This window comes from Bombina bombina, chromosome 3, assembly GCF_027579735.1.
Source record: "Bombina bombina isolate aBomBom1 chromosome 3, aBomBom1.pri, whole genome shotgun sequence".
Lineage (NCBI taxonomy): Eukaryota > Metazoa > Chordata > Amphibia > Anura > Bombinatoridae > Bombina > Bombina bombina.
In genome coordinates, this window is record NC_069501.1 from 427105640 (window position 1) to 427249818 (window position 144179).

General features: G+C 39.1%; 1 protein-coding gene across 1 annotated transcript; it reads right to left on the reverse strand.

The window, feature by feature from the left end:
• Positions 1-15425: 15425 nt before the first annotated feature.
• LOC128652374 (adenosine receptor A3-like) lies at positions 15426-86615 on the reverse strand. The gene is made up of 3 exons (XM_053705313.1): positions 86255-86615; positions 78163-78526; positions 15426-16047 (listed from the first exon to the last, which is right to left on the reverse strand). Exons 1-3 carry the CDS (start codon positions 86613-86615, stop codon positions 15426-15428), a joined length of 1347 nt encoding a protein of 448 aa, XP_053561288.1.
• Positions 86616-144179: the final 57564 nt, after the last annotated feature.

Below are 144179 nucleotides of genomic sequence, written 5' to 3' on the forward strand. Positions count from 1 at the left end.
CCTTAGCGATGGAGTAAGGACCAATGAATAAGGCGCTGAGTTTTTTTGAAGGAGTTCCAAGTTTTAAGTTCTTGGTTGATAACCAAACCCTGTCACCAACCTTAAAAGTTGGCGGATGGTGTCGATGTAGGTCAAAGTATCGTTTTTGTCTTAACTGTGCTATTTTAATATTGGAGCGTATAACTTCGAATCCGGATTTGATGGTATTTAGGGTTTCTGTGACAGTCGGATTATAGCTGGAGTCAGGTTTTAAGAAATGAAAAGTTGGATGATAGCCATAGTTGGCATAGAAAGGCGTAAGTTTAGTAGTGGAACTGAGAGTGTTATTGAAGGAGAACTCCGCCAAAGGCAAGAATGTAGACCAGTCATCTTGTAAATGAGAACAGTAACAACGCAAGAACTGCTCCAACCACTGATTAGTCCTTTCTGAAAGTCCATTTGATTGGGGATGGTAAGCACTAGTGAAGTTGTTCTGGATGGAGAGGAGTCTACATAGCTCTCTCCAAAATTTGGAGGTAAATTGTACGCCCCTGTCAGAAGTGATTGTGCTAGGTAAACCGTGCAGACGTACAATGTTTTCAATGAAAATGTGTGCAGTTTTTAGAGCAGTTGGAAGTTCGGTTAAAGGAACAAAGTGTACCATCTTAGTGAATTGATCAATAACCACCAGGATGGTGGTGTAATCTGCAGAAGGGGGTAAGTCAACCACAAAATCCATTGAAATGGAGCTCCAAGGTTTCTCTGGAATAGGTAAAGACATAAGAAGTCCATATGGAGGAACTCTCTGTCGTTTAGAGGTTGCACAGACTGTACATGTATTGATATAGTCATAAACTGTTTTGTACATATTTGGCCACCAGAAGTTCCTTTTTAGGAGTTCTAGGGTTTTGTAATGTCCAGGGTGTCCAGACAATGGGTTGTCATGTATTGTTTGGAGAATTTCAAGTCGTAGCTCAGTTGGGATATATAATTTATCTTCCTTATAGAGTAACTGATCAGATCCTTTTGTAAGAGTATGTGAAGACGGAAGGGAGTGGTCATTGAGCAAAGCTTGTTTTATCCTTGAGGGAAAATCAGCTATGAGAGCTATAATCTGTTCTGTGGGTATTATAGTAGTTGTGGTGGCACAATGAGGCCTGGGAAACATCCTGGAGAGCGAGTCAGCCTTACCATTGGCACTACCTGGACGGTAGGTAATTAGATAGTTAAACCTATCAAAAAAAAGACTCCACCTAACTTGTCTAGATGACAAAGTCTTGGTGGTTTTGAGGTATTCTAGGTTACGATGGTCAGTGTAAATTAAAATGGGCAAGTCAGTGCCTTCCAATAGGTGTCTCCAGTTCTCAAGGGCGACCTTAATAGCCAGCAACTCCTTTTCAGCGATAGGGTAGTTCATTTCGGCTGATGTGAGAGTTCTAGAGTGATAGGCGACGGGATGCACTGGAGTACTGATGGAAGTCCTTTGGGAAAGTATAGCACCAATTGCGTAATCAGAGGCATCTACCTCTAATATGTACTGTAGAGTAGGGTCAGGTAATTTAAGTATAGGCTCAGAGGTGAAGGCATTTTTAAGTTTGTCAAAGGCATGTTGGGCTTCAGAGTCCCATGTGAATCCTGTAGTGGTACCAGTGAGTCTTGTTAAAGGTTTAACAATGTGCGAGTAGTTCCTTATGAATTTTCTATAGAAATTTGAGAAACCGAGGAAACGTTGTAGTGATTTCTTATCGATAGGAGTAGGCCAGTTGAGTATGGATTTAATCTTATCATCCTCCATTCGGATCTCACTAGGTGTAAGCTTATAACCTAGGAAACTGATATTTTGAGAGTGGAATGTACATTTCTCTAGCTTTGCATACAGACGGTGTGTTTGAAGCCTGGCAAGGACCCATCGGACGTGTTTAATGTGTTCTTCTTCTGAAGATGAATAGATGAGGATATCATCTAAATAGATGACGACACAAATATCCAATAGGTCTCGAAAGATATCATTAACAAAAAACTGAAAAGTGGCGGGGGCATTGCAAAGCCCAAAAGGCATCACCAAGTACTCATAGAGGCCATATCTAGTGCGGAAGGCTGTTTTCCATTCATCACCACTCTTGATTCGCACTAAGTTGTAGGCACCCCGTAGATCAAGTTTTGTGAAAATTCTGGCCATTTGTAACCTCTCCACTAGGTCAGGAATGAGTGGAAGAGGGTACCTATTTTTTATAGTTATTGTATTCAGAAGCCTGTAATCTATAATAGGGCGAATGGTGGCATCTTTATTTCTCACAAAAAACATACCAGCCCCAGCTGGAGAGGTAGACGGTCTTATAAATCCCTTGCATAGATTATCATCTATGTAGGTCTTGAGTTGAGCGAGTTCTGGTTCGGACAAGGAGTAGACATGCCCGTAAGGAACACTAGAGCCAGGTAATAGGTCGATAGGGCAATCATAAGGACGATGGGGAGGCAGGCATTAAGCTTCCTTTTTACTGAACACATCATGGAAATCTTGGTACTGTTCAGGTAATACATTAGTAGAAGGCTGTAGTAGTAGGTGGTGCTGTAGACAGGTTTTACTGCAGTAGTCAGAGTTAAAATTCACATGTAGGCTATCCCAAGATATGGAAGGGCAATGTAGTCTTAACCAGGGTAAACCAAGAATTAAAGGGTAAAAAGGCGAAGAGATAACGTCAAAAGTTATATGTTCCGTATGTCCAGAGGTAGAGCACATTTGTAATGGTATTGTGTTATGTGTAATAGGACCATTAGGGACAAGGGAGCCATCAAAGATTCTGAGAGACACAGGAGTAGATTTCTTAACAGAAGGAATTTCATTAACTTGTAACACAGATGAATCTATGAAGTTAGCAGAGGCTCCAGAGTCAATAATTGCTTCTAGATGTAGCAGCTTTTTGTCCCACTGTACAGACACGGGAAGTGTACAATAAGCAGAATGTGGGGAGTGTGTAGAGAAACAAGATACTGAATGGAGGCAGGTACCAATAGTTTTTTTATTTAGGACTGGGCATGAGCGGACTTCATGGTCACTTGCAGCACAGTATAGGCATAGGTTTTGGAGCCTTCTCCTACGTCTTTCTTCAGATGTGAGAGGACCACGGATAACACTTTTTTCCATAGGTACAGGCGGATTGGCTTGAGGGGTTGAATCCTAGTGTGGTCTTCTCTTTCTCTTATAGGACTGTTCCAAATGGGAATGTTCTGCTCTTCTTTCCCTGAGTCTTCTATCGATGATGGTAGCTGTTTTAATAAGTTCTTCAAGAGTGGGGGGTAGCTCTGTCCTTGAGAGTTCATCCTTGAGGTTCTCAGAGAGGTTAAGTCTAAACTGATTTCTCAGACTAATGTCATTCCACTGTGAGTCACGGGCCCATTTTTTAAATTCTATAACATAATCTTCAACAGGTCTTTTCCCTTGTTTGACTGCCCTTAGAGCAGTTTCTGCTGTGAATTGACTATCCATATCCTGGTATAATGATGACATTGCTGAGAAAAATTGTTGCAAAGAATTTAGGATTGGCTCTTGGTTTTCAATAAAGGCATTAGACCAGGTTCTGGCATCCCCACGTAGGTATGATATGACTGTACAAACTTTAATGTGCTCAGAATGGTAAGTTTTTGGTTTCATCATAAACAATAGAGTACATGCAATTTTAAAATCTTTAAATTGAGATCTGTCCCCAGAGAATGTTTCTGGGGGGCTAATTGAGGGTTCAGGGGCCTCTGGGATGTTGTGAGTAGAGGTTAATGTAGTAAGAGTTGCTTTTAAATGTTGAAACTCACGTTGTAGGCCCTGCAGGCCCTGGGTAAGTATGTCAACTGTGTGAGTCAAATTCAGAATGTGTGTGTTCATTTCAGCAGGTTCCATGTTGCTTAAATATAAATTAAGAAAACACAATTCAAAAGTTTTTTTTTTTTTTTTTTTACACAATGTATATATATAGAAATATATATATATATATATATATATATATATATATATATATATATATATTTTTTTATTTTGGGCTTAGGTATTCTGTCATATCAGAGTTAAGGTTAGCTGGCTAGCAGCTGATACTAATGTTGTGGGTAGATGTGAAAATATTATCTGAACACAGGGGCTGCCTTGAGATTAATGGAATTAAACAAACAATCTCTGTTTTAGATTAGTAGTTCATCAATAACAGTTAGAGACAAAGTTTGTTAATTGCAGTCCATTTAAGCAACAGGTTATAACAAGTTGATGATTAGTGTGTGTGCTGTTAGCAAAAAGAACTAGCAAGATTTGTTGTATTACATATTATAGCAAGCACAGACTTTGTGAGAGTTAATAAGCAGCACACATAAGCATAGATTGTAAGGGAAACAACTTATCTTATGGAAGGAATGCAGTCCTGTATAGGAGATCATTAGAGCAGTGATTGCCAGCAGTAATTCAGTAGTTAAGGTTAAAGGCTTTTCCAGACAGCAGGAGAGGAACAATGCAGTGTGGAGTGTCCTGCTGTTATAGAGAAACTGAAAGTGAATCCAGAAGCAGTGAAAAAGGCTGCAGCTCCTGTAGGTTAGCAGCTGATACAGACTGAGAAGCAACAGCAGTCTGTAGTTGGTTGGCTTCAGTAAGTTGCACAGGAAGGGAACTCTCTGCAATTGAAGATACCTAAGCAGAGTGTTAGAGGAAGTGCTGGCTTAAATAGGCTGAAGGAGGAGGGCCATACTTAAAGGGGCAGTAAGTTAGAGCATTACACTCTGTACTCCTATCCTTGACTCATCTTACAACCTGCCCACTTGACCCTATTCCTTCACGACTTCTTCCCTCTCTCTCTGCTTCACTAACCCCTACCCTATCTCATCTCTTTAACCAATCCCTCACCGCTGGCACATTTCTGGATACATTCAAGCATGTGTCAATCATACCAATCCTAAAAAAGCCCTCGCTTGACCCCTCCACGCCTTCTAACTATCGACCGGTCTCCTTACTTCCCTTTGCTTCAAAATTATTGGAATGACTGGTCTATAATTGGCTAACTCAATTTCTCACAACTATCTCCTTACTTGATCCACTACAATCTGGTTTCCACCCTAAACACTCAACAGAAACTGCACTTGCTAAAGTAACAAATGACCTGTTTTCAGCTAAAGCAAAACAACCACTACTCCTTACTAATTCTTTTTGACCTATCCGCTGCTTTTGACTCAGTCGACCATCCTCTCCTCCTAAAAATACTACATTCATTTGGCATCCGAGACACAGCCCTCTCTTGGTTTGCCTCATATCTCTCAAACTGCTCAACAACATATCTTGCAATCCTATGCCTCTCTCAGTTGGCGTACCGCATGGCTCTGTCTTGGGCCCCTTGCTTTTCTCTCTCTATACATCCTCCCTTGGAAAACTTATAGTCTCCTTTGGATTCCAGTACCACTTATATGCTGATGATACCCAAATCTATCTTTCTTCTCCTGATATCTCTCCCTCTTTACTCAACCAGATTTCCAACTGCCTCTCAGCAATTTACTCTTGGATGTCTTCACACTACCTCCAACTCAATCTGTCCAAAACTGAGCTGCTTCTTATTCCCCCCTCTTCGAGACATCCAACGCGTGACATTTATCTGTTGGAAACACTATTCTCAACACTTCACCCCAGGTCCGCTGTCTTGGGGTCACACTAGACTCAGAGCTCACATTCAACCCACACATACAAGCATTTACCAAATCCTGCCGTTCACACCTACGCAACATTTCCAGAATTCGTCCCCTCCTTTCTCAAAAAACTACAAAAATACTTATTTATTCCCTCATTTTGTCATGCATTAATTATTGCAATCTACTCCTAAATGGCCTTCCAAAATACCACCTCTCCTCCCTCCAATCTATTATGAATGCTTCTGCTAGACTCATCCACCTAAGTCGCCGATCTACATCAGCTGCTCCGCTCTGCCAGTCTCTACACTGACTCCCCATACACTCCAGAATTCAATTTAAAGTAATAACCCTAACTTACAAAGCACTAAACAGTCTAGCTCCCAACTATATTTCCTCTCTTATCGTGAAATATTCCCCATCCCATTCTCTTTGATCAACCTCTGACCTACGTCTCTCCACTCCTGTTATCTCTACATTCCACTCCTGCCTCCAAGACTTCACACATGCTGCTCCTGTCCTCTGGAGCTCTCTACCCCGCTCCATAGGACTGTCTACAACCTTGTATAGCTTCAGACGCTCTTTGAAAACCCACCTATTCAGAGAGGCGTACCATCTCTCCTCCATCCCTCATCCGAACCAAACTAATACATGAACTGCCTGACTCACTGCTGCAACTACAACTGATGTAACAAGCTACACCAACCTTATGTCTCTGCACCCTAAACCTGTAGACTGTGAGCTCTCTGGAGCAGGGCCCTCTTCCTCCTGTACTAGATTTGTTTAGTTTTGTTATGTTTTGTATTTTATCAAAAATCTTTGTCATTGTACACCCCTATCATTGTACCCAGCGCTACGGAATTTGGCGGCGCTATACAAATAAATGATAATAATAATAATACTGGCTCAGGCAATACATTTTTAAACAAAATGTGACCTCATCTGCTGGGTGATGACCAATAACTGACAGCTACAGATATAAATGACATACAGTTAACTGTTTCCCTGCAAGAATGCAAACAGTATGACAGACATCGTTACCCACCCACCCTCACACTTACAAACTTGGAGATCTTTCTGTCGTCATCTCCCGTCTGTCCCGGGGAATCTAGCTGACCTGCTGCTGCCCCAGTGGCACCTCTATGCATCTTGCGATTCATTCTACTTGCCCAGGAAAGATCCATCACAAAGTACAGCAAACACACTCCCAGAACCTTTTTCCACAAGCTGTCATCCCCAGAAGTTTAAACTAAATCCAATTATTTTGTGGGGGAGGGGCTGGTGATCCACTTAGGTCCCTCCCTAAGCAGACAGCAATAAGCTCCCCTGACTCCGCTACTGTACGATCCCTAACTTACAGACAGCTGTCACACCTTCCACTGCCCCCGCCTGACCCAAAGTTCCTGCCACTACGTCTCCGCCCACTGAGTCGAAATTCCAACCAATGAGAGTACGTGTTAAAAGTTATAAAATTATTATAGCTACAGGATGGTTTCTTTGATCACGTGATTTGTTTGTAGCACGCAAAGGACATTTTTGTTACTTGAAGGAAAGATTGGCATTGATACCTCCCAACATTTAAAATGTTCAAAGAGGGACAATCTTTTCCTCCCATGGGTTCTCTATTGTATATCCTATTAGAGGACCCACACACAAATACATTTACACACACACATTTACACAAACACACATTTGCACGCACACATTTACATACACACACGCACACACACGCACACACACACAAACACATTTACATACAGACACACACATATTTATATACACACATTAACATACATACACACATTTACACACACACATACACAAACACACATTTACACACACACACATTTACATACAGACACACATACACATATTTACATACACACACAAACATCTACATACATACACACATTTACACATACACAAACACACATTTACACACACACATTTACATACAGACACACACACACACACATATTTACCTACACACACACATTTACATACACACACACATACACACATTTAAACATACACAAACAAATTTACACACACACATTTACATATACACACACATACACACACACACATTTACACACACACATATTTATAGAAAAACATTCAGGAAAGGGCACTAGGACCATTTTACTATAGAAGCCACAACTCACTTTCAAGAAGTAGTTATTTCTGTTAGCTGGGTACGGTGTAAATAATTTGAACCGTATCAGATGTTGACTGGAGATTTGTGCCTGACCTGCTTCAGTAAACAAAGTTGAACAACTAAGAGCAGCTTTAAATTTACTATGTGCATTGTCTCTGGACATGTCTTGTTTTCATTTAGATTAGGGAGCTCTTGACTACAGCGTGTGTACAGGACCAACCTCCTGAAATGTGTCCTGACCACTCCAGTGGCTCTCTTCAAAATCTTAAAGGCCAAACAAACTTTTTTGTTGGTATATTATAATTAACCCCCTACTGCCACCACTGCATTTACAATATATATCACCCAGACCTTCATTATACAATTAAATCCTAAGTGAATCCTCAGTTAAACCCTGCCCAGACTTTAGTGCTGGGGAAAACAGCTAAGGCTTGCCGGTAAGATGTCAGTGACCGGCTTCCAGTGAGCAAGTGACTCTTGCCTGTCAGCTGAGGTCGGTCCCCTCACCCGACACAATTCTTAGCTCTGGCTTCCTGATCTTTATAAAGAAGCATCATGGAGTCGGCAGACAGACGGTTACTGTCTATGCTAAGCAGCACACAGCACTAACTTGAGCTACATGCTGCAGCAGGTAACATTGTTGGACTACTTCTATATGTCACGTGACATGTAGGACCCAATAGAAAGTCTTGTTTATATCACCACTTACTAAGTAACTTGTTTTGTGCAGCGACAAGTGCCCCAGGGACCGGGGCAATGCAGGACTGAAAGGTGTCTCTCCGGTGCAGTCCCACTCCCACATGAGTCACATGTTTGTACTGTGTAGTATTATTGTACAGGCACTGCACCGCACACTGTATGCTTCAGCTTGACCCAATGACACCCCACATGATGTGTGGGTCAAGCTGAAGTACACAACAGTGCGGTTTAGTGCCGGTGTGGATGTACAATATTACTGTTACTGACTGTCAAATGTTTCTTTGACAAAGATGCACAGAGCTACTGGCTGGCCTACAGTTTTTCAGTGTGGGCGGGGCTAAGGGAAACAGCCGCACCGATCAGCGATCATGTCCCAATAAATAAAAAATTGGAGCAAATTAAGAGGCATGTTGAAGGGCTAATAGTGGGCGTACCTAAGTAACCGGCAGCCCACCGGTCATATGCCGGGTATGCCCTATGGTCATTCCGGGCCTGGTCGTAAGACCATGAATGTGTAAGGGGGCAACAATTCACAATCATTTCACAAGTTCTTTTTTGCTCGTTAAGCCACATTAAGCTCCCCAAAAAACAAGCTTAATGTCACTCATTTGCCTTGTGGGAAACCAAAATAGATTAAACTTCTAGGATAGGCTTGGACATTGAAAAACCGAGCTTGTGCCACGTTTCAAGGTAATTGAATGAAGTTTAGGCACATTTTGGTACATTAAGCTCTTTTACATTAAGCTGCTCACTTTAAATGTTTTAGGATTGTATCTATTCATTTAGCGAAGTCGAGCAGACATGATTCGCTACAGTTAATCGTGTCCACTCGACCCATGGTAAATCTATCCCTTAATATGAACAGCTTAATGTAAAAAGAGCTTAATGTACCATAATGTGCTTAAACATCAATTAATTGCTTTGAAACTTTGCACTACCTACATCTTTCAATTCCCAAACTTATCCTAGAAGTTCCATGGATTGTGGTTTCCCACAGTTCAAATAAGTGACATTAAGCTTGTTTTTTGGGGAGCTTAATGTGGCTTAACGTACAAAAATGAACTTAGATGTTAACCAATTTCCCCCAATTTCACACTATACAATAATCTATCTATTTAAACATATTCTGAAAATTTCAAGACAATTGGTAAAACATGCCAAAATATATTTACATTTAACTATTTTTTTACAATCCTAAAGCATTTCATGTTAATGGCTTAATGTAAAAAGAGCTTAATGTACCAACATTTGCCTAAACATCAATTAATTGCCTTGAAACTTAGCACAACATCAGTTTTTCACTATTCAAGTCTATCCTAAAAGTTTCATGGATTTTGGTTACCAACAAGGCAAATGAGTGACATTAAGCTTGTTTTTTGGGAGCTTAATGTGGCTTAACGTGCAAAAAAGAACTTAGATATTAACCAATTTCCCTCAAACTTTACACTATACAAGACGTTATCTATTCAAACATATCTGGAAACATACCAAAAGATATTTGCATTTAACAATTTTTTTACAATCCTAAAACATTTAATGTGAACAGCTTAATGTGGGGGGATGGCGTATTGGGGTTATTAGGCTAGGTGCTTATGGTAGAGTGTTAGGTTTTACAATTTTTACATCGTTGTCATTAGTAGGGTTTTTTTTTTCCACTATTGTTTCAATTAATTTCTATAGAGGAACAAATGCATGCACACGTGAAAACACCGCTAGCCATGTTTTCGCTTCTTGGGCTACCGCTAGCAAAAAAACATACGCCTAGATTTAGAGTTTGGCGTTAGCCGTCAAAAGCAGCGTTAAGGGCCGCCCGCTGGTATTTAGAGTCAGGCAGGAAAGGGTCTAACGCTCACTTTCCTACTGCAATTCCAGGCTACAGCAGATCCCCTTACGCAAATTGCGTATCCTATCTTTTCAATGGGATCTGCCTAACGCTGGTATTTGGAGTCTTGGGAGAAGTGAGCGGTAGAGCCTCTACCGACAAGACTCCTACCGCCAAAAAAGTCAGTAGTTAAGAGCTTTATGGGCTAACGCGTGAATATAAAGCTCTTAACTACTGTGCTACAAAGTACACTACAACCCATAAACTACCTATGTACCCCTAAACCGAGGCCCCCCCACATTGCCGCCACTATAATAAAAAAATGTAACCCCTAATCTGCCGACCAGACACCGCCGCCACCTACATTATACCTATAAATCCCTAATCTGCTGCCCCTAACATCGCCGACCCCTATATTATATTTATTAACCCCTAATCTGCCCCCCCAACGTCGCCGATACCTAACTACAATTATTAACCCCTAATCTGCCGACCGTACCTCGCTGCCACTATAATAAATGTATTAACCCCTAAACCACCGCACTCCCGCCTCGCAAACAATAGAATAAATAGTATTAACCCCTAATCTGCCCTCCCTAACATCGCCACCACCTACCTACAATTATTAACCCCTAATCTCCCGCCCGCAACGTCGCCGCTACTATAATAAATTTATTAACCTCTAAACCTAAGTCTAACCCTGACCCTAACACCCCCTAACATAAATATAATTTAAATGAAAAAAAATTATATTCCTAAAAATAACTAAATTATTCCTATTTAAAAATAAATACTTACCTATAAAATAAACCCTAATATAGCTACAATATAACTAATAATTACATTCTAGCTATTTTAGGATTTATATTTATTTTACAAGCAACTTTGTATTTATTTTAACTAGGTACAATAGCTATTAAATAGTTAATAACTATTTAATAGCTACCTAGTTAAAATAAGTACAAAATTACCTGTAAAATAAATCCTAACCTAAGTTACAAATACACCTAACACTACACTATCAATAAATTAATTAAATAAATTACCTACAATTACCTAAAATAAAATACAATAAAATAAACTATTCTATAATACAAGAAAAAACAAACACTAAATTACAAAAAATAAACAAGAATTACAAGAAGTTTAAACTAATTACACCTAATCTAAGCCCCCTAATAAAATAAAAAAGCCCCCAAAATAAAAAATTCCCTACCCTATTCTAAACTACCAAAGTAATCAGCTCTTTTACCAGCCCTTAAAATGGCTTTTTGCGGGGCATTGCCCCAAAGTAATCAGCTCTTTTACCTGAAAATAAAAATACAATACCCCCCCAACATTACAACCCACCACCCACATACCCCTACTCTAACCCACCCAAACCCCCCCTTAAAAAAACCTATTGCTAACCCCCTGAAGATCTCCCTACCTTGAGTCGTCTTCACCCAGCCGAGCCGAATTCTTCATCCAAGGTGCGCAGAGGAGGTCCTTGATCCGGTAGAAGTCTTCATCCAAGCGGCAAAGAAGAGGTCCTCCATCCGGTAGAAGTGTTCATCCAGGCGGCGTCTTCAATCTTCATCCATCCGGAGCGGAGCGGAGCCATCTTCAACGGAGCCGATGCGGAGCAGATGCGGAGCCATCCTCTTCAACCGACGACTTCCCGACGAATGAAGGTTCCTTTAAGGGACGTCATCCAAGATGGGGTCCCTTCAATTCCGATTGGCTGATAGAATTCTATCAGCCAATCGGAATTAAGGTAGAAAAAATCTGATTGGCTGATGCAATAATATAGTCAGGGGTTTGGCGGTGTTAGAAACAGCAGATTAGGGGTTCATAGGGATAATGAAGGTTGCGGCGGTGTCCGGAGCGGCAGATTAGGGGTTAATAATATAATGCAGGTGTCAGCGATAGCGGGGGCGGCAGATTAGGGGTTTATAAGTGTAATTTTAGGGGTGTTTAGACTCGGGTACATGTTAGGGTGTTAGGTGCAGACTTAGAAAGTGTTTCCCCATAGGAAACAATGGGGCTGCGTTAGGAGCTGAACGCTGCTTTTTTGCAGGTGTTAGGTTTTTTTTCAGCCCAAAATGCCACATTTTGTTTCCATGTTTCCTATGGGGATATCGTGCACGAGCTTGTTTTTCCAGCTTACCGCTACCGTAAGCAACGCTGGTATTGAGGGTTGAAGTGGAGCTACATTAGGCTCAACGCACCCTTTTTTGAGCCTAATGCAGCCCCTCAGACAACTCTAAATGGAAAGGTGCGTTGGGAAAAAAAGCAGCGTTAGCTACGCAGGTCTTTACCGACAAAACTCTAAATCTAGCCGATATTTATTTGCAACTTGTAATACAAGCAGATCCAGAGAAGTGGAAAAACCATTTTGCTAGCAGTGTTTTCGCTTGCAAAAAAATCAGATTTTCTGCACGGCTTGTAATTTCGCCCATAGGGGCCTATTTAACAAAGGTCTGTCGGAAATGATCCGGTAGTGTGGATCAGGTCTGACAGACCTCGCTGAATGCGGAGAGCAATACGCTCTCTGTATTCAGCATTGCACCAGCAGCTCTTGTGAACTGCTGGTGCAACGCCGCCCCCTGCAGATTTGCGGCCAATCAGCAGGGGGTGTCAATCAACCCGATCGTATCCATGTACACTTTTTGAGGAGAATAGGTCATGGTCTTTGCACAACAGATTAGGGTTTTCGTGTTTTGTTTTTTTCTATTTGTCTTCTACATTAACTTCTATGGGGAATACGTGAACATGCACACAATTTGGCCTTTGGACTAAGAGGCTTAATGCTGTGTTTTCGCAACTGATTTGCTTTGCGACTTAATCTTGCCCTAAAGGTTTTAGGATTGTAAAAAAATAGTTAAATGTGAATATCTTTTGGTATGTTTTACCAAATGTCCTGAAATTTTCAGAATATGTTGGATTAGATAGATTATTGTATTGTGTGAAGTTTGGGGAAAATTGGTTATGTTCTTTCTTGTACGTTAAGCGACATTAAGCTCCCCAAAAAACAAGCTTAAAGGGACACTGAACCCAATTTTTTTATTTTGTGATTCAGATAGAGCATGCAGTTTTAAGCAACTTTTTAATTTACTCCTATTATCAATTTTTCTTCGTTCTCTTGCTATCTTTATTTGAAAAAGAAGGCATCTAAGCTTTTTTTTTTTGGTTCAGAAATAGCAGACATATATGGCTTTGGTATTTCTTTCTGGCAATCAGAAGGCCGCTAAATGCCGCTGCGCACCGCACTTGTATTATGCCCAGCAGTGGAGGGGTTAATTAGGAAGCTTGTAGGGTTAATTTTAGCTTTAGTATAGAGATCAGCCTCTCACCTGACACATCCCACCCCCTGATCTCTCCCTGACCCCTCTCAAACAGCTCTCTTCCCTCCCCCACCCCACAATTGTCACCCCCATCTTAAGTACTGGCAGAAAGTCTGCCAGTACTAAAATAAAAACATTTTAAAATATTTTCTGCAGTGTAGGATCCCCTTTTACCCCCCAAACTCCCTGATCCCCCACAAACGGCTCTCTAACACTCCCCCTCTACCTATTTGACACCATCTTAGGTACTGGCAGCTGTCTGCCAGTACCCAGTTTGCTGCAAATTAGGCAGATTTTTGTAAAAATAAAAAATAGTAGCTGCCCCCCCTCATTAACCTACCCCCTCCCAGATCCCTTTCCTTCAATGGATCCCACATAGGATCCCCCTTATTGCCCTTCCTCCCTCCTTCCACCTCACTTCCGCTCTTCCACCGCAGTCCCGCCCCCTCCTGCCTCTTCCTGCTTCCTCCCGCCCCCTCCAGCAATGGCCCACCCACCCGCCTCCCTCCTTACGCTCCCACCCACCAACGATCTGCACCACCACCGTCCGATGCAGAGAGGGCCATAGAGTCGGTAACTCTGCAAATGTATTTCTGCAGTGCCCCACTCGTGGGGCATGCAGAAATAGTGCAATCTTGCTATTTTGAGCGAGATCGCGGCAGAGAGAAGCCCAGGACTGCAGGGTATGTCGCTGGTCTTTAAGGGCATAGCGACCAGCGTCGTACAGGGCATGACGCTGCCTGTTAAGGGGTTAAACTTCTTGGATAGGCTTGGATAGTGAAAAACTTAGGCTTAGCCAAGTTTCAAGGCAATTAATTGATGTTTAGGCACATTTTGGTACATTAAGCTCTTTTTACATTAAGCTCACATTAAATGTTTTAGGATTGTAAAAAGTAGTTAAATCTGAATATATTTTGGTATGTTTTACCAAATGTCCTGAAATTTTAAGAATATGTTTGAACAGATAGATTTTTGTATTGTGTGAAGTTTGGGGGAAATTGGTTAACATCAAAGTTCTTTTTAGTACGTTAAGCCACATTAAGCTCCCTAAAAAACAAGCTTAATGACACTCATTTGCCTTGTGGGAAACCAAAATCCATGAAACTTCTAGGATAGTTCTTGGATAGTGGAAATCTTGGGTTTTGAACAATTATGCAGCAATTGATTAACATTTGGGCACTTTTTCACACATTAAGCTACAGTAAGCCATTTTCACATTAAGGGGCATATTTATCAAGCTCCGTCCACCTGCTCTGAGGCGGCAGACAGACATCGCCAACAATCAACCCGATCGAATACGTTCAGGTTGATTGACACACCCTGTTAGTGGCCACAGATCTGCAGGGGGTAGCATTGCACCAGCAGTTCACAAGAACTGCTGGTGCATTGAGAAATGCCGAGAGCGTAAGCTGTCAGCATTTATCAATGTGCAGCGGACATGATCCGCAATATCGGATCATGTCCATTTGCGCAATCATAATTCGGCCCCTAAATGTTTTAGGATGTCCCCAACCCCCACCACCATATGAGTCAAGACTAGATAGTAATTGTCGTTATCCTAATGGTTTTTGAGCAACAAGATACATTTACTTAAATGTTTTATTTGTAGTTTCAAGCAATCAATTACTTATTATGGCATCAGTATTCATTTTTCTATAGTAAAAAAAAAAAAAAGAAAAACTACATGAACCTGCAAAGTTTAGAGAAGATGCTGGGACATAAACATTGCAGGCCTCGGTAACAGAATCTTTTACATTTGGCTCACATTTGTCCTTTATTGCGATGCAAAACCTTATCAGGGTTCATATTTTTCCAGGGTGTTTTCAGTAATAGGACTTTCAGATGCTTCAGCCTTGCAGAGTATCCAAGTTCTTATGATATTAAGAAAGGTGTACTTAAACTTCTTTATTTTGAATGCATAGAGAATTGGGTTCAGAGCTGAATTGAGATGAGACAATAAAATTGATACAAAAATAACTGGTTGGAATGCGATAGATAGCTCAACACTCGGATAAAAATAGTTCATACAGTTCACAATGGATATGGGCAACCAACATAAAGTGAACAATACCAAGACCAGAACTAATAATGTGGCTGTCTTGAACTCCTTTCTGTAGTAGATCCCTCTGCTTTGAAAATTGTTAGCGCTTTGTCTTATCTGTTTTCTCATAAGGTAGAATATCTTCACATACAAGACCACCATGAAAAATAGAGGAATAAGAATCCACCCAAAAAAGCAGAAGTAAACCAGATAGTCCAAGCTGATGACATTGGGGAAATTGCACCTTATGGTAGGTTCCTTATATTTTGACCTATTGTTCCAACCAAACATTGGCACCATTGCTCCCAGGCCAGACAAACTCCAGAAGAAGATTATACATAATGATACTCTCTTTTTGGTCATCACAGTTCTGTAGCTGCAAAAAAGATACAATTTTTTATTGTTACCGATTATACATTAGGCTGTTTTATTATTCAAAGGGACATTAAGATCAACATTTAATCACCCATAAAGGGCCAGATTACGAATGGAGCGATATTTAACGCTCCCGCTCGAGCATTAACTGCGCTAGAAGTAAGCTTTTATTCTTAAATACGCTAAAATGATATGAAAATATGAATATTCCCCATTGCAATGTTCTTCACATAGAAGAATATGTTCTATTTATTCATAATATGTATTCATGATTATATATAGGTATATATATATATATATATATATATATATATATGAATATCTATTTATAAATACATAGAACATATTCTGCTATGTGAATATCATTGGTATGTGAGATATTTAAAGGGACAGTCAAGTCCAAAAAAACTTTCATGATTCAAATAGGGCATGCAATTTTAAACAACTTTACAATTTATTTTTATCACTAATTTTGCTTTGTTCTCTTGGTATTCTTAGTTGAAAGCTAAACCTAGGAGGTTCATATGCTAATTTCTTAGACCTTGAAGGCGTTTCTAATCTAAATGCATTTTGACAGTTTTTCACCACTAGAGGGCGTTAGTTCATGTGTTTCATATAGATAACATTGAGCTCATGCACGTGAATTTACCGAGGAGTGAGCACTAATTGGCTAAAATGCAAGTCTGTCAAAAGTGTAAAAAATAAACGGCTAGATTTAGAGTTTTGTCGGTAAGGACCCGCGTAGCTAAAGCCGGCTTTTTTCTGGCCGCACCATAAAATAACTCTGGTATTGAGAGTCCACATAAAGGCTGCGTTAGGCTCCAAAAAAGGAGCGTAGAGCATTTTTAACGCAACTTCAACTCTCGATACCAGAGTTGCTTACGGACGCGGCCAGCCTCAAAAACGTGCTCGTGCACGATTCCCCCATAGGAAACAATGGGGCTGTTTGAGCTGAAAAAAAACCTAACACCTGCAAAAAAGCCGCGTTCAGCTCTTAACGCAGCCCCATTGTTTGCTATGCGTAAACACTTCCTACGTCTGCACCTAACACCCTAACATGTACCCCGAGTCTAAACACCCCTAACCTTACACTTATTAACCCCTAATATGCCGCCCCCGCTATCGCTGACACCTGCATATTATTTTTAACCCCTAATCTGCCGCTCCGTATACCGCCGCTACTTACATTATCCCTATGTACCCCTAATCTGCTGCCCCTAACACAGCCGACCCCTATATTATATTTATTAACCCCTAATCTGCTCCCCACAACGTCGCCTCCACCTGCCTACACTTATTAACCCCTAATCTGCCGAGCGGACCGCACCGCTACTATAATAAAAGTTATTAACCCTAATCCGCCTCACTAACCCTATAATAAATAGTATTAACCCCTAATCTGCCCTTCCTAACATCGCTGACACCTAACTTCAATTATTAACCCCTAATCTGCCGACCGGAGCTCACCGCTATTCTAATAAATGTATTAACCCCTAAAGCTAAGTCTAACCCTAACACTAACACCCCCCTAAATTAAATATAATTTTAATCTAACGAAATTAATTAACTCTTATTAAATAAATTATTCCTATTTAAAGCTAAATACTTACCTGTAAAATAAATCCTAATATAGCTACAATATAAATTATAATTACATTGTAGCTATTTTAGGATTAATATTTATTTTACAGGCAACTTTGTAATTATTTTAACCAGGTACAATAGCTATTAAATAGTTAAGAACTATTTAATAGTTACCTAGTTAAAATAATTACAAAGTTACCTGTAAAATAAATCCTTACCTAAGTTACAATTAAACCTAACACTAGACTATCATTAAATTAATTAAATAAAATATCTACAATTACCTACAATTAAACCTAACACTACACTATCAATACATTAATTAAATAAAATCCCTACAAATAACTACAATGAAATAAACTAACTAAAGTACAAAAAATAAAAAAAGAACTAAGTTACAAAAAATAAAAAAATATTTACAAACATAAGAAAAATTTTACAACAATTTTAAACTAATTACACCTACTCTAAGCCCCCTATCGGAACAGCCAATAGAATGCGAGCTCAATCTGATTGGCTGATTCGATCAGCCAATCGGATTGAACTTGATTCTGATTGGCTGATTCCATCAGCCAATCAGAATATTCCTACCTTAATTCCGATTGGCTGATAGAATCCTATCAGCCAATCGGAATTCGAGGGACGCCATCTTGGATGACGTAATTTAAAGGAACCGTCATTCGTCGTTAAGTCGTCGGCCAGGATGGATGTTCCGCGTCGGAGGTCTTCAGGATGCTGCCGTTTCGCTCCGGATGGATGACGATAGAAGATGCCGCCTGGATGAAGACTTCAATCGGATGGAAGACCTCTTCTGCCCCGCTTGGATGAAGACTTCGACCGGATCATGGACATCTTCAGCCCCCCCACTTGGGCTTGGATCAGGACATCGGAGGAGCTCTTCTGGACTGATCGGTGAACCTGGCAGGTTGAAGACAAGGTAGGAAGATCTTCAGGGGCTTAGTGTTAGGTTTATTTAAGGGGGGTTTGGATTAGATTAGGGGTATGTGGGTGGTGGGTTGTAATGTTGGGGGGGGGGTATTGTATGTTTTTTTTACAGGCAAAAGAGCTGAACTTCTTGGGGCATGCCCCGCAAAGGGCCCTGTTCAGGGCTGGTAAGGTAAAAGAGCTTTGAACTTTAGTAATTTAGAATAGGGTAGGGCATTTTTTTATTTTGGGGGCTTTGTTATTTTATTAGGGGTCTTAGAGTAGTTGTAATTAGTTTAAAATTGTTGTAAGATTTTTCTTATGTTTGTAAATATTTTTTTATTTTTTGTAACTTAGTTCTTTTTTATTTTTTGTACTTTAGTTAGTTTATTTCATTGTAGTTATTTGTAGGTACAGGTAGCCCTCAGTTTACGCCGGGGTTAGGTTCCAGAAGGAATGGTTGTAAATCGAAACCGTTGTAAATTGAAACCCAGTTTATAATGTAAGTTAATGGGAAGTGAGGGAGATAGGTTCCAGGCCCCTCTCAAAATTGTCATAAGTAACACCTAATACATTATTTTTAAAGCTTTGAAATGAAGACTTTAAATGCTAAACAGCATTATAAACCTAATAAAATAATCACACAACACAGAATATATAATTAAACTAAGTTAAATGAACAAAAACATTTGCTAAACAGCATTATAAACCTAATAAAATAATCACACAACACAGACTTCACTTGTATTTTTCTGCAAACAGTTCTTTCTATGCATTCCAATCTGGACCGATTTATAGACAGCAAGATCTTGTTCCTTTGAAATCTGCAAGATAGCTCAGGTCTGGTTAAACTGATTAATTTCAGCTTGCTTGGCTTTGCTGCAACACAAGCGGACAGCTCCACCTACTGGCTATTTTAATAAATGCACTGCTTCTCAATGCTTTTCAATAGCAGTCACATGACTGGAAAAAAAGGTTGTTATTCTGAAACGGTGTAAATTGAACCGTTGTAAAACGAGGGCCACCTGTATTTTATTTAATTAATGTATTGATAGTGTAGTGTTAGGTTTAATTGTAGGTAATTGTAGATATTTTATTTAATTAATTTAATGATAGTCTAGTGTTAGGTTTAATTGTAACTTAGGTTAGGATTTATTGTACAGGTAATTTTGTAATTATTTTAACTAGGTAACTATTAAATAGTTCTTAACTATTTAATAGCTATTGTACCTGGTTAAAATAATTACAAAGTTGCCTGTAAAATAAATATTAATCCTAAAATAGCTACAATGTAATTATAATTTATATTGTAGCTATATTAGGATTTATTTTACAGGTAAGTATTTAGCTTTAAATAGGAATAATTTATTTAATAAGAGTTAATTAATTTCGTTAGATTAAAATTATATTTAATTTAGGGGGTTGTTAGTGTTAGGGTTAGACTTAGCTTTAGGGGTTAATACATTTATTAGAATAGCGGTGAGCTCCGCTCGGCAGATTAGGGGTTAATAATTGAAGTTAGGTGTCGGCGATGTTAGGGAGGGCAGATTAGGGGTTAATACTATTTATTATAGGGTTAGTGAGGCGGATTAGGGGTTAATAACTTTATTATAGTAGCGGTGCGGTCCGCTCGGCAGATTAGGGGTTAATAAGTGTAGGTAGGTAGCGGCGACGTTGTGGGGGGCAGATTAGGGGTTAATAAATATAATATAGGGGACGGCGGTGTTAGGGGCAGCAGATTAGGGGTACATAAGGATAACTTAAGTAGCGGCGCTTTGCGGTCGGCAGATTAGGGGTTAATTATTGTAAGTAGTTTGCGGCGACGTTGTGGGGGGCAGATTAGGGGTTAATAAATATAATACAGGGGTCGGCGGTGTTAGGGGCAGCAGATTAGGGGTACATAAGTATAATGTAGGTGGCGGTCGGCAGGTTAGGGGTTAAAAAAATGTAATCGAGTGGCGGCGATGTGGGGGGACCTCGGTTTAGGGGTACATAGGTAGTTTATGGGTGTTAGTGTACTTTAGAGCACAGTAGTTAAGAGCTTTATAAACCGGCGTTAGCCCAAAAAGCTCTTAGCTACTGACTTTTTTCTGCGGCTGGAGTTTTGTCGTTAGATTTCTAACGCTCACTTCAGACACGACTCTAAATACCGGAGTTAGAAAGATCCCATTGAAAAGATAGGATACGCAATTGACGTAAGGGGATCTGCGGTATGGAAAAGTCGCGGTTGAAAAGTGAGCGTTAGACCCTTTTTTGAGTGACTCCAAATACCGGAGTTAGCCTAAAACCAGCGTTAGGAGCCTCTAACGCTGGTTTTCACGGCTAACGCCAAACTCCAAATCTAGGCCAAAGACTTTTAGGTATGAAATGATGGAAAGGAGACTCCAGTATAAAAGATTGTTTTATAATCAAAATATTAAAAACAATTGACAGATAAAATCAATATATCTTATATATATATAGTGTGTGTGTGTGTGTATGTATGTATGTGTATATATATATATATATATATATTTATATATATGTATATGTGTGTGTGTATGTATATATATATATATATATATATATATATATATATATATATATATATAGTGTGTGTCTGCCCTCACTTGTATTTTATTTTATTATGATCTAGTGTAAACTAGTTTTTTAACATGTATGTAATTTTACCTTTAAATATATATGTTTATTAATTTTATTTACAATGGTCTAGCAAATAAGTGTATAAGTGGACTTGTAAATAAGTGCATATTGTTTAAATAAGCAGTGTCATGCATGTATAGGTTTATTCTTGTAGCTTATTATATGTATGCTTTTCCCCTCCCCCCATATGTTTTAATTAAAGTAGAGATCCAAGAAAAATGTTGTTGTGGGAAAATTAATTTATTACTTTGAAACAGAAACAGCCTATGAACTTCCAGCCACTCTACCTTTTTCTGAGCAACCCCCATAGCCTAGTTTTGAGCTGCCCCTTTACACTGCTGCCACCCCACCTATCTCTCTTAGTGAATATAGCCTCTTATTGGAATGTTTGTTTTTTTGCTTGCATTTGCCTTTAAATGGACATTAAACCCAATTTTTCTCTTTCATGATTCAGATAGAGAATACAATTTTAAACAACTTTCTAATTTACTTCTATTATCTAATTTGCTTCATTCTCTTGATATTCTTTCCTGAAAAGCATATCTAGATAGGCTCAGTAGCTTCTGATTGGTGGCTGCACATAGATGCCTCCTGTGATTGGCTTGCCCATGTGCATGGCTATTTCTTTAACAAAGGATATCTAAAGAATGAAGCAAATTAGATAATAGAAGTAAATTGGAATGTTGTTTAAAATTGTATTATCTCTCTGAATTATGAAAGAAAACTTTTGGGTTTAATGTATTTAGTGTGTGTGTGTATGTATGTATATATACACACACATTAAAATGGGCGGAGCCATCTGAGGGGCGGGGCTAGTGCTCCCCCATCTTCAAAAGTCACCAGCCGTCACTGCTCGTGCCACCTCCTCTTGCTCCATGGCCAAAGTATAATGTAATGCTCGTGGGATACTACTCTATCAGACCAAACTCAGCCAGTAGTCTTGTTATACCGGTGTCGAGCTGGAATGATAGGGAATATCCCAGAGCAGTGAAAGTTAGTAAGATGAGGAAGGCGGCACTCACCACAGGCAGGACAGCCCACAGCGGCAACAGCAGAGCAGTCCAAGGACAAACCACTAGAATGGTCAGGCAGGCAGGGTTTGGCAACAGCAAAGCAATCCAAGGGCACATCACTAGAATGGTCAGGCAGGCAGGATTTGGCAACAGTAAAGCAGTCCAAGGGCACACCACTAGAATGGTCAGGCAGGCAGGATTTGGCAACAGTAAAGCAGTCCAACAATTTAGGGGTTAACAGGCAGAGTTCAGCAGCAGTAAATTAATCCAGCAATTTAGGGGTTAACAGGCAGAGTAGTCAGGTAAGCAGAGTTCAGCAACAAAAAGGCAATCAGAGAATAAATGATCTATCACACCCAGGAGCACACAAGGTAACACCTATACGTGGGCAGTGATAGATCGATAAGACGGCATTTAAATAAGTGCAGGATTTGCGCCCAGGCGAATGAGAGAGAGAGGAGCGTGCGGCAATGACGTCAGCGCTGCACGCCTCCGGACCCGACACAGCCCCTGGCAACGAGCAGGGAAGGAGACGCCGTGCCCCTAGCAATGACTAGAGCAGCGCGGCTTGACAACTATTAGCACTACACTATTATATGGCACTCTCCCTCTTAAGTATTAATAGACATTTGTTATAGGCACCTATTCTCTGACAGATCCAGAGTGATGATCGTTTTAGAGACACTAATTTAATTTAGAGACACTAATTTAATTTAGAGACACTAATTTAATTTAGAGAGAGACTAATGTAGTTGAATATGGATTTTGTTTATACAGGGAGTGCAGAATTATTAGGCAAGTTGTATTTTTGAGGATTCATTTTATTATTGAACAACAACCATGTTCTCAATGAACCCAAAAAACTCATTAATATCAAAGCTGAATATTTTTGGAAGTAGTTTAGTTTGTTTTTAGTTATAGCTATTTTAGGGGGGTATCTGTGTGTGCAGGTGACTATTACTGTGCATAATTATTAGGCAACTTAACAAAAAACAAATATATACCCATTTCAATTATTTATTTTTACCAGTGAAACCAATATAACATCTCAACATTCACAAATATACATTTCTGACATTCAAAAACAAAACAAAAACAAATCAGTGACCAATATAGCCACCTTTCTTTGCAAGGACACTCAAAAGCCTGCCATCCATGGATTCTGTCAGTGTTTTGATCTGTTCACCATCAACATTGCGTGCAGCAGCAACCACAGCCTCCCAGACACTGTTCAGAGAGGTGTACTGTTTTCCCTCCTTGTAAATCTCACATTTGATGATAGACCACAGGTTCTCAATGGGGTTCAGATCAGGTGAACAAGGAGGGCATGTCATTAGATTTTCTTCTTTTATACCCTTTCTTGCCAGCCACGCTGTGGAGTACTTGGGCACGTGTGATGGAGCATTGTCCTGCATGAAAATCATGTTTTTCTTGAAGGATGCAGACTTCTTCCTGTACCACTGCTTGAAGAAGGTGTCTTCCAGAAACTGGCAGTAGGACTGGGAGTTGAGCTTGACTCCATCCTCAACCCGAAAAGGCCCCACAAGCTCATCTTTGATGATACCAGCCCAAACCAGTACTCCACCTCCACCTTGCTGGCGTCTGAGTCGGACTGGAGCTCTCTGCCCTTTACCAATCCAGCCACGGGCCCATCCATCTGGCCCATCAAGACTCACTCTCATTTCATCAGTCCATAAAACCTTAGAAAAATCAGTCTTGAGATATTTCTTGGCCCAGTCTTGACGTTTCAGCTTGTGTGTCTTGTTCAGTGGTGGTCGTCTTTCAGCCTTTCTTACCTTGGCCATGTCTCTGAGTATTGCACACCTTGTGCTTTTGGGCACTCCAGTGATGTTGCAGCTCTGAAATATGGCCAAACTGGTGGCAAGTGGCATCTTGGCAGCTGCACGCTTGACTTTTCTCAGTTCATGGGCAGTTATTTTGCGCCTTGGTTTTTCCACACGCTTCTTGCGACCCTGTTGACTATTTTGAATGAAACGCTTGATTGTTCGATGATCACGCTTCAGAAGCTTTGCAATTTTAAGAGTGCTGCATCCCTCTGCAAGATATCTCACTATTTTTGACTTTTCTGAGCCTGTCAAGTCCTTCTTTTGACCCATTTTGCCAAAGGAAAGGAAGTTGCCTAATAATTATGCACACCTGATATAGGGTGTTGATGTCATTAGACCACACCCCTTCTCATTACAGAGATGCACATCACCTAATATGCTTAATTGGTAGTAGGCTTTCGAGCCTATACAGCTTGGAGTAAGACAACATGCATAAAGAGGATGATGTGGTCAAAATACTCATTTGCCTAATAATTCTGCACTCCCTGTATAGCCTGTATTTGTCATGTTCAATTAGAGTAATATGCAGTGTCCCCTTATAATACTTAGCTCCTTATCTTGGAGATGAGATTGTGGCTACTGCCTTTTTTTTGTTTATATTATGTCACTCATGTGTACAAACTTTTACTTTGGCTTATTTTAAAGAGTTTGCAGGGTTATCAGTAAAAGCTGATTTATTTATTTTTCCTTTAAGTATATTTCAGGCCAAATCTAAACCCTTTATTGAAATGCAAGATGCTAAAATGTTTCCAATTTTGATTCTACACTCTCCTTAACAAAATGGTTGTTAGATTCAGACTTAATATACAAATACTTTGCTTATTTTTTAATGTTTTCTCCTTGTATTGTCATACTTTTAAAGAGGCCCAAAAGTATTCTGCTCAAATATAATCTGGTAACTGAATGTTATATTCCTGTAACACCTGTTCTTTGTGGGATGAGTGAAAAGTAATATTTCCAGTGTTTACTCACTATCTACAATTATATATTTGTGAGAATTGACACACATATAAGTATTTCCCTAGGGTCTAATTGGTAGAGATGTGCATTTGTTTTTGAATGAATGTACATTCGTACTGAAAATCAGATTTTCATTTTCATAAACAAAAATGAAAATAAAAATCTGAATGAATGCACCAACGAAATTTAAAGAAAACAAATAATACTGTCAAAATATGTCAGTAATTATTATTTTCCTTTAAAAACATTATTAAGGCGTAATACTTATCTTAGCAAGCTCTTCTGGCCAGGTCCCTGGCTGCGCTAACATTTGGTGCAGGTCCTGGGAGCCAAACTAGTAAGCCTCCTGTTAGCACAGCCAGGGCTCTGGCAAAAAGATCTGGTTAGCGCTCTCTCCAGAGCACGTTAGAGTAAGGGGCCGATTCATCAAGCTCCGAATAGAGCTTGATGCAGCTGCTTCCGCGCGAGCCTTTAAACAGGAATTATAAAGCAGCGGTCTTAAGACCGCTGCTCCTTAACTCGTCGGCCGCCTCTGAGGCGGACAGCAATCTGCTCGATTGCATACGATCGGGTTGATTGACACCCCCTGCTAGCAGCAGAGTGGCCGCAAAGCTGCAGGGGGCGGCATTGGACAAGCAGTTCATCAGAACTGCTTGTGCAAATGATAAATGCCGACAGCGTATGCTGTGATAGATCGGCCCTTAAGTGTGTAGCTACAGGTGAACTTTTCACCTGTAGCTCCCAAACATTTACAGTAATTTTAATGAAAATTAATGTAAATGTTTAATGAAAATTAGATTTTCGTTTAGTTTTAAACAAAATGAAAACTGAATAGAGCAGGGAACAAATATTCAGGGAAAACAAGATTTCTTCCCTGCACATCTCTACTAATTGGTGACCTTCTCATTTAGCTTTCATTCTCTTTCTTTTGTGTCTGCTTATCATTTGCAGGAGGAGTTTACCATAAAAGTCCAATGTTTTTCGGTAAAATTGTACTCCCTTTTTTTTCCTGCTATTTTTCCTATTTGATGTATACTCTATCGCATGAATAGTTAACCTCTTCCACTATGTGAGTTTTGGCTTAAGTTCACGTCTGATGAGCATGCTTATTTTGGAGTACTAATAAAAATTATTAAAAAAAGAAACAGTTCATATTTAAGACATATAACAACACATATGGAGGGTTCAGCATGAAGGTAAGGATAGAAATTTAAAGGGACAGTCTACACCCCTATTAAGCGTCGCTTATATGTTATATCTACTGCAGATCGTTCAAACTCACCACACTTCAGTGACCATAGTGATCCACCTCCGGACTTATTCATATTCCAAACTCAGTGTTTCTAACTTGTAAATGGCCGCCATGCCCCTCCAAATATTAGATCATCCATCCTCTCTATTGAAAACATCCAATCAAAAATAGATCACGGATGGAAAAACTTGATCGCGCTTTCGTCGTTTAGCGCATGCGCACACGCTGTGGAACTAAAAAAATGGAACCTATCACAAGGACGCGTCTAGCGTCGGAACAAAAAAACTATAAGGGGAATAGAAAACGTGAAGCGCAGACGGACTTTTGCTTTCACGTCACTTCCGGATATTCGGGCATGTGTATTCACACGCATCTGATGTATGTGACTGACCGTGCACGAGCATGGATCACATAGAGAAGCTCCCAAAAATTTACAAGGAGAAGTGGATGGGCGGAGTTTGACGGCTGTAAATAAACTTTTAGTTTCAGAGATGTCGGTTGTACAATCAAGAGATAAAGATTAGAGCGGGTGAGTTAGCACTATCAACGATAAATAAACAGTATAAGCGACGCTTAATATGGGTGTAGACTGTCCCTTTAAAGAAGAAAGAGTTTTAGTTATGTGGAATAGAACAAAAGATAATTTTTTAGTAAGCCCATGAGCGAAAGTTTTATCAAGTGCACCTGTGTGTTTAAGAAAAAGGATTATGTTGAAGTCTGATTCCCTTTTAAACTTTACAAACTTAATGATGTTTCCCGCATGACTAAAAACAACATTGACTGCCTGAATGGCTGTCCCTAAACATAAATCATAAGTAATACTATGGCAGGATTGGATGGCGGGACATGGACACATGAATGGTCAGATCCCCTGTGCATCATTACAAACTAAGGAGCTGATTAGCCAGACTTATGTAGCTCCATTCCTGTTTCCCTGCCTCTACCTGCACCTTTTTGTTGGCAAATGGTATGAACATACAGACAAATCAGTTTGGGGTAGTAATCATTTACTCTTTGTCCTTTAATGTATTTGTCTACCCGTGTAGCAGAAGAATCACTGAATTAGCATACATTCGGACGAATATGTATTTTTTCAAAGTCTGAATGCACATCTCTAGTGACAACATAGGTATTTAGGAATCTGAGATATATATTTGGACAAAATTGTATGTTTTTCTTTTTTTATTAAAAACAGGTTTCTCTGAAAAGTATCTTAGGAAATCAGAGATGATTGAATTGCTTCTTTTGAGAAAACTAAACAAAATTTTTGATTCTGAAAAATGTATGGGATTTGGTTTTACAAACTGCAAAGGTAGAGAAGTAAATTATATGTTTTTAACAAAAAGGACGAGTCTGACACAAAATTTGTCTAAGGAAAAAATAGAGAGAAAAAGGAAAGTTCACCTGTAGGCAGAAGAGCATGATCTGGATTTTGCTGAGTATTTTGGCTCTTATATTAAGATCTTGAATTATTGGAGGCTCTGCCGGGAAAGTTTCATCTACCTTTCCCAGCCTTATAAGAGAAAGCATTAGGATCATTTTTTTTAAAAAAAGTTCTCACTTTATGTAAATTAGAAACCAGAGCCCCTAAAGGCATCAATCGTAGATATGATGTCAATCTATTTATAGACTAACTTTGGAGAGCTACATGACATAGACGCACATTTTAATTTAAAGGGCCAGTAAACCAACAGAATAATGTTATATAATTCTGCACATAGAGCAGAATTATATAACATCAGCTTAGCGCTAATTTTATACCTGAAAGGATTTCAGAGAAAAATTCCACGAAAATGACTTTTACAGTACGCCGCTCCTGGCTCTACTGAGCGGGTCTGTTTGTTTTCTATAAGCACATTGGGCACGCTGTCTATTCACAGCCGGCCCGATCACGCCATTAAACTTAATGTAGCTCATTCCTGCTACCAGACCAGAGCGGGAATCAGCTACATTGAGTTTGAAAGCACGAACGGAACGGCTGTGAATAGACAGCGTGTCCAATGCACTTAGGGAAAACAAACAGACCCGCTCAGTAGAGCCAGGAGCGGCGTACTGTAAAAGTAATTTTCGTAGGAATTTTTCTCTGAAATCCTTTCAGGTAGAAAGCTGGCGCTAAGCTGATGTTATATAATTCTGCACTATATGCAGAATTATATAACATTATTTTGTGGGTTTACTGGCCCTTTAACTAATCTAACATAATGTGATTGCCATGTACTGATACATATATTATACTCTTATGTAAATTCAGACTTTCATTAGAAATTACATGAATATTAGGGAGCTTAGACTTCTCTGCCTCTGTTTTAGAACTGTTTTGTAACTGTATATCCCAGAAGAGCATAAGTAAGGTAAAATTTAAGATAAATGTAAAAGAATAGTACACACAGAGACAACACAAATTGTTAATACAGTAGTGGTTTAGTAAGAATTCATAATCCCTTCTGCAAAAGAGAGACAAAAAACAAACAAAAATAAAACCTGTTATAGTTAACGTGTATGAAAATGTAAAGAAATTAATCTTGTTCCTGTAACAAAAAAAAAGTATTCTATCATAAGATATCCCCCTTGTCTGGATTTTTATTTTACCTTTGTGGTTTCCCCAAATATTTATTTAGTTATATTTTATTTCATTATTTCTCTCTTTTTTACGTATCTGTAGTTCATCTCCCCAATTTGTGCAAGTCTAACAATGTACTACAAATATTGCTTCAACAAGTACACACTTGCATATGCCTTAGATAGGTACCTGGGGCCCGATCCGATATAAATCGTCGCCCGCAAAAGCCGGCGACGCCAAAATTTGCGCTGGTTTGGTATCACATATACGGCGTAACATAGAAGTTACGCTCGTATATTTCTGCCTTCGGCCGTAGTTTTTTGGCCCATAGACAGGTATACCAAACCAGCACAGTTTGGTATCCAATATACAGCGTAAGGACTTACGTGGCGAAAATGGAGAAATCTTACTCCATTTTCACCTCGCCACAAATTGCAGGCATAGTAAGCCTTATGCTGTCTATTGGAGCCCCGTAACTCCCTAAACTACCTGCAAAATAAAACCTAACACCTAACGCATGCGCAATGTCTATCTACCTGTCAACCGAAAACTGCTAAATAAAACCTAACACCTAACGCATGCACAATGTCTATCTACCTGTCAACAGCGAACTGCTAAATAAAATCTAACACCTAACGCATGCGCAATGTCTATCTACCTGTCAACCGCGATCCCCGCCGCAATCCCTAATAAAGTATTTAACCCCTAAACCGCCGCTCCCGGACCCAGCCGCCACCTACATTAAATATATATCCCCCTAATGTGAGCCCCTACACTGCCGCCATCTACATTACCTACCCCCTAATGTGAGCCCCTACACCGTTGCCATGTACATTACCTACCCCCTAATGTGAGCCCCTACACTGCCGCCATGTACATTACCTACCCCCTAATGTGAGCTCCTACCCCGCCGCCAGCTATATTAAAATTATTAACCCCTAATCTAATCCCACTACCCCGCCGCCACCTATATTAAATTATTAACCCCTAATCTAATCCCCCTACCCTGCCGCCACCTATATTAAATTATTAACCCCTAATTTAATCCCCCTACAACGCCACCAGCTATATTAAATTATTAACCCCTAATTTAATCCCCCTATACCGCCGCCAGCTATATTAAATTAATTAACCCCTAAAATACTAAACTATCCCTACCACTAAACCTAAGTCTAACCCTCAAATAGCCCTAAAAAAGGGCTTTTTGCATGGCATTACCCCAAAGTAAACAGCTCTATTGCCAGCCCTTAAAAGGGCTTTTTGTGGGCCATTGCCCTAAAGTAACCAGCTCTTTTACCAGCCCTTAAAAGGGCTTTTTGCGGGGCATTGTCACAAAGTAAACAGCTCTTTTGCCTCTAATCTAAATCCCCCTACACCGCCGCCACCTATAATAAATGTATTAACCCCTAATCTAATCCCCCTACACCACCGCCACCTATATTAAATACATTAACCGCTAATCTAAACCCCCTACACCGCCGCCACCTATATTAACTATATTAACCCTAATTATATTAGGGTTAATATAGTTAATATAGTTATTATATTATATATATTAACTATATTAACCCTAATTATATTAGGGTTAATATAGTTAATATAGTTATTATATTATATACACTGTGTGCAGAATTATTAGGCAAATGAGTATTTTGACCACATCATCCTCTTTATGCATGTTGTCTTACTCCAAGCTGTATAGGCTCGAAAGCCTACTACCAATTAAGCATATTAGGTGATGTGCATCTCTGTAATGAGAAGGGGTGTGGTCTAATGACATCAACACCCTATATCAGGTGTGCATAATTATTAGGCAACTTCCTTTCCTTTGGCAAAATGGGTCAAAAGAAGGACTTGACAGGCTCAGAAAAGTCAAAAATAGTGAGATATCTTGCAGAGGGATGCAGCACTCTTAAAATTGCAAAGCTTCTGAAGCGTGATCATCGAACAATCAAGCGTTTCATTCAAAATAGTCAACAGGGTCGCAAGAAGCGTGTGGAAAAACCAAGGCGCAAAATAACTGCCCATGAACTGAGAAAAGTCAAGCGTGCAGCTGCCAAGATGCCACTTGCCACCAGTTTGGCCATATTTCAGAGCTGCAACATCACTGGAGTGCCCAAAAGCAATACTCAGAGACATGGCCAAGGTAAGAAAGGCTGAAAGACGACCACCACTGAACAAGACACACAAGCTGAAACGTCAAGACTGGGCCAAGAAATATCTCAAGACTGATTTTTCTAAATTTTTCTGGACTGATGAAATGAGAGTGAGTCTTGATGGGCCAGATGGATGGGCCTGTGGCTGGATTGGTAAAGGGCAGAGAACTCCAGTCCGACTCAGACGCCAGCAAGGTGGAGGTGGAGTACTGGTTTGGGCTGGTATCATCAAAGATGAGCTTGTGGGGCCTTTTCGGGTTGAGGATGGAGTCAAGCTCAACTCCCAGTCCTACTGCCAGTTTCTGGAAGACACCATTCTTCAAGCAGTGGTACAGGAAGAAGTCTGCATCCTTCAAGAAAAACATGATTTTCATGCAGGACAATGCTCCATCACACGCGTCCAAGTACTCCACAGCATGGCTGGCAAAAAGGGTATAAAAGAAGAAAATCTAATGACATGGCCTCCTTGTTCACCTGATCTGAACCCCATTGAGAACCTGTGGTCCATCATCAAATGTGAGATTTACAAGGAGGGAAAACAGTACACCTCTCTGAACAGTGTCTGGGAGGCTGTGGTTGCTGCTGCACGCAATGTTGATGGTGAACAGATCAAAACACTGACAGAATCCATGGATGGCAGGCTTTTGAGTGTCCTTGCAAAGAAAGGTGGCTATATTGGTCACTGATTTGTTTTTGTTTTGTTTTTGAATGTCAGAAATGTATATTTGTGAATGTTGAGATGTTATATTGGTTTCACTGGTAAAAAAAAATAATTGAAATGGGTATATATTTGTTTTTTGTTAAGTTGCCTAATAATTATGCACAGTAATAGTCACCTGCACACACAGATATCCCCCTAAAATAGCTATAACTAAAAACAAACTAAAAACTACTTCCAAAACTATTCAGTTTTGATATTAATGAGTTTTTTGGGTTCATTGAGAACATGGTTGTTGTTCAATAATAAAATTAATCCTCAAAAATACAACTTGCCTAATAATTCTGCACTCCCTGTATATATTAACTATATTAACCCTATCTAACTCTAACACCCCTAACTAAATTCTTATTAAAATAAATCTAATTAATATTAATATTATTAATTAAAATAGTCCTATTTAAATCTAAATACCTATAAAATAAACCCTAAGATAGCTACAATATAATTAATTGTTGCATTGTAGCTATTTTAGGGTTTATATTTATTTTACAGGTAACTTGGTATTTATTTTAACTAGGTACAATAGCTATTAAATAGTTAATAACTATTTAATAGCTACCTAGTTAAAATAATTACCAATTTACCTGTAAAATAAATCTTAACCTAAGTTACAAATACACCTACACTATGAATAAATTAAATAAACTACAAATATCTAAACTAAAATACAATTAAATACACTAAACTAAATTACAAAAAAAAACACTAAATTACAAACAAAAAAAAAGATTACAAGAATTTTAAGCTAATTACACCTATTCTAAGCCCCCTAATAAAATAATAAAGCCCCCGAAAATAAAAAAAATGCCCTACCCTATTCTAAATTAAAAATTAACCAGCTCTTTTACCAGCCCTTAAAAGGGCTTTTTGCGGGGCATGCCCCAAAGTAAACAGCTCTTTTGCCTGTAAAAAAAAAACACAATACTAACCCCCAACATTAAAACCCACCACCCACATACCCCTACTCTAAACCCACCCAAACCCCCCTTAAAAAAAAACCTAACACTAAGCCCCAGAAGATCTCCCTACCTTGAGTCATCTTCACCCAGCCAGGCCGAACTCTTCATCAAATCCGGGCGATGTCTTAATCCAAGCGGCAAAGAAGAAGTCTTCCATCTGGCGATGTCTTCATCCAAGCGGCAAAGAAGAAGTCTTCCATCCGGCGATGTCTTCATCCAAGCGGCAAAGAAGAAGTCTTCCATCCGGCGATGTCTTCATCCAAGTGGCAAAGAAGAGGTCCTCCATCGGGGCGAAGTCTTCCTCCAAGCAGACATCTTCAGTCTTCTTTCTTCCGACCTCCTACGCGGAACATCCAGCTGGCCCGACGACTGAACGACGAATGAAGTATCCTTTAAATGACGTCATCCAAGATGGCGTCCCTCGAATTCCAATTGGCTGATAGGATTCTGATCGGAACAGCCAATAGAATGCAAGATCAATCTGATTGGCTGATTGAATCAGCCAATCAGATTTTCTTACCTTAATTCCGATTGGCTGAATCCTATCAGCCAATCGGAATTCGAGGGACGCCATCTTGGATGACGTCATTTAAAGGATACTTCATTCGTCGTTCAGTCGTCGGGCCAGCTGGATGTTCTGCGTAGGAGGTCGGAAGAAAGAAGATTGAAGATGCCGCTTGGAGGAAGACTTCGCCCCGATGGAGGACCTCTTCTTTGCCGCTTGGATGAAGAAATCGCCGGATGGAAGACTTCTTCTTTGCCTCTTGGATGAAGACATAGCCGGATGGAAGACTTCTTCTTTGCCGCTTGGATGAAGACATTGCCCGGATTGGATGAAGAGTTCGGCCCGGCTGGGTGAAGACGACTCAAGGTAGGGAGATCTTCTGGGGCTTAGTGTTAGGTTTTTTTAAGGGGGGTTTGGGTGGGTTTAGAGTAGGGGTATGTGGGTGGTGGGTTTTAATGTTGGGGTGGTATTGTGATTTTTTTTTACAGGCAAAAGAGCTGTTTACTTTGGGGCATGCCCCGCAAAAAGCCCTTTTAAGTGCTGGTAAAAGAGCTGGTTAATTTTTAATTTAGAATAGGGTAGGGCATTTTTTTTTTGGGGGGGGCTTTATTATTTTATTAGGGGGCTTAGAATAGGTGTAATTAGCTTAAAATTCTTGTAATCTTTTTTTATTTTTTGTAATTTAGTGTTTGTTTTTTTTGTAATTTAGTTTAGTGTATTTAATTGTATTTTAGTTTAGATATTTGTAGTTTATTTAATTTATTCATAGTGTAGGTGTATTTGTAACTTAGGTTAGGATTTATTTTACAGGTAAATTGGTAATTATTTTAACTAGGTAGCTATTAAATAGTTATTAACTATTTAATAGCTATTGTACCTAGTTAAAATAAATACCAAGTTACCTGTAAAATAAATATAAACCCTAAAATAGCTAAAATGTAATTATTAATTATAGTGTAGCTATCTTAGGGTTTATTTTATAGGTAAGTATTGAGATTTAAATAGGAATATTTTAATTAATAATATTAATATTAATTAGATTTATTTTAATAAGAATTTAGTTAGGGGTGTTAGAGTTAGATAGGGTTAATATAGTTAATATATATATATATATATATATATATATATATATATATATATATATATATATATATATATATATATATATACAATATAATAACTATATTAACTATATTAACCCTAATATAATTAGGGTTAATATAGTTAATATAGGTGGCGGCGGTGTAGGGGGATTAGATTAGGGGTTAATATATTTAATATAGGTGGCGGCGGCGGTGTAGGGGGATTAGATTAGGGGTTAATACATTTATTATAGATGGCGGCTGTATAGGGGGATTTAGATTAGAGGCAAAAGAGCTGTTTACTTTGTGACAATGCCCTGCAAAAAGCCCTTTTAAGGGCTGGTAAAAGAGCTGATTACTTTAGGGCAATGGCCCGCAAAAAGCCCTTTTAAGGGCTGGCAATAGAGCTGTTTACTTTGGGGCAATGCCACGCAAAAAGCCCTTTTCAGGGCTATTTGTAGGGTTAGACTTAGGTTTAGTGGTAGGGATAGTTTAGTATTTTAGGGGTTAATTAATTTAATATAGGTGGCGGCGGTATAGGGGGATTAGATTAGGGGTTAATAATTTAATATAGGTTGCGGCGGTAATTTGTACTTACACAGATTTCGGGACATCGCTGGTTTATCCGACTTACAGCACTTTAGCAATTGCCGGCGGGGTATATTGGATAGCTCGAGTTGCGAGCTGAAACTACGGGCGGCGGGGGTTCCCTCGCTTGCGCCGCAAACTACGATCTATATCGGATTGCGCCCCATATGTCAGTTAACATAGAGCATGTATACATACCACATGCCAAAGCCTTGAGAGTAAATGTGTACACAAATTAAACATGCAAATAATTGTCTAATTAGTGATACTCTGAATCTATTGGCTTGCTCCTTAGATTTAAGGCTCTTGTGTATGAGAGGGAATTATCTCTGATGAAGTGCATGTACGCATGCGAGAAGCACGTCAGATAATAGGGAGCATCTTTTTGTACCCTATGGCACAGATCCAATAAACTATGGGACTCAGCATTCTATTTTTCCTCGCTTTACCAATATCTTATGAGCCTAATTCATTTGTGGCAAAATCTAAAACGTTAGGATCTATCGTCAGGTCTATCCTTCTCAGAATATTTCTCCTCCTTTCAATTAAAGTTGCTGTGCTGGCATTTCCCATAAAACATAAAGGGCTAGATTAAAAGTGGAGCGCAGATTTACAAATTCACCCATTTACGGACTTGTGATAAATAACCAGCCATTACATATCGACTAATACATTTCCCACTACGGGTCTAACTCTACAGTGCTTTCCGAGTTTCTTCTTTTTTCCTTCTCATTTGCTTTTTTTATATGTGGGGGACATATATTATACTAGGAGAGCTTATAAATGTGCTTTGGTGCTGATTTCTTTCTTAAGACACGGTGAGGCCACGGAATCATCTGTTGTGAATATCACTCCTGGCCAGCGGGAGGAGGCAAAGAGCACCACAGCAAAGCTGTTAAGCATCACTTCCCTTCCCACCATCCCCAGTCATTCTCTTTGATTTCGGTGCAAGGAGGAGGTGAAGTTTTGTTGTCTGAATTCTTCAATCAGGATTTTATTATTTTGAAAGCCAGGGCAGGCTTGCTCTGATCTTTCCTAGCTTGAAAGGATCTAGCTGTACTCCATGTTAGTCTCTTCAGTAGGGCAGTGGTAGCTTTCAGGCAGTTAGGAACTTGTGGGGTGGGCCTCACTGTGTTTTCCTAACAAGTTGCTGCCCTTGTTACAGAAAGCCAGAGTAGGCTTACTCTGTTGTTTCTTATTTTCACAGGTCTCTGTGAGGAGTGACTTCCTCTCACGCCGAGTGATCTGTCCTCCTGCCGGACAGCCATGGGTACAGGTAAGTGCCATTTTCATTAGGTAACAAGATAGAAGAGACATTGGCACTACAGTTATACTGAAATTTATATGGGACTTATGTCCTGAATTAGATCAGGACTCATAAGGCAGGGAGCAGGCACTGTGAGGCTGTGACAGGGAGAGTTTTAATTGAGAGCGAATAAGTATCTCAGGGGGCTCAGTTATTCTTTTTTTATTTTTCTAAGGATCCGTTTTTTTTAAACGGATGGGCCAGTTATGTTTTTTCAGGAGCAAGGTCCTGCTTCATTGCGGAATGAAGTTCCAATTCTTAGTGTTTTAATGGCCACTGGGACCACCTCTGACATAATAAGAGAGGCGGATCCTTCTTGAGGCGGTAGTTTCGTTCTAAAGCGCACGTAATTTCTTGCTGTAAAGGAAATAAGAGTGGCGCAGTTAGAGCAGATCGGGTTGCTTCTCCACAGAGATTACAGATCAGAGAATCGCAATCACTATCTCCGGAGTTCAGAGGGGGCAGGTAGGCACCTCAGCAGTAACGCTGAGGTGTAGAGGTTCCTGGTTGATTTCTTTTTTCCAATATTCCATTTAACATAATTGGGGGAAATTAAAGATTATAACTTCAAATTCTGTATTACAGTCTTCGATTTACATGAGAATTGATTCTTAAAGGAACAGTACTTAAATAAAAAACTAAAAAAAATTATTGTGTTTAATTTTTAATTGCAGTATGGACTCAGAGTGTGTGCCTTCTGTTACATGAAAGCTTTGCCTAGATAGTCAAGTTGAACCTCATTTGCCTTTTTGTTCTTCTTGTATTGAGAGGACTTTAATATATAAAGATAGACTTTTTGTTGCTGAGCCTCCACTCTCTCAGGTTGATGCTGTTCATTCAATGCCGCAGCTTTCTCCTCAAACGTCCCAAGCTTTAACAACCTCACATTCAGTGCCCTGCGGTTACTTGCAATCTCTAAGAGGAGTTTTTTGCCCATGTATCCTCTGCGGTATCTGAGGCGTTGGCTGCTATTCCCATGCTTCAGAGAAGACACAAGAGGAAAATGAAAGAAGTAGATGGTAAGGTTTCTGATCCAGTTCTGGTGTCAGGTTTCCTCTTAGAGAATGGTTAATACCATCATCAGACCATCCCTTTAAGGATTCCAATACATCAATCACTCCACCCTATATAAACACCACATTGGCCCTTCCCTCATTGCTTAGTATTGAAGTGAATATCTCATTCTTATCCTGAGCCTATCCTGTGAACGCTGTTCACACCTCTGTCTCCCTGCTGCTGCAGATTCACCTGTGAACGCTGTTCACACCTCTGTCTCCCTGCTGCTGCAGATTCACCTGTGAACGCTGTTCACACTGAAGTTACTTTGCTGTTCCTCTCTTAACTGTGAACGCTGTTCACACTTAATTCGCAACATACCCCAAACCAGCTTCAACTCTCATTCTGTGTCAGTGTCTTTCCGGAATTACCCTTCACCTACCTACAACTCGGATCTCCGGTTTCACTTACAGCTCCGCTCTATTTCCAAGTGCTACGCTAACGGCTCTCCTTGCGGTGACGTCACACGCCTGCTGCTCACTATCTCCGGATCAACCGCTTTCAGTCTGTGTACACTCTACCACTCCATAATTAGTAAGTGTGCATATTCTTCTAAGTTATATTCACATATCTATTTCTATATCTCGCACCTGCCTTAATGTTACTTTGTTGCCGGATAACTCTGATTAACTACCGCTCAGCTTAACCTCTTATGATGTTATCTGGCTTTACCTTATTGCCGAATTGACTCTTATTTTTTTTCATACCATTTTTATGTTTTTCAACCGGTTCTACCTATAATTCAAGGGGTAATATTCTCTGCTATTTTTTTCATGTTTGTGCACATACTTTTTTCTCTTTTTTATGATCTTGCATTTCTTGGGAAAACTAAAGTACATTTCTCCTTGCTGCAATTGTTAGTGCTAATTAGCACATGTGGCAGCAATAGGGTTAATGTGCTTGTAAATCCCTATAACAATTACAGCCTGGTGATACAAGGTAACCACTATTGCTCCTACACTTACAAGTGTGGTTCCCTGTATCTTTTTGCTACAAATTATTATTAGTATCTATTTGACTCAGCAGTTGTGGTTCAGTAGTTCATTCGCTATTGTCTGTATTTTTCTAGATACAAGACTGAGCATTGTGACAGAATACTAAGCCTTCCCAATTATGGACCCAGCTGAGATCAATGTCCAGATGCAAGCATTAATTCAAAGGGTTGACCTTTTAACTACTGGGTTAAATACCCTTAAAGCAGAAAATGATTCACTTAAAGCCTATATTAGGGACGTAGTGGATAAAAGAATCCCTCTTACAGAACCGCAGGTGAGCCCCCCAGAAAAGTTCTATGGTGACAGGACCCTCTATAGGGAGTTTAAAAATGCCTGTCTGTTAATGTTTGCGCTCAAGCCACAAACCTACCCTAATGACAGGGTTAGAGTACTCACTACTATATCATATCTTAGAGGAGAGCCACGTACCTGGGCTAATACCTATTTTGAAAGTAATGAAGAGATATTGAATTCTCTTGAGAATTTTTTCATAGCAATGGGTCAACTTTATGAAGATCCTTACAAGCAGCTTACCGCTGAAAACGCTATGAGGGCTCTTAAACAAAAAAAGAGAGTGGTAGAGGACTATATCACAGAATTCAAAAAATGGGCAAAGGATTCCCAGTGGAACAACCTTTCCCTCAGAAATCAATTCAGATTAGGCCTCTCAGATGGTATTAAGGATGAGCTATCAAGATCAGAGCTCCCTAACACTCTAGAAGAGTTAGTGACACTCAGCATAGCTATAGATAGGCGTCTTAGGGAAAGACACCAGGAAAGGTCCAGTCATGACCCTATCTCAAAAAAGCTTGGTACAAGTACACATGTTCAATCATCCAGCAAAAGTTCTACTGAACCTATGGAGATTGGATTCGTAAAAGGACCTTTATCACCCCAAGAAAAACTTAGAAGACGTACTAATAACTTATGTTTATACTGTGCATCTGAGGACCATACAGTCAAGGAATGTCCTTCCCTCTTGAGACAAAATAAGGGTAAGAACCTTTCTCAATCCTTTTGTTGTAACACCCAGCACAGTTCATCCTCTTATCTAAGATTACACCTTCTTTTGCAGTGGGATCAGTTGCGTCTACCCGCCTCCGCGATAATTGACTCTGGAGCCACAGCTTCCTACATTGATAAAGATTTCTGCACTACCAATAAAATACCACTAATGAAAAAAAACTCTCCTGTCTTTTTAAGAGGTATAGATGGGAATCCCATAACCACTGGGCCTGTAGATTACCATACTATCCCCCTACTGGTAACATGTTCTGATCACCATAAGGAATACTTCAACACTTACATTTAATTCTCCTTATTGTATAAAAACTTGTCTCCCAAACAGCATTCTTCAAACTTCTGTAGTGACTACTCATAGTGACATACCTGAGGTTTATAGAGATTTTACAGATGTCTTTAGTAAAAAGGAGGCTGAAAGTCTTCCTCCTCATAGGAAGTACGATTGTCCCATAGAGATCTATCCAGGATCAGAGATTCCCTTTGGACACATATTTCCACTATCAAATTCTGAATTATAACACCTCAAAACTTATCTGGAAGAGAACTTAAAAAATAGGCTTTATCCGACCTTCCACCTCTCCAGCTGGAGCAGGTATTTTTTTTGTTAAAAATAAAGATGGGACTCTAAGACCCATAGTTGACTATCGTCAATTAAACAAGATCACAGTGAAGAATCGTTACCCCCTACCTCTTATCCCTGAGCTCATTGAGAGACTCGAAGGGGCTAGATTCTTCACGAAGTTAGATCTAAGGGGAGCATACAATCTGGTCCGTATAAGATCTGGCGATGAATGGCTGACGGCGTTTCGTACTCGGTACGGCCTCTTTGAATACGTCGTCATGCCATTCGGGTTGTGTAATGCCCCTGCTACCTTCCAGCATCTGATAAACGACCTATTTAGAGACGTCCTAGACGTATTTATAGTTATATACTTGGATGATATCCTTATATATTCTAAGACCTATGAACAGCATGTACATCATGTTAGACAAGTTTTATCTAGGCTAAGGAGTAATTACTTGTATGTCAAGGCTGAGAAATGCATTTTCAATTCACAAACTATTTCGTTCCTTGGATATGAGATCTCCCCTTCTGGGATTCGTATGGAGGATAAGAAAATAACAGCAATATTAAATTGGCCTACACCAAAGTCTAAACGTCAGGTACAGTGTTTCATGGGGTTTGCTAACTTTTATCGTAAATTTATAAGAAATTTTTCTAAGTTAGCAATACCTCTAACCAGACTCACTAAAGCCAACATACCTTTTAAATGGACAGTTGAGTCACAGGAAGCTTTTGATTTCTTCAAACAGAAATTCACTAGTGCACCTATTCTACATTTTCCAGACCCTAAACTCCAGTATATTTTAGAGGTCGACGCCTCCAATTATGCGATAGGTGCAGTTTTATCACAAAGGCTCGCCATAACGAAACCTCTACACCCTGTAGCCTTCTACTCACGAACCCTAAGCACCGCTGAACAAAACTACCCCATAGGGGAGAAGGAACTCCTCGCTATAAAACTTTCTCTCGAACATTGGCGTCACCTATTAGAAGGCACTGAATTACCAACTCTGATCTATACAGACCACCGTAATCTCCAATACCTGAAAACTACAAGAACCTTATCCGCCAGACAAGTTAGGTGGAACCTCTTTTTCTCACGGTTTAACTTCCTCATTAACTACCGTCCATCCTCAAAAAACCAGAAGGCAGATGCTCTCTCACGAATGCCGGGAGAACCGAATACTTCTCATCCTCAACAGACTGTGATTCCTTCTCAGAACTTTCTTTGTTTCACTTTTGACAGTTTACCTCTTCTCATGAAGGAACAACAAACTGATCAGACTAAACCACTTCCCCTCTTACAACGTAATTCAGAGGGTTGCTACTGTTTCCACAACCGCCTTTATATTCCACCATCTCTTAGAACATCCCTACTCGAAGCAATACACGACTCCCCTCTTGCTGGACACCCTGGAATTGCTAAAACTCAAGAATTAGCCAAAAGGAACTATTGGTGGCCAAAGATGAGTAGTGATATTACACAACATGTCTTAACATGTCCTACTTGTACCACTTCTAAGAGGAAAAAACAACCTCCCTATGGTCTTTTACTCCCACTACCAACTCCCAAAAGACCCTGGACTGAAATTGCCTTAGATTTCATAGTCGATTTACCACTATCCGCAAGAAACAATACTATCCTTGTTGTCGTAGACCTATTCACCAAGATGTGCCATTTCATCCCATTCAGCAAGTTACCTACTTCTCTCGAGACTGTTCAGCTCCTCATCAGTCATGTTATTAAACTTCATGGTTTACCTCAAACTATACTATCCGACCGTGGAACTCAATTCTCCAGCAAATTATGGAAGGAATTCTGTAGATTATTCCACATTGATAGACGACTGACCAGTGCATACCACCCACAGTCAAATGGACAAACGGAACGTTGTAACCAATGGCTAGAACAATTCCTGAGGTCCTACTGCTCCACACAACAACATCTCTGGGCGGAATATCTTCCATATGCTGAGTTCTGCTATAATAATACATTACACTCAGCTACTAATCAAACACCATTTTACTCTAACTATGGCTTCCATCCTACATTTCAATTACATCCAACCCAAGATTCTACCTCTCCCACCATTTCTGAGATCTCAAACATCATCTCTTCGAACTTCAAGAGTATTGAGACCTCTATACAGAACGCTAAAACTATGTACAAAAAATATTATGATAGACATAGGACACCACCACCACAATATAAGGTTGGAGATTTGGTCTGGCTCTCGACCAAGAATCTCAGAATGAATTGTCCCTCCAAAAAACTGTCACCTCTCTATGTTGGACCTTATCCAATAGAACACATAATCAATGTCAATGCAGTTCGTCTCACTCTACCTAATACTTTGAAAATCCACCCAACCTTTCATGTGTCCCTGCTTAAGCCGTACCGTGCTCTGAGGGGATCTTCCAAACCTTCCTACATTCCCCCTGTTCAAATTGATCCGAACCTAGAATACGAAGTTCGAGATATACTGGATTCATGGCTCAGTCATGGCACTCTGCAGTACCTGGTTAGTTGGAAGGGCTACCCTCAGGATGATGATTCTTGGGAACCGGCGACTAACATTTCAGCTCCTAGGTTGATCTCTCGTTTCCATCAGAGGAACCCTGAACGTCCAGCACCTTGAGCTCCGGTGTCGCTCCTTGAAGGGGGGATCCTGTCAGGTTTCCTCTTAGAGAATGGTTAATACCATCATCAGACCATCCCTTTAAGGATTCCAATACATCAATCACTCCACCCTATATAAACACCACATTGGCCCTTCCCTCATTGCTTAGTATTGAAGTGAATATCTCATTCTTATCCTGAGCCTATCCTGTGAACGCTGTTCACACCTCTGTCTCCCTGCTGCTGCAGATTCACCTGTGAACGCTGTTCACACCTCTGTCTCCCTGCTGCTGCAGATTCACCTGTGAACGCTGTTCACACTGAAGTTACTTTGCTGTTCCTCTCTTAACTGTGAACGCTGTTCACACTTAATTCGCAACATACCCCAAACCAGCTTCAACTCTCATTCTGTGTCAGTGTCTTTCCGGAATTACCCTTCACCTACCTACAACTCGGATCTCCGGTTTCACTTACAGCTCCGCTCTATTTCCAAGTGCTACGCTAACGGCTCTCCTTGCGGTGACGTCACACGCCTGCTGCTCACTATCTCCGGATCAACCGCTTTCAGTCTGTGTACACTCTACCACTCCATAATTAGTAAGTGTGCATATTCTTCTAAGTTATATTCACATATCTATTTCTATATCTCGCACCTGCCTTAATGTTACTTTGTTGCCGGATAACTCTGATTAACTACCGCTCAGCTTAACCTCTTATGATGTTATCTGGCTTTACCTTATTGCCGAATTGACTCTTATTTTTTTTCATACCATTTTTATGTTTTTCAACCGGTTCTACCTATAATTCAAGGGGTCATATTCTCTGCTATTTTTTTCATGTTTGTGCACATACTTTTTTCTCTTTTTTATGATCTTGCATTTCTTGGGAAAACTAAAGTACATTTCTCCTTGCTGCAATTGTTAGTGCTAATTAGCACATGTGGCAGCAATAGGGTTAATGTGCTTGTAAATCCCTATAACAATTACAGCCTGGTGATACAAGGTAACCACTATTGCTCCTACACTTACAAGTGTGGTTCCCTGTATCTTTTTGCTACAAATTATTATTAGTATCTATTTGACTCAGCAGTTGTGGTTCAGTAGTTCATTCGCTATTGTCTGTATTTTTCTAGATACAAGACTGAGCATTGTGACATCTGGATACCAAAGTTGTTCTTTCTCATAAATCTGAAGAGGAAGATATGTTGGTAGCTTCTGAGGGTGAAATCTCAGATTCGGAAAGTGTAATGCCTTCTTCTGATACTGAAGTTGTATCCTTCAGGTTTAAGCTTGAACACCTCCGTGTACTGTTAAAGGAGGTTTTGGCTACTTTGGATTACTCCAAGACTGTCATTGTCAATCCCAAGAAATCTAGTAAATTAAATAGATACTTTGATGTTCCCTCCTCTGTGGACGTGTTTCCTGTGCCAGGCCGTGCTACGGAAATTATTACTCGGGAATGGGAGAAGCCGGGGATTCCATTTTCTCCTTCCCCCTTCATCCTTCAAGATGGAGACTATTCGTTCCATCCTTCCTTTAGTGAAAGAGGGTCAGTTCATGACGACAATAGACCTGAAGGATGTGTACCTCCATGTTCCCATTCACAGAGATCATCACAAATTTCTGAGATTTGCCTTTCTGGACAAACAGTTTCAGTTTGTGGCTTTTCCATTTGGCCTTGCCACAGCTCCCAGAATTTTTTCAAAGGTCCTGGGGGCTCTTTTGGCAGTGATTCGGTCTCGGGGAATTGCAGTGGCACCTTATCTGGATGACATTCTGGTTCAGGCGCCATCTTTTCAACTTGCAAAATCTCACACAGAGATCTTGTTGTCTTTTCTTCACGCTCATGGATGGAAGGTGAATCTAGGAAAGAGTTCCCTTGTTCCGGCTACAAAGGTGGCCTTCCTAGAAACAATTATAGATTCCCAATCTATGGAGATATTTCTGACAGAAGTCAGAAAAGCCAAGATTGTTTCCTAGCTCTACAGTCTGCTGTACAGTCATCAGTGGCCCAATGCATGGAGGTAATTGGTCTGGTGCTGGCTTCCATGGACATAGTTCCATTTGCCCAATTCCATTTGAGAGCTCTGCAGTTATGCATACTCAGCCAATGAAACTGAGATTATGCAGATCTGTCCCAGAAGATAGTTCTAGATCAGGCGACAAGAGACTCTCTTCCGTGGTGGCTGTCTCAGGAACATCTGTCTCAGGGGAAATGCTTTCCTGAGCAGACAGAATTTTCATCCCAGGGAGTGGATACTCCATCCAGAGGTGTTTTCCAGGTTAACCATCAAATGGGGGGTACCAGAATTAGATCTGATGGCGTCATGACAGAATGCCAAGCTTCCAAAGTACTGTTCAAGATCAAGGGATCCTCAGGCCTTCTTAGTAGATGCTCTGGCAGTCTCTTGAAACTTCTGGTTGGCTTACCTTTTTCCTCAGTTTGCTCTCCTGCCACAAGTCATTGCTCAGATCAAGCAAGACAGAGCATTGGTGATTCTAATAGCTCCTGCGTGACCTTGCAGGATCTGGTATGCGGACCTAGTGGAAATGTTGTCTCTGCCACCGTGGAGACTACTACTGAGGAAGGACCTTCTTCAGGTTCCTTTTATTTATCCAAATCTTGTTTCTTTGAAACTGACTGGAGATTGAACAATTAATTCTAAGCGTGGATTTTTTGAGTCATTAATGAGACCATGATTCAGGCTCGAAAGCCTGTTATTAGAAAGATTTACTTTAAGATATGGCGTAAATATCTTCATTGGTGTGAATCTAAAGGATTCTCTTGGAGTAGGGTCAGGATTCCTATAATTCTATCTTTCCTGCAGGAAGGTCTGGAGAAAGGTTTGTCTGTCAGTACTGTGAAGGGTCAGATTTCTGCTTTATCTATTTTGCTGCACAAGTGTCTGGTAGACGTGCCAGATGTGCAATCCTTTTGTCAGGCCTTGGTCAGAATCAGGCCTGTGTTTAAATCTGTTGCTCCACCTTGGAGTCTTTACCTTGTTCTTAAAGTTTTGCAACAGGCTCCGTTTGAGCCAATGCATTCCATAGATATTAAGTTGTTATCTTGGAAGTTTTTGTTCATTAATGCTATCTCTTCTGCTCGGAGAGTTTTAGAACTCTCAGCTTTACAGTGCGATTAGCCTTATCTCATATTTCATGCAGATAAGGCGGTTCTGCGTACCAAGTTTGGTTTTCTTCCTAAGGTTGTTTCGTATAGAAATATTAAGCAGGAAATTGTTGTTCCTTCTCTCTATCCTAATTCTTCCTCTCATAAGGAATGATTGTTACACAATTTAGATGTTGTGCATGCTCTTAAGTTCTATTTGCAGGCGACTAAGGACTTTCGCCAGTCTTCTGCATTTTTTGTTTGTTTCTCTGGGGCCCGTAGAGGTCAGCAAGCTACTGCTACTTCTGTTTCTTTCTGGTTGAGAAGTATAGTAAGTTTAGCATATGAGATTGCTGGACAGCAGCCTCCTGAGAGAATCACAGCTCACTCCACTCTGGCTGTATCTTCTTCTTGGGCTTTCAAAAATGAAGCTTCTGTGGAACAGATTTGCAAGGCTGCAACTTGGTTCTCTCTGCATATGTTTTCAAAATTTTATAAATTTGATACTTTTGCCTCGGCCGATGCTTCCTTTGGGAGGAAGGATCTTAAAGCCGTGGTGCTTTCTGTTTAGGTTACCTGTCTTGTCCCTCCCTAATCATCTGTGTCTTCTAGCTTGGGTATAGATTCCCAACAGTAATTGATGATTTTGTGCACTCACCGTGTCTTAAGAAAGAAAACAAAATGTATGCTTACCTGAAAAACTTATTTGTTTTTGGACAAGGTGAGTCCACAGCCCGCCCTTTACTTTAAGACAGTTATTTTTTTACTTTAACCTCAGGCACCTCTACACCTTGTGTTATTTCTCTTTCTCCATTTTCCTTCAGTCGAATGACTGGGGATTGTGGGAAGGGAAGTGATACTTAACAGCTTTGCTGTGGTGCTCTTTGCCTCCTCCTGCTGGCCAGGAGTGATATTCCCAACAGTAATTTATGATTCCGTGGACTCACCGTGTCCAGAAAGAAAGAAATTTATCAGGTAAGCATAAATTTAGTTTTTTTCAAACCATTTCTTCTCTATTTAAATAGACCGAACTGAGCATAACAAAATAGTGCCAGTCGCCTTTCTCGCAATCTCACGATGAGTACAGTACTGTTTCAAAATCTGTGAAGGTTGAACTTCAGCTGTATTAGTGAAGTGCTGTAAATTGAAGCACTGTAAAGCGAGGTATACCTGTACAACTGTTATGAGGGGGGAGAAATACAGAGCCGTGTATTGAATATTTCAGAAGGAGGAGGAAGGCAGGAGACAGGGTGAAAAAATACCTTAAGAAATAGGAAATAGAGGAAAGACAGAATGAATGAGAGTTGAGAATATTAATGAAAAAAAAATATACGTATATAACAACAGAAGGTAAATAAATTAAAATTATATATATATATATATATATATATATATATATATATATATATATATATATATAAATAGATAGATATAGATAAACTATATACAGGTAGAAAACCCTTTATCCAAACTTCTTGGGACCGGAAAAGGTTTGGATTTTGGAATAGTTTGGATTTTGGAATATTTGTATCTTTAAAATAGAATAGTGTGGAGAGGAGGTGGAACCATATTTACGCTAAATGATTGCGCCCGCAAACGTACAAATTTGCCCGTTTGTAGGTGCACAAAATTAAGCAGCCATTGGTTATTGCTACCGCAAGCTCGCTGTAGCAATTAGTGCTTATAAAATAAACCAGAGATATTTTTTATAAATGTCAACCAAATGCCCCCCAAAATACTGTCTATTGTATTTTATTAAAAAAATTAACAGCTAGATTACAAGTCTGTGCGTTCATCTTTTAATGCTGAAAATATGGTATTTTCAGCGTTAAAACAGTACCGCAGCCATACAGGTGTACCGCAAGCCTTTTAGCTTGTAACGCAACGTCAGTACCGCACTCGTAAAAATTACGTTTTTTAATGGGATTTCCATAGTGCTGGTATTACGAGTTTTGCGGTGAGGCTAAAAAGCGAGCATTACACTCTAAAACGACAAGATCCGTAACGCCATCAACGTCAGTAGAGGCCCTTCTGCATCGCCACTAATACAATTTATTAAACCCTATCCCGCCGCTCCCTGACATCGTCACCACTATACTAAAGTTATTAACCCCTAAACCGCCACCCTCCCACATGACAAACACTATTTAAATATTATTAACCCCTAATCTGCTGTATGCCCACATCGCCCCCACTATACTAAAATTATTAAGCCCTACACCGCCACCACTATAATAAACTTATTAACCCCTAAACCGAAAGCCCCCCACAACGAAATATAATACATTAAACTATTAACCCCTAAACTGAAAGCCTCCCACATCGCAATAAACAAATTTAAACTAGTAACCCCCCCAACTTTAGATTAAAATTACAATTTCCCTACCTTAAATTAAATTAAAACTTACCTGTCAAATTAAAAAAACTAACAATTAAAGTAATGTAATTATTAAACTAAAATTAAACTAACTACCAATTAAATAAACTAAACTACACATTAAAAAAATACTAATACTACTAAAAATTACAAACTATCTAATTACAAAAAAAAAGAATAAATTACAAAAAATAACAAACACTAAATTACGGAAAATAACAAATGAAATTATCAAAAAAAAAGAAAATACACCTAATCTAATAGCCCTATCAAAATAAAAAAGCCCACCCAAAATAAAAAAAACACTAGTCTACCATGAACTACCAATGGCCCTTAAAAGGGGCTTTTGTAGGGCATTGCCCTAAGTTAAACAGCTCTTTAAAAAGAAATACAAAGACCCCCCCAACAGTAAAGCCACCACCCAATCCCCCCAAAATAAAAAATCTAAATCTAAAATAACCTAAGCTACCCATTGCCCTGAAAAGGGTATTTGTATGGGCATTTAGCTCTTTTACATGCCCAAACCCTAATCTAAAAAAAAAACGTAAAAAAAACTAACACTAACCCCCGACAATCCACTTACGTTTTTTGAAGTCCCGGTTGAACGATCTTCAACCGAGCGGAGAAGTTCTCATCCAGGCGGCGAGAAGTCTTCATCCAGACGGCCTCTTCAATCTTCATCCCAGCGGTGAAGTCCTCATCCAAGCGGCAAGAAGTCTTCATCCAGACGGCCTCTTCAATCTTCATCCAGATGGCATCTTCTATCTTGATCCCAGCGGCGCGGAGCAGGTCCATCCTGAAGACATCCGGCGTGGAGCATCTTCTTCATACGGTCGCCGCCAATAGGATTTAAGTAGCTCTCATTCTATTGGCTGATTCATTATCCAATAGAATTAGATCTGCTTAAATCCAATTGGCTGATTTTAACAGACAATAGGATTTTAGCAGCTTTAATTCCTATTGGCTGATTCAAATTTTTCAGCCAATCGGAATGCAAGGGACATCACGTACCTTGCATTAAAGATTCAGTGTACGACGGCGACCGTATGAAGAGGATGCTCTGCACAGGATGTCTTCAGGATGGACCCGCTCCGCGCCGCCGGGATCAAGATAGAAGATGCCGCCTGGATGAAGATTGAAGAGGCCGCCTGGATGAAGACTTCTCGCCACTTGGATGAGGATTTAGCCGCCGGGATGAAGATTGAAGAGGTTGCCTGGATGAAGACTTCTTGCCGCCTGGATAAGGACTTCGCCGGGATGAAGATCGTTCAAGCAGGACTTCAAAAACTGTAAGTGGATCGTCGGGGGTTAGTGTTAGATTTTTTTTAATGGTTTTTTTTGGGTGTTTTTTTTTTTAGATTAGGGTTTGGGCATGTGAAAGGTCTAAATGCCCTTTTAAGGTCAATGCCCATACAAATGCCCTTTTCAGGGCAATGGGTAGCTTTGGTTTTTTAGATATTTTTTTTTATTATTTTGTGGGTTTGGGGGGTGGGGGTTTGTAATGTTAGTGGGTATTTGTATGTTTTTTCACAAAAAGAGCTGATATCTTTAGGGCAATGCCCTACAAAAGGCCCTTTTAAGGGCCATTGGTAGTTTATTCTAGATGAGTTTTTTTTATTTTTGGGGTGTTTTTTTTTAATGGGTATTAGAATAGGAATCATTTTTATTATTTTTGATAATTTTGTTTGTTATTTTGTGCAATGTATTTTTTTAGGGGGTGTTTGCTTTTTTTGTAGCAAAAGAGCTGTTTAATTTTGGGCAATGCCCTACAAAAGGGCATTTTAAGGGCCCTTGGTAGTTTATTCTAGGCTTTTTATTTTGTTTTTGTTTTTTTAAAGGGTATTAGAATAGGAATAATTTTTAATTTTTTGGATAATTTCGTTTTTGTTTTTTGTAATGGTAGGTTTTTTTATTTTTTGTAATGGTAGGTTTTTTATTTTTTGTAATTTTAGTGTTTTTATATTTTTTGTAATGTTAGTTTTTAGTGTAAGGGAGCTTAGGTTTTATTTCACAGGTAAGTTTATATTTATTTTAACTAGGTAGTTAGTAAATAGTTAATAACTATTTACTAACTAGTCTACTTAGTTAAAATAAATACAAACTTACCTGTGAAATAAGAATAAAACCTAAGCTAGCTACAATATAACTATTAGTTATATTGTAGCTAGCTTAGGTTTTATTTCACAGGTAAGTTTGTATTTAATACTCTTAATCAGTTGCTACACAATCTATGTGTCAACTCTAGGGGGCGCAATAGGGTAACAAATAAATGTACAATTTTAAAAAACTATATAAAAAACATATCTAAATACACACAAAAATGTATAATATATGTGACAATATGATGAGCTTAAATTGTGTCAAATCACAAAAAAAGATCAATGGACAATAGTCCTGATCAATCTTAACTGTTCAGGATGTCAGTCCTTAGATGAATCCATAGGTTACTCAGTCCTATAGTGGTGTTGATCCTGGTTTCAAAATCAAACTGATGGAATATCACGATTTGGTTCACACCTAGTGGGAGTCAGCTCCTTGCCAGAAAATTTCATCTGGATACAAATTCTTTCTGTGAAAAACAATCACAAGACAGGGGCACCTCCTAGTGTGATATAGTAGAGACAAGATAGTGTAAGAAAAAACAAATAAATACTCACAAATAGAGCAGCACCCAATTGTGCTAAGTGAAGTGTCCCAGGTCACTGGCCCAGCGTGAGTACCGGTACACCAGGTGTCCTCAATGGGTGAATAAAGCTCAGACTCTCAAAAAAAATTGTATTATCGCAATTTAATATACAACATAAAAACAGATGTCAAATATACAGTATGACTCTGATATTTATAAACACAGTAAGCAAAGCGTTTCTCAGATCTCTGTCTGTTTGATCAGGCTTTTGTTAACTGAATAAGAGTTCTGACTTAAATACAACAAATAACCAATCCCTGACCTTTAAAAAAAACACACATCTCCTCAGGTGTATGTGTACATAATTAATCCAATTAGTGATTATATCATTACAACCATCAAGCATACATATGCCTAAATGTATTTCATACTAAGGAACAAAATCCATGTTAGATACATGTCATAATAATATACAATAACACTTCCAAGTAACCTGATGTAAATATCATGTAGCCACAGTATTGTTCTCTTTTATAATCATGTTGTAAAACACCCTGATTTCAAAGAATTATTACTCCAGGCCAAATCTTAATTTCATGATGAATACTAGGGTGATTGAATGTTCATCCTGTTTATATAATGCCCATCTATCTATTAGTTTTATGTAACACTAATTGATCCATCTGCAAGTGAATATTCTTAGAAGTGAAAGGATCCGTATCTTATATACACAGAGTAAGGAAGCATGTGAATCAAGTGAATCTTTAAATCTTATATCGAGTATATTCACTTATAAGAAATGGCCCAAAGCATATATTACCTTGTGTTTTATACCACCAACTTGTGATCAAACACTCGATATGGAATTTAGACCGATGTCTGTTTCTTCAAAGCACAGAGATTACTTCCGTGTTAATCATAAGAGGCGTCATCTCACGCCTGGTCCTATTGAGACCCAGATCGTAATCACTATGGGTCGCTTCAACCAATTAAATCCACTAGGTGATTCCTAAAGATACGCCAAACCATTGGGGAGCCCAAGTACGACTCCTAACTTACCCATATAATACATAGGATAAGCCAAATAAATTTTACATTAGTTTGTAGTCCCAAAGCATTTTCCAGCTCATATATTAAAGGTGGATCACTGACCTAGTGTAACCGGTCCAAATATGTGTCCCAACCCTACCTATCAAAGTACATAATTAGGCAATGACGTCCTAATGGTGTATAAATAGATTCCTTAACTACATATAAGTTACTTTTTTGATCACATTGAATAGTTTTGTGTCTTGATATTTCAACCAACAATATTTTCCTCAATATATATATATATATATATATATATATATATATATATATCTGAATAGATGCTTCATTATGATTGATATAATGTATGTGTAATACCACTGTTTATAAAAGTGAACATCTGTAATCATAGATTAGTGTTAACTATGTGTAGGCTTACCATAATTTTTTAGAGGTGAAACTGGGACCACGTGGCGCGGTGCCAGTGGGGGTGTGGTCAGGGGCATGGTCAAGTGGGCGTGGTGATTACCGGTCCTTTTAAAGTAGTAGCTTTTATGTGCGTAATGTTTGTGGATACTCTATCCTTCCTCAGTCAAACAACAAGTGAATCACACAGTTTAAATAGACCGTAACACCACCCCTAGTGAAAAAGGCACCATTACGTTGTGATGGCAACCCATACACAACATGAGCAAATAAATCATTCATCTAAATCTCAGATTCTAAATAATGCAAACATCAAGCATAAGTACCAATTGTATAAAATAGTTTAAAAAGCATATAAATCACACAATTTAATATCTGCAGTGTAATATGTGTTTTATGTGTCTATTTAAAGGGACACTGAACCCAAATTTTTTTCTTTCGTGATTCAGATAGAGCATGCAATTTTAAGCAACTTTCTAATTTACTCCTATTATCAATTTTTCTTCGTTCACTTGCTATGTTTATTTGAAAAAGAAGGCATCTAAGCTTTTTTTTTCGGTTCAGACCTCTGGACAGCACTTTTTTATTGGTGGATAAATGTATCCACCAATCAGCAAGAACAACCCAGGTTGTTCACCAAAAATGGGCCGGCATATAAACTTACATTCTTGCATTTCAAATAAAGATACCAAGAGAATAAAGAAAAATTGATAATAGGAGTAAATTAGAAAGTTGCTTGAAAAAATGTCATGCTCAATCTGAATCACGAAAGAAAAAATTTGGGTTCAGTGTCCCTTTAAGGAAGAGAACTGGATACTGATAAGGCATAAATACAACATTAAATGAAATAAGTCAAAAAGAAACACATACCTGCTAAAGCTGTTTAAGAGGCTACGTTATACCATAATGCAGGAAGATTACAGCCAAAATGTTATCCTGCATTAAGGAAAGCAAGATCCACGCCAATCCTGCCTGTATGCACTTCCTGGTCATATCCACATGATTCCCCTAAACGTGTATTACTGATGATGTCACCAGGGGTCGGGGGTGTTAAATTACAAGAAAAATAAACAAAGTAGTATTACAAAATTAAAAAAAACCCTATGCTGCTCACTCTGCCTGTATTACTAAATGTGAACTTTGAAGGACACCAATGTTAAGCTAAGCAGGGCTGTATGTAACAAAGTATCAGCATCCAACTATACTGGAAAGCCACAGACTCATTTTGAATAATGTGTCCGGGTATCAGGTGGTCTGAAACCTGGACACATGATTCGAAAACCCGGAGGTGGCAACCCTACTGGGACAAAATGAACAACCGGGTGGGACACTGGGACAGCACCTCCAAACAGGGACAATCCCAGTCAAACTTGGACTTCTGGTAAGCCTAACTATGTGGATATATACTAATATAAATAATATAAATAGACTATCCGATATGATTATGAACACTTAATGTCTAATGTAACATTGTGTTTTATGAGTGTGATGAGTGAAAGTGATATGGCTAGATGTGTATATGACTATATATGTGATCAAGGATAAGGGAATAAATTATAAGCATAAGTATAATGTGCCTTGTGGGAATGTGAATATCAGCTATGTGTAATGTGCTAATAACTAATAAAGAATGTATTTAGTTTTAAATAGGAATTATTTAGTTAATAATTGTAAATTTAATTTAGATCTATTTTAATTATGTTAAAGTTAGGGGGTGTTAGGGTTAGAGTTACATTAGGGTTAGGTTTAGGGGTAGGTGTATGGGTAATAGTTTAATTTAGGTTGTTGCGATGTGGGGGCTGGCGGTTTAGGGGTTAATAGGTTTATTTGGTGGTAGTGATGTGGGAGGCCAGAGGTTTAGGGGTTAATAACTTTATTTAGTTGCGGCGGAATAGGGGTTAATAACTTTAATATAGTGGCGGCGATGTTGGTGTGCGGCGGAATAGGGTTAATAACTTTAGTATAGTGGCAGCGATATCGGGAGCGGCAGATTAGGGGTTAATAACTTTATTTAGGTGGTGGCGATATCGGGAGCGGCAGATTAGGGGTTAATAACATTATGTAGGTGTCGGTGGGTGGCAGATTAGGGGTGTTTAGATGTGGGGTTTATGTTAGGGTGTTAGGTTTAAACGTTAGTTTCTTTTTCCCCATAGACATCAATGGGGCTGCGTTACGGAGCTTTTCTTTCGCGATCGCAGGTGTTAGACTTTTTTCTGACCCGCTCTCCCCATTGATGTCTATGGGGAAAGAGTGCACCAGCACGTCAGAACAGCGCTGGTTTTTGGTGCGGTATCGAGCTTAAAAACCCCATATCGCCTACACAAGCCAGGTTTTTTAAAACTTGTAATGGCAGCGCTATAGGAGATTAAATGACGCCACTTTTGTTGCGTTCGTTAATTTCCCTATTGCACTCAAAACTAGTAATCTAGGTGAAAGATGGTAACATCTTTATTTTTAATGAAATAACTGCACTAGGCAGTATTTTAGGGTCTAAAGTTGACGGCTATAGTGTGTTAGAAAAAAAACGGCACTGAAAATTGCTTTACATTGCGGTCTATGGGAACTGTTTTTCCCTTTAAATATATAATATTTGTTGTTTTAAATAAATATAGACTGTTATTTGCACTTTAAACACACACACAAAAAAACAAAGGATCAGGCAGAGAAGATTGTGATTACAGTCTGTGAAAAATATCAAGTTATGTTAAAAAAAAATGTTTTAAATATTAAAGGGACAGTCAAGTCCAAAAAAAACTTTCATGATTTAAATAGGGAATGTCATTTTAAACTGCTTTCCAATGTACTTTTATCACCAATTTTGCTTTGTTCTCTTCGTATTTTTAGTTGAAAGCTAATTCTAGGAGGTTCATATGCTAATTTCTTAGACATTAAAGACTGTCTCTAATCTGAATGCATTTTGACTACTAGAGGGCATTAGTTCATGTGTTTCATATAGATAACATTGAGCTCATGCACGTGAAGTTACCCTGGAGCCAGCACTGATTGGCTAAAATGCAAGTCTGTCAAAAGACCTGAAATAAGGGGGCAGTTTGCAGAGGCTTAGATACTAGGGGCGCAATTAAATATACGGCGCAGGTTTCAGCGCAAGCATGGGAACCTGCGCCGCCCGTAATTTCACCTCACACATCGGGGTATTACATAAACCCCGGCAGTTCATAAAGTGCCGTAAGTCGGATAATGAGCGTAAATACAAAGTTCTGGAGTCGCCAGTGACTTACGGCACTTTAGAAACTGCCGGCGCCTAAGAAAAGTAAAGAAAAACATAATTTATGTAAGAACTTACCTGATAAATTAATTTCTTTCATATTAGCAAGAGTCCATGAGCTAGTGACGTATGGGATATACATTCCTACCAGGAGGGGCAAAGTTTCCCAAACCTTAAAATGCCTATAAATACACCGCTCACCACACCCACAATTCAGTTTAACGAATAGCCAAGAAGTGGGGTGATAAGAAAGGAGCGAAAGCATCAAAAATAAGGAATTGGAATAATTGTGCTTTATACAAAAAAATCATAACCACCACAAAAAGGGTGGGCCTCATGGACTCTTGATAATATGAAAGAAATGAATTTATCAGGTAAGTTCTTACATAAATTATGTTTTCTTTCATGTAATTAGCAAGAGTCCATGAGCTAGTGACATATGGGATAGCAGATACCCAAGATGTGGAACTTCCACGCAAGAGTCACTAGAAAGGGAGGGATAAAATAAAGACAGCCAATTCTGCTGAAAAATTAATCCACTACCCAAATCAAAAGTTTCAATTTTTATAATGAAAAAAACTGAAATTATAAGCAGAAGAATCAAACTGAAACAGCTGCGCGAAGTACTATTCTACCAAAAACTGCTTCTGAAGAAGAGAAAACATCAAAATGGTAGAATTTAGTAAAAGTATGCAAAGAAGACCAAGTTATTGCTTTGCAAATGTGATCAACAGAAGCTTCATTCTTAAAAGTCCAGGAAGTAGAAACTGACCTAGTAGAATGAGCCGTAATCCTCTGAGGCGGGGATTAACCCGACTCCAAATAAGCATGATGAATCAAAAGCTTTAACCAAGATGCCAAAGAAATGGCAGAAGCCTTCTGACCTTTCCTAAAACCAGAAAAGATAACAAATAGACTAGAAGTGTGTCTGAAATCTGAGTAGCTTCAACATAATATTTCAAAACTCTTACCACATCCAAAAAATGTAAGAATCTTACCAAAAAATTCTTAGGATTAGGACACAAGGAAGGGACAATAATTCCTCTACTAATGTTGTTAGAATTCACAACTTTAGGTAAAAATTGAAATGAGGACAGCAAAAACCACCTTATCCTGATGAAAAATCAGAAAAAGGAGATTCACAAGAAAGAACAGATAATTCAAAAACTGTTCTAGCTAAAGAGATGTCTAAAAAGAACAATACTTTCCATGAAAGTAATTAATGTCCAAAGAAAGCATATGCTCAAACAGAAGAGCCTGTAAAGCCTTCAGAACCAAATTAAGACTCCAAGGAGGAGAAATTGGCTTAATGACAGGCTTGATACGAACCAAAGCCTGAACAAAACAATGAATATCAGAAAGATTTAGCAATTCTTACTGTGAAACAGCACAGGAAAAGCAGAGATTTGTCCTTTCAAGGAACATGCAGACAAAACCTTATGAAGAAACTATAAAAACATAGGAATTCTAAAATAATGCCAAGAGAATTCATAAGAAGAGCATCATGAGATGTAAATCTTCCAAACTCGATAATAAATCCTACTAGACACAGATTTACGAGCCTGCAACATAGTATAAATCACTGAGTCAGAGAAACTTCTATGACTAAGTACTAAGCGTTAAATTTTCATACCATCAAATTAATAATTTGAATTCCTGATGAAAAAAATGAATGTTAAGATATAAGGTCTGGCCTTAATGGAAGTAGCCAAGATCGGCAACTGGACATCCGAACAAAAACCATATACCAAAACATGTGTGGCCATGCTGGAGCCACCAGCCACACCAAAGATTGCTCTCTGATGATTTTGAAAATCACTCTTAAAAGAAGAACCAGAGATGAAAAAATATAGGCAGATTGATAATTCCAAGGAAGTGTCAATGCATACACTACTTCCGCCTGAGGATCCCCGGACCTGAATAGGCCCCTGGGAAGTTCCTTGTTTAGATGAGATGCCATCAGATCTATTTCTGGAAGCCCTCACCACTGAAAAATTGAAAAACATATCTGGGTAAAGAGACTATTCTCCCAGATGTAAAGCTTGATTAACAGAGATAATCCACTTCCCAATTGTCTATACCTGGGAAAAAGACCACAGAAATTAGATAGGAGCTGGATTTAGCCCAAGCAAATATCCAAGATACTTCTGTCACAGCCTAAGGACTGATAGTCCCACCCTGATGATTGACATATACCACAGTTGTGACATTGTCTGTCTGAAAAAACAATAAACGTCTCTTCTTCAATAAGAAACCAACTGAAGAACTCTGAGAATGCACGGAGTTCCAAAATATCAAATGGTAATCTCGCCTCCTGAGATTTCCAAACCCCTTGTGCTGACAGAGATCCTCAGACAGCCTCCCAACCTAAAAGACTCGCATCTGTAGAGATCATGGTCCAGGTTGAAAGAACCGAAGAGACCTGTAGAACTAAATGATGGTGATCTTAACCACCGAATCAAAGATAGTTAAATATTAGGATTCAAAGATATAAAAAGTGATATCCTATAATCCCTGCACCATTATTCAGCATAAAAAACTGGAAAGGTTTCCTATGAAATGAGCAAAGGGAATCGAATCCTATGCTGCAGCCATGAAACCTAAAACTTCCATGCATATATAGCAACTTGAAGGAAATAATAGAGACTGAAGGTTCCGACAAACGGAACCCAATAAACTTGTCACTTGTCTGTTAGAGACAAAAACATTGACACAATCTATCTGGAAACCTAAAAAAGGTGACCCTTGTGTGAGGAATCAAGGAGCTTTTGATAAAAAGATCCTCTAACCATGTCTTGAAGAAACAACAAAGTTGAATCGTATGAGATTCCGCAGAACGAAAAGACTGAGCCAGTACCACAATACCGTCCAAATAAGGAACACTGAGAACCTTGAAAAGATTCTTAGAGCTGTCGCTAGACCAGAAGGAAAAGCAACAAATTGGTAATGCTTGTCAAAAAAAGAGAATCTCAGAAAATAAAAATAATCTGAATGAAAACAGAAAATGAAGATATGCATCTATTGTATCTATTGTAAACAAATAATGCCATCACTGACCAAAAAGGCAGAATAGACCATATAAACACCATTCTAAAAAGATGGTACACTTATATGACAATTCAAAAAGATTTTCTATCTTTGGAACAATGAATAGTCTTGAATAAAACCCCAAAACCCAGTTCCTAAAATGAAACTGGAATAAATACCCCAGAAAACTCCAGGTCTGAACAGCGCTTGAGCCCCAACGGGTGACCAGCCGCACTTCACCAGTACCCAAAACATATAGGTCTGAAACACACTTCAGGAAAGTGTTAGTCTTACTGGAATAGCTGGAATATGATAGAGAAAAAAAGACTTCTCACAGACGGTTTTACTCTGAATCCTATTCTGTACCCAAAGTCTAAGAAGTTTGGACCGAATAGAACCAAACAAATTTCAAAAAAGTCTTAACCTGCCCCTTACCAGCCAAGCTGGAATAAGAACTGCACCTACAAGCAAATTTGGCGAGCTGACTTTGAACTTTTAAAAGGCTTAATTGAATGAAGAAAAAACTTCCAATTATAAACATGTTACTTGGGGAAGAATTCAGGATTCCGTTCCTTAGTAAGAAAAGAAAACTAATATAAGCTTAAAGTTTTAGTCTTAGAACTCAATCTTGAAGCCAAGAGTAACAGTTAAAGAATTTAATCCAATTATGAACCAAATAAATGATTATCTTGGAAAAAAAGAAATATGGATTTTTAGAAATCAAATTAGCATTCCAAGATTGAAATCACAAAGTTCTTCTAGCTAAAATAGCTAAAGACATAGATTAAACCTCATTTGCGAAAATATTTAATAAAATGACAACACAAATGAAATTATTAGCATGTTAATCAAGTTAAAGGACCAGTCAACACACTGGACTTGCACAATCAACAAATGCAAGATAACAAGACAATGCAATAGCACTTAGTCTGAACCTCAAATGAGTAGTAGATTTTGTCCTTTTAACAATGCTAAAAAAATCATAATCCGATACTTGATCTTAAAGTATCCAACCAGAAAGATGAAGCAATTGCAACATCAGCCAAATAAATTACAGGTCTAAGAAAAGTACCTGAAAATAATTTTCCTTAAATAAGATACAACCATCTGAAGGAAAAAAATAAATACTATTTGCTATAAGAATAATAGTATATTTAGCAGGAGTAGAGATAGCCCCATTAACTTGGGGAATCTTTTCTCAAAACTGAAAACTAACTGCCGGCAAAGAATACAATTTAAAAACCTTAAAGAAGGACTAAAAGAAAATTCTCAGCCTATTCCATTCCCTAGTATCAGGAACTGGAAAAAAAACCTCTGAAAAAACCACAGAAGATAAATAAGCAGAATTTAAATGTTAGCTTAGTCTTTAAAATCAAAAGAACTAGTTACTTCAATATCCAAAATAATCAACACCTTTAGAACAAAGAACAAATGTACTCTATTAAAAAATAAAAAAGTAGATTTGTTAGTGTCAATATCTGATGAAGAAAAATTTTGAATGAGAAAAAACACCATCAGAGAAGGATAATTCAATATGTTGTTGGTCATTTGAAACTTCATCAACTAAAAAAGAAGTTTGAAAAAGACCTAAAAATTTTATTAGAAGGCCGGATGTCAGACAAAGCCTTTAAAATAGAATCAGAAAAATATTCTTATAAATTTCTAAGTATATCTTGTACATGAGATGTAAAAAGAATAGCAATATATAAAGCATAAATACTAATGGATTCTGCATGTAAAAATTTATCATGATAACTTATTACAAACCATAGCTAAAGATAAACATTCATAACATTAAAATAAATGAACTTAGCTTTGGTAGGACTGATATCACTCAACAGGAATCCCTCAGCATTTCTTGATACAGGAACAGTGTTTGAAATATCTTGCAATATGTAATAGAAAAAAACAACATATAAAGCAAAATTATCAAATTCCTTAACCCCTTAATGACCGGAACATTTTTCAATTTTCTTACCCTTAATGACAATGGCTATTTTTACATTTCTGTGGTGTTTGTGTTCAGCTGTAATTTTCCTCTTACTCATTTACTGTACCCACACATATTATATACCGTTTTTCTCGCCATTAAATGGACTTTCTAAATATACCATTATTTTCATTATATCTTATAATTTACTCTAAAAAAAATTATAAAATATGAGGAAAAAATGGAAAAAAACACACTTTTTCTAACTTTGACCCCCAAAATCTGTTACACATCTACAACCACCAAAAAACACCCATGCTAAATAGTTTCTAAATTTTGTCCTGAGTTTAGAAATACCCAATGTTTACATGTTCTTTTGCTTTTTTGCAAGTTATAGGGCAATAAATACAAGTAGCACTTTGCTATTTCTAAACCACTTTTTTTTCAAAATTAGCGCTAGTTACATTGGAACACTGATATCTGTCAGGAATACCTAAATATCCATTGACATGTATATATATTTTTTTTAGAAGACATTCCAAAGTATTGATCTAGGCCCATTTTGGTATATTTCATGCCACCGTTTCACCGCCAAATGCGATCAAATTAAAAAAATTTTTTACTTTTTCACACAATTTGTCACAAACTTTAGGTTTCCCACTGAAATTATTTACAAACAGCTTCTGCAATTATGGCAATTACACGTGTTTAATGCCCAGCAGTGAAGGGGTTAATTAGGGAGCATGTAGGGAGCTTGTAGGGTTAATTTTAGCTTTAGTTTAGTGTAGTAGACAACCCCAAGTATTGATCTAGGCCAATTTTGGTATATTTTATGCCACCATTTCACCGCCAAATGCGAGCAAATAAAAAAAAACTTTACATTTTTCACAATTTTAGGTTTCTCACTGAAATTATTTACAAACAGTTTGTGCAATTATGGCACAAATGGTTGTAAAAGCTTCTCTGGGATCCCCTTTCTTCAGAAATAGCAGACATATATGGCTTTGGCGTTGCTTTTTGTTAATTAGAAGGCCGCTAAATGCTGCTGCGCACAACACGTGAATTATGCCCAGCAGTGAAGGAGTTAATTAGGTAGCTTGTAGGGCGCTGGCAGGGTTAATTTTAGCATTAGTGTAGAGATCAGCCTCCCACCTGACACATCCCACCCCCTGATCCCTCCCAAACAGCTCTCTTCCCTCCCCCACCCCACAATTGTCCCCGCCATCTTAAGTACTGGCAGAAAGTCTGCCAGTACTAAATAAAAGGAGTTTTTTTTATTTTAGTTTTAAAAAAAATGTATTCAGCTGTAATGGAGCCCTGCCTTAGCCCCCAACCTCCCTGATCCCCCACCAAACAGCTCTATAACCCTCCCTGCTACTTAATTGCCGCCATCTTGGGTACTGGCAGCTGTCTGCCAGTACCCAATTTGCCCCCAAAAACAGTATTTTCAAACTTTTCTGTAGTGTAGCAGCCCCCCCTCAATACCCCCAACCCCCCCCCCCCAGATCCTTTTATATATATATTTTTTTTTTTTTTTTTAATGTTTTGAACTTTTTATTTTGAACTTTTTATTTTTTAACTTTTTTCCATTGGTGTCAGTGGCTAATGTGCGCGCGCGCCCCTCGTGCACGCTGCCGCCTCCTTGCTACACTCCCCCCGGAAAACAGCACCATTGTTACCGGTGCAGAGAGGGCCACAGAGTGGCTCTCTCTGCATCGGAGGCTTGTTAAAAGGTATTGCAGGATGCCTCCATATCGAGGCATCACTGCAATACCCTGAGAGCTGCTGGAAGCGATTGTGATCGCTTCCAGCACTCTGTAAGACAACTGACGTACCAGGTACGTCTATTGTCATTAACAGTTGGTTTTTGCTTGACGTACCTGGTACGTCAGTTGTCATTAAGGGGTTAAATGACAGTTTCAGGAATGGAAAAAAAATGCAAAACAAACAAGCCTCTAGTAATCAGAAGCAACAAAAAATGAGACTTAAATAATGTGAAAAAAAGTGGCGCTAAGTATAACGCCCACATTTTTTGGCGCCAAGTATGATGCCCACATTTTTTGGCGCCAAGAATGACGCCCACATTTTTTGGCGCAAAAAAAGTCTGTAACACACATGCGTCAAAAAATGACGCAACCATGAACAAACTTCCGGCGTCATCTATGGCGCCGGAAATTACAAAAATTTTGCACCAAAAAAGTTTGCGCCAAAAATGACGCAATAAATTAAAGCATTTTCTTCCCTCGCGAGCCTAACAGCCCGCAAGGAAAAAAGTCAATTTGAATATTTTTTAAGGTAAGAAAAAAATATTAATTCATAAGCATTTTCCCAAAAAAATGAAACTGACAGTCTGAAAGAAGGAATACTGAATATCCTGAATCATGGCAAATATAAGTTTAAAACATATATTTAGAACTTTACATATAAAGTGCCCAACCATAGCTTAGAGTGTCATAAATAAAATAAGACTTACTTACCCTAAGACACTCATCTACATATAGTAGATAGCCAAACCAGTACTGAAACGAGAATCAGTAGAGGTAATGGTATATAAGAGTATATCGTCGATCTGAAAAGGGAGGTAGGAGAAGAAATCTCTACGACCGATAACAGAGAACCTATGAAATAGATCCCCTAGCGGAAGACCATTGTATTCAAATAGGCAATACTCTCTTCACATCCCTCTGACATTCACTGCACTCTGAGAGGAAAACCAGGCTTCAGCCTGCTGCGAAGCGCATATCAACGTAGAATCTAGCACAAACTTACTTCACCACCTCCATGGGAGGCAAAGTTTGTAAAAACTGAATTGTGGGTGTGGTGAGGGGTGTATTTATAGGCATTTTAAGGTTTCGGAAAGTTTGCCCCTCCTGGTAGGAATGTATATCCCATACGTCACTAGCTCATGGACTCTTGCTAATTACATGAAAGAAATAACAAATCCCTGTAAAAGTCTAACAAGCCTCCCAAAAATAAGCCTGACACGTAAAACCCCTATATCCGCAATCCCCCACTCTCATTACTAATATTAAATGTATTAACCCCTAGACCGACAACCCCCCACAAGGCAATATGCCTATTTAAACTATTAACCCCTATATCCGCCATCAAACCCACACCGCAAGTAATAACTAAATTATTAACCCCTACACTGCCATAGCCCACAACGCAATTAACCTATTCAAGTATTAACCCCTAAACCGCCATAGCCCACATAGCCTATTAAATGTATTAACCCCTAATCTGCCGCCGCCAATGACGGATTAAGACTTCTGCCCGGCTGGGTGAAGACGGCTCAAGGTAGGGTGATCTTCAAGGGGTTAGTGTTAGGTTTTTTTAAGGGGGGATTGGGTGGGTTTTGGAGTAAGGTTGGGTGTGTGGGTGGTGGGTTTTAATGTTGGGGGGGTTGTATTTCTTTTTTTACAGGTAAAAGAGCTGATTACTTTGGGGAAATGCCCCGCAAAAAGCTCCTTTAAGGGCTATTTGTAATTTAGTATAGGGTAGGGAATTTTATTATTTTGGGGGGCTTTTTTATTTTATTAGGGAGGCTTAGATTAGGTGTAATTAGTTTAAACTTCTTGTAAAAAAAAAAATATTATTTTCTTTAATTTAGTGTTTATTTTTTTTGTACTTTAGTTTATTTTATTTAATTGTATTTAATTTTAGGTAATTGTAGTTAATTAATTTAATTTATTTAATGATAGCGTAGTGTTAGGTGTAATTGTAACTTAGGTTAGGATTTATTTTACAGGTAAATTTGTATTTATTTTAACTAGGTAGCTATTAAATAGTTAATAACTATTTAATAACTATTGTACCTAGTTAAAATAAATACAAAGTTGCCTGTAAAATAAAAATAAATCCTAAAATAGCTACAATGTAATTATTAATTATATTGTAGCTATCTTAGGGTTTATTTTATAGGTAAGTATTTAGTTTTAAATTGGAATAATTTAGTTAATAATAGTAAATTTATTTAGATTTATTTAAATAATATTTAAGTTAGGGGGGTGTTAGGGCTAGGGTTAGACTTAGGTTTAGGGGTTAATAACTTTATTATAGTGGCGGTGACGTTGGCAGCGGCAGATTAGGGGTTAATACATTTAATAAGCTATGTGGGCTATGGCGGTTTAGGGGTTAATACTTGAATAGGTTAATTGCATTGTGGGCCATGGCAGTTTAGGGGTTAATAATTTAGTTATTACTTGCAGTGTGGGTTTGATGGCGGATATAGGGGTTAATAGACTTTATTAGTTTTTGCGGTGGGGGATTGCGGTTGACAGGTAGATAGACATTGCGCATGCGTTAATTGTTAGTTTATTTTTGCAGGCATTTTCGGGAGTTATGGTGCTCCCATACTCAGCGCAAGGCCTGCTACGGCTGCCTTTTATGGCAAGGTAAAAATGGAGTAAGATTTCTCCATTTTCGCCACTTAAGTCCTTGCGCTGGATATTGGATATCGATTTGCGACGCGGTTCTATGTTAGCCTATGGGAGTAATAATTGCGAGCGATGGGTGAAATATACACACGTAACTTGTATGCTACGCCGTATATGTAATACCAAAATCGCGTAAATTCTGGCGGTGGAGGATTTTGCGGGCGATGCTGCATATGTAATGGAGGCCTAGGTACTCACAGAGGTAAAAAGTGTATTTTTATAACAGTGTTGGTTATGCAAAACTGGGGAATGGGTAATAAAGGAATTATCTTTCTTTTTAAACAACAAAAATTCTGGTCTTGACTGTCCCTTTAATTAAAAAAGTATAGATTTCAGGATAAGTTTGGATTTTGGAATTCCAGATTTGGGGATTTCTACCTGTACTAAAATTGAAAAATAAAAGGAATAATTTTTTTTTTACAAAGAATTAAAAAGTAATGAAAGACCTCTGGTTAAGTGTGAGGTCCCTTTTGTTTAAATAAAATTGTAGCATTTTTTTTTTTTTTATTATTATTTTTTTTACTGTATGAAGCAGTTTTTAGGTGTTAAAGTGAACGTGTGTACGGTGTTACTGAAAAGTGCCTTTACATTGTGGTTTTTGGGGACTTTACTGTTCACTGTAAATATATATGTATATGCTTATATTAATATATATGTAAACACATAAATATATATGTATATGCTTATATTAATATATATGTAAACACATAAATATATATGTATATGCTTATATTAATATATATGTAAACACATAAATATATATGTATATGCTTATATGAATATATATGTAAACACATAAATATATACGTATATGCTTATATGAATATATATGTAAACACATAAATATATATGTATATGCTTATATGAATATATATGTAAACACATAAATATATATTTATATGCTTATATGAATATATATGTAAACACATAAATATATATGTATATGCTTATATGAATATATATGTAAACACATAAATATATATTTATATGCTTATATGAATATATATGTAAACACATAAATATATATGTATATATTCATATACAAATATATTTAAATTTGACTGCACATTGCTGCACAACTTGCCCCTTCACTGCGCGAGGTTATCAGCTGTGTCTTACGGCATGAGACAGAGGCTTCCATTGGAGACCATGGAAGTGCGCTCTCGTGAGCACAAAGATTCCCTGCGCTCAACTTTTAATTGCTGAATGGAGCGCAAATATTGTGCTTGCGTAAGCTCTAATTTGCACTCCACTCATAGGGGCCGAATTATCAAGCTCTGAATGGAGCTTCATGCCCCTGTTTCTGCGCGAGCCTTCAGGCTCACCGGAAACAGCAGTTATGAAGCAGCGGTCTAAAGGCCGCTGCTCCATAACTTGTCCGCCTGCTCTGAGGCGGCGGACAGCAATCCGCCCGAACGCATACGATCAGGTTGATTGACAACCCCTGCAGGAGGCGGCATTGCACAAGCAGTTCACAGTGTATGCTGTCGGCATTTATCGATTTGCGGCGGACATGATACGCTACATCGTATCATGTTCTCTCGCACTTTCATAAATCGGCCCCATAATCTGGCCCTATATTATTTACAATAAATACAATTTTCATAGAAAAATAACCCAATCAAAAATATAGATAGATAGATAGATAGATAGATAGATAGATAGATAGATAGATAGATAGATGATAGACAATGTAGGTTCAAAGGTGTTCCCTTAGTGTGTTTCCACACAAATCTGCTGGGGATTTTTTTGTATTTAAAGGAATGGGAAACCCCAAATATTTCTTTTAGGATCCAGATAGAGCATGCAATTTTAAACAACTTTCCAATGTATTTCTATTATCAATGTTGCTTCATTCTCTTAGAAACCTTTATTGAAGGAGCAGCAATGCACTACTGAGAGCAAGCTAAACACATCCATAAGCCAATGATAAAAAGTATAAATGTGCAGCCATCAATCAGCAGCTAGCCCCCTCTCCTGAGCCTACCTAGGTATGCTTTTCAACAAAGGATACAAAATGAACAAAGCAAATTATATATTAGAATAAATTGGAAAATTGTTTAAAATGATGTGCTTTATCTAAATCATGAACAATTTTTGTGGGGTTCCATTTCCCTTTAAAATAGCTGTTTTTTGCTCACAGAAACCACCACCTAATATTTTAAGGAAGAGCAAACCTACTACAGGAAATTGTGGGCGACGTTTGGTTGTCTCTTGCCAACTACTGGTTTAGAAAGTGTTTTAGGAAAGAAAATATTGGTTTCCTACTAAAGCATGTTCTGTACAGTGATCTTCATTTTTTTCTTAAAATAGTATTTTAATAAAGTATAAAAATCTTGTTAGTTTTAAATAAATCAAAACAGTTTTAACTCCAAAATTATTGTGGATGATGTTAATAAGCAACATCCCCAAAGCGAAACAAACACAATCGACTCAATCAATTAAAGTTAAAAAATTCATAACAAGCACTTTTACACTAATAGAAATTGGCTAAACTAATTACCAAACATACATTTCCACTATATCAATAATGCCTTTTTCTAAAATCCCTTAGAGCGACATACACATATATCTCTATGTTTTTAGAGAATAACAGGTTAATTGCACACATTGCCTATTAGCATAATTAGAAACTATCAAAATGGACAAGTCAACATACAGGCCTTTAAACCTGTAATGTAATCACTAAACCCCAGAAATCACCGTTTGGTTGGTCCTTTAAAACCCTGTATGTTCAGTTTTTGGATTATGAGATTAACTACAAAGATAAATATTTTGTTTTGATTTCAGGTAGGTAGAAATTTAAGTTCAAGGGATATTCACAACAGATTCATGTTAGGAAAAACACGTGACAATACAAGCAAAGTTCAGAAATCGTTATCTGCCAAAAACTAGTGCAAGATCCACTTGTATTTATGATAGACTGTGCTGTATTCTATATAAAAATAGGTTTTTATTCCTTTTCATCATTAATAATATAAAATAAATTCATCTAGATTACGAGTTATGCGCGCTATAGGGAATTTAACAAACGCAACAAAAGTTGTGTTATTTAACCCTCTGTAGCAGGCATGTCCAAAGTCCGGCCCGCAGGCCAATTGCGGCACTCGTTCCGGACTGATAAGGCCCCACAGATAAGTTGCCCAAATATAGATCTTACGGCCCCCCCAGTGAGTCCCCGAGTGCCGCTTAGGACTCCTGGGATCTCTCGCCACGGGACTTGACGTCATCAGCCTGGACAGGGAGAAGGAAAGCACAAATCTTGCGAGATCTTGGACGTCGCGAGATTTGGGCTTTCCTTCTCCCTGCGCCTCCACACACAGCCACAAGGGCGACCATTAAGGGCTATTGAAGAAGAAAAAAAACTTCTGCCTACCAAACACCTTGACAAGGAGCAGTAACTGCACAGACAACAAACTGACAGGCAGGCAGGGATAACTGGATAAGAGCCGGTTTCAAGAGATTCGAACATTGGCTAAGAAAATGCTGAGCTTGTTTGGCTCAACATATTTGTGTGAGAAGACATTCTCTGTTATGAACTCTAACAAGAACTGCGTGAGGACAAGACTAAGTGACTCTCACCTGCGTGACATTTTGCGCATCAAAACCACGGCCTTTGAACCAGACCTAGTCTATGTGCTGCAGTCCAAATCTCAGTTTCACCCTTCACATTAGTGCAGGTAAGTTTTTTTTTTTCAATTGAGATGAATACATTGTAAAATCTCAGTTAATGTCAGTTGGTCTAAATCAGTTATAAATATATTTGAACACATGTATACTGGTGTTATGTTTCTGTTCACATTTTTTTAACTTAAAAGTTGACAGACAACCTTTATTACTTTGTGTAATGTACTTTACAATGTTCCTGATATATTTCAACTTCCTGTTTTTTTTATATTAAAGGCAGAGTGATTTAACACCTGTTTAGATTTGTCATCCAAGTCACAAAATGAAAAGTATGCCATTTTCAATAAACTTTGCATAAAATAGTTAATTTGCATTTAATTTAAATGGTTTAAAAAATGTCAGGCAAAATGGTCGGCCCTCGCACATGTTCACTTCATCAAATCTGGCACTCTTCGAAAAAAGTTTGGACACCCCTGCTCTATTGTGCTGCCATTACAAGTTTTAAAACAGCTGGCTTGTGCGTGTGATATGGTTGCGTTGAGCTCCATACCGCACACAATTCAAGCGCTGTTTTGACATGCTCATGCACGCTTTCCCCATAAACATCAATGGGAAGAAGGTGTCAGAAAAAAAACCTAACACCTGAAGCGTGGAATAAAAAGCTCCGTAACGCAGCCCCATTGATGTCTATGGGGTGAAAAAAAGATACATTTAAACCTAACACTCTGCTGCCCCCATCGCCGCCACCGAAATAAATCTATTAACCCCTAATCTACCGCTCACGATATCGCTGCCACTATCCTAAAGTTATTAACCCCTATTCCCCTGCACCCCAACATCGCCCACACTATAATAAATCTTTTAATCCCTATTCTGCCGCTCCCCGACCTCTGGCCTCCGACATCACTACCACTAAATAAACCTATTAACCCCTAAACCGCCAGCCCCCCACATCGCAACAACCTAAATTAAACTATTAACCCCAAACCTAACCCTAACGTAACCCTAATGTAACATTAACCCTAACAACCCTAATTTTAACATAATAAAAATAGAGCTAAATGAAAGTTACAATTATTAACTAAATAATACATATTTAAAACTAAATACAAACTTACTGTTACAGAAGCATTAGTTATTTTGTTGTGAAGAGCTTATTTCCCAGCAGCAATGCCTGAACCAGCAAGCCAGCGCCTAAGAAGGGCTCCAAGAAAACCGTAACAAGTATCATTTCATAAAGAGTTAACTCTTTTTTTTCAGCTTTTAGAAACTATTGTCTAATCACCTCTGGAGCCAGACTGCTAATTGATAAGATGAACTTGTAAACTTGTTATCTTAAGTACTGTAATCCTATTGTGGCCTGTCAAAGGACAGTGCTCTCTATCTAAATGTGTGATGGGGGATTTTGTGCTTCCCCCCCTCTCCCCCTGGGAGTGCCCTGTGTGCATGTAACCTTAATAAAAAGCAGGCTGGGCATCCCAGTCCTGAGTTCTTGTTTGACCCTCAATCGCAGCGTTGACTCGTTTTTGTGGGCAGAAGGGTATCCTAGCGGTACTGCAGCTAAGGGAGATTATTCTATATTTGCGAGACTCATATAGAATACTATGGAAAGCAGCTTCTCCCCTCTTTAGCAATAGGGATCCAGGCTACTAAGCGGTCCATCTCTCAGCGAGACTAAGGGTAACCGTAACATTTGGCGGCAGCGGCGGGATTTTCCTGGATTTCCTAGGAGAGGTACAGAACGGATGGAGAGCGCTTACGAAAAATTGAAGCGTACAACCCAAAAGGATTTACTTGAAAGCAGAGGGGGGTACGCCAGCAACCGGCCGAGGAGAGAGCTGATCGCAGAATTGACCGAACTGGATCAGAGCTTCACAATGGCGGAAACACCGACCACGATTAGTGACGAAAAAACCAGGATTGTTCGGGAAAGGCTCTCATTATACGGGCCGAACCCCTCCATGGAATTGGTACAGCAGTTGATGGCAGAGGCGGACGAGGATATACGAGAGACTCGAGCCCACGAACTCAACCTAGCGAATGCACACCGCAATGCTGAAGCCCCGCAGGTAATCATCCCTGTCGAAAATGCTGGGAGGCCCAAGATACCCTATGCGGCATTTCTACCCTTCCTAGAGAGCGAGACAGGGATTGATGAATATTTGGCGGACTTCGAAAGGCAATGTGCCCTGCACCAGATTCCCAACAGAGAGTGGCCCACGATATTGTCTGGGAAACTATCCGGGCGAGCCCTGGAAGCCTTTCGTACTCTGGGTGCTGAGGAAGTGACACAGTATGAGCTAGTTAAGGAGACACTGTTGCGACGGTACGCTGTAACTCCGGACACGTATCGCCGACAGTTTCGGGGCACGGAAAAGAAGCCTAACGATACCCATATGGAATGGGCGCACCGAATGCGGAGAGCGGCAAATCACTGGCTGAGCGGAAGTAAAGCGGTGACTGGGGAGGAAATTTTACAATTGTTTCTCTTAGAACATTTTTATAATGGCATGGAACAGCAAGGGAAGGAATGGCTGCGAGACAGGCGGCCTTCTACCTTAGAAGAAGCAGCCAAATTGGCCGATGAACATTATGACTCCCGTCTTCACGAACCCATGAACTACCGAGCTCCAGCACGGGTCGAACCCAGAGAGGTTTACCGTGCACCCCCTCGTACTGAATTCCGAGCCCCGGTGCCCACAAGGCCCGTCCGACACTCAGGACCACCCAATAACAGCTCTGAGCGTCCCAGACCGACTTGCCACCGATGCAAGCAACCAGGGCATTTCATGGCTAGCTGCCCCCTTAATACGCACCAGACACCCAGGAATTACAATTACCCCTCTGGGTCCTATCGTCCGGCCCGGGCCCTCTGTGTTAACCAAGAGGCCCCTATGGAGGGATATGTGGGGCCGCTTCACGAGGCAGACCCTGTATATGCTGCCTCAGATAACCGCCAGCACCATCGGCAGAGGGTATGGCTCGAGGGGCGATCTACCGAGGGATTGCGAGACACAGGGGCTACTATCACGCTGGTACAGAGTCATTTGGTGCCAGAGCACAAGCGATCCGGACAGACTGTGGCCGTTAGAGTGGCGGGGGGGGGGGATGTGTACAAAATTCCAACAGCTAAAGTGCATCTTGATTGGGGAGCGGGAAAGGGGGCTGTGAACGTGGGCCTAATGGATAATTTACCTGCCGAAGTACTACTGGGCAACGATTTGGGCCCCATGACTTCTGCCTATGCTCCAGTATGCAACAACGAGGCGGACCCAGTGACTACACGGGCCCAAGCCCGGACGGAGCGAGAGCTCTCACCAGTGCGGGAGACACAGGTAAGACCTACCCCGACCTTGCCTGACAGGTTAGGCCCCATACCCTGGGACACCCCAGATGCTTTCGAGGCAGAGTCTAAGACTGACCCGACCTTACAAAAGTACCGGGAACGAGCAGAGACCGGAGGGGGCGGGGCAGATAACGAAACATTCTTATGGGAAAAAGGGAAACTATACCGCTGGACAGAGAAAAGGGGACAGCGTAGGCGACAGCTGGTAGTGCCCCACAAATACCGTCAAGAAATCCTCAAAATAGGCCACGACATCCCCTTAGCAGGCCACCTAGCCGTTACCCGTACCCTACACCGCATTACTCACACGTTCTTTTGGCCAGGGGTGCACGCTGACGTTAGAACTTACTGTAACACCTGCGATGTGTGTCAACGAGTAGGAAGGCGAGGCGATCACCCTAAAGCCCAGCTAGTAAATATGCCCATTGTAGAGGAACCCTTCAGCCGGGTTGCTATTGACCTAGTGGGACCACTGGCTACCCCTAGTCCCTCCGGTAAGCGATACATTCTTACCGTAGTGGACTACGCTACCAGGTACCCAGAGGCTGTCGCCCTATCCAACATACAAGCGGATACGGTAGCGAATGCACTAGTACAGGTGTTCTCCCGGGTAGGATTTCCAAAAGAAATCCTATCCGACCGAGGCACCCAATTTACGGCTGAATTGACCCAACAACTCTGGCAGGTTTGCAAAATTAAGTCCCTCCTGAGCTCCCCATACCACCCCCAGACGAACGGGCTGTGTGAGAGGTTCAATGGGACCCTCAAGCAAATGCTCAAGACGTTCACTCAGGAATACCGAGACTGGGAACGCTTCCTGCCGCACCTCCTATTTGCTTATCGGGAGGTGCCCCAGGAAACGACAGGGTTCTCTCCCTTCGAGTTGCTCTACGGAAGAAAGGTACGGGGACCCCTAAACCTGATCCGGGAGCACTGGGAGGGAGAGATGGAGGCTGACGGTGTCCCCATTGTGCCATACGTGCTGGAACTCAGGGACCGAATGGAGCAATTAGCCAAATCCGTGCGGGCTAATCTCCAGTTGGCCCAGAGAAGACAGAAAGTATGGTACGATCGGGGGGCCCGAAAGAGAATCTTCACCATAGGACAAAAGGTGTTAGTACTTAAGCCGGTGAAGACAGACAAATTGCAGGCGTCCTGGCAGGGTCCCTACCAGATCGTAGAGAAAAGGGGAGACACCACTTATGTGATAGCTAGCTGCCACGACAACAATCTTAGAAAGACATTCCATGTAAACATGCTCAAGGAATATTTTGAGCGGCCAGAGAACGTGACGGCCGTATGTTGTTCCCCTCAGGAAGACCCCGACAGTTTACCCATTCCAGACCTATTAGAAAAGAGCATCCCCACAGGTATAGTGGCGCAGGTTCAGATAGGGGACCGACTTAGCCCCACTGAAAGGGAGCAGCTCAACCAACTCCTCCAGTCTAAACACCTCACCTTCTCCCCGAAGCCAGGGTACACTACTTTAACCACCCACCAGGTAGATACTCCGGGACAAGCTCCCTTGCGCCAGGCTCCGTACCGAATCCCCGAAGCAGTTAGGACAGGAATGAAGAAGGAGATCGATGAGATGCTCCAGCTCAGGGTAATTGAGCCCTCCGATAGTCCCTGGGCCTCCCCAGTTGTCTTGGTGCCCAAGAAAGATGGGACCACCCGGTTCTGCGTAGACTATCGGAGGCTCAATGAAAATACCGTGACAGACGCTTACCCTATGCCCAGGGTAGACGAGCTACTCGATCGTATAGCCAGGGGAAATTACCTGACCACTATTGACCTCTGCAAAGGTTACTGGCAGATTCCCCTGGCCCCGGAGGCTATCCCCAAGTCGGCATTCGTCACCCCATTCGGCTTATATCAGTTTAGGGTAATGCCGTTTGGGATGAAGAATGCCCCAGCTACATTCCAGCGCTTGGTGGATAGGCTCCTGGATGGCTTCCAGAGTTTTGCTTGCGCCTACCTGGACGACATAGCGATCCACAGTGAGTCCTGGGAGGACCACTTAGCTCATGTGGGAATGGTTCTGGATCAGATCCGGGCTGCTGGCCTGACTCTGAAGCCAGAAAAATGCCACTTTGGGATGGCCGAGGTACAGTACCTAGGTCACCGGGTGGGGTGTGGAAAGCAGCGACCATAGCCGGCCAAAATAGAAGCTGTCGCCAATTGGCCCACCCCCATCACTAAGACTCAGGTCCTAGCCTTCCTGGGCACGGCAGGGTACTATAGACGGTTCGTACCAGACTACAGCACACTTGCCAAACCCCTGACTGACTTGACCAAGAAGAACTTACCTCGACAGGTCCTGTGGTCTCCCCACTGTGAAACGGCTTTCCAGGCTCTCAAAAATGCTCTAATTAACGCTCCTGTCTTGGCGGCCCCAGCCCTTAACAAACGTTTTATCGTCCATACAGATGCTTCCATGTTCGGGCTGGGAGCCGTCCTCAGCCAAGTAGGCGAAGATGGAGGGGAGCATCCAGTTGCCTACATCAGCCGGAAGCTCCTGCCCCGCGAAGTCAGCTATGCAGCGGTCGAAAAGGAGTGTTTGGCTTTGGTGTGGGCATTAAAGAAATTGACTCCCTATTTATATGGTCAGGAGTTCACTCTGGTCACCGACCATAACCCGTTGGTGTGGCTGAACCGGGTCTCTGGAGATAACGGCAGGCTATTACGTTGGAGCTTATCGTTGCAACCCTTCAATTTCACCATTACTTACAGACCTGGGAAACAGAATGGCAACGCCGACGGGTTGTCCAGACAAACCGACCTCAGCCCCGCATAATCAGCGGTCTGGACAGCCTTAGTCTGCCCCGAAAAGGGGTCAGACCGTGTCTGCCAGAGTGTTCCACAGAAAGGGAGCACTGTTACAGAAGCATTAGTTATTTTGTTGTGAAGAGCTTATTTCCCAGCAGCAATGCCTGAACCAGCAAGCCAGCGCCTAAGAAGGGCTCCAAGAAAACCGTAACAAGTATCATTTCATAAAGAGTTAACTCTTTTTTTTCAGCTTTTAGAAACTATTGTCTAATCACCTCTGGAGCCAGACTGCTAATTGATAAGATGAACTTGTAAACTTGTTATCTTAAGTACTGTAATCCTATTGTGGCCTGTCAAAGGACAGTGCTCTCTATCTAAATGTGTGATGGGGGATTTTGTGCTTCCCCCCCTCTCCCCCTGGGAGTGCCCTGTGTGCATGTAACCTTAATAAAAAGCAGGCTGGGCATCCCAGTCCTGAGTTCTTGTTTGACCCTCAATCGCAGCGTTGACTCGTTTTTGTGGGCAGAAGGGTATCCTAGCGGTACTGCAGCTAAGGGAGATTATTCTATATTTGCGAGACTCATATAGAATACTATGGAAAGCAGCTTCTCCCCTCTTTAGCAATAGGGATCCAGGCTACTAAGCGGTCCATCTCTCAGCGAGACTAAGGGTAACCGTAACACTTACCTATGCACCTGTTCTCTTAACTTGTTTCTTGCACTCATGTGCTGACCTCTTTTTATACATATTTGTATGATTTTAATCTATTTGGAATAAAGCTCAATTTTTTTACATTTTTGGGATTGGAGCGCTGTTTTTTGTTCCTAAACTTGGATGACATTTGGATTTTGGGAACTACAGTTGCCGCCTGAGAACCTATACAGAGAATACTATTTTTTGGAATAAGGATATAATTCCCACACCCTCTCTCCAGCAGTGCCTATATTATAATACTACTAGTCCTAAAGCCCGTTCACACGGGCCGTGTTGTGTTATATTTAATTCTCTCTCTCTCTCATATTCATTCTCTCTCTCTCTCTCTCATTCTCTCTCTCTCTCTCTCTCTCTCTCTCTCTCATTCTCTCTCTCTCATTCTCTCTCTCTCATTCTCTCTCTCATTCTCTCTCTCTCTCTCATTCTCTCTCTCATTCTCTCTCTCTCTCTCTCTCTCTCTCTCTCATTCTCTCTCTCTCTCTCTCTCTCTCTCTCATTCTCTCTCTCTCATTCTCTCTCTCTCTCTCTCTCTCTCTCATTCTCTCTCTCTCATTCTCTCTCTCTCTCTCTCTCTCTCTCATTCTCTCTCTCTCTCTCTCATTCTCTCTCTCTCTCTCTCTCTCGTCCTCGCGCTGCTTTGTTTCACCCCTGCGCGTGAAATCAGCTGTGCTGCCGGGTCCTCGCGCTGCTGTCGGGTGGGTGCGCGTGCGATCAGTTGCAAGTGTTTGTCTGAACTGCGCATGATGGCTTCAGACAAACTCTTGTCTTTTATAATATAGGATACTGTTTTACCCCAGGGGCGCTCCGTTGAGCAAGTTTGTTTTCACCATAACTTAGGGCAATGCCCTACAAAAAGCCCTTTTAAGGGCTATTGGTAGTTTATTGTAGGCTAGGGTTTTTTTTTAATTTGGGGGGGCTTTTTTATTTTAAAGGGCTATTAGATTAGGTGTAATTCTTTTTTATTTTTGATCATTTCGTTTGTTATTTTTCGTAATTTAGTGTTTGCTATCTTTTTGTAATTTAGTCTTTTTTATTTTTTGTAATTAGATATTTTGTAATTTTTAAAGTAGTGTTAGGATTTTTTAATGTGTATTTTAGTTTTATTTAATTGGTAGTTAGTTTAATTTTAGTTTAATAGTTATATTAGTTTAATTGTTAGTTTAAACTTTTTTTTTATTATTTGACAGGTAAGATTTAATTTAATTTAAGATAGGAAAATTGTAATTTTAATATAAAGTTAGGGGGGCGTTAGGTTTAGGGGTTACTAGTTTAAATTAGTTTATTGTGATGTGGGGGGCTTTTGGTTTAGGGGTTAATAGGTTTATTTAGTATATTTTGTTGTGGGGGCTTTTGGTTTAGGGGTTAATAGGTTTATTATAGTGGCGGCGGAATTAGGGGTTAATAACTTTAGTATAGTGGGGGCGATGTGGGCGGACAGCAGATTAGGGGTTAATAATATTTCAATAGTGTTTGCGATGCTGGCGGGCGGCGGTTTAGGGGTTGATAATTTTAGTATAGTAGCAGCGATGTCGGGGAGGGGCGGAATAAGGGTTAATAATTTTTAATAGTGGCGGCAATGTCAGGAGCAGCAGATTAGGGGTTAATAACTTTAAAATAGTGTTTTGCAATGCGGGAGGTCCTCGGTTTAGAGGTTAATAGGTAGTTTATGGGTGTTTAGTGCACTTGTGACAGTTTAGTTATGAGTTTTATGTAATAGTTTTGTAGCGTAAAACTCATAACTACTGCTTTTAGATTGCGAAATGGATCTTGCCGGTATAGGCTGTAACGCATGTTTTTTAGCCTCACAGCAAAACTCATAATGGCTGCGCTATGGAAGTCCCATGAAAAAACGTTATTTTTACGAGTGCGGGACTGACGTTGTGTTACAGCATTAAAACATGAATGCAAAACTTGTAATCTAGGTGATTGTTTGCCAAATGTAAAAATGTTGCTAGTGAGCAAATTAATATTCACAAATAATAACATTTGATAAGCTTTTGATATTCTTTTCTATTAAACTTCTATTTATATATTTATATAACACAATAGCTGGTCTTAAGTATTCTTTACAGCAAGGAATATCAATATTCCAAACAAACTATTTTTATTTCATTCAAATTATATTACATTAATTATATTTTAAATTTAATCTCATAATTTGGTACCAGTTGTAAAGAGACTTAAAGGGACAGTCTACACTAAAATTGTTATTGTTTACAAAGATTGTTTAGCGCTGCAGAATCTGTTGGCGCTCTACAAATAACCGATAATAATAATAATAATAATAATAAAAGATAGATAACGCCTTTACTACCCATTCCCCAGCTTTGCACAACCAGCATTGTTATATTAATATACTTTATAACATTTAAACCTCTAAATTTCTGCCTGTTTCAAAGGGTCTATCAACAGCCTCTTAATCACATGCTTTTGTATTTGCTTATCACAACAGGAGACTACTAGTTCATGTGGGCCATATAGCTAATAATGTGCGGTCATCCAATCAGCAGTGCTAGTTGCAAAACTCATATGTGCATCTAGCGCTAATGATTGGATGAGAGGAGGGTTCCGATCGGGGACAACAGTGCCCAAGTAGGATTTCTACTGTGTGTTTAACCCTTTTGTGGGGGTTAAAGACTCTATAGAGGAGGGTCATAAGTAATAAAATTATATATTCTAACAAGTTAGAGCATGTAATATTTCAACTATAATGGCCCTTTAAGTATTACTTATTTACAGTCATAACACATAATTACGTTTTACTTTAGGAAATGTTAACATCTTTTTTCTTTCTTGCATTTAAAATGAGGTATTTTATTTATTTATTTATTTATTTATTTATTTATTTATTTATTTAATTTATAAATTCACCTGTACTGCACAAATCTCTATTTCCTGTAATTGTAAAATGTTTAAACATCTTTAAATTAACCTGTTTTTTCATAAGAAAACTATTTACTATGTTTAATTTCTACTCTTTCATATGTATGATAGATTAATGTCCTTTTTGACTATGCAAAGATAAGCGGACAACATCATTTATTCAATTAACTGGCTAAAAATATTAAAGTTGTGTAGAAAAAAACAGTAACCAGCCGCACAGTGTAACTTACTTGGTTGGTATTCGAATTCTCAAATACCGGTCAACCGCTATAGCCAGCAAGGACAGGATCGACACATTGGTTAAGATAATGATTAGACAACACATGAACAAGCAGATGTAGAAATCAAATTCCTTATCAAGACTCAAAATAATGGCAAGGGGCATAACTAGAATTCCAACCGCCAGGTCTGCCGATGCCAGTGATACAATAAAGTAAAAGGTTGTATCTTGAAGTGCTGGATTAACTTTCACAGCCCAGATAACAAGGGTGTTGCCCAAAATAGCAATAATTCCAATTACAGACTCCACTGCTATATAGATATTCTTTATGTTATTGGCATCTGCTGTATTATTACCCATGATACCTAAATATCCTGAATGGTCAAAAGAAAAGGTTCAGCCTTCAAAAGAATTTCCTTGAAATAATCCTATAGGGTACGCTCTTTGTGCTATATGTAACAGGCTTTCTATTATCCAGATCAAATTAATAATAAACACGAAAAAAAAAATTCTCTAATCCATAAACCAACTGTTCTACACAAAGTTTTAGTATCAGTTGTATCCAAAATATAATAAAGTTAGTCTCAGTTTCCTTATTTTAGGCTTGTGGTCATCTTATAAAAAATACTTCCGTTGGTTAAATAGTCATAAACGTATAGGTAAAAAAAATATATAGCAAAACTGTGGAAATGAGTTTAGATATGCACATTATTATTTAAACCATCACATATAATCCATCTATATTACAATTAAATGAACAAAGAATACTAAGTGGATGATATGTTCATAAAGAATAATTTAATTACATTTGGACATCTATTTACAGCCTCTTTCCTCCCAGCAAACATTCTCAAGTATGGGAAAATCTCTATTTTAAGGGACAGTAAAGTCCTAATTACACTTACATGATTCGTATGGCACAAGCAATATACATACATATATACACATATAAAAGCACATATATATATACATATATACTGTTATATATACTCTTTGGAGCCCTTTCCAGTTAAATACCTCAAAATTTGAAAAATAATTTGTAATTAATTTTAATATTTTATAATGTCTTATACTATGTATTTCATGTAAATATTTTACATTCCAATGCTTTTCACTTAGAAGAAAATGATATTAGTAATTTTAAATTTATATATATATATATATATATATATATATATATATATATATATATATACAGTATATACTATTTCAATCAAGGACTGCTCACGCTGGATTTAGATATAAAATTAATTATTTATTGTGGTTACGTGTCGGGGTTCACAGACCCCTTCCTCAGACCAGACAATTGTGTAAGTGAACAAAGTGCAATTTAAAGGTGCTAAGCCCCACCCATAAAACAATTACAGAACATTGCGCCCAAATTACAGAAAATTGCGCCAAAATTACAGAAAAGTGCGCTAAAATTGTGTTGCCTTGACAACACCTTGGTTGCCAGGTAACAAATATAACACACATTTTTTTATACAAAAATAAAAACATTCAGGATGTATCAAACAAGTGTATCCTCATCTCAACTTTAAATACATACAGCATATATGACAATAGTGTATTCCATAATATAAACAAACAAAAAGACCCAGTGAATAAATCGTGCCAGAGTATACATATCATTAAAATGTGTTTGATCAGATATGCCAGCACACTAAACTATATCTAGTTCTTACTGATCACTATTAGTACCCACAAGGAATAATAGAGGATAAAATTCCCAATAGAAATGCTATGGGGACCTAACCGAACCAGTATTGCGGTATGCCGTGTATAGTATCAGGGTTCCCACGCCCGGTACAAGACACTTGTCATTTAAATCAGCACATATACTATATTGAGTGTTACTGGGGATAAGCTGAGCAGCGTACTCGATCTACCAAAGTATATATGGTTATATAATCAAACTCCGTAGAGAAAAAGAAGGCCAGGATGGTTTTCACTACCACCTACAATAAAGGCAAGAAGACACTAGCTGATAACATCAGAAACAGATGGGAAATCCTTGGAACAGATAAAACACTCCCGTTTGGTATGATGGACCCGCCGATTATGGGCTACAAGCGTGGAAGAAGTTTGAGAGATAGACTGATGTTTACTGACCCACAGCATTGTTACATGAAACAACAATGGCTCAAGACCAAAAAGACAGGCTGTTATAGATGTACGGGTTGCACCACCTGCAATGGTATGATTCCCTGTAAGACCTTCCGGAACCCTCACACAACTCAGAAATACTCCATGAAACATATTATCACATGCACCACAAGTCACATGATCTATTTACTCAGCTGCTGCTGTGGAAAATATTAAATCGGAAAGACGAGTGGCAACGCACGATTGCGGATGGCAAACCACCGTTCTGCAATTCGGAGTGCATTAGATAAAGGAGTTTCTGATCAACCTGTAGCAAGATATTTTTTACATGCCAAACATAAAGTCACAGATTTAAGATTCATCCTAATTGACCATGTTCCCCCCCTGAAACGGGGAGGGGATCGTGACAGAACACTTCTTCAAATGGAAGCACGATGGATACACCCACTGGGCACCCTACATCCTAGAGGCCTGAACATGTTGAATGATTGGCACTGCTTCCTTTAAGTAATGGAGGATGGGTGAGTCACCATGATATACCTGATGCTCTATTATGTTCTGTGATCCTTGACAAGTGGGGGTGACTAGTGATGTCGCAAACCTAAAATTTTCGGTTCGCGAACCGCGGACTCGAACTTCCGGTATTGTTCGCGAACGCGAGAACCGCGCAAACTGCCATTGAATTCAATAGGCAGGCAAACTTTAAAACCTACAAGGACTCTTTCTGGCCACAATAGTGATGGATCACAATAGTGATGGAAAAGTTGTTTCAAGGGTCCTAACACCTGGACTGTTGCATGCTGGAGGGGGATCCCTGGCAAAACTCCCATGGAAAATTACATAGTTGATGCAGAGTCTGCTTTTAAGCCATAATGGGTCTAAATCAACTAACATTCCCAAAGTGGCTGTCTCAAAACATCCCGGACAGAAGATAGATTGATAGTGATAGATAGGATAGATAGATATACATAGATTGATAGTTAGATAGAATCGATAGAAGAGAAATAGATATATTTGTTAGATATATAATTACCCTAATAAATTCTAATAATCAAACATGCGTTCTTGGACCCAACTAGCTTGTGTCAATTAGTACTTTTCTTAGCACTTTAATCCCTGTTCCCCCCCCCCTATCGTGGGAGTTCTATATGGCCTGCCAGATTACCCTGAAAAATTATAATAATAAGACATGTGGTCTGCTACCTATTTTAACGAGGTTGTGTTTTAAGTACTACCATTCTTAGCACTTTAATCTCTGTAACTCCCCCTATTTGGTGAGGTCTATACGGCCTGGATGATTACCCATACAAAATATAATAATAAGACATCTGCTCTTGGTCTGCGACCCATGGTAACTATGTTGTGTTAATTAGTAATGTCCTTCGCATTTTAATAGCTGTTACTCATACTCACCCTATCGGTGGAGGTCTATATGGCCTGCATGATTACCCTTACAAAATATAACAACCAAACATATGTTCTGGGACCCATGGTAAGTAGGTTGTGTTATGTAGTACTGTTCTTTGCATTTTCATACCTGTTACAAAAGCCGAGTGTTCTTAGACTAACACCCATGGCTAACTCTGTTGTTTCAATTAGTACTATTCTTAGCACTTTCATCCCTGTTACGGGCGGTCTACATGGCCATCATGATTAGCCGAACAAAATACTACAATCCAACCTTTGCTCAGTCTTCATAGGCCCTTCATTGTCTGTATTTTGATAGTACAGTTCTTATTATTTTTATAGCTGATACAACACCGAATGTTGTCAGCTCTATATGGCCTGCATGATTAGCTGCACCCAATACAAAAATAAATCCAAGCGGTCTTGGATTAACACCCATGGCTAACTCTGTTGTTTCAAGTAGTACTATTCTTAGCACTTTCATCTCATCATCCCTGTTACTTCCAGGACTCTCGGTGGTGGTGGTCTACATGCCCATCATGATTAGCCTAACCAAATACTACAATCCAACCTTGGCCCAGTCTTCCTAAGGCCCTTCATTGGCTGTATTTTGGTAGCACTGTTCTTATTAGTTTAATAGCTGATACGACACCAAATGTTGTCAGCTCTATATGGTCTGCATGAATAGCCGCACCCAAAGCCAAAAAAAAGCCAAGCGGTTTTGCACTAACACCCATGGCTAACTCTGTTGTTTCAAGTTCTACTATTCTTAGCTCTTTCATCTCATCATCCCTGTTACTTCCAGGACTCTCGGTGGTGGTGGTCTACATGGCCATCATGATTAGCCTAACCAAATACTACAATCCAACCTTGGCTCAGTCTTCCTAAGGCCCTTCATTGGCTGTATTTTGGTAGTACTGTTCTTATTACTATGGTGGTCTACATGGCCATCATGATTAGCCTAACCAAATACTACAATCCAACCTTGGCTCAGTCTTCCTAAGGCCCTTCATTGGCTGTATTTTGGTAGTACTGTTCTTATTAGTTTAATAGCTGATACGACACCGAATGTTGTCAGCTCTATATGGCCTGCATGAATAGCCGCACCCAAAGCCAAAAAAAAGCCAAGCAGTTTTGCACTAACACCCATGGCTAACTCTGTTGTTTCAAGTTCTACTATTCTTAGCTCTTTCATCTCATCATCCCTGTTACTTCCAGGACTCTTGGTGGTGGTGGTCTACATGGCCATCATGATTAGCCTAACCAAATACTACAATCCAACCTTGGCCCAGTCTTCCTAAGGCCCTTCATTGGCTGTATTTTGGTAGTACTGTTCTTATTAGTTTAATAGCTGATACGACACCGAATGTTGTCAGCTCTATATGGCCTGCATGAATAGCCGCACCCAAAGCCAAAAAAAAGCCAAGCGGTTTTGCACTAACACCCATGGCTAACTCTGTTGTTTCAAGTTCTACTATTCTTAGCTCTTTCATCTCATCATCCCTGTTACTTCCAGGACTCTCTGTGGTGGTGGTCTACATGGCCATCATGATTAGCCTAACCAAATACTACAATCCAACCTTGGCCCAGTCTTCCTAAGGCCCTTCATTGGCTGTATTTTGGTAGTACTGTTCTTATTAGTTTAATAGCTGATACAACACCGAATGTTGTCAGCTCTATATGGCCTGCATGAATAGCCGCACCCAAAGCAAAAAAAAAGCCAAGCGGTTTTGCACTAACACCCATGGCTAACTCTGTTGTTTCAAGTTCTACTATTCTTAGCTCTTTCATCTCATCATCCCTGTTACTTCCAGGACTCTCGGTGGTGGTGGTCTACATGGCCATCATGATTAGCCTAACCAAATACTACAATCCAACCTTGGCCCAGTCTTCCTAAGGCCCTTCATTGGCTGTATTTTGGTAGTACTGTTCTTATTAGTTTAATAGCTGATACGACACCGAATGTTGTCAGCTCTATATGGCCTGCATGAATAGCCGCACCCAAAGCCAAAAAAAAGCCAAGCGGTTTTGCACTAACACCCATGGCTAACTCTGTTGTTTCAAGTTCTACTATTCTTAGCTCTTTCATCTCATCATCCCTGTTACTTCCAGGACTCTCGGTGGTGGTGGTCTACATGCCCATCATGATTAGCCTAACCAAATACTACAATCCAACCTTGGCCCAGTCTTCCTAAGGCCCTTCATTGACTGTATTTTGGTAGTACTGTTCTTATTAGTTTAATAGCTGATACGACACCGAATGTTGTCAGCTCTATATGGCCTGCATGAATAGCCGCACCCAAAGCCAAAAAAAAGCCAAGCGGTTTTGCACTAACACCCATGGCTAACTCTGTTGTTTCAAGTTCTACTATTCTTAGCTCTTTCATCTCATCATCCCTGTTACTTCCAGGACTCTCGGTGGTGGTGGTCTACATGGCCATCATGATTAGCCTAACCAAATACTACAATCCAACCTTGGCTCAGTCTTCCTAAGGCCCTTCATTGGCTGTATTTTGGTAGTACTGTCATCCTTTTGAATAAAAGATTACAGTAAAGGCATTGATTTTAGAAACCCACAGATCATTATTTGCAACCGTGAATTTAGAAAAAAAAATTGATTACACAGCCGTGACACTTATTTATGCTCAGGCCTTTTTAATACGAGGGTCCCGGAGCCTCAACCGAAACAACAGCATGAAAGAGGAGATATGTCATCCTTTTGAATAAAAGATTACAGGAAAGGCATTGATTTTAGAAAGCCACAGATCATTATTTGCAACCGTGAATTTAGAAAAAAAAAATTGATTACACATCCGTCACACTTATTTATGCTCAGGCCTTTTTAATACGAGGGTCCTGGAGCCTCAACCGAAACAACAGCATGAAAGAGGAGATATGTCATCCTTTTGAATAAAAGATTACAGGAAAGGCATTGATTTTAGAAACCCACAGATCATTATTTGCAACCGTGAATGTAGAAAAAAAAATTGATTACACAGCCGTGACACTTATTTATGCTCAGGCCTTTTTAATACGAGGGTCCCGGAGCCTCAACCGAAACAACAGCATGAAAGAGGAGATATGTCATCCTTTTGAATAAAAGATTAAAGGAAAGGCATTGATTTTAGAAAGCCACAGATTATTATTTGCAACCGTGAAATTTGAAAAAAAAAATTGATTACACAGCCGTGACACTTATTTATGCTCAGGCCATACGAGGGTCCCGGAGCCTCAACCGAAACAACAGCATGAAAGAGGAGATATGTCATCCTTTTGAATAAAAGATTACAGGAAAGGCATTGATTTTAGAAAGCCACAGATCATTATTTGCAACCGTGAATTTATAAAAAAAAATTGATTACACAGCCGTGACACTTATTTATGCTCAGGCCTTTTTAATACGAGGGTCCCGGAGCCTCAACCGAAACAACAGCATGAAAGAGGAGATATGTCATCCTTTTGAATAAAAGATTACAGGAAAGGCATTGATTTTTTAAATGGACAATAACAATACTATTACACCAATTGAGTGGTGGCACTGTGAAAGTGGGCACAGTATACGCTGTGAGACTGACAACAACAAAAAAGACAGATGTTTTAAAAATCACAAATTGTTAATTTTTTGAAATATTACTAGTACTGTGGCAACAAATATGATTGTTTGGCACTATTTGGCAAATGAGCCTGTCTGGCACACACGCTGGGAGAAAGGAAACTGCAATTCAATGGCACTAGGAGACTGAAGAATCACAGTCAAAACAGTTATGATTAACAAAAATTCCAATCCTGTTACAATAAATATGAGTGGTGGCACTAATTGGCTAGTTGGGACTGGCACACAGGCAGGCAGGCAGGAGGAAAATGCAATTCAAGGTCACTAGTAGACTGCAGATTGACAGTCAAAACAGTGTTGATTGACAAATTTTGCAATACTGTTAAAAGAAATATGGAGATCGAATGACTTCCGTTTGAGGGAGGAGCAAGCAAGGTGCTGCACGCCGCGCTGCTCCCGCTTCGAGCTTGGACTAGCTACTCTCGCCTTCAGGTGTCCCTTGGCCAGGAGACTCTTTACCGGCCTGGGAGTTGGATCCGCTGATCCTTGAAGGGGAAGTCTGACATAGGTTTCTACAAGCTTCACGGCTGAAGCAAGTTGCTACAAAGTAGCGTGAATGTACAGTGTCAGCCCTAATTTACAATGTAGCAGTGACTACCCAAACTGTTACAATATACAGCTGACTTTCTCTTTATGTATCCAGAAATATCATACCCTGTGAATGTTTCTCTTTGAACACACATACCGCCTGGAAAACGGTAAAAGGACATTTTGGCCCAATCACAGAGTAATGCCGGCTCAGGAATAGCCAGCAGGTGCGGGTTTACTTATCACATCCCTGACCCGCTAGTAATATACCTGGAGTGTGCAACTCAAAGGGCCTAAGGTGTGTAGTTTGAAGCGGATCCACTTATGAGCCACGCTGCCTCCTGTGAATGTACCTCTTGAGGGATAACCCGCACTAACAAAGTTGGATCGTGAGAGCTCAGAGTGGATTTTGACAGCCAAGGAGGGGACCTGCTAAAGCTCATCTTACCGTGGTCTGCCATCACTGGGTCCGGATGCCGGTTTCCCCGCTGGAGGTGAGGTGATCGATCGCTCCCTGGTGAGCGCTGGGCCCGAGTCGGCAGCAGTGGATCCGGCAGTTGGTTGGCGGAGGAATCTGGGCTGTACGTGGTGCTGCGTCCGCGGCACGTGCTGATGAATAGTTCTGCCCCGTGCAAGGCAAGGTCTGCTCGGAGCTCCGAGCTAGAGGAGGTCGCCCTCGAGCCTGACAGGGGAAGCTTAGTCGCTGGAAGGCTCCTGAGAGAGCCAGAAAATCCGAACACAGGAAGAGTCAAGGTCCAGCGACCATATACCCAAGCGCTCCTGTCTGTTTTCTCAAGGTACTTTTTCATATCTCTCTCGTGGGGGCTGTGGCAGAATCAGCTGAGACGTTGACCTGTATTATGACTGTCACACGCAGAATTGGGGAGACAGGAGCTGGGTAACGTTATAATTGCCTTATTACCCGAGTGGTCTATTGCCAGAGGGACACGTCTATACCCTGAACTATAGGGTACTCCTATTGAGCATTTTTCCCTCATTTTGATGAGGACAGGGGAGAGCCTGTCAGCTGATAAGTGGAACATTGATTTATCATAAATTCAACTTGTATAACACACAGAATCTCCGGGAACCACTCTCTGGGTTCTATGGACACTTGGTAACTTACTATTAGTGCTAAATAGAGTGACTGGTAAACAAATTATCCAAGCTCGTTTATGGCTATATGTAACATGATTGTGTATCTGGATTTAGCCAACTAGCTTATGTTAGCAAACTTATCTGATATTGTTTTATAAGAGGCTTATCACATAGGTACAGAATCTAACCCAGGCTGTTTCTGCTCGCCATATTACATAAAAATTGATTGCTTTGTTAGACAGGATATAGGATTCTGTTAATATATATATAGTATACCAGCTATCTGTGAACCATATGGACATTGTCTGAAACAACCCTAATCTTTAATTTACATCCTCTTGGTGTCTTTGCAACTTTCTATTCTTCGCAAGTTTTTCTTTGGGGGCCCTGAACTGTGAAAGACTATATAAGAGTGTAAGTTCACAGCTTTCAGGAATCTCTTATTCAGGCCACTCCCTCCCTTGTTTGCTTTTTTTTCTCATTTTCTTTTTCTGTTCTTTCTTCTTTCTCCTCTTATCACAGCTCACTTTTGAGCCCTCCCAGGCTCCATAAACATCCACACAGACACACATTGTCTATTGTCTTCTTTTTGCATACCTGCTTTCTTTCTTCCTCACTTCTCTCTCCCTCTTCTTTCTCCCTTCACGCCCGTGCTTTCGGGGATTAAGAAATAAGATTCACGTTTTTGCTTGCTTTTTCTCGTTTTTTTTTTTTTTTTTTTTTTTCTACACCTCACGTATATGTCAAAACACAACTTAATAGGGGTATAACTGGTGTGTCACATTGCTCATGAGTGGCCTAATAGTGGGCTTCTCTGAACCTTTGTATATATGGATACATTTATTCTCACAAACCAGCACTCTTCCCCTAATATGCCTGCCAAACCGAAAGAAAAGAAATTGATGACTAAACGTACTGATCAGACACTAGACATTTCACAAACCCAGGGTGAGGTTCATATCGATATGCAGGAGTTGGTAGCTCAAATTACTAAATCAATTACACCTCAGTTGGATAGTCTAAAATCAGAGATCAAGCATGATATATCCAGCCTTATGACTGAAGTAAGACAGTTTTCCACACGATTGTCAGAGGTAGAGACCAGAATCTCAGAGATTGAGGACAGGTTAAATTTAGCTGAGCCCATCAATGCTGAATATACTGCAAGGATTGATAGGCTACAAGAAAGACTCGAAGATCTGGAAGACCGGTCTAGGCGCAATAATCTAAGAATTATTGGTCTTCCAGAAGATAGCAATTATCAAGATCTGATGCATTTTGCAACGGTCACTCTCCCCAAGAGCTTAGGAATTAATTCTACCACTCTGGCACCCGTAGAAAGGATACATAGAACAGGGGCAATCCGCTCTGCTAGAAAAGATTATACTCCTGCTAGACCCATAGTAATGAAGTTTTTAAATTTTCAAGATAAAGTAATTTTTCTCAGGCAGTACAGGAAACTGTATCCATTGATGATAGACCAACATATAATTTTAATTTTTCAAGATTTCTCCAGTGAGACGGCAGCAAGCCGGAAAGTGATGTCCCCGTTTTGCTCTAAATTGTTAAAAGCAAACTATAATGTCAGGATGGTATACCCGGCTAAGCTGGTGCTATTAATGGACGGGGCTCAAAAAGTTTTGAATAATAGTAAAGAGGCTCAGGATTTCTGCAATGAACAGGGTATACGCTGAGTACACTGAGTAAAAATATATAGTATACAGATAGTCAGGGTTGATACTGGTATCTTTACGCTATGGAAGAGATTTTAAATACGGTTCTATATGGATGCGGTCAGTATGTGGATGTATGTAGGATGGAATTTATGTGGTTTTTTTTTTTGTTTTTTTTTTCTCTTTTACTATCTTCCTTTCCTGGCCCCTTTTTTTTTTTTTTTTTTTTTTTTTTTTTTTTCTTCCTTCTCTTCCCTCCTTGTTCTGTGTCCTCCCTGTCCCCTTTATCACATCCCATTTTCTTAATAATGGGATATGACCTTCCTGCCCAACCCAATAGCCAAGGAAATGAATGTGGATAGGAAATCCTTAAATCTCCTCTCATGGAACGTTGGCGGGATAACCTCGCCAATCAAGAGGAAAGCCATTATTAGACAACTAGGAATCTATAAACCAGATTTAGTAATGTTACAGGAGTTACACCTAAAGGACTCTGAGATCATGAAATTGAAAACAAAATGGGTGGGAGAAGTTATTCCATTAGGTGGGGAGGACAGAAAGAAAGGATTGGCAATTTTGATTAACAAGCAATTACACCATGAGATAATTGGTACGGAGCAAGACCCCGGCGGTAGATTCCAAATTCTTCAAATTAAAATTAATGCGACCCCTTTCATAATTTGTAATATATATGGGCCTAATGTAGTTGATGTCCATTTTTGGAATGGTCTCACTAATAAACTACTGGGATACATGGGACAGAATCTAATTATAGTTGGAGATTTAAACTTAACACCCATGCCCAATCTAGATAGAGCCGGGAAGAAGGATTTATATAGGAGAGATAAGAAAACACGAATATTTCAAAAGCTATGTGCTCAACTTGGGGTTAGAGACATCTGGAGGTTACAGCATCCAGATACTAAGTCATATACGTGTGCATCATCCAGCTATCAGTCTCTATCCAGAATTGATATATTCTTAGTAACGGATGGTCTGGCGGGGTCTGAATGCAAGGCGGATATTAAAGACATTGTCCTGTCGGACCATGCGATTATCTCATTGGAGTTTGGCCGTAACATATTCAAGCGGGGTAATAATAACAGTTTGTTCTTTCCCAAATATTTAGTAACTAACAGCAAATTCCTGAATTTTCTCAAAAATAAATGGGCAGAATATCATAGATTTAACGAGAGTTATATAGAGAAACCGGAAACCTATTGGGAAGCAGCAAAGGCTGTCCTTAGAGGACACATTAAGGCATATCTATGTAGACTTAACAAGGAAATAAAGCAGAGAGAATTACAATTCTCAAACGCAGTGAGAAATCGCTATAATACATATGTTGCCTCTAGATCCAATGATAATTGGAAGAAGTATAGCGAAGCCAAAGCCCAACGCGATATTTTTTTAAAACACAAAGTTATGCAAGAGGGCTTAAAACAGAAAGCCCTATATAGAGGGTATACTGGTAGAGCCGCAAAATACCTTGCCAGAATCGCTAAACCCAAGGGCAGTAATTGGATCACAGCCGTAAAGCTGAATGGGAAGCGATACACGCAGACAGATGACATTAAGAAAGTGTTTTTTAACTATTTCCAGGATATCTATAAAGCTGAATCCCCTAATAATCTTGATAGTCAAATATTCTGGTCCAAGTTGAAGCTTCCAAGAATTTCGGCAGAGGATGCACAAGAGCTAAATTCACCAATCACACTACAAGAAATAAATGTGGCTATTAAACAAGCTCGCCTTAATAAAGCCTCTGGTCCTGATTGTCTACCCATAGAGTTTTACAGAATGTTACAGGAGGAGGTGACCCCAATCTTATGTAATCTGTTCAATAGCTATTATGGTTCACAGTCAAGTTGTTCTAGGTATTTTACAGCATCTAATGTTACGCTCATTCTAAAGAAAAATAAGGACCCAGAGAGGGTCAAATCGTATAGGCCTATCTCATTGCTCAATGCTGACTATAAGCTACTAACATCAATCATAGCAACTCGATTACAACCCGTTCTTCGAGATATTATACACGAGAATCAAGTCAGCTTTATGCAAGGGAGAAATCCAGTGAAAAGTATCCGTAAGACTATGCTTGTTCTGGATTATTTCTGGAATAATTTCCCCGGTAAAAAGGGGGGAGGAGATGCTGCCATACTAACCCTAGATGCAGAAAAAGCTTTCGATTACATAAGTTGGGGCCATCTATTTTTAGCGCTGGATAAATTCGGGTTCAAGGGCCAGTTTAATAATTTCATTCAGTTAATTTACAGTAACCCGGTCTCAGCTATTATTATAAATAATGCATGCACAGACTTCTTCTCTCTTTTTAGAGGTACAAGGCAAGGCTGTCCCCTTTCCCCCCTCTTATTTAACATCTCCCTCGAGCCATTAGCTATTATGCTCCGTGATCAATTTGAGGGTATCACTATCCGGGGGCATAAGGTGACTGTATCATTATATGCAGACGATGTACTGGTTTTTTTAAATAATCTGGAAGTCAGTCTGCCGAAATTGTTGGGAATTCTGTCGTTGTTCGGTTCAGTAGCAGGTTATAAAGTCAACTCAAGTAAATCTGAGTTACTCTGGATAAAGAAACCATCAAAAGGTAGTGTGAAACACCCATTTAAAGAAACTAAGTCCATAAACTATCTTGGCATAGTTTTAAGTAATAACCCCTCAGAGTGGTACACTCTGAACTTCCCAAACTGCCTTAAGGAAATCCAGATTTCTTTAGATAATTGGATTAATCTCCCAATTTCTCTCATACAACGTATTATGTTAATTAAAACAATCCTATTTCCTAAGTTGTTATATTTATTACAGAATATTCCCTTGTTTCTTAAAAATAGAGATATATCGAAATTTAACCAAATGTGCTCTAAATACATTTGGAAGGGGGGTAAGCCCCGGATAGCATTAAACAGGCTGATGTATACTAACACCGCAGCAGGTTTAGCGTTTCCTAACATTAAATATTATAATTGGGTTACATTGCTAAAATATGCTATTGACTGGATTACCGAAAAGGAATATGTCACCTCATACCAGCTCGAATCCAGTGTTATTGCTCCTTTCGATCTAAATACTATTTTACACTGCCCAATCAGGAATTTACCCTGTAATGTTGATAACCTGATAACATTTAAAAATATCATCAAGGCTTGGCAAAAAATATTGTTTAGAAATACAGGTTTGCCCATTTGCGACAGAATTTCTAACAATACAAGGAAATCCAGAATTTCAACCTGGATATGAGACTTTAGTTTTCCAGGGTTGGCGGGAGAGAGGTTTGAGATTTGTCAGACAGTTCCTGATAGAGCCAGATTTAATTGCCACATTTGACTCAATCCGAGCTAAATATGGAATTCAGAGTAAGGACTTTTTCGCTTATCTCCAGATACGGCACTACTTATCTCGGATTCAAACAGAACATAGATCTAATTGGAATTTAGGCCCATTAGCGACTGGGATAAAAATATATCAAAGCGGAAGATTTTCAATCTCTACATTTTACAATATATTAAATACTCATAATAAGACTAGACAAATTAAATATATACAGCGGATTTGGGTAGGATATTTTCCAGAAATAGAGATTACGGATATACAGGATAGTTTTTTATTAATTAACGATACTTGGGTTCCCACAGCTTGGCGCGAAGCCCACTTAAAGTTACTATATAACGTATATATCACTCCGAGCAAAATGACTGTGTGGTACAAAAAACCCCATTTCTGCACAAAATGTAATATAGGGAGTGCAGATATTTTGCACTGTATGTGGTTCTGCCCTAAGATCCTGCAATTCTGGCATAAGGTAATTTACTGGATTAAGCGCTCAGTCAATCCTAGAATAATCATTGCTCCATATGACATGGTATTTCTGATTAAATATGCGAAGGGTGGTAAGGATTATAAACTCATCAACACATTGTTGATTTTAGCCCGTAACATTATTTTAAAAAATTGGAAAGCGATACATGCACCAAAATTTTCAGAATTCAAGAAAGCAGTCACTAGACAAATAATAATGGAACAATATAATATACAAAATCTAAATAATGAGCAGATCCAGCTCTTCCTACATAAATGGGAGGGTGTAATTAAAGTATTTCCAATTAATATTCAAAGGCAATTGATCAGCTATATCAGTAAATCCAGTTTTGTTTCCCAAAATATCCTAATAGGCCGGTTTCCTCAAGGATGGGCAGCTGTTTCTGACAATGACTTATGGAGCATGGCGGGGCTCGATGAGGAGTAAGGACAGGGGGTCACCACTTATTTCTTCTTCCCTCTCTTATTCTTTTTTTTTTTTTTTTTTTTCTCTTTTGTTGTGGTTTTGCCGTTATCATTGTGATGCGGTTCAAGTGTGTTTGAGTGACTGTGTGTGTGTGGCCAGTACGGGCCGGTCAAGGATCCCTGAAGATGATGCAAGATCGATATCACTGCTCACTAGATAACAGGAGAGCATAGGGGGAGGGTGCTGTGTTCTGTTTTGCTCCAGGTGTGATATTTAACTGTTTAATATAATTAGCATAACTAGGACGCTCTCAAGATGATTTTGGTTTTGAATTTTCAGTTTGACAGGAAATGAGATGTCTATGATCCCTCGAGAGAGGACATGATTGTATTACCTTCACTATCTCGAAAACCTTAAGGTTATTTGGCCCTAGAATGCCTAGGTTGTTTATGTTGTTTAGATGTATAAAACTAAAACAAAATCCCAGCAGGGTATTCAGCTTATTATGGAAGTTATTTCCTGGTAGAATTTTCTTTAATGTCGAAAATTGTTAAATTGTGCTTCCTTCTTTTCTTTTTTCTTTTTTTTGGCGATGTGATTATGTAGTTTACTGTATCCTCTGCTGGCTATAAATAAAGATTTAAAAAAAAAAAAAAAAAAAAGAAATATGATTGCTAGCACTAATTGGATAGTTGGGCCTGGCACACAGGCTGGTAGGCCGTAGAAAAGTGCAATTCAATGGCACAAGCAAAATGAGGATTAAGATCAACAATAAAGATTTTTTTTATTTAAATTAGTAACTATACTGTGACAACAATTAGGATTGGTGTAAATAGTTGGCAAGACGGCCTGGCACAAAAGGATGGCAGGCAGGAGGGAGATGCAATTCAAGGACACTAGGAGACTGATTAATGACAGTCAAAACAGTGATGATTGACAATTTTTGCAATACTGTTAAAAGAAATATGATTGCTGACAACAATTGGCTAGGTGGGCCTGGCTCACAGCAGGCTGCAAGGCAGGAGGAAAGTGCTATTCAATGGCACCAGCAAACTGAGGTTTCAAATCACAGCAACTATTACCCAAAATTTTAATTTTTAATTATTAGAATACTGTCACAACAAATATGATTGGTGTAAATATTTTTTAAGTAGGCCTGGCACACAGGCTTGGAAGGCTGTAGAAAAGTGCAATTCAAAGGCACGAGCAAACTGAGGGTTAAGATCGTCAACAATAAAGATTTTTTTAATTTTAATTAGTAACTATACTGTGACAAAAAATTAGGATTGGTGTAAATAGTTGGCAAGACGGCCTGGCACAAAAGGATGGCAGGCAGGAGGGAGATGCAATTCAAGGACACTAGGAGACTGATTACTGACAGTCTAAACAGTGATGATTGACAATTTTTGCAATACTGTTAACAGAAATATGATTGCTGACAACAATTGGCTAGGTGGGGGCCTGGCTCACAGCAGGCTGCAAGGCAGGAGGAAAGTGCGTTTCAATGGCACCAGCAAACTGACGATTCAAATCACAGCAATTATTAACAAAAATTTTAATTTTTAATTATTAGAATACTGTCACAACAAATATGATTGGTGTAAATATTTTTTAAGTAGGCCTGGCACACAGGCTTGGAAGGCTGTAGAAAACTGCAATTCAAAGGCACGAGCAAACTGAGGGTTAAGATCATCAACAATAAAGATTTTTTTAATTTTAATTAGTAACTATACTGTGACAAAAAATTAAGATTGGTGTAAATAGCTGGCAAGACGGCCTGGCACAAAAGGATGGCAGGCAGGAGGGAGATGCAATTCAAGGACACTAGGAGACTGATTACTGACAGTCTAAACAGTGATGATTGACAATTTTTGCAATACTGTTAACAGAAATATGATTGCTGACAACAATTGGCTAGGTGGGGGCCTGGCTCACAGCAGGCTGCAAGGCAGCAGGAAAGTGCGTTTCAATGGCACCAGCAAACTGACGATTCAAATCACAGCAACTATTACCAAAAATTTTAATTTTTAATTATTAGAATACTGTCACAACAAATATGATTGGTGTAAATATTTTTTAAGTAGGCCTGGCACACAGGCTTGGAAGGCTGTAGACAACTGAATTCAAAGGCACGAGCAAACTGAGGGTTAAGATCATCAACAATAAAGATTTTTTTAATTATAATTAGTAACTATACTGTGACAAAAAATTAGGATTGGTGTAAATAGTTGGCAAGACGGCCTGGCACAAAAGGATGGCAGGCAGGAGGGAGATGCAATTCAAGGACACTAGGAGACTGATTACTGACAGTCTAAACAGTGATGATTGACAATTTTTGCAATACTGTTAACAGAAATATGATTGCTGACAACAATTGGCTAGGTAGGGGCCTGGCTCACAGCAGGCTGCAAGGCAGGAGGAAAGTGCGTTTCAATGGCACCAGCAAACTGACGATTCAAATCACAGCAACTATTACCAAAAATTTTAATTTTTAATTATTAGAATACTGTCACAACAAATGTGATTGGTGTAAATATTTTTTAAGTAGGCCTGGCACACAGGCTTGGAAGGCTGTAGAAAACTGCAATTCAAAGGCACGAGCAAACTGAGGGTTAAGATCAACACTAAAAATTTTTTTTATTTAAATTAATAACTATACTGTCTGACTGTGACAACAATTATGATTGGTGTAAATAGTTGGCTAGACGGCCTGGCACAAAAGTCTGTCAGTGGCAGGCAGGAGGTAAATGAAATTCAATGGCCCTAGGAGACTGAATATTTGCAGTCCAAAAAAATTATGATTTTTTTTATTTTTATTACTGTTACAAGAATTGTGATTGGTGCCACTAATTGGCTACTTGGGCCTGGCAGACAGGCTGGCAGATATGAGTCGTGGATGGTAGGTAGGGCAGTAATTTAACACAGTATGCTGTGTAAGTGACAAAAACACAGGACTGATAGAAAATTAAGTTACATTACACTAGCAAAATATTTTAAAATTTTAGATTTTAATATTAAAATTATGTTAAGAAGTGCAATGCACATATGACTTTATGAGTGGTCGCACTGGCTGGCTGCTACGTAGGGCAGCAATTATAACAACAGTATGCTGTGTAAGTCAGATAGACAGTTAGACACAGGCCTGATAGAAAATACAATTAGATTACACTAGCATAATGATTTAAAGACTTTTTTTGGAAATTTTAAGAAAAAGGTTAAGCACATACATATGAGTCGTGGCTGATAGCCTTGGAAGGGCAGCTATTAAAAACAGTAGGCTATGTATGTCGGATACACACACGCCTGATAGAAAATACTATTAGATTACACTAGAAAAATGATTGAAATTATTTTTTGGGGGGGGGAATTAAAAAAAGGTTAAACACATATGAGTCGTGGCTCATAGACTAGGGAGGGCAGCAAGTAAACACAGTAGGCTCTCTATGTCAGCAAAACACACAGGCCGGATAGAAAATTAGATTTGATTACACTAGCAAACAAATTTAAACTTTTTTTTTTTTTATATTAAAATTAAGGTGAAAGAAAATTAGATATGAGTGCTGGGTGGCTGCCTGGCACAGACCAATTAAACAAAAGACTGAAAAAAAAGAGGTATATTAATGCTGAGTGAGCCTGACAGACACAGGCATGATAGTAAATGTAATTAGATTACACTAGAAAAATATTTTTTTGTGTTTTTTTTTTAAATTAAAAATAATGTTATAAACGGATATTAACACTGCTGGCTGCTGGCTGGCACAGAGCAATGAACCAGAGTATATGCTGTGTGACACTGGCCTGATAGAAAATGAAAAAAAATTACACTAGAAAAATAATTATATTTTTGGGTTAGTTAAATTTAAACTAATGTTGTTAGGGAGATATCAGTGGTGGCAGTAGTCACAGCATATGCTGTGAGCCTTAAACACACAGCTGAAAGCCAGGCAAATGCTAATAAAAAAAAAAAAAAAAAAAAAAAAAACGGCACGAAATATAGCCCTAGAAAGGGCTTTTTGGGGTGCTGTGCTTGCAGCAGAGATGAGTGGAGTCCTTCTGGACTGTAAATACACTAGCCTAGCTATGTTTTTACTATTAATGTCAGGAGCAAAAACACAACACGTCCTCTCATTAAAAAAGCAAGGTCGTTATGAGTCTAAAATGGCGGATTCCGAGTAGCTGGGAGTGTCTGTGAGGGAGTGTCTGATGTTGATTGGCTCTAATGTGTCAGGCGGCTGTGACATAAAGGGTCAAAGTTTCCACAATGATGACACATAGGGGCGGATCGAACATCGCCATGTGTTCGCCCACAAACGCGAACAAGCTATGTTCGCTGTGAACCGTTCGCGGGCGAACAGTTCAGGACATCACTAGGGGTGACATGCTATAGTGAGACTCCCACTAGGTTTGGGCCAGCTTAATACATAATGCACATGAGAGGTTATTCTGTGTATGCCCAATCTGACTCCACGCAAGTAGGGTCTTGCCACAACAGCTATGGCCATGGAGTAGAGTACCCCACTGAATAGTTAAACCACTACACTGATGTCTTTGATACAACATTTGACTATAATCAATGTGACGAGGAACTATCCATTAGGATTGTAAACATTAAAACCCTGTGATAGCTACTATGCACATTTTTTATCTTAGACCTTGATTGCCACTTGTAACAGTGGACCAATGATAATGAGCTACTTGAGGTCCTACTGTATGAGTTGTTCTATACTCTGACACAAGGTCTATATGCTGATGGTAATATACTGCTTATATACTGCTTAGGTTCTGATTAGTAAGATGTCTATAATGTATGACACAGGATATGGTAGGCACATTGTGAGTTGTTTGATATAAACCCTAGGGTGCAGGTTTATTCTTTATTCTGTTATTTTATGGTTTATAGTTTGCCTCTGGGTCTCCTGCTATCACCCTGTTCTAATATTATACTGATACAGAATTGACACTGAATTTGTGGTTGTATCAGTGTTTATAACCTATGTTCTATTAGAATATCCCACAAAATAGTCAGTACCCACATACCACACTGTTGAGCAGTAACAGTTAACTACTCGCCTGTGGTATAATATGTCTACAGACGCCGAGACCTTTATAGCCCATATGACACCTAGTCACCATATAGCCCCTGGGTTACACATCTAGCTATATAGATTGTGCACATAGTATCCCCATTTACATAGAGTTGATCACAGCGCCGTACTAATTTGGGTATTAGACCAACCTTAATAGCTATGAAACTTTATTGTGCAGTTTGCAAGATATAATAGCTATGTTGATTAATGGGGGTATCCACTGTATGACCGGCTCTAATAGAAATTCTGATACAGTAGCGTAACTTGATAGGAGTTGGCAACAGCCGCACACACCACACATCCAGCCGTCCACATCGGCAAGCTATGTAAATTAGCCATGTGGATTGGCCTGGAGTCACGCAGACGTTGGATCTGTTACATCCGCACCTGTTTTAACTAAGTAAAACAAAGGGTTGCCTAGAGATATATGAGTGCCCAGCACACTGGAGGGATTCAACTCAGGTATGGAGTTTGATTATATATCCATATATACTTTGGTAGATCGAGTACGCTGCTCAGTTTATCCCCAGTAATGCTCAATATAGTATATGTGCTGATTTAAATGACAAGTGTCTTGTACCGGGCGTGGGTTTCACATAACCCTGATACTATACACGGCATACCGCAATACTGGTTTGGTTAGGTCCCCATAGCATTTCTATTGGGAATATTATCCTCTATTATTCCTTGTGGGTACTATTAATGATCAGTAAGAACTAGATATAATTTAGTCTGCTGGCGTATCTGATCAAACACATTTTAGTGATATGTATACACTGGCATTATTTATTCACTGGGTCTTTTTGTTTGTTTATATTATGGAATACACTATTGTCATATATGCTTTATGTATTTAAAGTTGAGATGGGGATACACTTGTTTGATACATCCTGAATGTTTTTATTTTTGTATAAAAAAAATGTGTGTTATATTTGTTACCTGGCAACCAAGGTGTTGTCAAGGCAACACAATTTTGGCGCAATTTTCTGTAATTTGGGCGCAATGTTCTGTAATTGTTTTATGGGTGGGGCTTAGCACCTTTAAATTGCACTTTGTTCACTTACACAATTGTCTGGTCTGAGGGAAGGGGTCTGTGAACCCCGAAACGTTACCACAATAAATAATGAATTTTATATCTAAATCCAGCGAGTGCAGTCCTTACAGACTTTGCACCCTGGTTGATGACCCAACTGTATTGTGAGTGCAGATACATATGGAGGATATATATATATATATATATATATATATATATATATATATATATATATATATATATATATATATATACATATACACACACAGGCTTAACTCGGATATATTGTGGATTCGGTTCCATTTTGTCTTTAAAAAAAATAAAAAAATGTATAAACCTTAATTAAAAAATACTTTATTGCTAAAAAATGCTAACCATAATCTGAGCCTTCAGTGAATCATAATCTCTTAGCTGGTGGTGTGTGTGTGTGTATATATAGGTGTGTTTATGGGGCATATTTATCGAGACTGCTGCTCCATAACTTGTCTGCCTGCTCTGAGGACGCGTACAGAAATCAACCCAATCGAATACAATTGGGTTGATTGACACCCCCTGTTAGCGAATCTGCAGTCAGCATTTATCGATGTGCGGGGGCATGATATGCTACTTTGTATCATGTCCACTCGCACATTGATAAATATGCCCCTATATGTGTAATTATGAGTATACTGTATATGTTGGAAAAATGGCTCTGACAGGCTTGCTCGACACAGGGTTGCCATAAACCTTCAATTTGTAAAAAGAGCAATATCTGGGAAGCGCGATAAAGCGAAGCGCAATAAAACGAGGTATCCCTATGGGAAAAAGGGGAATCCAGACGTAGACTCCTCGCTCAGTGTGCTTATAGTAATATGGCTACACCTCACTAACGAGGCCCAATGAAGGCCGAAACGATTGTCTGGGGTTGCTGTGTTCCTTGTTCAGAGAGGAATTGCCTGGTATTTTGGCACTGGACTGACCGTAATAGGTGGGATCAGACTGATATACTACAGGAAAGTTCTACCTGTGAAAAGCATTACTGGGCTAAAAAGCTGCACCCAGGTGGTAAATTGCCATAGAACAGGTTAACAATGGTATTGAGCCAGCTGTTCGTTCCTGTGAGTGTGCTTCTATCTGTGTGTGTATATATATATATATACATATATATATATATTTATATATATATATATACATACATTCATTCATATAGATATATAGGTATAGATATATATTTTACACACAAAAAAATATCAGCTACATTTGGAAATGTATATTTAAAAATAAAAAGAACCTTTTCTTCTATATGAAGAACATTAGAATATAAAATATTTATAGCTGCCTTCGGATTTAGCTCTGTAGGTCTAACCCAGACGGTGTCGGGTTAGCTCGTGAGCAATAAGTGTTAGTTGTTTTTTTTCTTGAAAGAGCGCTCCATGGAAGTTTGAGGAGAAGTTAGTCCAGTCGTGAAAGCTGAAGCCAAAAGAAAATATGCAAAGAGACCCTTTTATACATACAATGTCTGTAAAATCTGAACAATGAAAACAACCTGAAAATGTTAAAGATAATACAGCACATATATAAAGTTACATAAACTATTAAGCTAGTCTCAAAGAAAGTAACTGCCGGTATCATCATGGAGGGCATAAGCATGTAAAGAACAACTTGATAACCCACTCTGACTTTCTGAACTACAAGGAGTCTGCGGTCTCTACAGAAAGGCTTATTTGGCTTGATGTCATTAAACTTCTAGAGTAATATAAGCTGTTTTACTATTAAGTGAACATTATATAAATAGGGAGCCACATTTGCCCATGCTTAGAAAAGGCAGAATGCACCCTAAATTGCCAGCATTCTTATCACACTGAGGTCAGGGGATACAGCGAGAATTTCTAAGTGCGCATTTTGCAAGAAAATAAGTAAATTGTTTTCTGGGGTTTTTTACACAATTTGTTTCTTTTTATGGTTACTTTTTAAATAACATATTTTTTTTTGCTAATGGAGCACTGTTTAATATCCCTTTAAATTATAACATCCTGGGGGCGGAGCTAGCCGGCAACAGGAGCGGATGTGTTTTTGCATGGCTCCTTAATCGCCAATTAAATTAGATTGAAAGCTAATCAAACACTCGATCCTACCTAAAACCTACCTAAAACCACCAGAAGAGATTCCCCAGAAGAGATTCAGGGTTTTTTTTTTCTGGCAGACGGAGTACCTTGCTGTGGGACATCTGGGAGCTGGAGCCTGGGGCCTAGACAACATTGGAGCAGAGGATCGGCTGACCCGTAGCTAATCATGTTCTACTTATCTCCTTTCCACTTCGAGATCAGTGGACCCTGAACCCTGGTACTCCCGCTTAGCTCTGATGTCCGCCAGAAGTTACATCGGAGCCGAGTTTTGCAGGGGAGGACAGCAGTGGCGGTTAGGCGTGCAACACCATTTCTGAGGTACGCACAATAATTGGGATTATCCTAAGTTATGAAGGTATAATCTAGATTTTATTAAAGACACAGAGACGATTATTTTGCATTCTCTTTCTTTACTATTAAAATGCAGTTATTCAAAGATAGATAAAATACAACAAACTGTCAAATTTAAAAAGTAGACAGTAAACAAATAAAGAAATCAGTGACCAATAAGGATAGAGAACTGATTAAACTAAAATCACATAACCAATCAGATTGAATATGAGTCCTATAAACTGTCCAAAATACAGCAATACATCCTCTTTCTTTGAAACTGAAGAAGGAAACAGAAGATCCAAGATGAAGAAATAACTCCAAACGAACAGGAAGCAGAAAACCATGAAGAGAAGGAGCTTGACGAGAAAAATCATCCATGAAGAAAACTCCAACTTGTCCGGAAGGATGGAAAAACAACTGGAAAACTGTTGAAGATCTGGAAAACTTGATAGAAGATCTGACTTTTTCCGAAGATGTGAAGGAACAAAGTCTCTTAGGAGAAGATCCTTATTATTGGTTGATAACTGAAATAAATATACAAATCATGTTAAAATATATAATAAAACACAATAAGGGTGGGAATAATATATATCACAATATACAACAGAGGAGGGAAAATAATCGTCTCTGTGTCTTTAATAAAATCTAGATTATACCTTCATAACTTAGGATAATCCCAATTTTATTACAAGACCAGAGACTCATATTTTGCTAGTTTAAAGCAACTAACAAAATAAATTTAACGAGGCATGTTCAATGGGTTTAAAATAAAATTGTTTAAAAATAGAATCAGAAGACCAGTCAGCTGCATCCAAAATTTGTTGAAGGGTAGCAGCTTTCAAAAATGCTTTAGAAGCGGCTGATCCTCTAACAGAGTGAGCGGAAAAAGAAACATCAATACCTGCTTCACTCATAACCCATTTAACCCACCTGGCAATAGAAGTAGAGGAGACAGGATGATGAGGAGGAATAAAAGATAGCAAAAGTTGATTAGAGGAAGAAGAACGAAAAGAAGAAGTTCTGCGTTCATACTCTTTGAGACATACAACCACACAAAGAAGAGGTTCTGAAGGTAAATATGGATAGAAAATCGAAGTAGAAAAAGATTTAGTTCTTTTAGAGATAAAGAAAGTAACGCCTTCAGGAGTAAAACGTTTAGAATCAAAATCTAAAGCTCTAACATCAGAAACTCTACGAAAGGAAATCAAACACAAAAGGGTAGCCAATTTAGCAGTAAGTTGTTTTAAAGATAAAAATTCATTAGAAGGCCAGGATTTAAAAAGGGAAAAAATAAGATCCACATCCCAAAAGGAAGAATATTTAGGAGTTGGAGGTCTTTTAAGTTTAATTGCTTTCATTAATTTACAAATTAAAGGATGTTGACCCACAGGGAAATTATTAATAAAAGAATGTTTAGCTGAAATTGCGGATCTAGAAACATTAATGGTTCTATAAGCTAATCCTAATTCGAAAAGAGAAGAGAGAAAATTAGCTATAAAAGTTATATCCACTGAAAGGGGATCCAAACTTCTTTCCACGCACCAGCCAGACCATCTGGTCCATGCGGAAAAATAACATTTTTTGGTCCCGGGGGCCAAAGAGTCCCCGAGGAGATCTTGAGCTTGTTGTGATAAACCTTTGAAAGATGAAGATTGCCCGAAATTGACCAAGCTATAAGACGAAGCGATCCTTGGATGATAAGATCGTGAGGATGGCCTTCTGGATCTGATAACAGAAGAGGAAAAACAGGAAGAAGAAGAGGATGGTTGACAGACAATTCTAGAAGAGATGGGTACCAAGGTTGAGACGGCCAAAGAGGAGTGATGAGAAGAATTGAAAGAAGATCTCGACGGACTATTGAAATGACTCTCTGAATCATTGAAAACGGAGGAAATGCATAAGCTGTCTGAAGAGGCCAAGGATGAAGAAATGCATCTATCGCCAAAGCCTCCGGATCTGGACGCCAACTGAAATAAGGACGAATCTGATGATTCAGTCTCGAAGCGAACAGATCCATCGAAAAGGGACCTCTGAGAGATTGCAGCGCATGAAAAACTTGAATATGAAGTTTCCAATCGCTGGAATCTGTCAGATATCGAGAACCCCAATCCGCCGCGACATTGGATAAACCTGGAATATATTCTGCTTTTACCGAAATATTTCTGTCCAAGCAAAGATGAATGAATTCTTTCGTAATAATGGACAAATCTCTCGATTTTGTACCACCTAAACGATTCAAATAACGTACTGCAGAAATATTGTCCATTCTGAGTAAAATGGACACAGGAAAAGAATCTTTTACAAAACTTTTGACTGCAAAAGAGCCTGCCAAAAGTTCTAAGCAATTGATGTGAAAATGTTTTTCTTCTGAAGACCATTTTCCTCCTGTGATCGAAGGACCACAACGAGCTCCCCAACCCGTAAGACTGGCATCGGATTCTATAATTAAATCCGGAGATTTCCCAAAAATGGCTCTCCCATTCCAGGCTTCTATATGAGAAAGCCACCATGAAAGTTCTTCTTTGGCTTCCGATGAAAGAGGAATGAGATGAGAATAAGATAAACCTTTCTGAAGGTGAAAAATTTTTAGACGTTGAAGTTCCCTGTAGTGAAGAGGGGCAGGAAAAATAGCCTGAATAGAGGATGAAAGTAACCCAACTATTCTGGCTATAGTCCTGATGGGAACTACAGACAAAGAAAGAGTTTTTGAAATCTCTTTCTTGATATTCACAATTTTTTCTCTGGGAAGGCTTAAAGTAGATTTCATTGTATCTATTAGAAAACCCAAAAAGGTTAGAGATTTGGTTGGAGAAAGGACAGATTTCTCTTTGTTGACTAGAAAACCTAAATTTTCTAAAATATAGATAGTAAGGTTGAGGTGAGAATTCAAAATAACTGAATTTTGATTCATAATCAGAATATCGTCTAAATAGATGATAAGCCGAACACCCCGAAGACGAAGCCAAGTAATTATAGGTTTCATTAATTTGGTGAAAATCCAAGGGGCTGAAGATAAACCGAAAGGCATGCAAGTAAATCTCCAGATTTTTCCCTCCCAATTGAAGGAGAGAAATTTCCTGTGACTTAGAGCTACCGGAACCGTGAGATAAGCATCTGTTAAATCTAATCTGACTAAGAAATCGTTGTCTAAAAGACAATCTCTGAGAAGATGAATACCTTCCATTTTGAAATGTCGATAAACCACGAAGGCATTTAGAGATCTTAAATTTATAACAGGGCGAAATTGACCATTTTTCTTTTTCACTAGAAAAAGATTGCTGAAAAAACAATTTTGAAGATCTGAAACTGGTTCTATTGCTTGTTTTTCAATTAAATTTAGAATTTCTTTTTGAACCAAAATGTTGTCTGAAACAGAAAATTTTATTGGAACTGGAAGAGATTTTTGAACTGGGGGAGAAATAAAATCTATAAAAAGACCTGAAACCGTCTGAAGGACCCATTGATCTGAAGTTATTAACTTCCAATTTTGATCAAAAAGAGATAATCTGCCTCCTACTAAGTTTTGGAAAGAATTCTGAGAAGGAGGAAAATAAAAATTTACCTTGAGATGGGCGAGATCTTTGCCTCGAACGTTGGAGTCTAGGATTCCAAAATCTTCCTCTGGATGGGAAGAAATTTGAGGAAATTGGATTTTGAAATGGTCTTTGTAAATTAAATTGCTGGTTGGTAAATTGAGACCTGTTTGGATATGAGGCACGGCCGGGAAAGCGGCCTCTACCTTTCCCAGCCTGTTCAGAAAAACGTTCTTGGTGAAAAATCTTTTTCATAGATGTACGAACTTTATTCAGATTAGAGAAGGTATTTACATAACTATTAAGTTCCTTAATAAATGTGTCTCCAAATAAAAGGCCATTAGTATCTGTATGGATTTCATTTATTGCAAAATCACACACCTTGGGGTCGATACGTCTAAGAATGTTTCGTCTACGTTCAGAATACATGGCAGAGTTGGCGTTGCCCAGAAAACTGAGCATCCTCTGAAGCCATTCTCTGACAATAACCGGATCAAGCAATGAGTTATCATATACAGCTTGTTCCGATAAATCAAATAGCTTAGCTAAAGGACCAATAGTATCAAGCATTTTGTCTTGACAAATTTTCCAAGCACGGTCCATGCCTTTCTTTAACTTAAAACCTGGGGACCCTATGAATTTTAAAATTTTTGGATCTACTTCAGGTGTAATACCAGCGTTGTTAGGCAGAATAGGTCTGGGGCATTCTGCCCTCATCTTATTTCTAGAGTCCCTTTTTAAAGGTTGACGTAACTGGTAATCAATGAATTCTGCAATATCAGACGAAGGGCACCACTCCGCAGATCTAGGGTGGTGCAGATCGTCTGCATTAAACCTAGGATTTCCTAAGCAATCAAAAAAATTTACTTTAGAAGAATCTAAATGTTTAGATTTTTTAAGAGCTTTTTTAAATTTTTTAATCTTCGGAGATGCCGAAGAATTATCTGAAGAGTTAGACAAATAATTTTCTGATTTATTAGAATTCATAGAGGAATCAGAGTTAACTTCGGTATCAGAAATCTCAGATTCTTCATCATTGGCCAAAGCCTCTCCCATAAGTAACCTCTTGGGAGTAGAGGGAATTGCAGGTGTTTTCCTTCCTTTCCTGCCAGGAACAACCGAACCAGAGACAATCTGGCGAGATTTCTGTAGTAATTTTTTACTAGTTTTAATGCCACTTGAAACAGGCCTTTTCCTTTTTAAAGTCTTTTTATTTGATTTATTAATTAATAAAGAAATCTTTTCAAGCATTGAATTCATTGATGTATCAATCATCTTTTGAACACCCTCTGAACTAAGAGGGTTCAAATCTGAAGATTGAGACATAATTAAAATATATAAAATTATCTAACTTAAAGTAAATTTAAAATAAACAGGCATAAATAATTTAAGAATAAAATTAAATTTTTTTATATAAATATAATGACCCCAAGAATGTGAATATACAATATAAGTGAAGGAAATAATTTTACAGAAAAATATAATATAAATAATTATAATGATAAATAATAATAATGGCCAGAAGATGGAGACACAGTCCAACAATAAGAATAAAGTGATACAAGAACCGGCTAGAAGAAACTCTGAGTAGCGTAATTAATATGCAACAATGTAACCGCCATCCGACATAGAACAGCTGATTGTCGGAATGAGGGCGGAAGCAAGGAAAAAACAACTGCGCAATACCGAGAGCAAAGCTGCGCATGCGCACTGAGACCGACACAGTCAAGATGGACGTCGGAACAGTGCTGCACAACGCAGCGGGGAAAAAACTGAATATAATCAATAGAAGGGTGTTAGAAAAATCACCGAAACCAAAGCACAACAAAACCGGAAAGGGACATAAACAAAGTAAGCTAAATTTAAAAGAAAAAACCAACGAAAATAAATAAACAAAAAAATCAAATGAAAACAAAACCAAATATGAAAACACAATGACAAAGGCAACAATAAACAATTTTAATAAGATTAAATAACGAAAAAACGTTAATAACATTTATAATACGAAAAATATTATAAGCAATACTTATCCTTTCAGTTGCAGTAAAAGAAAGAGGATGTATTGCTGTACTTTGGACAGTTTATAGGACTCATATTCAATCTGATTGGTTATGTGATTTTAGTTTAATCAGTTCTCTATCCTTATTGGTCACTGATTTCTTTATTTGTTTACTGTCTACTTTTTAAATTTGACAGTTTGTTGTATTTTATCTATCTTTGAATAACTGCATTTTAATAGTAAAGAAAGAGAATGCAAAATAATCGTCTCTGGTCTTGTAATAAAATTTGCAGAGCGGATCTGACAGCAGGCGCTTCAACAACCTGGTCAAACATTAATCACGTAAGGACATTGAGAAGCTAGCTGCCGAGTCACAACACACAATATTACCAGCATTCTATATATAAGCCAGCAGATCCTTAAGGAATCCTGTCACTGGGGTCTTACTAACTCTGTATGCAACAAAGGGCCACATAGGTGCTTACTTTTCCATGCAAACAAATGTCCTTTTAGACACAAGGGTAGTAACTGCCAACCTGAAATATTGTATCCTTATTCAATAATGTGTACTTGGTTAAACAACCACTTAATCCGAAAATACAAACAGCAGCTGTCTGACTAAAAGCAGATATCCTTAGTTAAACAATCACGTGATAAGTTTGTTTAAATATCTTCAAATATATAGATATAATTCAATTGAATAAACAAAATGTTCACTTACACTTTAATCCACTGTAATTCAGTTCAATTTGAAAAACATATGTTTCCTAGTAGAGCCCTGTAGAACATTGTAGCACTATGTAGAATATCAAAACTGTATAAGTATGGTAAGCATAGAAGAGCGTCAGCAGCGTTATCCCATAACATGCATGCTAGCTCCGACCACTCCACTCCCCCTCACAGCCAAGCTTTTTACCGTATCCTTGTGTACTCCGGGCTCGATGCTCTTAAAGGGACAGTCTAGTCCAAAACAAACTTTCATTATTCAGATAGAGAATGTAATTTTAAACAATTTTCACTTCTTATTCACCTATTCACTTCTTTCACCAATTTTGCTTTGTTCTCTTGGTATTCTTAGTTGAAAGCTAAATCTAGGAGGTTCATATGCTAATTTCTAAGCCCTTGAAGGCCGCCTCTTAGCTCAGGGCATTTTGACAGTTTTTGACCACTAGAGGGTGTTAGTTCATGTGTTTCATATAGATAACACTGTGCTCATGCCTAGGAGCCTGCACTGATTGGTTAAAATGAAAGTCTGTCAAAAGAACTAAAATAAGGGGCAGTTTGCAGAGGTCTAGATACAAGGTAATCACAGAGGTAAAACATATATTATTATAAATGTGTTGGTTATGCAAAACTAGGTAATGGGTAATAAAGGGATTATCTATATTTTAAAACAATAAATATTCTGGTGTAGACTGTCCCTTTAACACTTAGTGAATACCGCTCCCGGACAACAGTCCGTCCACCAAACGTGGATGAGCGTCTTCACATTTCTCCGTTAAACCGGTGACGTCACTGAGTCAGCGTCTCAAGATCCCGGTTTGTTGTTTCTCCTTGCGGCTGTCAGATGAAGGGAGACGGAAATTTTCCTTTACGGCTCAATTCCTGTATTTGCGCTTCCTTGGTATGTTTTGGGCTATGTAAAAGTTCCACAAATGCTTATCCAAAAACACTTGTTCCAGAAATGCTTTGAAAAATTATTATAAAATGGTAATACAAGGGTTACTATACTGGTGTTGTTTGTATTATTCTTCAGGCTGCAGGGCAGTAACATATACTGGCTTACTGGCAAAAAATATAAGCACAAAAATTGATAAGAATTGCCAGTAAATAAAGTGTAAAAAATTAAGCTTTATTTATTCCATTTAAAATTGAGAGGAACAATACCCCTTAATGCAAAAAGATGACTAACATGTTTCGGCCGGAGCTGTAATCATAGTCCTTAAAATCAATCACACATCACTAACTTAAAAGGCCCTCCCTGGGCCATCATTGGTTGAAAAATTTTCATTGAAATTTGCATTTAAAGGTACAAAAACAGAAGTATAATAGAGTTTCATTAGTAACTAGCATGTATTGTGGTAAACACTTTAAAAACCTAGATCTTGTTTATCCTTTTATATCTGCACACTTTAAACAAATCTACGTAATCAAAGATATTGATAAGATTAAAAAAAATAACACATATAGCTATTTTATATAAAACAATAATAATAATAGAACAGAACAAAAATTGGCAAATCACTAGACTTGGTAAACCGTATATACAATATATGGCAAATGTCAGTATTCATGCTCAACAAACAACAGAACAGAATACCAGTTCCACTAATGCCAATTGATGGTTTAAGATGAAAATCACAATAATTCAATTATAAGGACAAGTTTAATAAAATAACTCTAAGTATCTAAATATCTGTAGAGGGAGGCAAAACAAACTATGGCTAGTATAACAATCCCCAACATAAATGGTAAATTAAGATAAAGAGACTGACTATGGGACAGGCTATCAGAAAAGGGTGGAAAAGATCCATAGATATAAATGCATATCTGAATCATCAAATATATGCATACTTAATTAGCACTGGACCAGGTTACACATGTACATATCATAGAGATGTTATTTTTCACTCAAAGATGTCACATATAGATATGAAAATATAAGAGTATATACTCATAAATATATATATATACATACACATATAAAACTATCTCAATGCCAATAATTTATGAAATCATATTCAGAATTCATGCCCAGCGGAATCTTGGTCTGGAGTCTGAATATCCAGTACATCTCCTGTCTGGATAATATGTGAAACTTATCCCCTCCTCTCTTCTTTGCCTGTACCTTTTCTATAATTAACCATTTCAATGAATCACAGTTTTTATTATGTTTTTTTATGAAATGGTCAACTAGAGGGGTACTAATCTTACCTACACTTATCGTTGACAGATGTTCACGAATGCGTGATCTTACCTTTCTAGTGGGTAACCCCACATACTGTAGATTACAAATGGAGCACCACAACAGGTAGATACAGTAGGTCGCACGACAGTTCAAACATGACATAATGTTAAAGGTTTCACCAGTGACGAATGAGTCACAGGCCTTACATTTGGAATACCCACATTTAAATGTCCCTTTATGTCTTAACCATGAAGATGATACTGCTGCTGTCACTGTTCTTTTAAGCTGTGAAGGTGATACCATACTTCCTATGGACTTGTTCCGTCTATAGGAAAACCTGCAACCCTTAGTGACTGTATCAGCAAGAGCATCATCAGCCACTAGTAGTTGAAAATGTTTTCGCACTATACGACAAATCTCCTGGTACTGTGTAGAGTACTAAGTTGCAAATGTTAATTTGTTATCTTGTACTCCTAAAGATTTTCTCTTGTCACTTAATAGGGCAACCCTATCCATACGTGTTACTTCTCCTCTTGCCTTTTTAATCACATTTAAGCCATAACCCCTATCCAGTAGCCTTCTTTGTAAAGCATCTGCATGATTCTCGAAACTGCCTGATAGAGTACAGTTCCTTTTTAAAATGGACAAACTGTCCTTTGGCCACTGAGTATGGGACATGGCGGGGATGGCAACTCTTAGCATGCAAGAGACTATTGCCAGAGATCGGTTATCTATAAACCTCTGAAGTAATATTTCCTGATGGCCATCCTTTCAATTCAAGATCCAGATAAAAAACCCTGGAGCTATCAAATTCATAGGTAAAACTTATTAAGTTTAAGTCATTCTGGCTCAATGTCTTCACAAATTCTCTAGCAGTATCATTACTTCCCTTCCATATAATCAGCAGGTCGTCAATAAAACGACAGTACAACCTGATTAATGGTCTGAACAAATTGCTATCCGCATAGATGTGGGACTGCTCCCACCAACCCATGTATAGGTTGGCGTAAGTTGGAGCAAATTTAGCGCCCATCGCAGTCCCACATCTCTGCAAATAGAAAACATCCTCAAACTGGAAAAAATTGTGCATTAGTAAAAATCTGGTCACTTCCAATATAAAAAGTCAGAAAGGCTCACTGTGTGTTGTTTCCTTAAGCAAAAAATATTATATTGCTTTGAGACCCATGTCATGGGGTATTGATGAGTAAAGGGCCACAACATCCACAGTGAGCCATCCCGAATCCTGAGTCCATACTGTCTGTTCAACCACATTCAAAACATGTTTTGAATCCCTGATGTAACTAGGGAGTGCTTTCACCAAAGGCTGTAAAATGTCATCAAGCCACTCCGACAAATGCTCAAGCATAGAGACGATGCCACTTATTATATGCCTTCCCTGGACATTTTTAGTCGACTTATGCACCTTAGGTAAATGATGGAATATTGGGGTTACAGGGTATTCCACATATAAATATTGTAGTGTGTTATTATCAATAAACCCCTGTTCCAATGTCCCATCCAAAAGGTGCATAAGTCGACGCTGAAATACTCTGGTAGGGTTCTGACTCAGTTTCTCATAGTTCTCAGGGTTTCCCAATTGCCTCAATGCTTCTTCAACATAGTAGGACCTATTCATAAGTACAACCAAACCCCCCTTGTCAGCCTGCTTGATGACTATGTTCTCATTCTCACTTAGGTTTTTTAAAGCTAATTGTTCAGGTTTAGTCAAATTCCATTTAGATCGTTGTAGGCTATAGGAAAGGGTCCTTAAATCCTTCTCGACTCTTACATAAAAAGTCTCCACTATATTACCTCTACTCTATATGGGATAGAAAGTGGAAGTATTCCTATATTTCTTAGTTATCATACTTCCATCATTTTCTGGCATACTCTCTCTTTCTAAATCCTTTAAGGCAATAAGATTGCATGTTTCTAAAAAAGGGAAACCCTGATATTCATTGGTATTTCCTGTCTCTAGTATTGGTACAACATTTGTATCTGTTTGCACTGAAGAGAAATGTTTACGTAAGGTAACATTTCGTACAAATTTGTTAAGATCCAACATTGTTCAAAACAAATTAAAATCAGAAGATGGTATAAAACCCAAACCCAAACTTAGAACCTTATTCTCATCCCTAGTCAGCCTGTGATCTGAGAGATTAATGACGGTTTGTATTTGGAAGGTGCACGAGTCTGCCTCATTGGATATCTCCCTTGTTGGGTTATCTGTGAATTCATCCCACCTCCTCCTCCTTCCCTGGTATGATCTACCTGAAAAACCTGCTCAAGCTGCCCATGTTCTTTGTCCACTGTGGCTCCAACATTTGGAGGATCATGGGGATACATATAGTTTTGTGTGGGTTGATATCTCCTGTGTTGCTGTATGTTTGGGGGATCATGCGAGTACACTTGATTTTGTGTGGGTTGATACCTCCTATATTGTTGTGCATGGGCTACAAAAGGTTTTGAATGCTGCAATACATGCGCTCTATTCAAGCCCTGTCATGTATCCACTCGCATATTCATAGCACTACTTCTCCCCATGTATCTGTTTTATTCTGTGTTCCTATTGACTAATTCCTGTGGAAAACATTCCTCACTACCAGCATGTGTACTTTCTTCTCCTGTATCTGCTTCACTATCTGAAAATGTAACTGATTTGTTATCTCTACCTCTCTGGCGTCTACCTCTGCCTCTCCTATGTCCTCTATTCTGATAGTTCTGACTTCTTCTATAGTGAAATCTTTGACCTTTATTCCAGATGTATACCTTCCCAATATCATAATCAGATTTATCTCTCAAGAACTTTGTATGCTTGGTGTTAATTAGTTCATTTTTAGCCTCTGATATTAGTTTCTGTAGAATAATATCAAATTTAGGATAATCGGCTGTATTGCAGAAACCATTTAACAGTAACTGTACTTCATCTATCTCTGTTCTAATCTTAATTAACATATGTGTTTTATGACTAATCAACAGATTCATCAATCTCAAAGAGCAGTCACTCAGAATGGTATTCCACATATTAATAAATTCTTGATCTTTGGTTTCAAAAGTAGGAAATTTGCTAATACGCATTGGTATAATTTTTAATGCAGTATATTTTTCAAGTGTCCAAATATCCCATTTTAACCTTTTCTCTTTAATCATAAGATGTTCCATATCTTCAAATAACCTCGGTAAATCATAATTATTACGATCTAGGGAAGAGATTTGTTTAATCTTCATGCTATATTTATCCCTCTCATTTACTTTTTTTAATGAGTAAAAGGAAATAATAGCGGTTTCCTCTTGTGTGTCAACTTGCTGCATAGTTAAGACTAATAAGGTTGAGTGCTTTGCCAGGTTACACTCCAAATACAAATAAAAAACAAACAAATGTCCTTTTAGACACAAGGGTAGTAACTGCCAACCTGAAATATTGTATCCTTATTCAATAATGTGTCCTTGGTTAAACAACCACTTAATCCGAAAATACAAACAGCAGCTGTCTGACTGAAAGCAGATATCCTTAGTTAAACAACAATCACGTGATAAGTTTGTTTAAATATCTTCAAATATATAGATATAATTCCATTGAATAAACAAAATGTTTACTTACACTTTAATCCGCTGTAATTCAGTTCAATTCGAAAAACATATGTTTCCTAGTAGAGCCCTGTAGAACATTGTAGCACTATGTAGCAAATCAAAAAGTGTATAAGTATGGTAAGCATAGAAGAGCGTCAGCAGCGTTATCCCATAACATGCATGCTAGCCCCGACTACTCCACTCCCCCTCACAGCCAAGCTTTTTACCGTATCCTTGTGTACTCCAGGCTCGATGCTCTTAACACACAGATACATGGGGAGAAGTAGTGCTATGAATATGTGAGTGGATACACGACAGGGCTTGAATAGAGCGCATGTATTGCAGCATTCAAAACCTTTTGTAGCCCACGCACAACAATATAGCAGGTATCAACCCACACAAAATCAAGTATACTCGCATGATCCCCCAAACATACAGCAACACAGGAGATATCAACCCACACAAAACTATATGTATCCCCATGATCCTCCAAATGTTGGAGCCACAGCAGCAGTGGACGAAGAACATGCGCAGCTTGAGCAGGTTTTTCGGGTAGATCATACCAGGGAAGGAGGAGGAGGTGGTATGAATTCACAGATAACCCAACAAGGGAGATATCCAATGAGGCAGACTTGTGCACCTTCCAAATACAAACCGTGATAAATCTCTCAGATCACAGGCTGACTAGGGATGAGAATAAGGTTCTTAGTTTGGGTTTGGGTTTTGTACCATCTTCTGATTTTAATTTGTTTCGAACAATGTTGGATCTTAACAAATTTGTATGCAATGTTACCTTACGTAAACATTTCTCTTCAGTGCAAACAGATACAAATGTTGTACCAATACTAGAGACAGGAAATACCAATGAATATCAGGGTTTCCCTTTTTTAGAAACATGCAATCTTATTGCCTTAAAGGATTTAGAAAGAGAGAGTATGTGATTTAAAAGGCAAGAGGAGAAGTAACGCGTATGGATAGGGTTGCCCTATTAAGTGACAAGAGAAAATTTGGAGGAGTACAAGATAACATATTAACATTTGTAACTGAGTACTCTACACAGTACCAGGAGATTTGGGGTATAGTGCGAAAACATTTTCAACTACTAGTGACTGATGATGCTCTTGCTGATACAGTCACTAAGGGTTGCAGGTTTTCCTATAGACGGAACAAGTCCATAGGAAGTATGGTATCACCTTAATAGCTTAAAAAACCAGTGACAGCAGCAGTATCATCTTCATGGTTAAGACATAAAGGGACATTTAAATGTGGGTATTCCCAATGTAAGGCCTGTGAACATGTAAAGGTAGATACAACCTTTAGCTGATTCGTCACTGGTGAAACTTTTAACATTATGTCATGTTTGAACTGTCATGTGACCTACTGTATCTACCTGTTGTGGTGCTCCATTTGTAATCTACAGTATGTGGGGCTAACCACTAGAGAGGTAAGATCACGCATTCGTGAACATCTGTCAACGATCAGTGTAGGTAAGATTAGTACCCCTCTAGTTGACCATTTCATCAAAAAACATAATAAAAACTGTGATTCATTGAAATGGTTAATTATAGAAAAGGTACAGGCAAAGAAGAGAGGAGGGGATAAGTTTCACATATTATCCAGACAGGAGATGTACTGGATATTCAGACTCCAGACCAAGATTCCGCTGGGCATGAATTCTGAATATGATTTCATAAATTATTGGCATTGAGATAGTTTTATATGTGCATGTATATATATGTGTATATACATATATATTTATGTGTATATACTCTTATATTTTCATATCTATATGTGACATCTTTGAGTGAAAAATAACATCTCTGTGATATGCACATGTGTAACCTGATCCAGTGATAATTAAGTATGCATATATTTGATGATTCAGATATGCATTTATATCTATGGATCTTTCCCACCCTTTTCTGATAGCCTGTCCCATAGTCAGTCTCTTTATCTTAATTTACCATTTATGTTGGGGATTGTTATACTAGCCATAGTTTGTTTTGCCCCCTCTACAGATATTTAGATACTTAGAGTTATTTTATTAAACTTGTCCTTATAATTGAATTATTGTGATTTTCATCTTAAACCATCAATTGGCATTGGTGGAACTGGTATTCTGTTCTGTTGTTTGTTGAGCATGAATTCTGACATTTGCCATATATTGTATATACGGTTTACCAAGTCTAGTGGTTTGCCAACTTTTGTTCTGTTCTATTATTATTATTGTTTTATATAAAACAGTGATATGTGTTATTTTTTTTAATCATATCAATAGCTTTGATCACGTAGATTTGTTTAAAGTGTGCAGATATAAAAGGATAAACAAGATCTAGGTTTTTAAAGTGTTTACCACAATACATGCTAGTTACTAATGAAACTCTATTATACTTCTGTTTTTGTACCTTTAAATGCAAATTTCAATGAAAATTTTTCAACCAATGATGGCCCAGGGAGGGCATTTTAAGTTAGTGATGTGTGATTGATTTTAAGGACTATGATTACAGCTCCGGCCGAAACATGTTAGTCATCTTTTTGCATTAAGGGGTATTGTTCCTCTCAATTTTAAATGGAATAAATAAAGCTTAATTTTTTACACTTTATTTACTGGCGATTCTTATCAATTTTTGTACTTTTCCATGCAGCCTACCATATTTCATTAATATCAAGCACCCAGGCTCATAGGGGGATATTAAGTCTTTATCTGCAGCAGAGGCTACTCGCATAAAGGGCTTAGCTACAAATAATAAGATATACAGGATATTTGGATCATATTGAGAGCTTAGGAACTACAGTCAAAATGAAGCTCCCTATAGTGGAATAATTAATAAACTGTATACAGCATCTTGAATAATATTTGACATCTATTCCCTCGTGTCCAGCTCAAGCTATTATGTGTTTAATCTATTGAATTTCTTCTATTGAAGATAACCTCTAGCTACCAAAAATGATAGCCTGAACTCTGGAGACTGTATATACATGAGGAAGCCTTTATTGTAATAGATTGAGTGGCAGACAGTACTATGTGAAGATAGTCTCCAGTTACTTTTCCCTACATCAATGCGGGGCATCCAGTGAATTAAAACAGAGCTGCATATACATCAAACCTGGTGAAACTTAAAGAGATACACATCTAAGCAGAAGAGACTGCTGAGCTGGGAGGAGATTCCTTCACTTCTGAGGCTACATCTATTCAGTCACATAATTGGGCGATAGTTTCACTCAGCAATGTCGTCTAGGAGTCCAGCAAAAGGGGACAAAACTCCCAAAATAAATAATCTGAATACCTTCTTTAGATCTTCTCAAACTTCGAAAAAGGTTCAGAAGAACAGGAAGAGAATGACACTGATCCTACACAAATGGAGGAAGAACTAACGCCAGTAACAAGAGCTGACCTGAGAAGTCTGGTTTCTAAAAAAAGATATATCTGTCAACTTTGAGAAGCTGTGGAATAAAATAGATAATATGCACACTTCTGTAACCAACAGTCTCTCTGAAATCAAATCTGAAATTGCTGACCTAGGAGGAAGAATAGATTCCCTGGAAGAACATAAAGATTCTATAGTGGACGATCTCAACAAAGTGTCTCAGTCAGTTGTCTTTCAACACCAATTAATTAATGAGATGCAGGAAAAGTTGGAGGATCTAGAGAATAGGAGCAGAAGAAATAACATCAGACTGAAAGGAGTACCTAATTCTATCTCCAATAAAGATCTCCTCTCCTATGTGGCCCAGCTTTTTCATCAGGTGACAGGAGAAACTGAAAGCTACAGCTTGGGGATTGAAAGAGAACATAGAGCCCTCAGGCCCAAGCCCAAAGAGGGGCTGCCCCCTAGAGATGTCATCATATTTAAATTGGTTCTGTTCCAAGATAAAGACAAGATTTTGCAAGCTGCCAGGAAGAACCCTACGTTTAATTGTTAGGTAAATGTAGTGCAGTTCCCTCGCCTTGCTGTTGGGAAAAACATCAAACTCCATATAAATGGGGTTTCCCGTTTGCTCTGTATATTACTAAGAACTCTAAAACAATTACCACCAGGGAGCCGGAATACATTAGAGATGTTCAAAATCTTGGGTCTGGAGGCCCTAACACTACCATCACCAACTCACGCAACATCCCCACCACTACCCTTAAAGATGACGTCACAATCCTCAACATCTGGATGGTCCAAAATGAATCTCAAGAAACAAAAGACCTGAGAGCCAAAACAGCTGAGAGCCTTTTTCTTTTGTTTCTTTTGTGTACAAGGCATTTTCTTGCCGGAAGACTTTTACCCAGTGTCTGAGTCCTAATTGCTCTGGGACACATATTATGAGTATCCTTTTCTGGCACTGAATTACTTTTTCAGGCAGCTGTTTGACAGCTTGTTATCAATGTATTTAGACGAGAAGGATAATCTGTATGGTTATATTAGGTCTAATGTATCTGTTTATAATTCTACGGACAGGAGATACTACGTCAGGGCATTAAGTATACTGTTTGTCACTCAAAATGTATATATTCAAGTGCTGTGTTAGTAGCACACTCAATTAGGTTCAATATTTTAACAAAATGTTTACAAAAGTACCCAACAGTTGGGTTCTTAGTTTTTTTTGTGTTCTGTTTACAATTTATATTATTATGTTTATTGTATGATTTGTTTAAGGACGCAGAGACTCTGGGAGACCCACCCTTGGAATTCAGGTATTTTGACACCTATAGGGCCACACACTACATAGAGACCTATCTTTATCACAATCAGTAACATTTGCTAAGTCCATTTTGACAAATAAATGACACATACCCTACACATTATTTCTCATAATGTTCGGGGATTGAATTCGGATATTAAACGGGGAAATGCCATGAATCAATACAATTCTCTTGGAGCAAATATATTGTTTTTACAGGAAACCCATTTTATTAAGGCACAAATTCCCTGTTATTGGGCTAGACGCTATACTAACCATTATTATGCTACAACAAAAATAGATGTCCACACCACTGTGTTTCTTCTTAGTCTTTATTCTTTATTAAAGTACAGACTTGAAATAATAGCGACGTTTCGAGTAAATTAACTCTTAATCATGCTAGTTACAAAGTGTTCTGTTACTCTCTTTTAAAACGATTCAGTTTCGCGCCAACCACCAATGTGGCTCTGCTGCCATCTACTGGTAGAAAATGCTCATTACACTAAATTAAAACCATATTGACAATAGCAGTAAACATAACAAAAAATAGAACGCTTACATTTTATACATCTCTGTAAAATTCCATCAGTATACATTCTTATCATATTTAATTGTAATCTTATTATTTATTAATTTATATACAGCTAGATTACAAGTTATGGCGTAATGGCTGCTCGCAAATAGCGCATACGTTATATTCATTGCGCACTTTTCATAACGTCAGTATTACAAGTCTGAAAAGAACCTCGTTATGCATCGCAGTAATACGAGTACCGTGTTTATTTTCAAAGCGTAATCACGGACACGTAATGGATTCTCCCCTAGAGATCTATGCAAACTGAAGAATAGACGGATTTTTCTTCTAACACTCGATATCGCAAGAACTACACACTGCTCTGTCGTATCACGCATACAACATAATGAACACGAAAAAGAAAAAAACAATCGCTCACACAACATAGCACATACGCATTCAACATTCACAATCCTTTACAACAAATACTACTGAACATTTACACTAAACGAGGATTATCAAAATATGTTGCGATCTGCATCACGGAACAAAACAACATGAAAAAAGAATTGCACACTGATACACAAACAAAACATTTGCATTGCCGAATAGAAAACATTATTAAAAAAAATAAACATTTACAACACTTAACAAATACGATACGAACAGAAATCAGCATTTAGATTTTGAGATACTAAATTAGGAGAATGTTATGCAAAATTATCACTATGATATCATCGCATTATACACATTCCAGAAATACATATGTGCATTTACAAACTCGATATGAGCATGCACAAATTAAAACAACTAATCCACATTGCACACATACAAATCATCACTAAAGCACACCTGGACCTTGTTTACTTTGCAAACCGGTACATCATTAACCATTTACATAGGATATATAAGCACGCTCTAACCATGGCTTCTTTGACTGTATTGCTTTTCGAGATAGGTGCAGGTCTAGGCGTTGGAGGTTTCTTAGAGTTAGCGAGTTAGTTAGTGAGAGAGAGAGTTAGTGAGAGAGAGTGAGAGTTAGTAAGAGAGAGTGAGAGTTAGTTACTGAGAGAGAGTGAGAGTTAGTTAGTGACAGACAGTGAGAGTTAGTGAGGGAGAGTTAGTGAGTTAGAGTTATTTAGTGAGTGAGAGTTAGTTAGTGAGAGAGTGAGAGTTAGTGAGAGAGAGTGAGAGTTAGTGAGAGAGAGTGAGAGTTTGTCTGGGTGAGTTAGATTTATGCTTAGGGTTACATCAGGGTTAGGGTTAGGTTTAGGGGTTAATATATTTATGTAGTGTTAGTGATGTGGGAGGCCAGAGGTTTAGGGGTTAATAACTTTAGTATAGTGGCAGCGACATTGGGGACAGCAGATTAGGGGTTAATAAGTGTAGGTAGCGGCAATGTTAGGGGCGGCAGATTAAGGGTTAATAACTAATGTAGGTGGCGGCGATGTTATGGGCGGCAGATTAGGGGTTAATAACTGTAATGTAGCTGGCGGCGATGTTAGGGGCAGCAGATTAGGGGTGTTTAGACGCGGTTTTTATGTTAGGGTGTTAGAAACAAACAAACATAAACATCACTTTTTCTTTCCCAATAGACATCAATGTGGCTGCGTTACGGAGCTTTTGTTTCCGCGATCGCAGGTGTTAGGCTTTTTTTTTGCCGGCTCTCCCCATTGATGTCTATGGGGAAATTGTGCACGAGCACGTCAAAGCAGCGCGTGTATTTCGGTGCGGTATGGAGCTCAACGCCACCATATTGCCCGCATAAGCACGCTTTTTACAAAATTGTAATAGCAGCGCTATAGGGAGGTCAATTAATGCTGCTTTTGTGGCGGTCGTTAATTTCCCTATAGCGCTCAAAACTCGTAATCTAGCTGTATGTTACTACCACACTGTTGGATGTATGTATCATTTGCAGATATCACTAACATCATATACCCTATACAATACTGGGCTCCAACAATATCTTGTGCTACTTTTTTTATATGTCTGATTAAATGCATATATAAACACTGGTTAAATAACATTATGTTCCCATGTACAGATAAATACTTGTGCACGTTTAATGTATGTTGATTACAGTCATAATACCTGCATAACATTTCCAGCAAACTATGCTGTATGGTCTCATATATATAATATGAGTAACTTTCACACCAGTGTTATTTGTTCAAAACTGCTATAAGGTGTTTGCCATAGCCTGGGTCGGCTACAGAACAAATTAAATGGGGGGGGGACATTTTTTTTCACGAGGGGGGACGCATTTACAAAGAATGTATGAGAGTCAAAATAAGAGCAGACCTACATATTCTGCAGGAAAGTGTAGCTTCTGGCTGGCTTATCCCCCACTAATAACATTTGGAGTATATGTGCTAAATCACTAGATAAAAGAATGAAGTCTAAATCCTATGCAGTGCACTAAAACAGAGCCATTAAACTTGAGACTCCCAGTGCAATATGTCCTTAAAAACCAATTCACCCCTTAATCACCATGATCCAAAATCCTTAAACTCATTCTCAAATCTCAATCATGTCCCCTAAACAGCCATGCACCCCAAACCCCCCAATGCAATTAACCCCTTTGTTTGCTATAGCAGTGAGGATACTAGGTTTTCATGCACTGGTAATTTTGTAGATTAGATTTAGCTATGCAGCATTACATAACAATTCATTATTTTATTTATTATTTTTAAAGCGTATGATCACATCAATATTTTTTGAGGGGACACAACATTCCATTTGAGTGGGAATTGCCCCCCAATGCCCCCCCCTTGGAGCCAACCCTGGCCATAGCCACACATGTGTGACTGCTACTAACATCAATGACATGTAATGGGATTATGTGGTTTATTATGTGATAACGAAATATGGGATTTATTTCACAATAAGCTCTGATAATGTTTACTGTGTAATCTAACACACCCATGTCCTGTGATTCGTGCATTATAAACACCCCCTCACTGATGTCATCACTGATGTCATCCTCTGTAATCTCGTGACATGTTCACAGGACTGGATGGACCAATTGGTTCATCACTTTATCGGATAGGCTAAGATAGGGGTGTGTACACAATGCCCAATTCTGATTGGCCACTATATGCTATATAAGGGTATAAACAAGAGTTAGTTCTGTGGTAAGCCCGTGATTAGTAACCCTACATCCTGTTCACCTTTGAAAAAGCTATGGCGAAATGTACATCAGGCAACTGCTGCCTTCAATACACAATCCCTATGTGTGAAATATGTTCCACATAGATCCGTTAACTTAGCCTAACTATAATACTAATTACTTGGTACTACTTGTTTTGGGCTTTTCCTTTCAATATTGTTTAGTGTTATATTAGTATTGTCCGTGTGTGTGAAATTTGTGCCACACTCGGATTAGGCTAACTATACAGGGAGTGCAGAATTATTAGGCAAATGAGTATTTTGACCACATCATCCTCTTTATGCATGTTGTCTTACTCCAAGCTGTATAGGCTCGAAAGCCTACTACCAATTAAGCATATTAGGTGATGTGCATCTCTGTAATGAGAAGGGGTGTGGTCTAATGACATCAACACCCTATATCAGGTGTGCATAATTATTAGGCAACTTCCTTTCCTTTGGCAAAATGGGTCAAAAGAAGGACTTGACAGGCTCAGAAAAGTCAAAAATAGTGAGATATCTTGCAGAGGGATGCAGCACTCTTAAAATTGCAAAGCTTCTGAAGCGTGATCATCGAACAATCAAGCGTTTCATTCAAAATAGTCAACAGGGTCGCAAGAAGCGTGTGGAAAAACCAAGGCGCAAAATAACTGCCCATGAACTGAGAAAAGTCAAGCGTGCAGCTGCCAAGATGCCACTTGCCACCAGTTTGGCCATATTTCAGAGCTGCAACATCACTGGAGTGCCCAAAAGCACAAGGTGTGCAATACTCAGAGACATGGCCAAGGTAAGAAAGGCTGAAAGACGACCACCATTGAACAAGACACACAAGCTGAAACGTCAAGACTGGGCCAAGAAATATCTCAAGACTGATTTTTCTAAGGTTTTATGGACTGATGAAATGAGAGTGAGTCTTGATGGGCCAGATGGATGGGCCCGTGGCTGGATTGGTAAAGGGCAGAGAGCTCCAGTCCGACTCAGACGCCAGCAAGGTGGAGGTGGAGTACTGGTTTGGGCTGGTATCATTAAAGATGAGCTTGTGGGGCCTTTTCGGGTTGAGGATGGAGTCAAGCTCAATTCCCAGTCCTACTGCCAGTTTCTGGAAGACACCTTCTTCAAGCAGTGGTACAGGAAGAAGTCTGCATCCTTCAAGAAAAACATGATTTTCATGCAGGACAATGCTCCATCACACGCGTCCAAGTACTCCACAGCGTGGCTGGCAAGAAAGGGTATAAAAGAAGAAAATCTAATGACATGGCCTCCTTGTTCACCTGATCTGAACCCCATTGAGAACCTGTGGTCCATCATCAAATGTGAGATTTACAAGGAGGGAAAACAGTACACCTCTCTGAACAGTGTCTGGGAGGCTGTGGTTGCTGCTGCACGCAATGTTGATGGTGAACAGATCAAAACACTGACAGAATCCATGGATGGCAGGCTTTTGAGTGTCCTTGCAAAGAAAGGTGGCTATATTGGTCACTGATTTGTTTTTGTTTTGTTTTTGAATGTCAGAAATGTATATTTGTGAATGTTGAGATGTTATATTGGTTTCACTGGTAGAAATAAATAATTGAAATGGGTATATATTTGTTTTTTGTTAAGTTGCCTAATAATTATGCACAGTAATAGTCACCTGCACACACAGATATCCCCCTAAAATAGCTATAACTAAAAACAAACTAAAAACTACTTCCAAAACTATTCAGCTTTGATATTAATGAGTTTTTTGGGTTCATTGAGAACATGGTTGTTGTTCAATAATAAAATTAATCCTCAAAAATACAACTTGCCTAATAATTCTGCACTCCCTGTACTGGGTTTTTTTCATTGTATATCTCTCTGGCCTGTAATAAGGACTGTGTCCCCTCTATTTTAGTGGTTGAATTGTTCATACAGTTTTACATATCCGTTTGTGTGAAAATTGTTCCACATTCAGGATTAGGCCAGTAACTCAAGGTCTATATATAGGCACCCCCTATTGGGGTATTTACCCCTTTCACATGTTTGGACAGTGTCCTTTTAATAGACTAATATATGCGCATATATAATATTAGGGGGCCGTATATTCATCCCAGTATTTAACTACCAGTGATATCATTACTCTTTGAGTTGTTGTGTGTAGGTATCCATCTGTGCCGTTTTTTAAACACTATATGTTGTTTGTGTTATCCGTCTCCTACGGATTTTTATACTTTTTTGATCGTTATTAAAAGTTATATTTTAATGATAGGGGAGCTCTCTATAAGCGAGTGCTGCTATAGGTGCTTCTTTTCCATTTATATTCACTCATTACTTTTGGCACTCAGCACCCTCCATAAACTTCCTTTGTGGACTAATATAAGATACTTGTGTTACACACACTCTCCTTTTTCCCAAGGGTTTTTAATTACAGTCCTCGTGTGTCAGCTCACCAGCTCAGGCTGCTTCCACTAGGCCTCGGTCGGCTATAGATGGTAATTGTATTGGCCCCACGTGGGTACAAAGTCATTGACAGTTGCCTCCTCACCTACGCCTGACTGCATATGCTCTTGTCTCACCGCCACTTACTAATCTGCCCGCAGCTGTCCTGGAGCAGAGCCCCGACCCTCCGGAACAGTAAGCAGTTGAGAGCGGGTAAGGTGAGTGCTGGAGGAGGCTGGTGGGAAGTTTGGCGCCGAATCGCCTCTGGGTATGAAAGTAGCTCCTCAGATCAGCGGGTTGTTGGTAGGGCCCAGTCGGATCAAAGAATGGCTCCGGATCAGCTTCCTCAGTAAATAATAAAAAGAAAAAAAAAGGCTTTTGTAGGGAGAAAAGACCTTATTTTGATATATATAAGCAGTCAGAGTGAGGAGCTCTGTTAACTCTGCCCCTCAAATATTTTCTTTTTATGCATATACTTTGTGTCCTTCTTCTTTTAAATATGACTTAAAGATGGTCATTTTTGGGACCTGTAAGAAGGTTTCGGGTATGCTGTTCTTTGTAACTATCCATGATATGTTATTGTTAACATTCTCTAATAGACTCTGTATATTTTTGCAATTTTGTCTCTTTATAAAGAATGACTTGTTGTACTGTATTTTCATTATTATGTTCCAATAAAGATGATTTAAACATAAATTATAACATCCTGTCTGTTTGTAAATTACTGAAGGGACATCAGCAACAGCCTAGAAAGTTTGTCAGAGTGACTCTGAATCATCACTTTATAAAAAGATTGACCAAGGTGAAAATGACAGGGGTGGTAATTAAAAGGAAATGAGATTAGCAGCAACTTCTTGTTAAAAGAGTAAGCAAGGGGGTGATGTGTAGTATTAACAGGAACACGTTAGGACAAGATTGATCTCAGATATATATTTAATATATGGAAACTGACTGAATCACAAAAAAGATGGCAGAGTTGTCAAATCACCCTATAAAACAGTGTGACACACTATTTAGGGATCTGTTCTCCATATTACACTATGCTCCCATTTATCAATGTGCATGCAATGTTCCCATACAGCGATCCTGTTTGCACACCTTTGGGGCCTCTAAAACATCACTATTTACTATTGCACAAACAAATTGCACTGTGTACAAGTGATGGAATAACATAAGTTGAAGCACAATTTATACAAGAATTAATTTCAAAATACACATGGGTGACACAGGAAATACAAATTCTGCCTGTAGATATAAAACCACAAGCTTTGCATCTTGGTGACCACATCTATATATGCCCTGAAAAATCAGCCAGGAACTACTTTTTTTGTCTTCACTGTTATATTTCCATGGAGCATTTTTTCTATAAGAAAATCTGCATCTTTGTGATACAATATTTTTTAAATCATCATCAGCTGATAACATACCAAAGTGCTTTTTAATCATGCGACAAATGTCTTTTTGTCTATATTGATTGCTTTAACTAGTAACAAAAGTAACACCTTGAAAATGTTTGTCACAGGGTTTATTTGTATTAGATAATAATTGTTGTCTTGTCAGTTTATCTACCTCTTTTTTCACTTTCCTCATCACTTTCCTGAATATCACCTTGCTTAGAGCCTTGTTGATAATTCTTTTGATTGCTCCTCAAAAAAGCCTAATTAGAACTATTTTGTTTAACCCCTTAATGACCACAGCACTTTTCCATTTTCTGTCCATTTGGGACCAAGGCTATTTTTACATTTTTGCAGTGTTTGTGTTTAGCTGTAATTTTCCTCTTACTCTTTTTACTGTTCCCACACATATTATATACCGTTTTTCTCGCCATTAAATGGACTTTCTAAAGATACCATTATTTTCATCATATCTTATCATTTACTATAAAAATAAATATAAAATATGAGAAAAAAATGGAAAAAAACACACTTTTTCTAACTTTGTCCCCCAAAATCTGTTACACATCTACAACCACCAAAAAACACCCATGCTAAATAATTTCTAAATTTTGTCCAGAGTTTAGAAATACCCAATGTTTACACGTTCTTTGCTTTTTTTTGCAAGTTATAGGGCAATAAATATAAGTAGCACTTTGCTATTTCCAAACCACTTTTTTTCAAAATGAGCGCTAGTTACATTGGAACCCTGATATCTGTCAGGAATACCTGAATATCCCTTGACATGTATATATTTTTTTTTAGAAGACATCACAAAGTATTGATCTAGGCCCATTTTGGTATATTTCATCCCACCATTTCACCACCAAATGCGATCAAATAAAAAAAATTGTTCACTTTTTCACAAATTTTTTCACAAACTTTAGGATTCTCACTGAAATTATTTACAAACAGATTGTGCAATTATGGCATAAATGGTTGTAAATTTTTCTCTGGAATCCCCTTTGTTCAGAAATAGCAGACATATATGGCTTTGACGTTGCTTTTTGGTAATTAGAAGGCTGCTAAATGCCACTGCGCACCATGCGTGTATTATGCACAGCAGGGAAGGGGTTAATAAGGGAGCATGTAGGGAGCTTTTTGGGGTAATTTTAGCTTTAGTGTAGTGTAGTAGACAACCCAAAGTATTGATCTACGCCCATTTTGGTATATTTCATGCCACCATTTCACCGCCAAATGCGATCAAATAAAGAAAAACGTTAAATTTTTCAAAATTTTAGATTTCTCACTGAAATCATTTACAAACATTTTGTGCAATTATGGCACAAATGGTTGTAAATGCTTCTCTGGGGTCTCCTTTGTTCAAAAATAGCAGACATATATGGATTTGGTGTTGCTTTTTGGTAATTAGAAGGCCGCTAAATGCCACTGCGCACAACACGTGAATTATGCCCAGCAATGAAGGGGTTAATTAGGTAGCTTGTATGGAGTTTGCAGGGTTAATTTTAGCTTTAATGTAGAGATCAGCTTCCCACCTGACACATCAGACCCCCTGATCCCTCCCAAAGAGCTCTCTTTCCTCCCCCACCCCAAAAATTGTCCCTGCCATCTTAAGTACTGGCAGAAAGTCTGCCAGTACTAAAATAAAAGGTATCCTTTTTTATATATAGCATATTTACATATGCTGCTGTGTAAGATTCCCCCCTTAGCTCCCAACCTCCCTGATCCCCCCCAATACAGCTCTCTAACCCTCCCCCTCTGCCTTATTGGGGGCCATCTTGGGTACTGGCAGCTGTCTGCCAGTACCCAGTTTGCATGTAAAAATGTATTTATTTTTTTTTTATTTTTGTTTTTTCTGCAGTGTAGCTTCCCCCCCACCCAAGACTAATCCCCCACCCCCTCCCAGATCCCTTAGATTACTTTAATCAGGGATTTTATCCCTCCTTTCTCCCCATAATAAAAAAAAACCTTTCTGTAGTGTAAGTGGTTCCCACCCGCTCCCTCCCCGTGCACGCGCCCGCCCACCACCCCCGTGCACGCGCGCGCGCCCGTGCGCGCCCCCGGCGATACCGCCCCCGATCCCGCCCCCCTCTCTGACCAAGAAGCCATCGATGGCCGCCCACCCACCTCCCACTTCAGCTCCCACCCACCAACGAATGCGGCCATCGATGTCCGGTGCAGAGAGGGCCACAGAGTGGCTCTCTCTGCACCGGAGGGGTAAAAAATGTTATTGCAGGATGCCTCAATATCGAGGCATCCTGCAATAACCGGAAAACAGCTGGAAGTGATCAGGATCGCTTCCAGCTGCTTTCCACACTGAGGACGTGCAGGGTACGTTCTCAGGCGTTAACTGCCTTTTTTCTGAGGACGTACCCTGCACGTCCTCAGTCGTTAAGGGGTTAAAGTGATGGTAAATCCAAGTGTTTAAAAACCGCTAGCCTATACCATCACTACAAAAAAACTCGATTTTCAGTGATGAGTTTGCAAAAAAGGGTGCTGCTAAATTCACCCTTTCTGTCCTGCTGCTCCGGCCGCCCACAACACAACTCTCTTTTTTATTGAGGTGAAGTTTCCACCTCTAAACCAATAGCCATGCTAGACATCTGACAGTGTTCTGTTTGCTAACACGGCCATTGGTTTAGAGGTGGAAAAGTCACCTCATTGAGAAAAGAGTGCTGTGCCGTGGGCGGCCAGAGGCACTGAATTTAGCGAGGAGACGCAGCACTGAAAGTGTGAGTTTAGCACCCTTTTTTTTTTTTACAAAATCATTACTGAAAGTCCAGTTTATTTTTAGTGATTGTAAATACTAGTCGTGGATTAACCATCACTTTAACAGAAAAAGTCTGTCCTTTGGTAACTGCAAAGAGCACATGTGATGGATCCCATGAAGATGCATGAAGTTATGTATTACCCATAATTGGTTTCTGGTAAATCTTTGTTTCCACTGAACCGGAAACAACATTTACTTGTAAAGTTATATCTAAGAAATTAATAGTACACTAGATGTGTGATTCAAAGGTAAATTTTAAATTAATCTGATTAATGTTTAAATAATCTACAAATAACATTGCATCATCTCTGGTATCAAAACAAAAAATAGGAAATCATCAATAAATATTTTATGATGTGTAATAAACTTTTTATAGGGGATCCTATCTGAATAGCCAAAAAGACAATGGCATAGGATGTGGCACATTTGACAACTATTGCTCTCCCACACCTCTGTAGATAGAAAACTCCCTAAAACTAAAAAAAATATGTTTTAGCAAAAACCGTGTCACTCTCAAGATGTATTCCTGAAAAAAATGTAATAATTACTTCTATATCTAGGAAAATTTCCAACAGCTTCTACTCTTGATTCATCTGGAATAGAAGAATATAAAGTGGTGATATAAACCGTTGTGTCCAAAACACTTTTAAAATCAAAAGTTTAGTGTCTTTAAAATAACTTTATATAGTTAGCACAAATGGTTGTAACATATCAATTCATTCAGACAAATGTTCAAGTAAAGATTCTTTGACTAATACTATGGGGCGACCTTGAACATTTGTGAGCGACTTGTGTACTTTTGGTAAGTGATGAAACACTGAAGTTCTTGGATGCTCCACCATTAAGTAATCAAAGTTATAATTATCTATGCAATCAGTCAGAAGTCAATCATCTAATAAGGCTCTGAAAGTCATCTGAATTGCAGTTGGAGGATTACTCCTGGGATTCAACTGGGAAGCCATTCCTTTGGCTTAATTCAATGACAATCCCACTAAACACAACTCAGCCTGAGCAAACTAAACATACAACAGCCATGAAGTGTATAAGTGAGCTTGTATTTTACTCAAATCCAAATGGAAATGATAGCTTAACCCCTGCAAAATACTAAGGATTCTCAAATCACATAAAAACATTAGTACAAGCAGTAAAGTTTACTCGCAGTAACAGGGCATTGCTGACCATACACACTGTGTCAACTGGCACAATTCACCTATCGTTTTCTTTTTTCCTAATATATGTGGGTATTATATGCTTGGCAAAACTACTTGCCCTCTGTTAAGTAGTGTAAAATGTTGTACTGTTATGTACTGTTGATTCAAATTTCATTGATTATCCATGTCGATATGTCACTTTCGATATGCAGACAATCAGCGGTTTGACAAGATTAAAATTTTGCTTTGATTGCTCATGTCAACTTTGAGGAAAGCGATAGGCAAAACATGCTAACTGGCGCCGAGTGTGAGGTCATCAACGCACTGTTACTGTGAGAGAATTTTTTTAAAAAAATACTTTATTTAACTTGTACAGAGAAATGCATTTATACATTAGTATGGTCAAGATGTAGATTCTCTCAGAACGATTAATGACATAGTTTCATGCAATCTCTGGTACATTTTTCACAAAATTTTTGCTAAACAACAACAAGAACATAAACTTAAACTAAAAATAATAATAAAATAAAATGGTGCGGCTATGAAGTTGTTACCTCATATTTTGCGGTCCTCTCCATCCCCCTGGGTTGTGATTTCTAGAGAATGCATGCACCACTTGCCCTGCAAGTTTGCCACTAGAAGGAATGTGCTGTATGGATCTAAGATCCTGGTCCATATATCCCTAGGTAGGCTTAGAAGGTATGGTTCCCATTTTGTAACAAATGTCCTTACTCTATTATCTTTATGTCTGCCTGTTCCCAGAGTAGTTGAGAGTGTACCCTAGCTTTTAGGGCCGAGAGGGAGGGGGTTTATTATGAATCCAATAACGAAATATAAGCTGTCGAGCCAGAAGGATCACTAAGTGTATAAAAAGTCTGGATTCCAGTTTTAAGATATCTTGGTCTAGAAATGGGATAGGATATGTGTTAGGGTCAGTGTCACTTGGTGTTTGCAAGTCGTAGTCAACCAATATGAAATCTTTCCCCAGTAATTTTGCAGCTTAGGGCAACGTCATAGGAGGTGTATGATGTCGGGTGATGATATCTGGCATTTGCTACAGATGTCTTGTGTGTCCGGGACCCATTTGGACCGTAGTCTGGGAATGATATAAGTTAAGTGCATTAGTCTGATATGGGATTCTCTGAGAGTCGCTGATAGTGTTACCTTTTGGACTCTTGAAAAGCTCTCCTGCAAGTTATCTGTTATGTACAAAGTTTCCTGAAAGTTCCCCCATTTAGCTTCCATTTGTCCACTTGTGTTGGACAAATGGAAGCTAAATGTGTACTTGTGTATGCGATATAGAGTGAGTTCCCTGTCGAGCCAGGGAGCAGAGGAATAAGGTGTTTGTGTTAGTCCCACACTGTAGACCCTTAGCCACAAGTGAATTATAGTAATGTCTGCTTTGATGGAATGCAAAATTGTCTCTAGCTGGAAGGTTGTCTCTTAAGTCTTGGAAGGAGTATAGGTGTTGTGTGGTTCGATTTATAAGGTGTGAGATGTTGGTTATGCCTTTTTCTTTCCATCGCTGGAAAGTAGGTGTGGAGAGACCTGGTATGAAATCTGGATTGCCCGTAACAGGGAGGAATGCACTGAGATTATGTGAAATACCACACAGTCTGCACAACCTGGCCCAGGCGCCCTCAATGGGTCCCTGAACAGAATATTTTGGCTAATGTGGCTCGGGAGGGAGGCTAGGGTGATATGTGGAAGAAAAGCAGGGTTAAAGTGTTGTATTTGCAGTTCTATGTTGGGGTCACCATAAAAGTTAGTATTTGCTAACCAGTCTATGACTAATTTTGCTAGGGTGGCCCAGTTGTACCACGCACTCACCTAGATTACGAGTTTTGAGCTAAACAGGGTGCGAAACGAATGCAACAAAAGTTGTGTTATTTCACTCTCCATAGCGCTGCCATTATGAGTTTCTTAAAAGACTCCTTGTGCTTGCGATATGGTTGTGATAAGCTCCACAACGCACAAAATCCAAGGGCTGATTTGACGTGCTCGTGCACGCTTTCTCCATAGACATCAATGGGAGAATTTTTTAGAAAAAACACCTGAAGCGCGGAATAAAAAGCTCTGTAACGCAACCCCATTGATTTCTATGGGGAAAAAAAGTTAAGTTTAAACCTAACACCCTAACATAAACCCAAAGTCTAAACACCCCTAATCTGCCGCCCCTGACATCTCCGCCACTAATTAAAGTTATTAACCCCTATTCCGCCACTCCCCGACATCGCTGACACTATAATAAAGTTATTAACCCCTAAACCTCTGGCCTCCCACATCACCGCCACTAAATAAACCTATTAACCCCTAAACCGCCAGCCCCTCACATTGCAAAAAACTAAATTAAACTATTAACCCCTAAACCTAACACCCCCCTAATTTTATATTAAAATTACAATATCCCTATCTTAAAATAAATAAAAACTTACCTGTGAAATAAAAAAAAAAACTAAGTTTAAACTAACAATTAACCTAAATTTATTAGTGGTGATGTGGGGGGCTAGCAGTTTAGGGGTAAGTAGGTTTATTTTAGTAGTGGCAATGTGGGGGGCTGGCGGTTTAGGGGTTGATAGGTTTAGTTAATGTCGGCGGTGGTGGGGAGCGGCAGAATAGGGGTTAATAACTTTATTATAGTGGCAGGGATGTGGGCGGCAGATTAGGGGTTAATACGTTTTAAATAGTGTTTGCGATGCAGGAGGGTGGCGGTTTAGGGGTTAATAGGTAGTTTATGGGTGTTAGTATACTTTGTAACAGTTTAGTTATGAGTTTTGTGAACCATTTTTGTTACACAAAATCCATAACTACTGCTCTCAGATCGATGTCGGTATAGGCTGTAATGAAAACATTTTAGCCTCACCACATAACCTGTAATACCGGCGCTATGGAAATCCCACGCAAAAACATAATTTTTTTGAGTGCAGGATTGACGTTGCGTTACAGCTAAAATGCTAACGGTATAGCTATACCGACACGACTCGCAATGGCTGCGTTACTGTTTTTACGCTGAAATTGCCATTCGTAATCTACCCGACTGTTAGGTAATTTTAGCCCCCCCTGTACACAAAGAGTGACAGTCTTATTCCACTAATTCGCTTTATTTTGCCCTTCCAGATAAATTTGGATATATTTAATGTGAGTATTTGCATATCTCGATGTATAAGTAGGAGTGGTAGCATTTGTAATGGGTATAGGATCTTTGGGAGTGCCATCATTTTGACAAGGTTTATCCTACCAATCAGAGGGACCGGGAGTCTATCCTGGCTGTGTAGAAGGTTCGCTATTTCTTTGATACTGTGTGGGAAGTTTAGGTTATATATAAGCGTGGGATTAATATGTAGATGGATTCCAAGGTATTTAAAGGACTCATCTGTGTTCTTGAGATTAAATTGATCTGCGGAAAGACCTTGGGTATTGCGGAGCCAGATCATCTCTGATTTATTTACATTCATTTTTATATCCCGTAAAAGATCCGAATCTCAGGAAATTTTCCAAGAGCCTAGGGATCTCAGTCCCAGGGTCAGTTAAGTAAAGAAGGAGGTCATCGGCATATAATGATAAATGGGTTGTGTGTTTGCCTATTTGAAGTCCACGGCCTCTATTTAACAAAGTCTGCCGGACCTGATCCGACAGTGCGGATCAGGTCCGCCAGACCTCGCTGAATGCGGAGAGCAATACGCTCTCCGTATTCAGCATTGCACCAGCAGCTCACAAGAGCTGCTGGTGCAACGCTGCCCCCTGCAGACTCTCGGCCAATGGGCCGCCAGTAGGGAGGTGTCAATCTTGGGCGATGTCTGTCCGCCTGCTCAGAGCAGGCGGACAGGTTATGGAGCAGTGGTCTTTGTGACCGCTGCTTCATAACTGCTGTTTCTGGCGAGTCTGAAGGCTCTCCAGAAACACGTGCCCAGAAGCTCACTACGGAGCTTGTTAAATGGGCGCCCACATCTTTTATGAATATAACAGGCTAATGGTTCTATTGCTATGTTAAAAAGGAGAGGAGAATTTATGAGAAGAACACCATGAAATGTAAGTCTTCCAAACTCTATAATAAATCTTTCTAGAGACAGATTTACGAGCTTGTAACATAGTATTAATCACTGAGTCAGAGAAACCTCTATGACTCAGAACTAAGCGTTTAATTTCCATACCTTCAAATTTAATGATTTGAGATCCTGATGGAAAAAACGGACCTTGAGACAGTAGGTCCGGCCGTTCTTGGGTGAAAGAAGGGGAGGTCCCACCATTGATGATTAACCCTTTAATTGCTAAGCACTTTCCCACCTGGGTGCTAAGCTGATTTGAAGGATTTTTAATTTTTACGTTTTTTTAAATATATTTTTTTTACTTTTTTTTCCCCAGATCCCCAAGACTTATACAGTTGGAAAGGTGATTACCTTTCCAACGTTAGGTCTTGGAGGTCTGTAGCTGCTTAGATGCCCGAGATACAGGCTTCTAAGCAGCATGCCCCCTTTCCCTATATTTGTCAATGTATTTTGTTAATAAAGTTGCGCTGTGACGTCATCACATCATTGCGCGTGATGTCACCACGCAAAACATGGAGCCCTGGTGATGCCTGTCACTATACAGGCCCGATCGCCGGGGTAGGAGTGGGTGGGAGCCCCCAGATTCCCCTCAAGTTGGGAGAGTGCTAGCCACGGCTCTAAACCGTCGTTAGCATCTGAGTGGGAAACTCTGCGATGGCTCAGAGCTGTTGTTAGTACTCAAGGGTTTAAGGATGCTATGGGATGGTTATAGAGATTGCGGATTGCCTGCAGGAATTGTCCTGTGACCCCAAAGTGGTGTAGAGGTGTTCTCATTCTATCCTATTGAAAGCCTTCTCTGCATCAACTGATAAGAGACAGGCATCCAACAGTTGCTATTTCGGGGTTCCTTGCTTATTGTGCCAGAAGTATGAAATTACTGCTAGTGTCCTTCGAATGTTTCTAACTGAGGTGCAAGATTTCATAAAACCGGTTTGGTCATTGTGGATTATGTGCCCTAATAAGTTAGCTAAGCGGTCAGCAAGAATCTTTGTATACAATTTTTAGTCACTGTTTAGAAGTGAAATAGGTCTGTAAGAGGAAGGTAACGTGGGGTCACGGTCAGGTTTCGGGAGGACACAAATGTGTGCGGCTACGAACTCATCATTGGGTACTGTTACTCTTGTCAAGAATTCAGTGTATAAGCCAAAACTGGGGAGATCTCAATCTTAAGGGCCTTGTAATATTCTATGGGAATATGGTCAGGTCCTGCGGCTTTGCCTAATTTAGCCGATTGTATAGCTTTGCAGACCTCAGACATGTGGATCAGGGCATTTAGGGAGGATCTCTTGTCATCATTCAATTTTTGGACTTGTATTTCACTCCAGAACCTGGAGGACGCTTGCCTTTCTGTAGGCTGAGCCTTGTATAGGGATTGATAGTAGTCCACAAATTCTGTTAAGATGTCTGTTGTGTCAGATTTAAGGCCAGAGTTTGATTGGATGGTGGCTATTATTAATTTTGGAGTTATGGCTTTAACTGTTCAGGCCAGAATCTTCCCAGTCTTATTTCCATGCCGATAAAATCGCCCTTGTCTGTGAGCATGGAAAAAGTGTCATGTTGCTGTAGATAGTAGTCTCTCTCCAGCTTTAGATTATAGTAAGTCAGTCTGTTATCTTTTGTCAGGGAGGTTTAGTAGGTGTTGTATGTTGTTGTCAGTCTGTCTAGGAATTGGGAGGAATTGTGAAAGTGCGTTTTGTTATATTGGGCGGTAAATGAAGTAATCTGGCCCCGCATAACTGCATTTGAGGCATGCCAAAACAGGTTCATTTCAGACCTATGTTGTGCATTTATCGTGGCATAATCGTTCTATTGCGATTTAAGGTGATTTTGGAAGTTTGTGTTGTGGTTCAGATAAGCTGGGTATCTCCATGATTTTTGAGGTGGGTTTAGTATGGTGGGTTGTAGAAGAAGCCAGACCAGTGCATGGTCAGATATAGTCACCTGGGAGATCCCTAGCTAAGAAATTTGTGAGTTCAGGGCAGGGGAGGTCAGGAAATTATCAATCCTGGAAAGAGTGTAATGTGATTTTGATAGGCAAGTGTAATTATGGTCTAATGAATTGCGGGCTCGCCATAAATCAGTCACTCCCAGTGTAGTTTTAAAAGCTGTAATGAGGGATACTTATCTCTTGGTACTGTGGAGGGGCTTAATGTGGTTTGTAGATGATGGGTCTCTGAATCTATCAAGGGAAAGGGACTGAGCCAGGTTGAAGTCACCTCCTATTATCAGGAGTGCATCTGAATATACTAGAATTGTAGCTTGTAAGTCACGTCAAAATTTAGATATAAGCATGTTAGGGCCTTATATATTTCTTAGAGTGTAGGTGCAGTTCGTGTAGGTCATGGTTGTAAAAATATATCTACCCTTAGGGTCAGTTATGTGGTTGGTCAGTGTGATTGGAAGGCCATTTCGCACTAGTATCGCCAATCCTCTTTTTCTGCCCTCAGAAGGGGACTATAGTATTTGTCCCACCCATCTGATTTTTAATTTTTTGTGTTCCTGAGAGGTTAGTCTAGTCTCTTTTAAGAGGGCTATGTCTGCTCAGGCATTCTGTAAATATTGCAGGATTAAGCTTTGTTTAGCAGGTGAAGTGATCCCTCCTACATACCAGGATATAATTGTACATGGGTGTGTCATTGTATATTGTCAGAAAGGGGGGATTGTGGATGGAAGATAGAGTTGGGGATGGGTGGGTCGACCCTATAGAAGGTTAGTATTTTGATTATCATGCTATTTGTTAAGATGAAGAATGCCTGCCTTGGGCGTATAGTTGATTGCAGAGGGGAGATAAATCTCTCAGTTTTTTTGCCACTTCCGCTGAAAAGTCCTGAAAGATTAGCAGTCTGTTGCCATCATAGATTAGATCTTTCTTTAATCTGTATTCACGAAGCAGTGCTACTTTTCCTGGTATCATAGACACTTGAAAATTACTTAGTGTGGTTTGGCAGTGAGTTGTCTAGCAGAACTATCTGGACCCAGCCTATGTGCTCTCTCAATGTCCAAGGGTAAGGTGTCTTTGTCCATGTCCAGTAGCTTGGGCAAAGTGAGGGCTACAAATTCTAGAAGGTCCTTATTTTTTATGGATTCTGGAATACCCACTATGAAAAGGTTGTTGCGCCGGGACCTGTTCTCCAGGTCATAGAGTTTTTCTTGCATCTATAGGTTTTGACAAACCAAGCAGGTGACAGTGATGTTATTTTCAGTTTGGCGGTCCTCTACATCTGAAATTCTTTGTTCCGCAGCATTGAGTCTTGAGGAAAACTGGCGAACCTCAAGATCAGAGTGTTCATGCCTGCTTGCAAAGTCTCAAATTTTGGGAGGAAAAAACTTTTAAGTTCCTGTAGTAGAGAGTGGGAATCCGATGAAGAGGGTTCGCTTGCAGGGGATGAGGATGTATTCTCTGAGGGAATTTCTGCCATGTGGCACGATTTCAGCTTGTTTTGCGCGTGCAGTCATTGTAGGGTCTGGCGGTGTAGATAGCTTCTTTAAATATTTATCTACCTTTATGAGGTCTTGAAACAGGAATGTGCTACTAATACCAGTGGAGTTGGTTAGTGCTATGTAGCCCACAGTTAGCAGCTTGTGCCCCTGTAGCAAGTAGAGAGTGTCTTGTAGAGTTGTTCAATTCCTGGAGGTGTTTTCCCATAGTATAACCAATCTCCCGCTTGAACTTCACTTGTTTTATGAGTTGATCATTCAGCAGTGGTGTGGGGGCTAAAGGTGGTGGGTAAGGCCCTTTAAAACTGTGAGTTGCTCATGTGCTTTGAGTGTTGCGTGGTGTCAGGCTGCAGTTATCTTTATGTATGCAGGTCCCTCTTTGCTACAGATTATGTGGCTAGTGCTGCTCTGGTTTCTTTGTTACCTCCTCCGGTGGTTGAATAGAAGTTGAAGGCTCCTATTGTGACTCCCTGTTAGGATCTGCTTCTGATCCGCTGTGGCTGTAGGGTAAAGAACCGTTCTCAGTGGTGCCGTATGGCCATTAGGCTGCCTTTCAAGATGGCGCCAGTTACAGGGCTGAGGCAGCTATGTGCTTCGATGGGGGCTGGGGGTCAATGGAAGCTCCCTTCACGTCAAACAACCCGGCGGTTGGAGTGATCAGGTGTTCCCCAGGCAGGTGTTAATGATCACTGGGAAAATACTGGGGGGCTACCGGCTGCTTTTATGTTTTTTAGCAGCGTGATGTAAAGTGCAGCTAGAGAAAGCTGCCCCTTGGTAGCTCTGCCTCACTGTTAGAGAATTTTACTGCCAGTACTAATAAAATCTAAAATACAATAAAGGTCCCAAGCACAACTCATACACAGCTTAAAGTAAAAAGTCCAGAGTTTATTCCAAAGTGATTAAAATCATAAGGTGTACAGCGCTCTGAAGCAGTGAACAAGTGCGTGAAAACATGTCTGCATAGGAGCACGGCTTCCCATTCTATGCACTGTCTGTCATTGCGGTTCTGAGAGCTGTACACCTTATGGTTTTAATCACTTTGGAATAAACTTTGGTCTTTTTACTTTAAACTGCCAGTGTATGAGTTGGGCTTGGGACCTTTATTGTATTTGATTTACTTTTGGCGTTCCGGACAAAAACACTGGCTATTAGCACATCCTCCCAGCGTCTGACATCATCCCCCCTCTCCTGTGTGCCGTTTGTATCACTGAATGGGTAAGACAGAGCGCACCGCTTTTTTCAATGTCTACTTACTAATAAAATGTATGTTTTTCCATGATTTTGGAATCCTCAGTATTTTAGCCCATCATTTCCAATAGAATTTGAACAAGATATAAGGTTACTATTATGCTTCTTGGCATATTTTTGATAAGTCAGTTACAGTTTGTGGTTCTTCCTTTTGAACTAGCAACATCTCTTAGCATTTCTAGGAAGGTTCTGGGAACATTTTTGTTTGTGATAATAGCTCAGGGTATTTCTGTGGCTATTTACCTGGACAATATATGTAGATTTTGGTTAAACTTACAGTCTATGAGGCCTATCTATCAAGCTCCTAATGGAGCTTGAAGGGCCATGTTTCTAGCGAGTCTTTAGACTCTCCAGAAACACAAGTTATGGAGCAGCAGTCTAAAGATCGCTTCTCCATAAGCCTGTCCGCCTGCTCTGAGCAGGCGGATAGGAATCCCCGCAATTCAACCCGATCGAGTACGATCGGGTTGATTGACACCTCCCTCCTGGCGGCACATTGGCCGCAAGTCTGCCAGCAGCTGCTGGTGCAATGCTGAATAAGGAGAGCGTATTGCTCTCTGCATTCAGCGAGGTCTTGCGGATCTGATCCGCACTGTCGGATCAGGTCAGCAAGACCTTTGTTAAATTGGCCTCTATGTCTCTTCTATTGGTAACTCAAAGTATAGAATTATTTGGTCTGATGTTTACTTCATCAGATACCATACCCTTTGTACGATTCCATATTCATCTTTTTCAACTTTGCATGGTAGACAATGGTGCAAGGGAGCTCAAGTTTCTCATATAACGTTTTGGATCCCACAATGAAATCTATGTCCTGGTGGATAAATCACCAAATTTTCTCTGGGAGTGTATTTATTTAGCTCAACTTGAACAATAATTACTACAGATAGCAGTATCTCAAGTTGGGATGCATTCTGTGAGTTTGCAGAGGTCTGGACTCCTCAGGAGACTTCTGGAATTCCATGTGCTCTTTTTGACTTTACAGAGTTGACCTTTTCTCTTATCTCTGCTGTGACATTTCATCCATCAAGGGGGAACTTGCAGTTAGTTCATTATTATGTTACAAATTTTTAATCAGATTGTGAGGCAATGCTTTTTTTCTAGAGTTTGACCAGACTGCATCTTGTTTAAACCACAAGCTTTTCTGATACTATACAAGATACAAGGAATCCTCAAGCTAAGTTTGTGGATGCTCTAGCAGTTCCTTGGTAATTTCATTTGTCACACTTTTTCCCACCGTAGTGGAGCTATAGCTCAGATAAAGCAAGAGCTCTCATCAGTAATTCTTCTTGTTTCAACTTTGCCCACAGAACTTGCTGTGCAGATCTGGTTTAAAGGTCTAATCTTCTACCTTGGTCTTTTTCCTCTGAATCACATACTTTTTTTTACCAAGATTCCATTTTCTTTAAGATCTCAGACCTCTCAACCTATTAGCTTGGAGATTGAATACTTATTCTTAAATCAGAGAGGTTTTTCTGAAGCAGTAGTTGAGACTTTGTTTTCAGGCACAAAAGTCTGTAACTAGTAAAAAGTCCAGAGTTTATTCCAAAGTGATTAAAATCATAAGGTGTACAGTGCTCTGAAGCAGTGAACAAGTGCGTGAAAACATGTCTGCATAGGAGCACGGCTTCCCATTCTATGCACTGTCTGTCATTGCGGTTCTGAGAGCTGTACACCTTATGGTTTTAATCACTTTGGAATAAACTTTGGTCTTTTTACTTTAAACTGCCAGTGTATGAGTTGGGCTTGGGACCTTTATTGTATTTGATTTACTTTTGGCGTTCCGGACAAAAACACTGGCTATTAGCACATCCTCCCAGCGTCTGACATCATCCCCCCTCTCCTGTGTGCCGTTTGTATCACTGAATGGGTAAGACAGAGCGCACCGCTTTTTTCAATGTCTACTTACTAATAAAATGTATGTTTTTCCATGATTTTGGAATCCTCAGTATTTTAGCCCATCATTTCCAATAGAATTTGAACAAGATATAAGGTTACTATTATGCTTCTTGGCATATTTTTGATAAGTCAGTTACAGTTTGTGGTCCTTCCTTTTGAACTAGCAACATCTCTTAGCATTTCTAGGAAGGTTCTGGGAACATTTTTGTTTGTGATAATAGCTCAGGGTATTTCTGTGGCTATTTACCTGGACAATATATGTAGATTTTGGTTAAACTTACAGTCTATGAGGCCTATCTATCAAGCTCCTAATGGAGCTTGAAGGGCCATGTTTCTAGCGAGTCTTTAGACTCTCCAGAAACACAAGTTATGGAGCAGCAGTCTAAAGATCGCTTCTCCATAAGCCTGTCCGCCTGCTCTGAGCAGGTGGATAGGAATCCCCGCAATTCAACCCGATCGAGTACGATCGGGTTGATTGACACCTCCCTCCTGGTGGCACATTGGCCGCAAGTCTGCCAGCAGCTGCTGGTGCAATGCTGAATACGGAGAGCGTATTGCTCTCTGCATTCAGCGAGGTCTTGCGGATCTGATCCGCACTGTCGGATCAGGTCAGCAAGACCTTTGTTAAATTGGCCTCTATGTCTCTTCTATTGGTAACTCAAAGTATAGAATTATTTGGTCTGATGTTTACTTCATCAGATACCATACCCTTTGTACGATTCCATATTCATCTTTTTCAACTTTGCATGGTAGACAATGGTGCAAGGGAGCTCAAGTTTCTCATATAACGTTTTGGATCCCACAATGAAATCTATGTCCTGGTGGATAAATCACCAAATTTTCTCTGGGAGTGTATTTATTTAGCTCAACTTGAACAATAATTACTACAGATAGCAGTATCTCAAGTTGGGATGCATTCTGTGAGTTTGCAGAGGTCTGGACTCCTCAGGAGACTTCTGGAATTCCATGTGCTATTTTTGACTTTACAGAGTTGACCTTTTCTCTTATCTCTGCTGTGACATTTCATCCATCAAGGGGGAACTTGCAGTTAGTTCATTATTATGTTACAAATTTTTAATCAGATTGTGAGGCAATGCTTTTTTTCTAGAGTTTGACCAGACTGCATCTTGTTTAAACCACAAGCTTTTCTGATACTATACAAGATACAAGGAATCCTCAAGCTAAGTTTGTGGATGCTCTAGCAGTTCCTTGGTAATTTCATTTGTCACACTTTTTCCCACCATAATGGAGCTATAGCTCAGATAAAGCAAGAGCTCTCATCAGTAATTCTTCTTGTTTCAACTTTGCCCACAGAACTTGCTGTGCAGATCTGGTTTAAAGGTCTAATCTTCTACCTTGGTCTTTTTCCTCTGAATCACATACTTTTTTTTACCAAGATTCCATTTTCTTTAAGATCTCAGACCTCTCAACCTATTAGCTTGGAGATTGAATACTTATTCTTAAATCAGAGAGGTTTTTCTGAAGCAGTAGTTGAGACTTTGTTTTCAGACACAAAAGTCTGTAACTAGTAAAATTTATCTAAACAATTAGGAAGTTTTTCTTTCCTGGTGTGACAAACTGGCATTCTTTCAGAATTCAAACAATACTCCAATTTGGTTTAGATAAAGATTTCTGCAAGTTCTTTCAGAAGTCACTTCTCAGCTCCAATTTTTTTTATTATAAAAAAGATTGTTTTAGACATTCAGTCCTTGTTCAGGATCTAGACCAAATCTGATATTCAAGCCAATCGCCTCTCCTCCTTGGAATTTTATTTGTTTTTAGAAGTTTTGCAAGCTCTTCCATTTGGTTTGACTTAGACATTTAGGTCTAGATTACAAGTGAAGTGCTATTTTAATGTGCGCTTGTAAAGGGGCAAATTTGCCAGTTTACGGGCACATGTTGAATAACCAGCCATTACAAGTTGCTGGTTAATGCTACACCAGCTTGGGTAGCACTTTGCACAAAGGACAATTAATCAGAGGTCAGACCTCTGGTTAATAAAAAAAATTCCCCCAAATAAAGTGGACATTTCCTTTATTAAAATAAAAAATATGAGCATCTTTATTTTAAATAGCTGCACAAAGCAGTTATAAAGGGTTAAATTGAGAGGATGTAGGGTGTTAGAAAAAAACGGCACTGAAAAGTGCCTTTACATAGCGGTTTATGGGGACTGTGTTTTAAACTGTAAATATATATATGTATATTCTTATATACAAATCATTATTGTTCAGCACACCTTACAAAATTATTTTTATTTTTATTACTTCCTAGGGGTGCAGCCAAAAAAAACAAATAATTACACAAAATAGAATATTGGCGCACATCCATTTCTATATTATCAAAACATTTAAAATATTGCAAAAATCACCTATGCTCATATATTAAAATTGGGATCTTAGTTACACAATATGGCCATATTTTGCATAAGCCAGTCACTAACTTACAAGGTGTCCCTATGTTGACTGGTCCTAACACTGCAATGTGATGCCTTTCTGGGCTGTAACATTCCTGCTTTAACTATGCATTTAAGAATGAGCCTCACTGGCTTTATACACACTTCCAATGTACTATAATGAGAGCACCTAAGTGGAGTGCTCTAAACCAAGAAGATGGTTAGTCTTCCTTTAAATACAAATCCATATGGTTCAGCCCACCTTACAAAATTAAGGTAGATTATTTGTGAGGATGTGGCTCAAATTTAGGGCTATGTAATGGGAAACACCGCCTTAGGGCTTTATGTATATTCTATGTACAGTTTTTTAAATATGTATGGTTACAATGTTTGATCTATTTACAATAAATGTGGAGCTGGGACCTTTACAACCTAATTTTTGGTGTCAGTGTTTTACTTCCGTATTATTGCATATATGGGGTCAAAAGGACTGGACTCTTTTCCTTACCCCCAACTGGTTATATTCTTTTTCTTGTTTACTCCACTTTTCTATAGCCATTACTGTCGTATTTGCTTAGTTTTAATGAATGTCTGTTAACCCCGCTACACCGTTAGGACGTTCCATGCCATCATAACAGCACTGGGCTTTAACGCTGTTAGGACGACATTGAATGTTCCACCATATATTCCCTTTTGACGTAAGCAAGGATTGGCCTGGGGGGGGAGTGTCTAGCAGCATAGGCAGTTATACATGATTTAATCCCAGCCTTGAAATCACTCGTTAGCATCGACAATCGCGTACTTTTATTTTTACTAATAGTGTTTACGTCAAAACTTCTTCCCAATGTGAACACTATAGTACAGCCATGAAGGGGGTTAAACATTTACATTCCTTTTCATTAAACAAATGTATATGTAATAAAGTTCACCTGTAGCTTTCATGCTGGAGAGCTGCGCTAACTCACTCCTCTTCTTCACAGAGCTCCGGTCACGCTAAGAGGAGGCTTAGCATGGCAGCTCCCAGGGCCAGCATTACAGGAGAAGGTCCTTTAGTGCAGGCCCTGAATGCCACCGCCCTAAGCCTCTTCACTCTCTCTAAAGGTAACTATTTAAACATTTAAAGGAAACAAATGAATATTGATGAATTTCATGGTATTTGTTCGTTTTCTTTAATATTTTGCGTGCATTCATTAGGACTTTCCTTTCGTGGAAATGAAACTAATAGACTTGTTTCATTAATGAATTAGCATTAATTACAAAATTAATCCCAATGCCTAGTTAAAATGTTATTAAAAAAATGCATGCTTAAAACTACATATTAAATTAGAGACAATGCATTTGTATTGAAAATGCAGGTCTGGATCATTGACCATAGCTTTACAAAGCAGATGTCACATTTGGCATCTACCTCAGTGAACAAATAGTGTTTAATCTATCAACTAACTGTAATGCTCGTGGGATACTCCACTATCAGACCAAACTCAGCCAGTAGTCTTCTTATCTCGGCGTTGAGCCCAGAGCAGAGATCCCAGAGCAGAGAAAGTTTGTAAGATGAGGTAAGCGGCACTCACCACTGGCAGGATGGTCTTCAGCGGCAACAGGCAGGGAATCAGAGAAAGGCAGGCAGGGTTTGGCAAAGGTAAAGCAGTCCAAAGGTAAACCACTAGAATGGTCAGGCAGGCAGGGTTTGGCAATGGTAAATCAGTCCAAGGGTAAAC

What these genes read in the sequence shown, in the direction of transcription:
- LOC128652374 (XM_053705313.1), bottom strand. Translation starts at nt 86,615, where the DNA reads ATGAAAAAGTACCTTGAGAAAACAGACAGGAGCGCTTGGGTATATGGT. An exon ending in CCCAGTGATGGCAGACCACG is followed by an intron (nt 78,527 to 86,254) that starts GTAAGATGAGCT and finishes TTGACCATTCAG; the next exon opens with GATATTTAGGTATCATGGGT. An exon ending in AGAATTCGAATACCAACCAA is followed by an intron (nt 16,048 to 78,162) that starts GTAAGTTACACT and finishes TCTTTTTTGCAG; the next exon opens with CTACAGAACTGTGATGACCA.